This window comes from Mauremys mutica, chromosome 1 (genome assembly GCF_020497125.1).
Source record: "Mauremys mutica isolate MM-2020 ecotype Southern chromosome 1, ASM2049712v1, whole genome shotgun sequence".
Taxonomy (NCBI): Eukaryota; Metazoa; Chordata; order Testudines; family Geoemydidae; genus Mauremys; species Mauremys mutica.
The window spans coordinates 209,888,186-210,032,364 of record NC_059072.1 but is presented as its reverse complement, the minus strand read 5'-3'; the positions used below and the strand labels follow the sequence as shown (position 1 = coordinate 210,032,364).

Below are 144,179 nucleotides of genomic sequence, written 5' to 3'. Positions count from 1 at the left end.
ATAATCACTCATTCCAGACAAGAAATGTCTTCGGAGTCATCCACCAAAACAGCAAAATATTTATTTGGCTTTGCTTCATTTGTTGTGCATCAGTAATACACTGTGTTCTGGACTGCATGCACCCTCTTTTGTAATTCTATAGAAATACATAGCACTATACAGCACAGAATTCATTCCAAACAAGAGTACTATCAACCCATTTAATCAAATCGAATATCTTTCTAAAATTGCCTGTGCTCTGATTTGCCTAACTGTTGCTCTACATTAGCTTGAGGCTTTTCTTTCAATGCATCCAATTGCCCAATTGATTCTAAACATGGTACCAAAAATAGCAAATCTGGGAGTGGGGGTTAAAAGTGCATAATATAAGAACATAAGAGGGTTTAACAGCTTCCATGTTATATTATCTTGAGCTGCCCAGGGCTCTGACCAGGGTCAGGGCAGCCTCAATCACAGGTGTGAAAAACTACTGAACTCCCTCACTTGATCTTGCTTATAATGCAGCAATAGGCTGTGTCCCTTTTTAAACTCAAATCTATAGAGCTTCGGTGCCAGTAATGTAGTACTGACAGCTAGGTTAGATAACTCACTGCTCCAGAAATAATAATTGTAAAGAGTCAGACCGTAGACTCTCATGAGAGGTGGAATCCTGAAGGAGAGGAAAATGTAAAAGTTACAAGTCTTCTGTGGATTATAACTGGAGATAGGGGGAACCTCTGTGGATGAATCAGGGGAATTAGCCCCAAACTCCATGGATTCCTCAAGATCTGCTGGAGGCACAAATCTGTCCACATAAGAGATCCAGGGCTCCTATATCGGTCCTCAGGCTCCCTACTGCTCACCCCATCTTTTTGAAAGACTGGCTCCATCATAGCCATGCTGTCAGGACTCCACAACCTTCAGCTCCCTCTGGAATCATAAGGTAAGTGGGGAAAGAGGCCCTATGGCAGTGAGTTTCTCCAGGAAAGTTAATGTATTGTTATGGCAAGGGGGCAACAGCTGGTGCTGTTACTGTCTCATAAGTTCTTTTTCTTAGGGTATGTCTACACTACAAGAGTAGTTTGAATCAACTTAAGTCGAATTTGTAGAATCGACCTTACAAAGTCGAATTTGTGTGTCCACAGTAAGGACACTAATTCGACTTTGTGAGTCCACACTAACGGGGCAAGCGTCGAAATTGGAAGCGGTGCACTGTGGGAAGCTATCCCACAGTTCCCGCACTCCCCGCTGCCCATTGGAATTCTGGGATTTCCCCCCAATGCATGCTGGGGGGAAAACTGTGTCGAGGGTGGTCTTGGGTAACTGTCAGCATTCCACCGTCACTCCCGCCGGCGGGAAATCAGTTCGTGCACTTTTCCTGTTAGTGACAGCGCGGACGCCACAGCACTCCACTGCGATCATGGAGCCCGCTGCGATCATCGCTGCACTTATGGCCGTTGTCAACTCCTCGCACCTTATCGTACACCTCTTCAACAGTCAGATGCTGAGAAATCGGGCGAGGAGGCTCCGGCAGCGCGGTGAGGACATGAAGTCTCAGAGTGGCACAGACCTCTCAGAAAACACGGTACGCCGCGCCGTGGAGATCATGGTGGCAATGGGTCATGTTCATGCTATGGGATGGTGATTTTGGTCCCGGGAAACAAGCACGGACTGGTGGGACCGCATAGTGCTGCAGGTCTGGGATGAATCACAGTGGCTGCGAAACGTCCGCATGCGTAAGGGCACTTTCCTTGAACTGTGTGACTTGCTGTCCCCTGCCCTGAAGCGCAAGGACACCCGCATGCGATCAGCCCTGAGTGTGCAGAAGCGAGTGGCCATAGCCCTCTGGAAACTTGCCACGCCAGACAGCTATCGGTCAGTAGCGAACCACTTTGGCATGGGCAAATCTACCGTGGGGGTTGCTGTGATGCAAGTAGCCAACGCAATCGTTGAGCTCCTGCTCTCGAAGGTAGTGACCCTGGGAAACGTCCAGGTCGTCACAGATGGCTTCGCCGCGATGGGATTCCCAAACTGCGGTGGGGCTATAGATGGGACTCACATCCCTATCCTGGGACCAGCCCACCAGGCCAGCCAGTATATTAACCGAAAGGGCTACTTTTCAATGGTGCTGCAAGCACTGGTGGACCATAGGGGACGCTTTACCAACATCAACGTCGGGTGGCCGTGCAAGGTTCATGGCGCGCGTGTTTTCAGGAACTCTGGTCTGTTTAGACGCCTGCAGGAAGGTAGTTTCTTCCCGGACCACAAAATAACTGTTGGGGATATGGAGATGCCTATAGTGATCCTCGGGGACCCAGCCTACCCGCTAATGCCCTGGCTCATGAAGCCCTATACAGGCGCCTTGAACAGCGACAAGGAACTCTTCAACTACCGGCTGAGCAAGTGCAGAATGGTGGTGGAGTGTGCTTTCGGACGTCTCAAGGGGAGATGGTGAAGCTTACTGACTCGCTCGGATCTCAGCGAAACCAATATCCCCATTGTTATTGCTGCTTGCTGTGTGCTCCACAATCTCTGTGAGAGCAAGGGGGAGACCTTTATGGCGGGATGGGAGGTTGAGGCAAATCACCTGGCTGCTGATTACGCTCAGCCAGACACCCGTGCAATTAGAAGAGCCCAGCAGGAAGCGCTGTGCATCCGGGAGGCTTTGAAAGATAGATTCCTCAGGTTGCAGGGTAACCTGTGACTGTTCAGGTTCTTTACAGAGAAGCTGAACCTGCCCCTCTTTCAGTTAATGTTGACTTTCTTTTGCGGTTACATAGCCCGTTCACATTTCCCCCCTTCCAACACATGTTTAAAAATAAAGTTAATGGAATATTGTTAATTAACAACGTTTTCTTTACTAATGAATTCGCGTTAAAGGGTTGAAACAGGGATGCAGACTGTGGTGGGTAGGGTGTGCAGTGATGTGCAGTGATGTACAGACCGCTCCTGCCCCTAGAGCGGTTTGCACTGCCGGACTGGTTGTTTCAACGAAGCCTGCCATCCCTCCTTTTCGGGACTCTGTGTGCGGGGGCTATGTGGCCTTGTGGTGGGGGAGGACTGGGGGGAGGACGTTTACAGGTGGGTGTGAAGGAAGGGGTGAGGGGTGCAGGCTCTGGGCTGGGGGTGGGGGCGTAGGAAGGGGTGAGGGGTGTGTGGGAAGGGGGAGGAGGTTAGGGGGATGAGGGCTCTGGCTGGGGCTGAGGGTTTGGGGCATTGGAGAGGCTCAGTGCTATGGTGGAAGGGCAGGGTAAGGGCAGCCTGCCTTGCCATTTGTGTATGGCAGGCGCTAGGACTCTGGGGCACCAGACAGCATTTCTGCGGGGAGCCGCTCTACTGTCAGGCAGGTACGCAGCGCGGCGGGGCGGGGGGAGACCTGTGGGGGCCAGGGCCCAATCCAGGCAGGGCCGGGGGAGAGACCCAGCTCCAAATATAGCTGGAGCAGGGCACCTGCCGCCTATGCACAGAATATGAAAAACACCTCCCAGACTGACCAGGGTGCCTAGTGACTGCACTATGTGTGTGTGACCTGCTGTAGATCCTGCCCCCGTGTCTGTTCCCAGGTAATGGTGACCGTCCTATGCAATTACCAAACCCCTCCCCCCCTTCACACAAAGTCTTCTGTAAAGAAACATGACGGAAACAGTAATGAACAGCAAACTATTTTTAATAATCAACTACACAGTGAGGGGACGAAACTGGGATTTGGGCTTGGGTGATCCAGGAAGGGAAGGACTTCTCAAAATTTAGCGAATGAGAGCTTTTTGGTACTTGAGCACTCTGCTGGGGTGGAGTGACAGTTTTCACGGCCCCTGGCGCACCTCCTTCCTGTTATTTTGGGTGAGGGGGGTATGGGACTTTGTGGCGGGAGAGGGCGGTTGCAGATACAGTTCAGGGGGGCTCTCTGCTCCTGCCTGCGGTCCTGCAGAACATCCACAAGGGCCTGAGCGTGTCCGTTTGCTCCCTCATTAGTCCAAGCAGCGTTTGAGTCGCCTGCTGGTCCTCCAGACGTCATCTGTCCTCCCGTTCGCTGTGTGAGCGCTGCTGCTGAGAGAGGGTCTCCCTCCACTGGCTCTGCTGGGCCGCCTCGGCTCTGGAGCAGGCCATCAGTTCAGCGAACATCTCGTCCCGAGTCTTTTTCTTGCGCCGCCTGATCTGCGCCAGCCTCTGTGAGGGGCATGCTGGAGCAGGTTGGGATACAGTTGCAGCTGTGTGATGGGAAAAAGGGATTGACTTCCTTATAAAGATACAGTTTTGCAAAGAAGAAACATAGTCTAGTCAGTCTCTGTGAACAAGACCATGCACAGCACTCACTCAGGGAAAGTTCGAATTTTCAGAATTCGCTTTCATTGCCTGGGGGATTGCACTGCAGATCAGACAAGCGGGGCAGGACAGCAGAATCCGTGGAGCAGCCAGGCATGGTAAGCCAAAAACTTTTGGCTGCTTAAAAGTCAATGTATACCACTGTCTTCTTGCTACAGGCAATCCTGAAAGCATAAACTCTGCCCCTGTTGCACCCCCTCGCGTCTGTTCCCTGGGAAAGATCCCTATATGCTGCCACTCTGCAGCCTCCACCGTGGCTGTAAAGTGACGCTCATTGTTATGCAAAGGAACAGTGAAGCACTCCCAATACTAATAGTACACAAATTACTGTAATTAAATGCAGGAGTCTCCGAGCGAGATCACCCTGAGGAGGATCACTGAGGCAGATAGAGAGCGCATGCTGCGTGAAAGCCAGCACAAACCAGGGGCCTATGCTGCCATGCTCGTGGAGGCAATGCTCCCGGAGTACCTGATGATAGCCTGGCGCGGAAAAGTGTGCTACCACGGAGCACCCAATAAGGCAGCTCTCCCCAGGAACCTCATGCGGAGGCTTTTCGATTACCTGCAGGAGAGCTTCTCGGAAATCTCCCAAGAGGATTTCTGTTCCATCCCCATATATATTGACCTTCTTTTCAACTAGTAACTATTCCTGCTCCATTAAAAATAAATATTAACATGTTTAAAGCACTTACAGACTGATCCTTCCCTTGATTCAGGGTCCGGGGTAACGGCTGGGGAGGGTTGGTAGGGGATCTCAGTGAGGGTGATGAAGAGATCCTGGCTGTCGGGGAAATCAGCGTTGTAAGTGCTGTCGACTGCCTCGTCCTCCTCATCTTCCCCGTCCGCGAACATCTCCGAGGAACAGTCCGTCGACAGTATCCCATCCTCAGAGTCCACAGTCACTGGTGGGGCAGAGGTGGCAGACCCACCGAGAATGGCATGCAGTGCCTCGTAGAACCGGCATGTCTGGGGCTGGGCTCCAGAGCGTCCGTTTGCCGCTCTGATTTTTTGGTAGCCTTGTCTCAGCTCCTTGACTTTCACGCGGCACTGCCTTGTATCCCAGCTGTATCCTCTGAGTGCCATGGCTTTGGAGACCTTCTCGTAGGTCTTTGCATTCCGTTTCTTGGAGCGCAGCTCCGAAAACACAGACTCATCGCCCCACACAGCAATGAGATCCAAGACTTCCTGGTCAGTCCATGCTGGGGCCCTCTTTCTAGTCTGAGATTCCCTGGACTCCTCTGCTGGAGAGCTCTGCATCGTTGCCAGTGCTGCTGAGCTTGCCATGACGTCCACACAGGAAATGAGATTCAAACTGGCCAGACAGGAAAAGGAATTCAAATTTCCCCGGGACTTTTCCTGTGTGGCTGGTCAGAGCATCCAAGCTCGGACTGCTGTCCAGAGCGTCAACAGAATGGTGCTCTGTGGGATAGCTCCCGGAGCTACTAAGGTCGATTTGCATCCACACCTAGCCTAATTCGACATAGCCATGTCGAATTTAGCGCTACTCCCATCGTCAGGGAGGAGTACAGAAGTCGAACTAAAGAGCCCTCTATGTCGAATTAAATAGCTTCGTGGTGTGGACGGGTGCACGGTTAATTCAAATTAACGCTGCTAAATTCGAATTAAAGTCCTAGTGTGGACCAGGCCTTAGTGTGCAAGCACAATTTAATTTTTGAAGAAATGCTGCATTGTTCTTTGTCTTCTGAGGCACTGGCCTTTGGGGGGAGCTGTTGCAAGCAGCGGTAGAGTTTACTCTTGCCTTCTCTCTAACTAGAGTCAATCAACCTGCCAGGCACTGAAATCTACTCCTGCTCAGCAAAGGATTGACAATATGTCTTGGCTGCATGTCTGAGGCCTTGTTTACATTACCAGGGTAAGTCGACCTAAGTTACGCTACTTACTCCAGCTATGTGAATAACGTAGCTGGAGTCGACATAGCTGAGGTAGACTTACTGTGGTGTTTAAACAATGCTGCATCGATGGGAGACGCTCTCCTATCAACTTACCTTAATGTTGTCGTTCTGATGGAGTACCGGAGTCGACTGGAGAGTGCTCTGTGGTCGATTTAGCGAGTCTTCACTAGACCTGCTAAATTGACCCATGCTGCATCGATCGCAGCAGCATAGCTCCCTGGTAAGTGTAGACATGGCCTGAATGTTCACTTTAGTAGGAGGGGGATGTGACCTCAGGTCCATCTTTAATCCTGACCTGCTGGCACCCCATGTACAAGTCTCTGTTGTTCCATGGACAGTGCTATGCAAATAGCCCAGACCTCCTTCAGCTCAAGAAAGGGAAGGTCCAATTGCTGAGTCCCCTCTGTGCAGATCTAGTTGGTGCATGTCACGGAGTCACCGGGCGATGCTCTGGAACTGCTCCCCACAAAGCCAGGCAGGACTTTTGGGAGCCTCCTCTCCCTTGGAGCAGACTACCTTTAGGGCAGGAAGCTCACACGTAGCATTCAGCATGTGCCCCTCTGTGTGCTTCCCACAGGGAGTCCACCCCGGCGGGGTCCTGGGGAAGCCAGAGGGTCCTGCACCCCCACCTTGCAGTCAGATGTGACTCTCAGCCAGCCAGTAAAACAGAGGTTTATTTAGATGACAGGAACACAGTCCACAACAGGTCTTGCCGGTACGGACAACAAGACCCCCCTTAGTTAGGTCGATCTGGGGCCCCAGAGAGGCCACTGCCCCGCTGGGAGGCCCGAGCCTCCTCGGGGCTCCCCTCCATCTTCCAGCCAGCTTCCAAAACTCCCCAATCTCCTCCAGCCCCTCCTCTCTGGGCTGTCTCTTTCCTGGGCCAGGAGGTCACCTGATCTCTTTGTTCTCTAACACCTTTAGCATCCCCTTGCAGGCGGGGAAGGGCCTGACCATTAGTTGCTAGGCGACAGAGGGTTGGCCAGAGCTGAGGCCCCCCCACAGTATTCAGAGGGAACATTAAAACCAGTCCCAGTTCGTCACAGTGCAAACAGGCCCCAACTTCTGCAACACTACCAGTTTGTGGTAGTTTAACTATTGAATGGAGTAGCCCTCTCCAATAAAGAGGTGTTTGTGTAGTCTCTTATTTTAATAATTTCCTGGTCTGTAGCCCTATCCCATCTGTTGAATAACACAACTCTTATTTTTAGATGATTTGATACACACTGAAGCGGCACTAGGGTGAGCTTCTAAAGAACAGTAAGAATGAAACCTTTCCTGTGTTTTTTATACAGTATGTAAAATTCAACCTTGTGGCAGTTTTATCATCACTTCCGTACCCAGGCATGAAAAATCAACATAGAGAACAGTAAATGCTCTGTTTCTCACAGCTATCTTCAAGTCAATGAACCCTTTTTTCCAGAAGGGATTAAACACACACTTTTGGTGACCGATAAAACATAGAAATTGGATGTAATAAATTTAGAACTTTATTTTCTGTATTACTCAACAGGGAAGGGCAGCAAGAGGCACCTCACACTTTGTATTCTGGTGGAATCTTTCAAATGGGGAAGGCCGATTACTTTACAAACATTACAAAATTAAACCCCACAACCCCCCTTTGGGGTACATAAGTGTTATGAAACTATCCCTACAACGCCTTTCTGCCATAGGTAAGTGTAATGTAACATTCATCCTTCTTGGAAGAATATTGGCACTGGCACTGTCATTGCTGGGATATCTCAAAGAAAGAGAGCCTGATTCTAGAAAACATTGTTAGTGGCACTGATGATGATATGTATATGAAATTGCTTTGACATACTTAACAGCTTTGTACAATTTCATTCAGAAAAAAAGTAGAAGTAACATTGCTACCTTCTTCCTCATTGAAGGAGGCAATTTCACCTCTAGCTTTATTAACTGAGGATGCAGATGTAGAAACCTAAGGAAATAGCAAAAGTCTGGCATTCATAATATTCCTGGCTCCTTTTTTAATACTAATCCCCTAGTGTTAATTATTCCATTGGGAGGATTCTGATTAGAACTGAAGAAACAGTTATGAGCATGACACTGAGAAAAGTAAATTTCACAATTCAACAAGTAAGGCCCAGATCCCCAAATGGTATTTAGGAACTCCAGGGGAATTAGGCACCTAAATAACTTTTGAGAATCTGAGACTAAATCAGCAACTCATGACACTGCAGAACAATGCTATGAGGAAGCTCAGATATCAGCTGCTGTTTTTGCAAGATGGTATTACAGATTATTAATTATTCATTGCATATTTATTTTCCTTTAGCAACAGAACAAAATTGCTTAGGAATCTCTTTTCTCTTCCCCTCCCCCGGAGCTTTATTTCAAAATAGCGATGAATGATTCCGAGTACAGACAGCCTGCTTGTGCCCTTTTAGTCACTTTCTGGCTCTGCTCTGAAACCAGCCATAGAACTGTAGGCCCATCTCTGCGCCCATCAAAGTTAAATTCCCACTGACTTCAGCATGAGCCAGAGCTGGCCCTGGAACTGCTCCTCTCTGATAAGGAGAGGGTGAGAGAGAGAGAGCTAACCAGCGAGGGTGACAAATATACATTTTAAAATAATTTCCTGAAAAATGTAAAAAGCATCAAATAAAAGTGCAAAGATGTACAGAGACTTATCAAAGCACATACACCAAATTGCTGTTTTAACCTGGCCCAAAGCCCACTGAAGTCAATGGAAAGATTTATGTTGACTTCAGTGGACTTTGAAGGACCAGACCCTTTATTATTTATCAGTCCTCCAGAGCTGATCACCAACATCAGAATACTGTTCAACTAGGGCCAGATCCTGCGGTCCAAACTTATGTGATAAAACTTTACTAATATGTATAGGCTCATTGCCTTGAGGCAGTGTTGCCTAGTGAACAGATCACTGGACCTGAACTCAGGAGACTTGGATTCCATTCCTAGCTTTGCCACTGGCCTGCTGGATGACCCTGGGCAAGTCACATCCCCTCTCTGTGCCTCAGTTTCCCCATCTGTAAAATAAGGGCTATGACACTCACCTCCTTTGTAAAGCACCTTGATATCTACTGCTGAAAAGAGCCACATAAGAGCTGGGCATTATTAACACTTGCCCTCTAAGCACTCTACCATTAGTCTTCTGCCAAGATAGCAAAATAAAGATGCCTGTGAGTAATTATATCCACAAGGCACCCCCAGAATCCTTGGCTGTATATGAACTGGGCTCTAAGGGATTCTCTATAAAACACAGGTTGCTCTATGATGTGGTTAACCGCCAAGATGGCCAGTAATTGAAACACTTCAAAACCTAATTATGCATAAAATCTGTAGCCATGATTTGTATATAAAATATTGCAGGTTTAACACAACCTGACCAACGAATGTTGATTTTTGGTTTTACATTAATAGGCCTCATTAACTCCTTATGTAATTACAAAAAAAAAAAAGACAGATCTTAGAAGAAGCTGATGAAGCAGCTATTGCATAATCTCCACATTTTAAATTCTAACTTCTGTTTTCTTTACTGTGCTCTGGTTCTATGGTTATTCTTTCTTTTATGGCTGACTGTGTCACATACTTAGGGTCAGATGTGGTAGAATGGAATAAAAACAGATCATGTAAAACAGAGCAGAATACCTCCCCCCTCCACTCCCAGTTGTTTCCATTGCTCAAGCATTAACTTTAATCACCGAAGTACGAAGCTGTTTATTTTATTGCCATGTCTGGCTGTGTATATTCCTATCTGCTGGTTTTTGTTTTAGGTCTCGCTCCCCTCCCCCTTTGTTCTGCTTTTCAACAGCAGAATTTAACCTATAAACCACTCTGTGACTGAGTCTAAAATCTTCACTGTTCTTTTTTTTTAAATTGCTAACTGGTTATGTGTAATCCCCTACTATTACAGGGATGGTAGTGTGGAAGACAGCATGAGGACATAAAAGACATGCTTTAAGCAGCAATGACAGAACTCCCTAACCAGGAAAGTTCCTACATTAATTAAGCTCCCCGTTGCAACACATCCCTTTCCTCTCTAGTAAATATGGAGGACCAGGAACTCTAATCACTCCAGCTCTCCCTTTCTTTAAAATAAGAAAATAAAACTTAGGTTATAAATCAATACACACGCACTTTGAAATAAATGTCAGATTCCTTAAAAACTATTTATACTATCAACTGCATTTAAATAGTGCTGGGCCATATTCTAACCATCAAGATATTGAGGGGGGCGGTCTGATCAGTCTTCCAGACCATGTTCTCACTTCTGTTGAGTTTGTGCATGGAGTGCCCTATGGAAGGGGCTCACTTCCTGACAGAGTACCTGTAGGTCTCAAATCCTCTCTTCATTGCATTGGGAAATATTTAAGATGACCTCAATACCTCTGGAGAAGGCCTTTTGGAACTGCCATTAGTTAGGGTCTAGGAATTTCTGCCAAGTTCCAAACAGTGCTAAAAGCTTCTGATCCAAACTTTCTTCCCTGGTCTCAATTCAGATAGTGCTTTTGTTCTGTGCCAAACATTGAAGGAAGTTTTTATTTCAGCATCCCATTTCTGAAATTCCTTCAGGTCAGGCCACTTAGGTTTAAGCTGTATCAGTGCCACAGGTAAAGATGTCCTTAGTCATCTTCCCATCAGAAATTCTGCTGGAGATAATCCAGATGCAAGCAGTGTTGACTGATATGCCACAAGTGACTTATATGGGTCCACTGATTTTTGCAGAAGTCTTTTTAAAGTCTGCCCTGCTTTCTATCTATCTCCCCATTGCTCGGGGGAGAAGGGAGTAATATGGACTACTAACATGATGTTCAAAATCAAAGTCCTCTGCAAATGTTTCAGAGGTATTGTCAGATATGAGGATTTCAAGAACTCCATATCTTGCAAATAATTACTAGTTTCTATGACTTTAAGTCTGTGTAAGTATAACCAAGTCAATATATCTGGAGAAATAGTTGACTGCAATAATGTATTTATGTATGTGTGTCCTTTGCAGCAAAGGAATCTGCGGCTATCCATTGATAGTGTCTGTCAGGTAGCTTTTTAGAGAGTAACGATCACCAGAACCATATTTTCTTTCCCTGGTTACATATCTCACAGCCCTCTACTAAGGTCTGAATTTGCCTTCTCAGACTGAGCCACCATACATATTTCAGGGCACTAGCAACAACATTCGTTTATACCCTGGTGTCCCTTATGGATTCTGGGGAGCATCTCTTTCTGAAGTACGATAGGAATAAGCATCACTGTCTGTTCAGAAGCAGGCCATCAGCCACATGAAGGTCATTTAGGTCCTGCCAATATGGCAGCAGGTCTGTTAGAAATTGACTCCTTCAACCCCACCCTCTTTGGCAAAGTTGAGTGAATTTCTGGCAGTCTCATCCTTTTGTTGTTCATCTCACATTTGCTGAAATTGGCTGGCAGATGCTGGAATTGCTGCCAGAACAAAGTCAATGTGGACTTTGACATCTTTCTCTAAAGCCTTTTCTTCTTCCATTGGTGGCTGCTCAACTGGGGCACTAGATAGAGTGTCTGCTGCTATGAGACTGCTTTCCCTGGTATGTTTGAAATGTTGAAGGGAAAAAATATCACATTAGTCGTAATCAAAATATTTTAATCCATTGTGGAAGGTCATCCAGTGGTTTTGAACCCAATAATACCACTATGGGCTTGTGGTCTGTTCAAATTCAAACCAAACAGATCTACACTTAGCTATTCACAGGCTCAAGTGACTGCTAGAACTTCATTGTCCACTTGAATGTATTGCTGCTCAGTTTCTGAGAGACTTTGTTTATATGAATGCAACAGGTCTCTGGTCTCCTTCTTCGTGTGAGCACTGCTTCTAAACCATATGAAGATATGTTCGCTGCTACAGTTATTGGATAGTTTACCAAATATTGTGGAGATGTCAGTAGTTTTTATTTTATTAAATGCATTTTGTTGTGGACTACCTCAAATCCACATATTGTGATCATTAAGGAGTCTCTTGAGGGTTTTGTTCAATGAGCTAATCTGGTAAGAATTTCCCCATATAGCTTGTCATGCCAGGAATCTTCTGACAGCAGAAACGTCTTTGGGTTCAGGTGAGGCAAGTAATGCCTTGTTGGAATTGTCTCAAAACTGCATATAGTTGCTCATCATGTTCATTTTAATCTCTGCCATATACCAACACATCATCTGCATGGCAAAGAACGCCAGGAAAACCTGACACACTCTGAGAGATTCTTTTGAAAATGTTCTGGTACTGAAGATATGACAGATGAAAGGTGACTGAAACAGTACTTTCCAAAGAGTGTAATGAACATACTTAATTATATAGATTATTTAGCAATGGGTATTTGCCAGATGCCTGCTGTATCATCTAACTTCAAGAAGACTTTGCCTTCTGATAACTGAGCTAACATCTGGACATCTGTGGGAAGCATATGTCTTTCTCTGTGCATATAAATCTGGATTTTGCCACTGGGCTTTGGTACCACAGCCATTCCTGCTCACCAATCTTCCATTTTCTTTAATTCTCTTTTGACTTTCCTAAGTAGGTCTTTGTAGCTCTCCATCCTGAGATCAATATATATTTTTTTTAACTTGCAGTGACCTTTTAGATTCATACGTATATACCAAGCTGTTGTCTGTGCTCTTGAGAATTACTTCTGGAAGGATGGACTCATTATCATCTGACAACACTCCTTCTTGGATTGTTTGTAATACTCTTTGGGAACTGCCTACTCTTGCAAAGTGTCCCTTCTGTGGCACCTTGTACATTCTGCCGCTTTTGCTGGATATTGTTGCCAGCTCTGGCCTGGTATCTTGCCACATCTTCCACAGTTTTTCCAAGCTTTCCTCTGATTAAGGTTCTTTGGGCTCCCACTGTCTAGTTGTGCACTGGTCTTATGTTGTAAATTTGGTCTGACTGCTCCTTTCACATTTACATCTTTTCTTTTTCCTGTGTCAATATTTTCTGATGTAAGCTCTTACTGTTTCGCTCATTCTCATTTTTGTTAGTGAGTGATCTACACCTAACTGATGCCATGTTGATAAAAAGGTGTCTCTTATACCAACTACTCTTAGCTCTTTGTTTAACATTGGATATTTGCCATGTTAGTAAGACTATGAACTGCAGTAATAAGTCTTCCCTTGTTCCTGGCACCTCTGAATTTGGCCATGGCACATACAATATTCTATCTGCTTATGAAATTGGCTTCAAAAGTTTCTTTTCACTTTGGAATATTCTCGCTTTTCCTCATCAGAGAATGATAGGGCATATAGGATGTCATCAGCAACACCACTGATGGCAAATAACAGAGCATTTACCCAGTATCCTTGTGCTTTCTCATTTAAACCAGAAGGCATCCAGAACAGGGCCGCCCGGGGGGGGGGGCAAGTGGGGAAATTTGCCCCAGGCCCCACAGGGGCCCCGTGAGCCCTGGCCTGGCGGTGGTCCGGGTCTTCGGTGGCATTTCAGCGGCGGGAGGCCCTTTGGTGCTGCCAAAGATGCGGAGCTACTGAAGGGCCCCCCGCCGTCGAAATGCCGCTGAACACCCGAACTGCCGCTGGGTGAGTACAAGCGCCGCAGCTCCCCTGCTTTGCCCCAGGCCTCCTGAATGCTCTGGGCGGCCCTGATCCAGAATTGCTTAAGTCTGCTGATCCAGCAAAGCCAGCTGCCTGAGTTGCCAAAAATCAAACTTCTCTAACAGAGACTTCTGTGCTATGGGCTCCATTGTTGCATTGAGACAGGGTTCCGCCTCCTCCTTGATTTCCCACTTTTCCCACTCATTCATCATACTGGCCATGGGGAGGGTTGTGGGAGAGAAGCGGGAAGGGGTCTCTTTGCTTTACTCCTTCTTTAGACAAAGAAATTCACTCACCTCTGATACCATGTAGTGTGAGGCCAATCACAAGGAACCATGCTTTAAGCAGCAGCTGGAGAACTCCCTACACAGGAAGTCTGTGCATTAAGCTCCCTGCTGAAATGCATCCTGGTTCTCTCTGGTAACTGTGAAGGACCAGGAACTCTATAACAGAGGAGACTTCTACCCACTCCTCTCTTGGACTCCCTAACAGTGTGACTCAATTGAATCGCTGCCCACTGCTGTCCTGGAGCCCATTCAAAGAGCAGAGAGGAACAGTAGCTTTTGGCTACGTTCACTTTTTGGCAAATTGACTTCTGATTGCCTGAGAGGGATGATGCAGGTTTCCCCCTCCCATCCCTTCTACACCAGCAGATCTCTCGGCCTACTAAAACCCCCAAAACCTAACAATCCATTTGTTAATAAAAATGCCAGCATTTCTATTCTGAGGGACTCCTTCCTAGAAGGAAAAATATGCCACAGTCTTCTTCTTGGCATTTACTGTTCTGAAGTACAAATGAGAGCTCAAAGTGACACTAGGTGATTTAAAAATTTTTTAAATAAGATGTAGAACTGGAACACCCAATCCAACATCCTTTGAACTCTGGTGACCTTTAGATCCAGATCCTCAATAAACCTCACTGCTCTGGGTAATCTCAGATTAGGCCTCACTTCTGGTTTTATAAAGCGCCATACAGATCAGTGGCATAGTGTAAGTCAGTGGTTCTCAAACTTTTTTTTTTTCACGGACCACTTGAAAATTGCTGAGGATCTTGGTGGACCACTTAATGATTTTTTTCCAAATGTTGTTTGTACCATTAGCTAACTATTGTAAAGAGCTTTGGATAAAAGCGCTATATGAAAAAACTTTAATAATAATTAACGTTTTTTTGTTCTACAAATAAAAGCACACAACTCATATTTTAATATCAGTAGTCTTACCTTTCTAATCCAATGGATGTGCCCTCTCTCCCCAGCCGCAGCAGCCCCCGAGGAGGGACTGGGAAGGAGGGGGGTCTCTCTCTCTCTTCCCCCCGACAGTAGCCCCTGAGCTGGGCTGGAAAGGAGGGCCATCTCTCCCTGGCAGCCACAGCCCTGGAGCTGGGGAAAGTCACCTCTCTCTTTGGTCACCGCAGCCCTGCACATCCCAAATTCCCCCCACCTCCTCTTCTCACCCCACTGCCCCCTCCCACCTATCCCCTATTCCCCCCAAGGCCACCACCTCACCTTACACATGCATCTTCCCGTGGACCACCTGAATGGAGCTCGCGGACCACTGTTTGAGAACCTCTGGTATAAGTAATCAATAATGGTCCAGATCCTGAGGTCCTTACCCAATTTTCACTCAGTCCTTTCTCCCCAGGCAACATCTTGGTCTTGGGAGTTTTGCCTCAGTAATAAGGAATGGGTTAAAACTGGGACAGGCCCATGTTAGTTATTATTAGTTTATTGTAGCACCCACACTATGCTAGGTGCATTCTGAACAAAAACAAGGGTATGGTCCTTGTCTTACAACCAGACAAGCAACCACTGCCCCCAAATGCCCAAATAGAGATACATTTGAAGCATTTTTGAAAACAGGGGTTCACAAACATGTTCAGTAATGTGGCACACCACTGAGGCCATTTCAAGGCCTGCTTCCCTCTCAACCTCCCAGTCATACTCAGGTTGGCAATCATAAACATCAACCATGGCAACTACTGTAGCTGATTCCAAGGAAGAGCCTCTCAAATACACTCCCAACTGCAAAGCCACGTCCTCCCAATGAATTCCCTCAAAAGCCAAAACTCACCCTGCACCACGCAATCAAATCAGTCCCCTGCCCAAATCAATTGTCACCCCCCCCAACATTTCTAGTTTTCCCAATAGTGAAAGTCACTTTCCCTCTCCCCTAAATTCAAAACAATCATAATCAATTCTCCACTGATCAGTTCCCCTCACCCATAGACAAATCAAACTAATCTGCCCCGTGCCACCAGTCAGAATCAGTTCCAGCCCTCAGGCTCCCACGGACTACTCCCCCAGTCAAAACAGATTCCCCCATCTCTGACGCTCACGCTTCTCTTTGCCAAGTTTGTTGCCCTTCAGATTCCTTGACAACCTCCTATCAGCAGCTCATTCCAGGGCTCTGTCTTTCTTAGACTTGCTGCTTTCTTCATCCCATCCTCTTCAGAGTCCCAGCTCCAACTTCTTCTTCATCCCACTGCCCTATCTAAAGTCCTAACTCCAATATCTTGCATCCTCCTCCCCTTTTCCCATGCAGTGTCCACAATCTTGTCTTCATCTTCCCCTACCCCATCCATTATCCTGCTCTGTTCTCCTCCTTCCTCACCCTTTTAATGAGGGGTCTCTGTTGCCTGATCCAGCAGCCTTGCTGTAGCCTTCCCCTTCCACTCTATCACCCTGGCTCCTTCCTGCCCTGGCTTGGCTTCTCTGGAAGCATCTCTTTGGCATGAGTCTTCACATGGTTCTCTGGCAGCAGCTTCCTCATTGGCTCCTTCTGGTTCTTCAGTGTTGACTCCACAGGTAGTGGCAGCAGCACCAGATGGCACCCTGTTACAAGGCAAACTCACTGACAAAGCAACTCCTCATGGCCTAACACAGCATTGTAGGGGTTCCTCAACTCTAGGACCTCCTTGTCTGTCATTCTGGTTCTGCAGATTCTGTGGCCTAGCCCTCTGGCTAGGTCATCTTTCAGTTCAGTCCCTTTCCAGAGGTAACAAGAGTCCAAACAGAAAACCCAAAGTCTAATGGCCTTTATGTCAGGCCATCAGCCCCCATTTGGTACTCATCTGTCTTTGCCTCTTTCAGTCCCAAGGCTTGTGCCTCCCCTCTTGCTGTGGGAGTGGTATGGGAACCTAGGCCTACCCTTTCCTCTGGGTTTCAGCCCAAAGATGCTGTGTTAGGCAGCTAAGGACTGATCCTTACAATCCCATACTGATGTTCTAACTTTTCCTTGTTTGTGCACGTCTCTCACAGGGCAACAGACTCCACTGCTTATGCTCTGAAGTTCTGTCTCCTCATGCAGCTTCTTTCCAGCCCACTGCTAAGGAGCTCCTTCAAGGGTGGTCCCAGCCCCATTGATAGCAGCTAGGGTATGCTTCACACAGCCACTCTCGCTCCTGAAGGCAGAAGTCCCTACACCCCTCCTCCTTGGAGCTGGATTTGTAACTCCTGCCAGCTGGAGGGCCTTAGCCAGGTTCAGCTGAAGCCTTTCCTCCAATTAGTTCTGAGGTTCACCACGCCAACCTCCCCCTACTGCTATTGCCACTGCTGTGAGGGATGAGGCAGCATATAAGCTGGTGTCCCTCCTAAAGCTCATCCCAATTGGCTGGGAGGGAGGGGAGCTTTCCCCACCCACTCTGCATGCTCTTGGTCCTGGTCCTTAAACAGAGCCCCGGTCTACACTACACTATGAGTTTAGGTTGAATTTAGCAGCATTAGATCGATTTAACCCTACACCCATCCACACGACGAAGCCATTTTTGTCAATTTAAAGGGCTCTTAAAATCGATTTCTGTACTCCTCCCCGATGAGGGGATTAGTGCTGAAATCAACCCTGCTGGGTCGAATTTGGGGTACTGTGGATGCAATTCGATGGTATTGGCCTTCAGGAGCTATCCCAGAGTGCTCCATTGTGACTGCTCTGGACAGCGCTCTCAACTCAGATGCACTGGCCAGGTAGACAGGAAAAGCCCCGCGAACTTTTGAATTTCATTTCCTGTTTGGCCAGTGTGGCAAGCTGATCAGCACAGGTGACCATGCAGAGCTCATCAGCATAGGTGACCATGGAGTCCCAGAATCATAAAAGAGCTCCAGCAAGGACCGAACGGGAGGTACTGGATCTGATCGCTGCATGAGGAGACAAATCCGTGCTATCCAAACTCTGTTCCAAAAGACAAAATGCCAAAATATTTGAAAAAATCTCCAAGGGCATGAAGGACCGAGGTTATAACAGGGACCCACAGCAGTGCCGCATGAAGCCTACCAAAGAACCAGAGAGGCAAATTGCCGCTCCGGGTCAGAGTCCCAGACATGCCGCTTCTATGATGAGCTGCCTGCCATTCTAGGGGGTGCCACTACAACTACCCCACCTCTGTGCTTCCCTCCTCCCACACCCCTCCCAGGCTACGCTGGCAGTTATCCCCCCATTTGTGTGATGAATTAATAAAGAATGCATGAATTTGAAACAACAATGACTTTATTGCCTCTGCAAGCAGAGATCAGAGGCAGGAGGGGAGGGCGGTTGGCTTACAGAGAAGTAGAGTGAACCAAGGGGGCGGGTTTTCATCAAGGAGAAACAAACAGAACTTTCACACCGTAGCCTGGCCAGTCATGAAACTGGTTTTCAAAGCTTCTCTGATGCACAGTGCGCCCTGCTATGCTCTTCTAACTGCCCTTGTGTCTGGCTGCGCGTAATCAGCGGCCAGGCCATTTGCCTCAACCTCCCATCCTGCCATAAACGTCTCCCCCTTACTCTCACAGGTATTGTGGAGCGCACAGCAAGCAGTAATAACAATGGGAGTATTGGTTTCGCTGAGGTCTAACCGAGTCAGTAAACTGTGCCAGTGAGCTTTTAAACATCCAAATGCACATTCTACCACCATTCTGCACTTGCTCAGCCTATAGTTGAACTGTTCCTTACTACTGTCCAGGCTTCATGAACCATGGGATCAAGGGGTAGGCTGGGGTAGGTGCGACCACGCGGTGCTGCCGACTGGGAGAGCAGCCTGAGGCAGAAGCCTCCAGCTGGCATGATATTCCAGGCAGGACTGAATCTCCATTAGACGAAACCCAAATAAGAGAATGACCTGGAGTCATTCCCATTTTTGTCCAGGCTCCCCCGACCGACCTCACCGAGGTTGGCCAGGAGCACCCAGGGGATGATGATTCATAGATTCATAGACTCTAGGACTGGAAGGGACCTCGAGAGGTCATCCAGTCCAGTCCCCTGCCCTCATGGCAGGACCAAATACTGTCTAGACCAACCCTGATAGACATTTATCTAACCTACTCTTAAATATCTCCAGAGATGGAGATTCCACAACCTCCCTAGGCAATTTATTCCAGTGTTTAACCACCCTGACAGTTAGGAAGTTTTTCCTAATGTCCAACCTAAACCTCCCTTGCTGCAGTTTAAGCCCATTGCTTCTTGTTCTATCCTTAGAGGCTAAGGTGAACAAGTTTTCTCCCTCCTCCTGATGACACCCTTTTAGATACCTGAAAACTGCTATCATGTCCCCTCTCAGTCTTCTCTTTTCCAAACTAAACAAACCCAATTCTTTCAGCCTTCCTTCATAGGTCATGTTCTCAAGACCTTTAATCATTCTTATTGCTCTTCTCTGGACCCTCTCCAATTTCTCCACATCTTTCTTGAAATGAGGTGCCCAGAACTGGACACAATACTCCAGTTGAGGCCTAACCAGCGCAGAGTAGAGCGGAAAAATGACTTCTCGTGTCTTGCTCACAATGCTCCTGTTAATGCATCCCAGAATCACATTTGCTTTTTTTGCAACAGCATCACACTGTTGACTCATATGTAGCTTGTGGTCCACTATAACCCCTAGATCCCTTTCTGCCGTACTCCTTCCTAGACAGTCTCTTCCCATTCTGTATGTGTGAAACTGATTGTTCCTTCCTAAGTGGAGCACTTTACATTTGTCTTTATTAAACTTCATCCTGTTTACCTCAGACCATTTCTCCAATTTATTCAGATCATTTTGAATTATGACCCTGTCCTCCAAAGCAGTTGCAATCCCTCCCAGTTTGGTATCATTTGCAAACTTAATAAGCGTACTTTCTATGCCAACATCTAAGTCATTGATGAAGATATTGAACAAAGCCGGTCCCAAAACAGACTCCTGCGGAACCCCACTTGTTTTACCTTAGCAGCAGGATTGGGAACCATTAATAACTACTCTCTGAGTATGGTTATCCAGCCAGTTATGCACCCACCTTATAGTAGCCCCATCTAAATTGTATTTGCCTAGTTTATCGATAAGAATATCATGCGAGACCGTATCAAATGCCTTATAAAGTCTAGGTATACCACATCCACCGCTTCTCCCTTATCCACAAGACTCGTTATCCTATCAAAGAAAGCTATCAGATTGGTTTGACACAATTTGTTCTTTACAAATCCATGCTGGCTATTCCCTATCACCTTACCACCTTCTAAGTGTTTGCAGATGATTTCCTTAACTACTTGCTCCATTATGTTCCCTGGCACAGAAGTTAAACTAATGATGACGGCTAGCAGTCGTATTGTACCGTCTGCCGTGCACAAAGCAAGGCAAAGGGATGCTGCTGTGTAGCACTGCAGTACCACGTCTGCCAGCAGCACGCAGGAGACATATGGTGACAGTGAGCTGAGCGGGCTTCATGTTTGCCGTGGTATGTCATCTGCACGGGTAACCCAGGAAAAAAGGCGAGAAATGATTTTTTTGCCGTTGCTTTCACAGAGGGAGGGAGGGAGGGAGGAGGCCTGACAACATGTACCCAGAACCACCTGCGACAATGTTTTTGCCCCATCAGGCACTGGGAGCTTAACCCAGAATTCCAATGGGCGGCAGAGACTGTGGGATAGCTACCACAGTGCAACACTCTGAAAGTCTACGCTAGCCTCGGTACTGTGGACGCACACCGCCAACTTAATGCGTTTAGTGGGGACACACACAATCGACTGTATCAAATTGATTTCTAAAAGATCAACTTCTATTAAATCGACTTAATTTCGTAGTGTAGACATACCCAGAGGGTGACAGGATTTCCTCCCAAACACTATTTATTCCCAGGACTGATTCCTCTCTACCACTATCTCCTACATTATTGTATATAACAAACCTCCCAAAATCTTCAAGGGCCAGGCCACATGATGAGAGTGGACTGACCCCTAGGCATCACTCCCCTTAAAGGGACAGACTAGGTAATCCCACACTCACTTGATAGTGGTTCCTGGGTGGCTGTCCACAGTGGGGGCAGGTCCAGAAAAAAAAACCTCTTCCAGGGGGATCAGGTTCCTCAGTGGCTCTTGTTTGCTCCCTGCATGGTGGTTCCCCTGTATCCAGGATACTCTATCTGGCAGTTCTGGGTTCAGGGGAGGTGAAGAAAGCAACTAAGTGTTTTCAAGCATCCTGACTAGAGCTGCACACAAGGGAGAAAAGCCAGCAGCAGCATGTGGCTGCCCCGCTCTCCTCAGCTCACCAGGAAGGGCTCCACAGACCACACAGTTTTGGAACGTCTCTTTTAAACTACGTTTCTCTCTGCCAATAGCTTCTTCACCCTCAGCCATGGATACTTTAAAAGTCGGAGACTTATAGCTAGGCCTGATCTTCATGACTTCAGATCCTATTAATTAGTTTGGTATTGATCTGGGCAGCTTGCTATATGGCCACGAATGAGCGGTCCTGACCTGTGAGTCTCTTGTTCTTTTGTTACCAATTCAGGTGGCTCCTTACCCCTTAATAGACAGTGTTATCAAAGGGCTTCTGAATTCTGAGGCTGGACACAACTGAAACTGCCAGTGATGTCATTCCCAAAGTCCATAATGGTGCCCATTGTTGAGCATTTCTTAGTTTTCTGAATTTCATTGTGTAGTATTGATAAGATATGACACTGAGTGCACTTGAGGGTGATGACTGTGCTTCTCACGTGGTTAAAAATCCTTCTGCCCCAGGCAAGTTATAATCGCTGAGAAATGCACTGCCTGTCATGTGTTATCGCTTAATTCCAACCGATTAAAGGCAATAAAACAAGCATCCATTTAGAGCACATAATGCTTGTTTTGTATTAAAGATAACTGTGTGTATGTGAGCTGACAGTTATTAAAGCTCAGGCATCAAGGATTATAAGTTAATAAAACAGGCCATGAATAAACACAACAATAATATTTTATCTAAATGAAGGAGGGAGAAAAAGAATAAAGTCTGAAATAATACCTTCAAGCCTCATTAGGTTTGGTATGTGTGTTACTGTCAAGTTAACAATCTCCTAGCAGGGTTGATGTGTCCATCAAAGAATTCTTCCTGAAAACCCAAGGAAAAATTATGTATCAGTAAACTAAAAGCCATTTTCCTCTATGATACACAGGGCCCAATTCTGACTTCTTTACACTGCAGTAAATTTAGAGTAACTGCTATAATATCAGAATCTGGCTTGTAATATTGATTGATTGATTTTGTGTGTGTGTGTGTGTGTGTGTGTGTGTGTGTGTGTGTGTGTGTGTGTGTGTGTGTGTGTGTGTGTGTGTGTGTCAGAGGGAGAAATGGCTTTCTGTTTAATTTTTCCCTTTGTTTTTGGACAGAATTTTGTTGATGGACACATCAAAATGCTTAGTGATCTCTTTAATCAGGCCAGTGCATGATTCAGCAGTGGCTGAATCTTTCTCCCACACATATACAAGCAGTTTCAGAAACCCTGCTGATGAGCTAAGCGCGGGGGGGGAGAGGAGGGGGAGTCTTGTTTTGTTAATATAATACTTTGCAATCAGGTCAGCAACACTTCCGAGGCTGTTCTACCTGCAGCTCCCTGGTGGGATCATGGCTTTACAAAGCCTGTCTGGAAGCATGCATAATTTCTAGCAGGTAATGGAGGGATTGCTTTTTTTTTTTTTTAAATGTATAAATCAGGTACCTACCAATTCAGCACCCACCCACGTTGTATGGCCCCAAGAGATAAGTGGTACCTTAATACTTTGGAACCTGCAGTGCTTCGTGAAGAAATGGAGAACTAAGCGGATGAATTCATGCTGCAGTGCAGCTCAGAGCAGTGCACTAGGGTTTTGTTAGTGAGTGCTACAGAATGGATCCAGTACGTCTAATTGTTCTCTTTACATCCTTCTTTCATTTACTTCTTTTCAAATTTCACATTTTACTTCTCTTAACCTTTTCATTTCGAATTAAAAAAGAACAATCTCAGTCACCATTTTTGCTACGCTGAATCAACCCAGAGACGAACCCAAGAAGTTCAGATCCAGATCTACTTCCATAACCTCCCATAAAGTACGCAGCTGGGATACCTTCAGTGTGCATAGTGCAACTTTAAATTCTAAGAATTCTGGTCTCAGGCAGTGGCCACTTTGTTCTCAGCGATGCTGCACCCAACCAAGGGAAGATTGAGCTCAGTGTGTTTGTGTGTCTCATGGCACAGATGCCAAGTTTTTCAACTGTTTCATATGAACTCTCTCCAGTTTCATTGTATCCTTCAGTTCAGTTTAGTACGGTTGCAGGACTAATTAAAGCCAATGCATCATCACAGCTTTGTTCAAACTGAAGGCTCACAAACCTTGGCAATCTTTACGCCATTTTCCAGTTTGTACCCGGACCTGAAAACAGGCAAATTTTTCCTGGGATAGGGTTTCATTGTGACATTTTTGCACATCTGCACTAAGGTACCAGTGAGCCCTCTGACCTACCAGCCTGGGCTCCCTCTCTCACTGTGCTGCTGTGTCAAGCTGCAGACATGCTCCCAGCCCTACACCTTCACTAGCATTCACACAGGTAGGGACACACCCAGCTGCAGTTACATGCAGGCTCTATGACTAGCCATTGCACGAACCAACAGTAGAAAGGCTAAAGCCTAGGTAACTATCAGCTCCCCAGGCATGCTCTGGAGCATAAACACAAAATTATACTGTCTTGTGCTGCACAGGGAACTGTACAGCGTACGCTCATAGAGTTCACCCTCCCGTCAATGTGGAGAGGACTACACAACAGCCTTTGATCTTTGAGCTTCAGTGTCCCATGAACTTCATTCCAACTCGCTGGTTTAGATAAAGAAAAAACAAGTTTATTAACTACAAAAGATAAATTTTAAGTGATTATAAGTGATAGCAAACAGATCCCACAGGAAGGTTAAGCTATTCCACAGTGTACTGTCTTTGCTTATGGGCCATTAGGCCCATCTCGCTTCTTTAGTGTTCTTCCTGAGTGGCTGGCTGTGGGTATTTTCCAGAGTAAGCCCATTTGAAATACAGATCCCTAGTCAATATTCATAATTTCAGATACAAAAATGATACATGCATATAACGAGGATATTCAGCAAATCATAACTTTTCCAATGACACCTTACATGCCCCATCTTGTACAAAATTCATCATAATTATGTCATAATTATAATCATACAACTGTGACATTGTACTCCATATGATTTTATGAAAATATGCTAATGAGTGTGAATATAATGTAACTGGAATATGCTTCATGCAAAAGGTTTCTTGTAAGGTATCATTACAAAGCTTATAATCTATGGAGTGTGGTCATTCTACTTGTACAAATGTATCATTCTTGTATCTGAAACTAGAACTATGAAATATAACGCTGAGGGCCTATTGTAATTATGCAAAGTGTGGGCCATTGATGGTGGTTTGGAGTCTTGATGGCTCCCATCAACTAGGACTATTGGTTGTAAATGGCTCTGTTTACTTGCAAGCCTTCCTGTGAGTCAGGCCAGGAAGAATGAAGGCTTGGGGGTGGGGGGTCTCACAGGACATGTGACCATGTCACCTGGTACTGGAATGCATCTTAAACTAGGTGCTTTTCCATTTAGAAGGGGGGTGGGGACCCAGAGACACAAAGGATTCCCGCCTTGTGCCAAAGCTATACAAGGGGGTGGAACAGAACAAAGGAGGTGCCAGTCATGAGAAATCCTCTAGTTACCACCTGAGCTGGAGCTCACAAGGACTGTACCAGGGGAAAGGGTTGGGCCCAGACTAGGAAGGAGCCCAGTCTGTGAAAGCAGCTTATTGGAACATCTCTGAGGGTGAGATTTTATCTGTAATCAGTTTCTTAATGTATTAGGCTTAGACTTGTGTGTTTTGTTTGATTTTGCTTGGTAACTTGCTTTGTTCTGTCTGTTATCACTTGGAACCACTTAAATCCTACTCTTTATACTTAATAAAATTGCTTTTGCCTATTAATTAACCTAGAGTAAGTGATTAATATCTGGGGGAGAAAACAGCTCTGCATCTCTCTCTCCATCAGTGTTATAGAGGGCGGACAATTTATGGGTTTACCCTGTATATGCTTTATACAGGGTAAAAGCGATTTATTTGGAGTTTGGATCCGATTGGGAACTGGGTATCTGGGTGCTAGAGACAGGAGCATTTTCAAAACTGTTTTCAGTTAGTCTGCAGTTTTTGGGGGACGTGGTTCAGACCTCGGTTTGTGTTTGCAGCAGGCTAGCATATCTGGCTCAACAAGACAGGGTTCTGAAATCCCAAGCTGGCAGGGAAAATGGGCTCAGAGGTAGTCTTGGCACATCAGGTGACAGTCCCAAGGGGGTCTCTGTGACCAAACCCGTCACAACAACTATGAAGAATATGGGGTGCAATGTCACAGGGAGTGTTGGGAGCCTGTGGGGTGAGGAGTTGTGGGTAAGAGGGAGATGTTGGGGGTGAGTTGTGAGGCTATGAAGGGAATGGAGGAAGTTGGGAGAGAGTGGGGTAGGTTGGGGGCCAAGATGTTAAAGGCAAGAGGAGGATGTTGGGGGCTGTGGTAGGTGGGCTTGAGGCATTAGAGGCTGCCATGAACAAGACATGTGTGGGGGCTGTCAAGAGAAGTGGCAGCTGGTGGATGGTTGTTGGGGTATATGTGGGGTGAAAGGGCCATTTAGGGGTCTGTTTGTGGGGTGGGGTAGGTGTGGAGAGGGATATGTATGGGGTGAGGACATTTGGCTCAGTGGCCCCTGGTGAGAATGAATCTCTTTACTCTGTTAGACTGTGTTTCCCCTAACTAGGCTAGATGTACTGGCACATTCTGGCTCCTGTGCTATGTTTTGACACTGGAAAGTCATTGTCAACCTGATCTTATCAGCCAGTTAAACTGGATTTATGAAGTGGCTCAGAAGTAGCTGGAGCATACCAGTCAGTCTTGCCCCATATGGGGTAGCATCAAATCCTATTGAAATAGTTTGTGTATCTTAGAGGTATTTTGAAGATATTACAGATGACGGTGAGGCCTGGCCTTTTATCTATGTCAGGGTTCCCTCTCCACTCTGAACTCTGGGGTACAGATGTGTGGACCTACATGAAAGACCCCTAAGCTTATTTCTACCAGCTTAGGTTAAAAACTTCCCCAAGGCACAAATCCTTTCCTTGTCTTTGGGTGGTATTGCTGCCACCACCAAGTGATTTAGACAAAAATTCAGGAAAAGGATCACTTGGAGTCCCTATTTCCCCCCAAGCCAAAATATCCCCCCAAGCCACTTCACCCCCTTTCCTGGGGAGGCTTGAGAATAATATACCAACCAATTGCCTTTAATATAAGTACAGACCAGACCCTTTATCTTTAGGACACTAAAATCAATCAGGTTCTTAAAAGAAGGACTTTATTATAAAGAAAAAAATAAAAGCAGCACCTCTGTAAAATCAGGATGGAAGGTAACTTTACAGGGTAATAAAAAGATTTAAAACACAGAGGACTCCCCTCTGGATTTAGCTTCACAGTTCTAAAAACAGGAATAAACTACCTCTTAGCATAGGGAAAATTCACAAGCTAAAACAAAAAATAATCTAATAATCTAATGCCTTTACTTACAATTTCTGTAATTTTAGATGTATCATTTCAGGTATGTTTTTATGAGATGTTTTAATTGCTTGGTCTCTCTCTCTGTCCAGAGAGGGAACAAACAAAGAGACCACAAACAAAACCTCCCCCTCCCCCACAATTTGAAAGTATCTTCTTTCCCCATTGGTCCTTCTGGTCAGGTGCCAACTAGGTTAATTGAACTGATTAACCCCTTACAGATAAGGCAATTCAGTGCAGCTGCCCTGTGTATATTTATGACAGTCTAGATCAGGAAAAAGTTCTCTGACATGGAAACAGACATATCATGAGTGCCTCACTTAGTAATGTAAAATAGATGATGTATTGTGATCTTTGAAAAGTGCTGAGAATGTAGTAGCTTTAAAAGATTTGTTTACTTGTTTCTATTGCATAGCAGTACGGATCTTTTTGACAGAGACTACATTTTCAAGAATGCTCTGTATAATTTTGTCAACACTTGTTTGCTTTTAGTGCATGCAGTTTGATTGGTGAATGCAAAACAAATGCTATCTGTGCTCAAATTGCAAAGTGTTCCCATGGGCAAAATTGTGGGTTCAGCTATAAAGATTTGGGGCTTTGCATTACCCATTACATTACACCCTTTTACAGCGGTGCAACTCCATTCATTTAGTTCAAATAGAGTTATACCAACTTGAAATTGGAGTAACCCTTGGGCTTTTTGATTAACTACACGTATGCTTTGGATATGCCTTGCTGTTAAGTTTAAAGTTACACATATAAAAGACACATTTTGTGTGTTTCAAGTGGATATGATAGGTGTATTTATTACTTCTGTGTGAAGTCTTGTTAATGTTGTTGCACAGATTTTCAGTTAGAAAAAATTTACTGGTAAATTGTTAGTTGATTTTGAGTATGGTTGCTTTGTCTTATGGTGATATCACAAGATTGATTTTTTTTTTAGACTATCAGAATTAGCAACTTGTGACAGAATTAGCACTTGAGATAATTTCTGCAAGGCTCTTTGCACTATTAAAATTAAGCACTACATTATTGCCATTGAGAAATGAATTTGTTTGTATTGCTAGAAATTTATGTACTGTTTAAAAACGTTGATGCCAGAGCTGCTAAACATGGAAACAAAAGGAGACTAGTGAGAAAATTGTCAAGTTGCCAAAAATTGATTAAAAAAACCACCTGTCACTACACTGATGTGCCCACAATACGGTCAGTCACCAATGACAAAATCACCAAATATTTTGGCAGTGACTGTGTTGAAAATTATTTTAATCCTGATAGCCCCAAGACATTCAAACTTGATAGTGCTCAAAGAGTGCTGCATGAAAATATTAATGTTCAGCACGAAAATATTAATAACCACACAGCAACCAGTGATATATTAATGATTGATTCCAGTGGAGTTCAAACTGAGTTATTTAAAGAAAATTCCACTGACAAGTCAAAATTTAGTGCAGAAACTTTAAGTTCAGAACAGAAATGTTTTATTGTAAAACACAGCTCATGTCAGGCTAAGGAGCATTCCCTTGTCACTCTAAGACAAATTGATACTTTTCAGCATCTTATTATGAAACTACGTCAAAGGCTGAAATCAAACTTCAGCTAACCTGGTTATGCTATTCTCCTGTGCTAGACAAAAGTTACTGCCAATGCTTTTGGCTTTTTGGGAGTTGGAAAAAAAAAGAAGATGACTCAGCATGGATAAGTGGAACAAGAGACTGGCAGCATTTATCTCGAAATAGAGCAATACACAAACCTCTGATTGTCATGTCAGTGCTTGCTTAGTACATGATTAGTTGTGCTAGCATTGACAAACATCTCAAATTAAAAATAAGGAAACAAGCCATTTACTGACGGCAGGTCCTTGATCATATCGTTAATATCAGCCTTACTTTAGCTATGTCTAATCTTCCATTTGCAGGTTATAGAGAGATTATTGGTAAAGGAAACAGTGGCAGCTTCTTGTCTATTGTAGAACTGTTGGCCAAACATGATCCTGTTCTTGAAGAACTCAAAAGGAAGCTAAAGGCTCGCGAATGTATCTCAGCCGGGAAATTCAAAATTAGGTCATATAGTTACTGTCAGACCAAGTTATAGAAAATATTGTTAGTGACACCCATGAATGCTCTGTTTTACTCATGGATAATAGACAGAACCCAGGACTTATCTAAAATTGACCAGCTAAATCAGTTTTTCAGTATGTTACTATAGAAAAAATGAAAATGCAATCCTGCCAAAATAAATATGAATGAGCGTTTTCTAGGATTTCATGAAGTAAGTGGTCAATTAGGTGCTAATCTTGAAAGTGATATCATCAAGCATATTGAAGACAACAAAGTCTAGAATTATCGGAACTACAAGGACAGGGATACGATGCTGCTGCAAATATGAGTGGAATCTATTCTGGTGCATAAGAAAGAATTGCTGCTAAAGAACCAAATGCAAGTTATGTGCACTGTGCTGCACACAATTTGAATCCGGTGTTAAACAATCCAGTATGGACAATCACAGAAATTCAAACTTTTATGATTTAGTTGTGTCATTAGATACATTTTTTACTCTAGTTTTAACCAAGGGGCTTTGCTCTCTTCTTTTGTAAGCAAATCTGACCTAACTCTGAACAGAATTTGGCTACATGTTGGTCTTATTATGATTCTTTGGTTTCTTTGTGATATTGATACAGAGATATACTTAAAGTCCCCTTATCTCAAGTTATTGTTAAGACACTTATCACTGTTTTTCAGACTGAAGTTCTGGAAGCAATAAATGTTGTGTGGAACATGTTGCAGTCAGAAACTCAGGAACTGGGCAAAGCTGCAGAAATGCTAAAAAATGCATATAATGTAATGGAAGGTCTCAGAAATAGTTTTTCTTATATCAATCAGCCATAAAACTTGCACGTACAAGGGGAGTACAAAGTAAGTTCAAATCTAAGCACACACCAAAAGCCAAGCATCATTTTGATGAACTATCAGCTAACTGGAGATTAACAGATCCAGAAAGTCAGTTCAAAGGAAATGTTTTTTACTAAAGTATAAACATAGTAATGGCACAGCTCAACCATTAGTTCCAAAGCCTGAAATTAATTGTGCATGACTTTCCCTCTATTCAGCCCCAGTTTCTTGTTTCAAATCTTCTGAAGACAATGTCCATGCAGCTGAAGTGGCTTTGGCTTTGAAGGGGCGTACAGAACTGCCTCCACATTTCACAGCTCAAGTTATCACTTAGATTGTCTTTGAAATCCAAAAAAAAAAAAAAAGAGAGAGAGAGAGAGAGGAAAAAAATTGCCAGCAGTGAAAGAGCCAACACCAATGCTGAGAGTCAGAAAAACAAACAAAAAACATTTGTATCCATTTTTCCTGATGTTTGCACTGCATGCATGCTGTTTCTAACCATTCCTGTTATTCTATCCACTAGCGAATGATCTCTTCTGTTTTTAAAGCTAAAATTGATTTAAAACTTTATTCATTCTACAAGGAAACAAGAACAGCTAGAGCTAATCATTCTCTCAGTAGAAAATAAATGAGCAAGAAAAGTGAAATTTTGTATAAATGTGTACATAGCTTTTCTGTGTGTAGATAGCCTGTATATCGTGTTTGTGTATTTATGGATAAGATGGATATGTTCTGATTTTCCAAGAGGATAAAGCTAAGCAAAAATTTAGATTTCTCTGAAGTGGGACGGAGGCCCCTAGCTTATTCTTGCACCAGTGCCCTCTGGTGACAAGTTATGCCACTGGACTTCAGTTCAAGTACTCATCATGGGGGATACCTTATAACCCCATCATGCTAGAGTACTTATGTAATTCATAGTGATGACACTAGAAAAAGGACAATTCTGAAGCATCAGAGATATGACACCACTGCAAGAGCTCAAGAGAAATGAAAGCCATGGAAAAGTACTTTTCTAACAGAGATCCTTCAAGGGGCTGGTGAAACAATGAAAAGTATGTCAAATGCTAGGACAGTCAAGGCATATTATGCTGTATAAGCAAGTCTGACTGACTGTGCCTAGTTTAAGAGATGCCCTAACCTAGAACTGCCAGGTGTTGTTATTTCCAGTAGTCTGAGTCCCTTGGTTATCCATTTAGGGTTCACACACGTCTTTGCTTCCTTAACAGGCAGATCTATTTGCAGGCAGACCAATTATAGTTAAATATGTAACCTGGCAAAGAAACAGATTCATAGTTTACACATCCCTGAGGAGATAATTGTAAACACTTAAGCATTCAGCATTAACTTTTGGCTTGACTTTTGTTACATGACAGTAAAATTGTTAGAACAAATTAGACTGAAATTCACCTTTGTTTTGCAATACCTTGTCTGTCTGACAGCATTAAAGAATGTGTTGCCTATGCAGCAGCTCACTGTAGCAAATTGACTTGCTAATGCCTTTAGCAATAAGGGGCTAAAAAGGGACCACTTATGATACAGTTAAAGAATATGCACTGTCAAAATACGGATGCCTATTGCCCACTCAATAGATAACATCTCTCTCTAGTCTGCAATGACTGCAGCTACCACCAGGAGTTTTTCATATAACAGATAGATAGCAACAAGTGCATTCGCAAACAAGACTTTCTGTTCTGACAATCAAATAAAATTGAATGTTCATTATCTGAAGCTCTCTATTACTGAAAACAGGGTCATGTCCCTCAATGTACATCATATTGAAAATTTCCTTGACTCATTCACCTTTGTCACCCATGCTATTCTGATCATGGTGGCATTGTAGTTTAAAATAAGGAGGAGAGATCCCAATTCCCCCCCGATCACCAAAGTATCTAGGGACACATCCTTCTCCTTCCCACATCCTACTTTCCTGTGTGGATATGGCAATTAAATCATTGTGTTTCTCTGCTGCCCTCCTGCATCATACTTATTGGCAGCTAACATTAGACTTACTGTTGCAATGCTGCTAAGTCCGTTTGTGGATCTAGTCCATAGAAATTTTCCAATATGGCTACTCAACTCATGTCCCTTGCTGACAAACCAACAAAGCCTTGCAAATACGCAGTGTGTGAACCCGAATCTTGCCTAAGTTTGCAATTATATCTGACTATGGGGAAACCAGATTCATTCAATCTGGAGCCTAATTTGAAACTGAGGGCCTGCACTTCCACTCCAATTGATTCTGATACAAAAAAAAAATGAACCGAACACAGAATACATTAAGCTCTAAGACCTTGGCTAGACAAATAGCTCTGGTTTAATTAAACCACTTTTTTTTAAACTGGTACAAGTGGTTGCATAGACACTCTTGTTTCCATGGTTTATTCCAGTGGATTAAGCATAATTTATTTCATTTTTTCTTAAAACTTTTCCTAATTGACTTAAGTGAGACTGAAATAAGTTTGGTTTTAGCCAAAATAATGGAACTAAATTGGTTTGACTAAAGCACTGATTTAAATTATGGTATAATTTTAAACTGAAACTCCTAGAGTAGACAAGATCAAAGTCTGGGACTACTTTGAGACTCTGCTCCCTTAGACTATTTATAACAGCAGAGAGAAAGTGATTTGATACCTTTAAGGCCCAGATTGTCAAAAGGTATTTAGGTACCTACATACCTTTTGAGGATCTGGGCCCTACTGACAAAAGTGCATAGTGCGCTTGTCTACATACGAAAACTACATTAGTTCAACTAAAGGTGTTATTTTAAATCAATTTAGTTAAACCACTGCAAACCCTTGTGTCCCCACTCTTATTTCATCTTAAGAGTGGCGTCTTTCCAGTTACTTTAAGTTGATTAGAAATTGACTTGAGCTGAAATGAGAGAGTAGTGTACACTGGTTTAACTAAATGGCTTTTAAAGAAGTGAAACCTGTGCAATTTGTGTGTATGATAGTGCTTGTGTGTTAGAGGTGTGTTAGAGATGCGTTCTGGTCCATGACAAGGCCTCCTTGGTGCTAGGGTAATACAAATAATAAACAGAGATGAATCACATTCATTCTGCTGCTGGCACGTTAAGAGCACAATGACAAAGGAGTACAAAACAAACAAACAAACAAAAACACTGGGGCTGGGACTTCCAGGCTAATAAAAGACACTTGCCTAAATTGGTTACCTATTCACCACAGTTTTATTAATAAAACACACTTACGTAACAACACGCAACTGTCTAGACACAGGCACACAAAGCTTTTGCCAGAATTGATACATTCATATAAAATTGGAACAGGAATAGAAAAACAAATGGGAAAAGAGATAGTCTAAAGCAGGAATCTGCTTCCATAGTACAGAAAAACAATCAATAAAAATCAGTGCAAAAGTTATTAAAAAAGAAAACATACATGATGGAGAGATGAATGTAATAGTTGATGATTTGGGATATTTTCACATCTAATTTGGTAGGTGAGGACATTTTGTTTATATTTTTCAGTCTTCTGTGGGTGGAAATCAAATATTTCAAGGAAATATTCCTGGGCTGAGAGAATGAAGGATTATGATATCTATCCATATGAAACCAAGATGAGTCAGTAGAAGGGAATAGCTAATTGGTGTAAGCATCCAGTGCGTAATGCCTAGTAGGCCCAGTTCTGTGGCCTTTTGTTACACATGAGATCAGAATCACAATAGTCCCTTCTGGCCTTATAATCTGTGAAATCCTGGCATTGACGCAGATATAAAGTGCGGTGTAAATTTAGAAACTGAATACCTTCCTGAATCAGGGCCTTAAACATGTGAGTTGTCCTAATGAGTGATTTATGTCCTGATGCTTTGTGAATCATTAGGGGCAGAAGCAGAGAGGTTCATCTCGTTTGACAGCTGTAAATGTAAGCATTCCAGTGATGACCACTATTCACTTCCAGCCCTCAATAGACCAGGGGTGGCCAAATTTACCGAACCTCCGAGCCGCATATGACAATCTTCAGAAATTCAAGAGCCGAGGTGCTCCTGCTGGGGCTTGGGGCTTCAGTTGCGCAGGACGTGCCTGCTGGGGTTCGCGGGGGGGGGGGAAGGGTCATGTGCCCTCCAGATTTTTGCCAGGGTTTGCTGGCTCCACTCAGTCACATGGTGTGGCTGGGCACCCTTCCCTGCACAGCAACTGCTGGAGCCAGATGTGGCTGTGGGGAGAGGCAGCAGCAAACAGCTGGGAGCTGCAGGGAGGGGCCGCTGACGATAATCAGCATCTCTATCTTACACTGGCATTAGGTGGTGCAGAATCAGGAGGACACAACTAGTTTCTCCCTAATGTATCTCTCTCTAGCGCCTTCCCCCACCCACAAAACCCCCCACCAACTATGTCTGATCAGATGAGAATTTAGCTCCCAGCCTTTGGGCCTCATTTTAATTTGGACCTCAAGACTTTCAAGTCATGAAATGTATTTCCTCATTTTCCTATCCAAGTTTTATGGTTTCTGTAACCATTTTATTCATTGTCAGATTCTCTTATTTGTCAGAACAACAACCTTTTCAGTGTCCATCCCCTCCCTAGAAATTCCACATGGGTATTGCTGCTTCCAGTTAGTTAGAAGGGACCCTTTGGAAGTGGAACTCATGTTAGCCATGGTGTGTATGAAAGAGAATATCTAGGCACCACAGTCTCCTTGGATGAGCAGTGCAGGTAGCAGTGGAGGAATGTGTATCAAGTTGGTACTGGAGAATTCTCTCTACCTACTGCTGCTTTGGAAATAAATAGAGGTGTGTGACATTACACCCCATATTCTTCATAGAAATATGGTTATGATATGAATATGGTCTAATAACATATATTTTATGCAAGATGGGTCCTTAAGGTATCATTGGAAAGGTTATGATTTACTAAATGTGATTATCCAATTTGTATGCATGAATCATATCTGTATCTGATGTTAGGAATATTGACTAAGTAACAATTACAACTGTGGTTACACTTGGGGAAGCCCACCAGACAATAAGCAATCAGCCTTGATGGGTCATTAGAAAAAGACGATGAGTCTTTAAAGATGTGGATCTCCGGTCTTCTTGGAGCTCCTTCTTGTGGACATTGCAAATAAACCTGGTTTTATGGTTGCTTCAACACTGCAAGGTCAGGTGATAATATCACCTGATGGAAAGTGACATCTTGGACACTGCTGGAATTTTCCCTGGAAACAAAGGGTTCCCACTTTATGTAAATTCTATTTAAGGCTGGAGATTAAGGCAAACAGGACTCTTCTCCATTGCCTTCCTGCCCAGAAGAAAGACTGCTGAAAATACCCGAAGAGACAAAGGAACTGAGCTGAGGGAAAGGCAAGGGCTGAGTCCAGACTAAGACAGAGGTGTCTAGTCTGTAAAGAGAAATCACTGGAATTTAAGCCACAGAAACTCTGCAACTTGCCTAAAAACAACATTTAGGGTGAGAAATTACATTTTGTAACCTGTTTCTTTAGTGAATCAAGCTTAGTTTGCGTGTTTTGTTTCATTTGCTTACTGATCTGCTTTGTTCTGTTTACTATCCCTTATGATCACTTAAAATTTACCTTTGATACTTAATAGACTTATTTCTTGTTTATAACATAACCCAGATTGTTCAATTTATAACTGGAGGGTCAAGAAGCTGTGCATCTTTCGCTTCACATTGAGGGAGAGGGTGATTTTTTATGAGCTTGTGCTGTGCAATTCTTTCTAGGAGGAGGGATAGCTCAGTGGTTTGAGTATTGACCTGCTAAACCCAGGGTTGTGAGTTCAATCCTTAAGGGAGCCACTTAAGGATCTGGGGCAAAAATTGGTCCTGCTAGTGAAGGCAGGGGGCTGGACTTGATGACCTTTCAAGGTCCCTTCCAGCTCTAGGAGATTGGTATATCTCCAATTATTACCTTTATTACCTAGACAGCACAAGACAATATTATCTGGGGTTTATCTCTCCACAGTGGGTGTGCACCTGAGTTCTGAGTGAATCCTCTCACACAGATTTGACTGCAGTCTGTGTCTGCAGCTGCATGTGGTCTTGCCTGGGTGCATGCTGGAAAGGGGCTTGAGAGCCTGGCACAGCAGTATAAGAGAAACCCAGGCTGGCAGGGCCAGAGGGCTGAGTGGGACCTCAGCACATCAGGTGGTATCCCAGAAGGGGTCCAATCTGTCACAAGGTGATTACAGAGATGGGGGTGGGGGGAATCCATCAAACCCAAAACAAATGGCATTGGAACAGCACAGTTCAGGTTGTGTTTTCTTTGCTTTTTTCTTAGCTTGTTTACCTCTTGCTTGTCTTCCACTTCCACTACACACTTCCACTTACATACAGCATTCTTTCCCAAGGTAGCATTTCCCTTAATAACCCAATCTGAACAAACTGCAGCCTCACAAACTGCAGATCCATCAGAGTGGCAGGTGCAGAATACAACTAGGTATATTCCCCTTGTAATCCGTTACCTACAAAGAAGTCAGTAAGCAGAAAATCTTCATTTCCATGAGACACTCTATGGCAAGGTAGATCAAGCTGCTCTGTTCTTCAGTTATCACTGTTGTCCCCTCTCTTCAAGATTAATAAGCATTACTGTGACTTGAGATTTCTGTCCAAGTGGGAGATTACCATGCTCCTATGCTTTTCTGTATGGTTAGCAACAGCTGCAAGCAGTTATTATTATTATTATTATGGTAAAGTTACAGCAATGATCTGTGTTTCTCAATCACCATTAAGAACATCAGTATTGGGCCACGAATGGGATTGTGTCAATGCACATAGCCTGATTTGTGCATGCATTCTTCCCTAATTCCAGGGAACAACTTTTCCCCCTTCAGGGCAGGCAAGATTATGTGCTGAGATAAAAGGAGAGTTTACAAGACAACATTGATTTAATGATGTTAATAAACCATAGTTATTAGTTCAATTATATAAAAGCAGGTTTCCCTGCCAAACTTGATAGCAGGGGATGATTAATACAAATGAAACTCATGCTCTTTAACTTATTCAGTTCTCCAGGCAGGGAGCAAAATATCTGAGTTTATCTTCTTGTAAATGGCTCTGAAGGATTGGTTCTGACTTGTAAATGGCCTTCTGGTCAACAATGGAAGTCTCTCTGTCTGCTTGTAAATTGGAAGGAAATTGCCCTGAACCTGTAGTTACTGTATGGCTGGCTGAGGAGTGAGAGCACTTCCATTTTTGTATTGAAAAGCTTGACCAGAAGATGAAAAACATAAAAACATAAAAACATTAAAAAAAAAACATATTGAAACAAATAGACTGGCAAATCATAATGCTCCAAAATGTAGGGGTGAGACTGGATACCCCAAGTGGCCTTTTATTGTCATGCCATGTTAGTATGTAAGAATGTCAAAGCGGGCAGATTGCTCAATTGGCAGAAAAATTCCATGCTTCTTTCTAGGGAAAAAATGCAAAAACCCCGCCAATTCAAGGTCCATTTTTTTCTATTATTATTTACTTGTAGTGCTGCAGGGTCAGAGCCCCGCATTGTGCTGAGTGCTATATAAACACACAGCTAATAGCTTCCTACCTACATTAAGATGAGAACAATAGGAGTCACAACATAGTTGAAGTCTGTCTGCTTTCTACTTAGTATTTTATTGAATTTGATTCAGTCGTGTGATTCTGTCTGAGCAGGTCTGAGCTGCTTTTGAATATGTGTCCGACACCTAGATGCTTGCACAGAAGGGGTTTTTTTTTATGTCCACATCTAATTATTGTTGAATCCCATACATGGAATAACTAGCTCTTTTAGTGTACAAATATCCAAACCAGCTTTTAAAAAACAATTTTAAAAGTCTCACTCCTAGTCCTAGATCTTTCTTACCAAGTTTTACATCAAAGTGAGTTTTTAGTTGAAAAAAATAAAAATATACTGTTAATTATCTTGGTAGTAATGGGCACCTCTATAATCAGTCTGATGTGTTTGACAGTACATTTTTCACACAAAAACCGACCACAAAAATACTCGTTGGCTGACCTAACAACCTTTTTGTTTGAAAGCCCATATGTGAATGAGAGAGAGAGAGACCATCTTGTATCTAGTGGCTGGATATGATTTGGCAAGACATAGTAGTTTGAAATTAATTTATTGGTAGTGTAGATCAAAGAGCTGATTAAAAGATTTTAGATTTTGAACTGGGGTAAGAAAGTTAGCCCCACAAGTTCTGCTTGTACATCATTTTCAAAACAGGATTCCAGGCTTCCTTCATCTGCCCAGGATCAATCTTCCCATAGTGACTTGCTCTGCTCTGGTATGTCACATCTCTGATTCTCTCTCAGCAGCTAGCTCAGCACTCAGCAAATCTCTGATTCTTAACATCCAGAGCACCTGCCATTGCAGCTTTTGGATCTCCTTCGGTTAACCATACTTGAGTCTCTCCATTAGATCACCATCAATTGCAAATACTTTTACCTGTATCTGTGGCATACTTACGGGGGAAAACAAAGGTCCTGACCCAAAAGGAACTTCTGTTGCCTGCATTGTATAGCAGGTCAGAACAGATGAACACATGCTTTCTTCCCAGCTGTTTGTACCATCCCCCCACTCCTACCTCCTTGTTCTCCCTCACAAGGTATGTCTATACTATATACTAAGCCCAGGATCTGACTCAGGTTTTAGCCCAAGCCCCTCATTAGCCACACACAAATCAGTCTGACTTAGGTCCGCAAGCCCTCAGGACCCACAACCCTGCTAGAGCAGTAGATCAAAGCCCAATTCCCACTGAGTCTTTATTTAAATGACATTGAGCCCTGAGATTTAGGGATCAGGTCAACAGTGAGGAACAGCCCCTACATTAGGTGTGATGCAAAGCTACACTGCCTTGGGTGGAGCTCCAGTAGCCTATGTGACAAGGTCCCCAGAATGTAACATGGACTGTGGGACCACTGAGCCCTAGAAATATACCTACCTCATAGAACTGGAAGGGACCTTGAAAGGTCATCAAGTCCAGTCCCCTACCTTCACAGCAGGACCAAGTACTGTCCCTGACAGATTTTTGCCCCGGCTCCCTAAATAGATCCTCTCAAGGATTGAACTCCCAACCCTGGGTTTAGCAGGCCAATGCTCAAACCACTGAGTTATCCCTCTCTCTAAACCCACCAACCTGATCTGCCTCTCACATTGTGGTGCTGATGTCATGCTCCAAGCTTCTGACAGGTACTGCACTCACACAGCCATCTTCAGGCAGTGATATACCCAACCGAATTACACAAATGATCTCCCAGCCACTCATGAACCATCAATAGGGAGGCTCCAGCCAATTCCCCACAGTTCCCCAATCTTGCACCCCAGAACTGTACCAGTGTAAGCTCATTACCTAGTTTGCCATTTCTTCATAGGAAAGTGGACATGCACCAGCCTTTGTAATTTAAACTGAGATTTCCCAAGCACTTCCACCAAAACATATCATTTTAGGTAAAATATAAAACAGCTATATTCATTACAGAAAGATAGATTTTTTAAGTGATTATAAGTGGTAAACATAAAGGTCAGAGCTAGTTACCTTAAGAAAATAAAAAGTAAACACGCATTCTAAATCCCAAACTTTTAGTCTAAGCAAGAGTTGAATCTAACAGCTTTTCTCCCCCTGTCAGATGTTAGAAGCAGGTTACACTTCCTCAGTACATAGACTGGACCTTTTCCCGCCTGGGACCAAGTTCCCCATTTCAAAGTCTTTGTCTTCCACACCTTCTTCCAGGTATTGAGATGGGGAGGGGAGCACGGGGGAGAGGCCAAATGCTGATGTCAGTCTCTCTTTTATACTTACGTCCAGCTTGCTGGAAAGATCTTTGCTGTGACATGGGTTAGTTTGCCCCCATGGTGTACGTGCCTTCTCCGAGAAATCTCTTGGATAGTGGATTGGACACTGATGAGCCATTAATGACATCTGGCTATTGATGGATATTCCTTTGTTGTAACTGAAAGGTTGGTTGTGGGGATTTCCAACCTCACAACATATTTCAGTAACACATAGAAAAACTTCATAACTTCCCATACAATGATAGCACATACAATCCAACATGATATTAGTGTTCAGCAGATCAAGACATTTAAAATGATACCTCATAAGGCATACTTTGTACAAAACATATCATAATTATATGGCAGTGGTGAATATGGGGGTTCCAGGGTGCTGCTTTGAGATACAGAGTGTCACAGGCTACTACACCCTTTTGTGGGTTACAGCATATCCCCCACTGTGCACTGGTCTCATTCTGTGGGAGAATGTGGCAGTGCAGCAGAGAAGACCATGGCCCCCACCCTTTTGGGGTTTTTTTGTATCCCAGCAAGAGCTAGGAGGAAGCAATTGCTTCCCTTCCCTGAGCCCAAAAACTGCAATTGTGACTGGCATTTATGCAGGCCATACACAGTAGGGAAACAGTACCTGCAATCTCCCCCATATATACTGTCATGTAAGGGCCAGGAGCAACCTGGCTTTCACGTGACAGTGTTTGTAGAACGTTATTAAGCACCTTCAGTTTCTACTATGCCATTCAGCCAAGTCCTCTCACACTCCTTTTCAGGAGTCTTTGTTGCAGATCCTGCAAACTCTCTCATCAGTCCTGTTATGTGACCCCAGGTCCAGAAAAGCACGTAAGCACATGTGTTGCTTTAAACCCCTGAATAATCCCATGACTTCAATGGGTCTACCTATTGTTACGCTGTGCATATCCTTAAGTGCATTGCTGGATTTGGGCTCTAGTCTGGCTAAACTGTTACAGTTGACCAAAGACCTAAGAGCCATTAAACAAGAATATACAGTTCAGGACTATATAGGAAAGGCAAAGAGAAAACAGAGATATGGGCTAACAGAGGAGAATTATTCCAGTAACTGTTTTAATTTTAATATCATTGGAAAATAGAACAAACTAAAGAAAACGTAGTGATAATAAGTTGCAGTTTACTAAATAAGGGGTAAAATTGAGACAGCAAGCCTAGGAGCTGGAGAGAGAGAAAACATAAAGGGTAAAGCCTGTTTCATGAACAAGACTTCTTTATATACTCGAGTTGTACCCTACCTATACTGAAAGAGTAGAGAAGATTTGAACAATAGAGATCAGTTAAAAAAAATACAGCCTTTTCTCCCCCTTTACTGAAGACAGAGTGAAGCTCAACTGATATTCCTTAAAGCATTGATTGCTGACAGATTACATAATATTTTCTTTTGGATTTAATTTTCTATTACTCAGCTCTTGGTCAATAAGGCTACTGCTTGAAAGACCTCCATGCCAGTGCCTATTATTGCTGAGGAGACGCCAACACCTGAAATATAGTAAATATGAATTCCTTGGCCGGATTCTGAACTGATATAAATTGATGGCTCTCCACTGAAGTCACTAGAACTTTGCTTATTTACACCAGCTGAGGGTCTGGACGCTAATGCTCGGTGCCTTAGAGGTAAATTTGTTCAATTCCCTTCCCAACTGGCAAACCAAAATACTGTGCCAACACAGAAGGAAGAAAGGATTGAGTCATTCAATCCAACTGAATGTTCCCATGACCTGGAAGGCTCAGAAGTGTCACCTGCAAACCAGCTGTGGAGTCAGTAGACTGGAAGGACTGTTTCACTGCATCATCATAAAAAAATGGCTTTCAGAGCTTTCCCAAGTGACAATATTTTATGTGACCAGTTCAGTCAATGAGTTGCGGATGATTAAAACACTAGCCTAGACCCAGCTGCTCAACAGCTAACACTCATTTCATTTTTGTAGATTTGTAGGCAGATAGTTACAGGAAGGATTTTGCAACAAAACAGTCTCCCAATTCCCCAAATTCAAAAAAAAATTTTTTTTTTAAATCACTATTTATGTGGAACACTGTTTAGCAAAGAGGTTTCAGATACAATGAGCCTAGTAGGAGCTTTAAGACCTTTATTGGCAAGTTGGACTGTTATTGTGTATTTGTTCTAGTGGGGTGAGAGAAAATGTTCAAATGCTACAAATTACGAAAGGAGTATCACCACAAGGACCACCAACCTCAGCCATTTACTGAGTTAGAGCATTAGTTCGAATATAAACAGATCTGTGCATCCCTGCCCCCCACCAAAACCAAACTATAGAAATGCTGTGGGAGTGAGATTTTACTATCTATTAATTCTATGTGAAATAACTTGTATCCATGTCACGTTTTGTGAAGCTTAGCTTAGAAAATAGTAAACAAGAGGCACAGTCCAATGAGGCACTGGGTACCCCCACACGGTGCTGAGCACCCGCAGCTCTCATTGCTTGTAGAGTGCCAGGGGCGCTCGGCACCTCACTAGCTCTCGCCCAGATTAGATACACACACCGACAAAAGCCTCTTAACTCAAAACCACATATTTGACAGGTTTTCAGGGAATTAGCATTATTTGCTGAAATGCTCACCAGCTAGGGTTTGCCTTCCAATTACAGCCTGAAGTATTTGAAATTAAAATGAATGCTGGAGGCCAAGCTTAGACCTGGCATAAAAGCATAAGATACCGTTTAAGTCAAAGGAGTTGTACTGTGTTCCACCTGGTCCAAGTTTAGCCCAGAGTAGGCCTCTTCCGTTAGGCCCCAACTCAGCAGAGCACTTAAGCACAGAAGTAACATTAGACACATGCCTAAATCCATCCCTGTTTTCAGGGCCTGTGTAGTCTCATCAGTGTGAAGGACCATTTCATATATGGATGTTTAAATAGAAGGTATATTTTAGAGTAATACAATATAAAAAAATAGTATATGACATAAGGTATTTTGGTTGGAAAGATCTAATAGCTTTTATTTTCCACAAGATTATATCCACTCTAACCCCGACATTACATGAGGGTCAGACTAGGTGACCTCTTGAGCCCTGTCTTTCTATGATTAGAGTTACTATACATGAAAAATCCTACAAATATTTAAAAAACATGACATACAAGAATAAATTAGATCATTGAAGTGCAAAAAATGCTTTAGAATCATGCTCTGACTCCACAAAGCCCTTGCGTGCAGAAGTTTGCCATTTGTGCTGAGGTTCCCTATCCCTGTCTGATGGCAATTTTTTTTTTAATTTAGGACAAATTCTGCAACCCTTCCTCAGACTGTAATGTCCTGCCCACAGTAGTTCCACAGTGTCCAGCATGAGTAAGTTTTGCTGAATTATGTGTGGATTCATTTGAAATGCATTAGCTCAAAAAAATGTAATACATTCTAATTCGTATAGCATCTTTCATCTCGGGATCTGAATATGCAACATAAACATTCATGTCTTTGCTTCAGTAAGGAGATAATACTTCTCTCCAGTTTACAGACAGGGAAACTAAGGCAGAACAATCACTCTAAATGACTTGGCTAAGGTATTAGCACATATTAGAAGATGTGACAGAGCCAGGAATAGAACCTAGTTCTCCTGACACCCAGTCATGCTTCTTCACCACATCATCTTTCCCCCATGCAAATAAACAAATAACTTATATTTCCTTGTGCACTGAAGAGAAATGGGAACTTTTGATAAAGCAGCTCTTATGAAGCCCCAGTGTTCCAGTTAATGATCCAACTCTTAGACGTGCCAGTAACATTTTCAAGAAGTGAATAGGGTCCAAGCTGGCAGGGGAGACAGTAGTTTATTTTGGAAACAATGTTGCTTTAGTCTAAATGGCTCTCAGATTGTGGAGTTGAAATGGGTGTCAGTTGTGAATGAATACTCGGACATGGGCATTTAAAGTCTGAGTGTGGCAGAGCTCTCCAGCCCCCATATTTGTGTGTGCACTCTATAAGGTGCCACAGGATTCTTTGCTGCTTCTACAGAACCAGACTAACACGGCTACCCCTCTGATCTTTGACCACTAACACCCCTGTGTACAGCTAACAGTCAGAGGCCAACCTTATATATCCAAATTGGTTTTGCATATGAAAATCAACACTCCTGTAGAAGTGAAAGAATTCTGGAAAAGTATGCAGGTATTTGCATTCACAACATTGTCTATTTCCCAGGTGAGGCATCTATTTGAAAATCTGACTTTTTGTTCATTTAGATACATTTCTTTTATAAAATCATAAAGAAAAAAGTGTGTGAAAGTAACATGTTGGTGTTACTTATCTGTGTATCTCCTATTTTCCTACAGTCCAGAGGCACATACATACTCACTTGCTCTCCTCCGCCTGATAAGGTCAAGGTAATGAAATCCGAATCCGCTGTACACATCATTGCTATTCACTGTTAACATTGGCATTTGAACTTCCATCTATCTGTTTTATACATTAGGACAGCAGAGCTGAGAGAAGAAAGCTTACAAGCTAGGATGAAAAAAAAGCATTCTTCACCATTAATAAGCTGATCCAAGTAATTTTTCTTGAGGTGGAAAAACAGAAGTGACTGTGCTCCCAGTCCTAGAGACAGTCCTCATAGAATGTCTTTGAGCCCGATGGAGGCAGGAGTTCTGAGCCTTCCTCATTTGGGGAACTACACACTTGAAGGGCAGTCTCACTTTCCCTGTTTAACACACAAAAGGGCCAGACTCTGGGCTTGTCTTCACTACTGGGGTAAGCCGACCTACACTACGTCAACTCCAACTATGTTATTCACGTAGCATGAGTCAACATAGGCTAGTTCGACTTACCCCGGTGTCTTCACTGCACTGCATCAATGGGAGATCCTCTCCCGTTGACTTACCTTACTCTTCTTGGTGAGCTGGAGTACTGGAGTCGACTGGAGAGCACTCTGCTGTCGATTTAGCGGGTCTTCATTAGACCCGCTAAATCAACACCCACCGCATTGATTGCAGCAGCGTCAATCTCCCCGGTAGTGAAGACAAGCCCTCTGTCTCCTTCATTCACATTGTGTAGTATCTTACTCCATGTGTAGTGTCACCAAGAGGAATGGAACTACTCAAGGCATCAGGTACTACTCAGTGTGAGCACGGATGGCAGCATCTAGTCCTAATTTTCTAGCCCAGGGTTTCCCAAACTTGGGATGCTGCTTGTTCAGGGAAAGCCCCTGGTGGGCTAGGCCGGTTTGTTTACCTGCTGCGTCCACAGGTCCAGCCAATCACGGCTCCCACTGGCCATGGGTTGCTGCTCCAGGCCAATGGGAGCTGCTGGAAGCAGCATGGTCCGAGGGACGTACTGGCCGCCCCTTCCAGCAGCCCCCATTGGCCTGGAGCAGCGAACCGCGGCCAATGGGAGTTGCGATCGACCAAACCTGCGGACGAGGCAGGTAAACAAACTGGTCCAGCCCGCCAGGGGCTTTCCCTGAACAAACAGACACATGGCTTCACAGATCCATGTCAGGCACAAGATGGGAAGCAAGTTGCACCCATTACTACTCGTTACTACTCGTGAAAAGCATGCGAGGGAAGTCACAATTCCATCCTGGAGCAACGCAGCCACACACCACCCTATAGGAAGTGCTAAGCCTAGAGGCTCAATCTAGACCACAGTGATTTGCAAATGAAATCGCCACCAGAAACCCATGAAATACTTGAATACTTCAAGAATGAGAGAATCACTTAAAAGTACACAAACACAAGCCCTCTTTGATTTTCAGACCAGCATCATTCATCTCATTTGTATAATCCATCATTTGAAGCATTGGGATCTGAAGACAATGAGAAGCACAATTTTGCAGGGAAATGAAAGCTCTCTGTAAGATCATTTGGCTTAACACATATCTGCAGACTGTAAGTTCTTTTATGTTAAAAGCAGTTACCAAACTGACCAAAATTCACAAGATAGCAATTAGAGGCATACACCAAGGAAAGCAGATATTCAAAGAGATGAAAGGAAATGTCGCTGTAGTACCTGGGTAAAGTGGTTTCCATTATTTCTTTGTCTAAATAGTCAATTAGTTTCTCTAAAAAGAGTTTAGACCCTTTGTCCCCCAAGTTTACTTATAGGATTATTTCTTCCCTCCACAGCTAGTGAAGTAGGTGCAGAATTTTATAATCTAACCTCCACAAAAGCGTCAGAGGGCGGACAGGAAACATTTAGAGAATTGTATCCAGAGAGAAGCTTCTATATGTTCAAATTAGAATTTAGTTATTTATAATGACTTTCATACTGGAGTTATGTTATTCAGTGATCTCAAAGTATTTTATAACAAGAATTTGAAATTGGTAGTGAATGACTGATTAGCCCAACAAAATGATTTGTGTGCTTAGAAATAGGCTTGGCATTAGAGAACCTGTTTAATTGAGACAAAATGTTTTAAGTTATGTATGTATCATTTTTCTTTCTATCTCTTCATCTGTAATGCCAGCCTATTTTAGTATTATGAATCCAGCTGCACAGGACTCAGAGGGAGAAGAAAAACAACTATTACATTTAAATATGTCTAAAAGATGACATAAAATGGCTTTTCCATACACAATATCATATTTTAAACATCTGATATCTCATCTGTTTTGTTTAGTAAAAAATGCTAAAGAAGAAGGGGACTCCTGGCTTTCTAATGCTAGAGAGCTTTCCATGGGTCCTGAGATATCACAATTTAAACTTGTCATTTGCACTGGACTAAATATTGCCAATCCAGAGCCTTGAACCAGTCAGTGCAAGTTTAGTGGAGAATATCCAAACTTTGAGGAGAAAGAAGAGAACATTTTTTCTGCCAGGTTGTTTAAATGTCTCTGAGAAGCTGCTTAGAAGTTGGAAATGCTAGAAGTTTTCTCCACAAGAATGAATTGGAAGGTAACAAGCATGTGAGGGGGTTAAAGGTGCACTGTAAGTTCTCATGATGTGCCTGCGGTTTATTACATGAGATCAGCACCAAATATGGGATATGTAGCAATATAACGTCATTTTAAAATGTCAGAGATTCTTTAATCTTACCTGCATGTCTTCACTGCTAGTTATACACTGCTCTCAGTTACACTCGCACAAGTCTGAATTAATTGTATTGACTCCTGAGGAATTACACTGGGTTACACTAGCGTAAGCAAGACCAGAGTTTGGCACTGTATGCCAGTTCTGCATTGCTGGTGTTGGCTTTATATTTTTTCTTTAGCATCACTAAATGTGATAATCTTCACTAAAAAAATTACAGAAATGACGTAGGAATTCAGATGACCTCCAAAATACAAGAGTGTAATGATCTCTGTTTGGTGGTATCCCAAAAGATTTGGATAGACGGTTTACACTACAACTTTCATTGCACTGCAGAATTAGTTCAATTAAGATCAGTATCAGTACTAGCAATTATCTATGTAATTTCAGTACATTTCATTGCAGGCATTTCAGTGTGGCAATGTTTTGGTGCAACTGCACTTCATCCTCATTATCATCTGTGAGATACAGTTTGGAGATAAGAGAAACTAAATCATTCAAAGGGCTGTTTTGGGGCCCAATCCTAAACTATTAAAGTCAATGAGAATTTTACCATTAGCTACCATGGGAACAAGATCAGGGCTTTAGTTGCTTTTATACTTGAAAATGTTCAGATGAAATAGAACTTTAAAGCAGTCTGTAGTGAGGCAGAGTGGCCTCCCTCTGGACTGGAGAGTGAGGGAACACTACACTCCCCTTGGTGGGTGGAGCCAAACTCATCCGGCCCAAAGTATAAAAGGAAGGCTCTGCAGCTCAGTCAGGCAGAGCCAGCAGAGGAGATGGATGCCTCTGCTGTGCAGCGGCACCCAGAAGCAGACAAAACTTTGCTGATGAAATGTCACTTGATAATTCAGACAGTACAAAATTATGTGATCTGCGTACTAGCACACTGGGCCAATGGCAAACACTATTGGTCTGTAAAAAGGATAGGACCTCTTACTCAGGCAAATGCTGCTTATGTATCATACATGATATATCAAGTGTAGAACTACTGGAAGATTAGACACAGAGGTTAAGGCCAGAAGGGACCACTCTAGATCATCTAGTCTGACCCCCTGTATGCCACAGGCCAACTGCACCACCCAGCACCTGCACACTAAAACCAGCAACCAAAATTAGGCCAAAGTATTACAGCCCACAAGAGCCTAGACTATTGTGTGTCACAGGCACAGACTAGGAGGGACCGAGTTGTACCAGTGCTTGAGGCCCCTGTTATGGCAGGGAAGTTAAACGGGATATTCCCAGATAACCCTGGCAAGCGACCCACAGCCAATGCTGCAGAGGAAGGTGAAAAAAACCCATGGTCACTGCCAATCTGCCCAGGGGGGAAGAGGGGAAGGGAAATTCCTTCCCAACCCCACATTGGATGATCAGTTAGACCCTGAGCATGTGAGCAAGAACCAGCCAGCCAAGCACCTGAGAGCGAGAGAGAAAGTCCAATGCCACCTCAGATCTCTCACCTATCCCACCTAATGCCCCATTTCCAGACATGGCCATCCCTCATGCCTCAGAGCAGTGGTTCTCAAAGCTGGTCTGCTGCTTGCCCAGAAAAAGCCCTGGCGGGCCAGGCCAGTTTGTTTCCCTGCCACATCCTCGGGTTCAGCTGCTTGTGGCTCCCAGTGCTGTGGGAAGGGCAGCCAGCACATCCCTCGGCCTGCGCCACTTCCCGCAGCCCCCATTAGCCTAGAGTGGCGAACCATGGCCACTGGGAGCCGCAATCAGCCAAACCTGAGGACGCGGCAGGTAAACAAATCTGCCCGGCCCGCCAGGGGCTTTCCCTGGACAAGCAGTGGACTGGCTTTGAGAACCACTGCTTCAGAGGACAGAAATTAAAAAAATAAACCTCCCAGAATACACTAGGAAGAAAAAAAAATCCCTTCTTGACCCCTGCAGGTGGGCAGCTGAAACCCTGAAGCTTGAGCTTTAGGAACACAAGACAAACCATAAGTGTTTGTTGAGTCCTGCCCCCCACCATCACAAGCAACCCTGTCATACAACTGCACTCATAAGTTTGTTCAGCTCTCTCTTAAAACTAATTACATTGTTTGCCCCCACAACTCCTATTAGGAGGTTGTTAGAAACCTTCTTTTAATTTCCAGCCTGTTATTGGCCATGTTATATTGGTCTGATACTAGACAAGAATGGTTCTTGTTAGCATATGTGCAACATGCCTCAGGCGGCACATGACCAGGATTCATCACCGAATTTGGTCCACTGGTTGGCTCATTAGCTTCTCCAGCTTGGACCAGGTATTGATGGGGAGTGTGACATGAAAACTGATCCATGCCCCCCCACCCCACCAGAATGGTGAAGTTATCAATCATGATGCAGAAAAGGCAGAAATATATTCAATAGATATATTTGTTCTGCATTTTGAAAGCAACAAGATGATGTATTCATATTTCACAGTTATAATGAAATACTTTCTATTTCATCAGTAGCTCGAGAGGAAGCTAAACATTTTTAAGCCTGCAGGAGCAGATAACTTGCACTCAAGAGTATTAAAAGAAATGACCAAGGAGCATTCTGAATCATTCATGTTGATTTGTAATAAATGTTGAAACATTGAGGAAGTTTAGGACTCCAAAAAAGCTAGTGTGCTAATGTTGTGCCAGTATTTAAAGAGTGCATCTATCGGATGACCTGGGAAGATATAAGCTAGTTGGCCTGACATGAATCCTGAGCAAGATAATGGAAAAAGCTGATATGGTGATGCAATCAGTAAAGATTAAAAGATAGTAGCATAATTAATGCCAATCAACATGGTTTACAGACAATAGGTCTGGTCAAATAAATTCTTTTTCTGCTAACTCAGGTTTGGTTGTCAGGCATTTGACCTAGTTTGCATGACATTCTGATAAAAAAACGTTAGTAATTACATTATAGAAAAATCAATATAGCCCAAATTAAATGGATTAAAAACTGGTTAACTGGTAGATTGGAAAAAGTAATTGTAAATGGGGACTCATCCTCCAGTGGGGGCCAAAGTTATTAAATATCCTTTTCGATGGCCAAGAATTAAATATAAAGCCATCACTAGACTTTATATAGACTCATCTGGATCACTTGATAAACTGGGATAATTTGAACATGTGTTTTAATAAAACCAAATGCAAGGTCATACATGTAGGGATAAAGAATGTCACACTTATAAGATGGCTGGCTATATTATGGAAAGCAGTGACTCTAAAAAAAAGAATTAGGGATCATGGCAGATAAACAATTGACCATAAGTTTCCAATGCAATGCTGCAGTTAAAAAGGGTGAGCACAATTTTTGGATATACATGCAGGGAAATATCAAGCAGGACTAGTATTACGTCTGTATGCAGATTTAAAGCACCGTATCTACTTCTGTTGACTACACCAAACAAAGGATATTGAAAAACTGAAAGGATTTAGAAAAGAGCTAAAGGAATTATTAGCGGTCTAGAAAAAATGACATAGTGAAAGACTAAGGAGTTCAGCTTTCTCTTGAATAAATTAACAAGTGAATTGATTACTGTCTACAAGTGTTCGCATGGGGAAGAGATTTTTGATAGTAGATGGCTCTTTTAATCTAGTGGGAAAAGTATATTGAGACCCAATTGTGCCTTCCAAGATATTCGGGGCACTGCATGCATATTTAAAATAGAATACTATTTAAATAATAAAGATATAAACATTGAAAAAGCATTAAAAATCTCAATATATTGGTAACATTAAAAATGTGTGGGAATCTTACATAGGGCCTGACAAGGTTTTAAACTGAAGATACCTCTGGAAGAGTACATTATTTCAGATTTTTTTTTTTAAGTGGGGATGCTTGGCCTGAGACAGGTATCCAGGAGGAGTGAGTTCTATCCTAGGGGTCCCCACAGCAAAACCTCAGTCACCTGTTGATCAGAGAGCATGCTGGTCGGGCATTTAAAAGATGGTGACCATGGAGATGGCCTGAAATTCCCATAATGGCCTCCGAAACAAACCCCAACAAACAGTTTTCCCAATGCACAGCATGCTCAATATCACTTATATAAAATGCAACATCCAATAAGTTTGTCCTGCTTTTTGATCTTCCTTCAAAGGACAATCCAGCATGCTTCACATGAACTCAGTTATTCCACTGAGGGATCTGATTCCAACACCACACAGTCAGGCCAGGTCTACACTACAGACTATATCAATATAACTACGTTGCTGGCAATTTTTAAAGTGATTTTGGATTTTTTTTTTAAAGACATGTTTTATTTAGGGGAAATCCTATGGCCTGTGGTATACTAGATGGTCACAATGGTCCCTTCTGGCCTTGGAATCTATGAATCTTCCCACTTGTGACACTTTTTAATGTTGACACTTTAGCTATGGTGGTGACATCCATGTTCTTCTACAATACACATACCTCCAAGTCAATGCCTAAGGTAACAAGTCCTAACAACAACATGGAAAGCCTACAGAGCCCAGTGCTTGGATCATCTGCAATGCTTGCCTCCAAGCTCATGATGCACAGAACACAATATCAGGTATCTAAAGGAGACAGCAACACCTTGCAGCAGGATCACACATGTTTTTTTGTCTGAAACTGGAAGTCAGTTATTTTCATATTTGGCTGGGACATGGTTTGGGCCAAAAGGAGAATGGAAGGAAAAAAACAGGGGCTTTATATACTTTACAGACTTTAAGGAGTACCTCAGCATTGACTCTTATGTGTCAGAGGAGGTAGTGTCAGAAGCCAGGCTACCTAGTTCCAGGAGTTTGGGGCCCAAAGAATGACAGAGATGAAGTGGTCAAAGGGTAGCAGCTGGTGTCTGCAAAAACTCCAGCCTATTGTTCTCTATAGAGCTCAAGATCAGGAGCCTTGTAGTGTAAATTGGGGCAGGGTTCCCCTCTCTGTCAGCCAGCTAGTGGTGGTGCGGGGAAGGAGGGCAGCTAATAATCTGTCTCTTTCCCCATTGGTCTTGACTTCAGCTCCGGGTGGAAGGGATTTGGGGGGGGGCATGGAGTGTGATCTTTACTAGCATTAACTAACTTGAGTTAAAATCGTAATAAAGACAAGGCAGTTTGGGTTGCAGACTGGGCTCCCCCACCGGTTTTAACTCACACAGATAGCTCATGACAACTACAAACGGCCTTGTCTTCACTAGGATTTTAACTCAAGTTATTAGGGAATTCAAGTTAAGAGCACACCTTTTTGCCTAGTGAAGACAAGCCATAAAGGGCGAGATAATTGTAGGAAGAGGACTGGCTGTTTTTCTCTTCCAGGGAAAGAGAGAATTAGATTGGACTTCTTTGGATGCTACTTCCCTGCCAAAAAGGAGAGTCAAAACACACCCACCCAGCAGGGGAAGGGGTTCCAGCAACATTTGAGTTTATTCAGTTTTAGTGCAAGTTTTGTTTCTATTAGACTTCACCACTAGCCTGGGGTGCAGCTGGGTGAAGATGCATAAAAAGGTCCTGCTGGGTCGGGCCAGCTCTCAGCTGCAGCCTATTACAAACCAGAATATGGGTATTTGCATAAAAGCATATATCGTATTGCTTTATACGTTGTGATTATGCAATAAGAGACTTTACAGTATATCTCAATAAGAAAACTGAGGTTGCCATGGAAGCCTGATGCCCTGGCTTGGGCAGGTTTACAGTCTCTCAACTCTAATGTTGCACTTAGCAGTTTGACCTTCTCTCCACAAAAGTGTGGAACTCTTATAGACATTAATAGGAGTTCTGCATGCATGTCACGAGGAGATTAGACTCTTTAGTCCTGAAATTATTTCTTTCTACAGAAACCTTCAGTGTTCTGTGTAAATTAGATCAATATGGCTCATTTGTCATTTAAATACATTCCTTATACAATCATTTGCTTTTTACATAATTGTTTATTCATGTATGCTAGTGACAGATTTAAAAAAAATCTGTCAGTCTGATCATTGGGCACGTGCCATGTGGAATTAGAGATTCTGTAGATCTCCATTATAGCTGGTTTAAAAATGCTAACTCAATCTTTTTCCCCCCTTGAACTTTCATTGTGTGAGAAGCTGCAGTCAATCTTTTATAAACCTTTACTGCCCTCTGGTGGAATTTACTGTATGCACATCTGAAAAGCACGCATTAATAATTAATTTCACAATGTATAAATAGGTTGCTGTAGACAAGCTTATATTTACATTGTACTGTTGTCTATCTTTACCAAAGAACAACAGCCTAACATACACTACACTTACTGAAAAAAATATGAAGGGCTAGTGCTTGAAGATTTGGTGTAATCTTGCTCCCTTCCTTTTTATGCACTTATTCATATATTTACAAGCATATTTGTATGCACCTCCCCTGACCTGGTATGTCAGAACCACAGCTACAGCAGATTAAAAAGTCTGTCAGACACAAGCAGTGTACAGGTGTTTGGGTTTTTATTTTCATTTAGTTTGCCATGAAGTTTAATTAAAGGCCTGCATGAACAAACACCTTTTCCATTGTCACCAAATGGTTACCAGGCACAGGCTGCATGAAACTGAGTGAGAGAGAGGTCCACATGTGGGAGCATTCCAATGAGAAGGCTTTGCTACTTCAAGAAGCATGAGCAAGAGCAACCCAACAAACCTTAGCTGACATGATAGGCTGAGGTAATCTCTCAGGTGGCTCAGCCCTAGAGGAAGGACAGTCCAATGGTAAGGGGACTGGTCTGGAACTTGGAAGACCTGGATGTATTCTTTGCTCTGCCACAGACTTTTTATATGACTGTAGTGGGGTAGACCCTCCACCCCACTCCACTCCACTCCTGCCCTGAAGGGGTAAAAACAGCCCTGGGAGAGGGCTGTGGCTGGAGAAAGCAGCTTTTAGGCTGGGCTGATTGGAGGAAGTGGCTGCAGCTGGGGCCATGCCCCAAACAGACACAGCTGGCCCTATAAAGGCAGAGAAGCCAGGGGCAGATAGAAGTCTCTCTCTAGCTGCAGAGTGAGATGGGCCTGGCTGTAGGGAGCTGGAGACAAGGTACCTAGCGTGGAGCAGGGCTGGGGAACTCTAGTCTGGAAAGCCCCAGGCTGCAGCCTAGCAGAAGGCCAAGGGGTACTGGCGGTTGCAGAGGGCAGCCCAGGGGTAGGCCAAGGCAGCAGGTCCAAACCCAACCTTGCCGGTGATGAGTAGGCTAATACTGCAGTCTGCCCCAGGGTGTGGGGGTTAGACAATGACTGGCAGTAGCCATATACTGAGGTGAGGTGGGGATAGAGGGTGGGGGTTTCCCTGGGGAGGGGAGACCCTGAGAGAAAAGGGTTACTGCCAGGGGGCAGCACCCCATGTAAAAGGGCACTGGGTCCAGGGAGGGACATGGGGGCCAGAGGACAGGCGGATCACCAGCCTGCAGAGGGTGCTCTGGAGCTGAATTGAGCTAATTCCCAGAAGTCACCAGCAGGAGGCACCGCAGGGATGAGTCTGCTCGTCTACAATGACCCTGAGCAAGTCAATTTATTTTTGCATTCCTCCATTGCCCATCTGTAAAATGGGAATAATAGCACTTCCCTACCTCCTGGGGACATTGCATTATGTTAAAGATTGTGAGGTATTCAGATACCATGTAATGGGGGCTATATAGATGTTAATGATAGATAGATCTTTAAAGGTCACAAACAGCACTTTCAATTGAATCCAGAAACAAATACACAGCCTGTATGGTAGCCTATGGTATGAGAGCCTTGATGGTACTCACAATTATTCATCCCATCTGGGAGGTAATTCACTGCTTTCAGCACTAGCTGTAACTTAAGGGTCTTCTTCATGCCCCGTTTCAATACTACAGCTTTGATGTGAGTATGTGACTTCCCAGGAGCACCTAGGGTTATGAAGCATCTCATTGCCACCTGCCTTGTCTTTGCCTGTAGCGTATGAGCTCCCTTACTCCACCAGCCACAGGCAACACAAGCATTCCCCTCCTAGCTTACACAGGCTCTGCTGTCCCTCTGCAGCTTAGCAAAAGGCATGCTCCAACCCTTGAACATTCCCCTGGAGTGTCCAGTCCCTGGTCCATTGGACACTTAGAATTCTCAGATTTGCTGCTCCCAAAGGAACAGTACCCTCCAGCTTACTAGTTATACCTTAGATCACAGCCGCATGTAAACAGAACTTACTTATTTTCACTGTAAAATATCTAAAACCCTAACTAAGAGAACAGAATAAAAAAGTAGCAAAGACTGCTTAAATTAGCCACTGTACCAGATGACTGACGGTAGCTAATATAATGACGATTTTTTGAAAAGGCTCTGGAAGTGATCCTGGCAACTAGAGGCCACTAAACCTACAGTCAGTATCAGGCAAATTGGTTGAAACTGTAGTAAAAAATAGAATTATCACACAGGTAGATGAACAAAACTTTTGTTCTGGGAAATCATGCCTCAGCAATCTACTAGAATTCTTCAAGTGTGTCGGACAAGGGTGATCCAGTTAATGTAGTAAATTTTGACTCTCAGAAGGCCTTTGACAAGGTCCCACACCAAAGGCTCTTAAGAAAAGTAAGTAGTCATGGGATAAGAGGGAATGTCTTCTCATGTTTCAGTAACTGGTTAAAAGACAAGAAACAAAAGGTCAGCTTTCACAGGGGAAAGAGGTAAACAACAGGGTCCCCCAAGGATCTCTACTGGCACCTATGCTGTTCAACATATTCATAAGTCATCTGGAAAAGGGGATGAACAGTGAGATGGCAAAGTTTTCTAATGATATTAAATTATTCACGATAGGTAAATCCAAAGCTGATTGCAAAGAGTTACAAAGGGATCTTATAAAACTGTGTGACTGGACAACAAAATAGCAGATAAAATGTGATGTTGATAAATGCAAAGTAATGCACATTGGAAAACATGATCCCAACAACATATACAAAATTATGGAGTCTAAATTAGCTCTTAGCACTTGGATAGGGTGTACTTACCCGACACTGGCCCTGCAGGGATTAACATCCCGTGGGCCAAAGAGGCCACGTCCCTTGCCCTTGCTGGGAATGCTCCAACTGGAGGCAGATTATAAAAGAGGGTAGCCCAGCTCACTCTGGTCTGACTCTGGAGGAGAGCGGATGTGAGTTGCAGGCACCTGCCCAGAAGCTGCCAGAGCCCCAGGCCACAGAGACCTGCCATGCCAAGACCCCAGTGAGTACCCGGATGTCCAATGAGGCCCACAGTGGGAAGGAGTCCCTGGAAACCTTGCCTGCCGAGTACCCCAAGGAGATGGAGGACCTGCAGACTACAGAACGGGGAGATAGGGTAGGAAGTAGCTGTGTGGAACCAGACATTGATCCGGTTGTGGTACTGGGAACAGAGTCAGTGTGTTTCGGTAGGATCCCTGCTGACCTAGTGGTAGGACCACTTGCCATTGATAGGGCCTTAGGCTGGGACCCAGTGAAATAAGGAGGGCCCCACCACTGGGTGGCAGCCTGATCCCCTCTGGACACAAAGCCCAAGCTTTTTGCTGACTCATCCAGGAAGCTGTGGGACCCTAGATAGTGAGGGCTGCCTGCCCCACCCTATTGGCTCTGGCCACCAGGCTTCATGGCCCGGACACCGAATGGCCACCCTCTTGGCTCTGGACACTAGACAATGTTGCCCTGTATCAGAGGGTAGTCACTTCGATGTCATCTTGACACCCTGTGATGGGTTATACTTACCCCATGACAGCATTCTTGAAAGAGATTGTGAAGTCACTGGGGATAGTTCTCTGAAAATATTTCAGTGTGCAGGGACAGTCAAAAAAAGGAAACAGAATGTTAGGAACCATTAGGAAAGGGATAGATAAGGCAGGGAATATCTTGATGCCACTATATTAAATTCATGGTATGACCTTTAATACTGAGTGCAGTTCTGGTCAGCCCATCTCAAAACAGATATATTTGAATTAGAAAAGGTACAGAGAAGAGCAACAAAGGTGATTTGGGATATGAAACAGCTTCCATTTGAGGAGAGATTAAAAAGACTGGGACTGTTCAGCTTAGAAAAGAGAAGACTAAGCGGGGATATGAGAGAGGTCTATAAAATCATGAATGGTGTGGAGAAAGTGGACAGGGAAGTGTTATTTACCCCTTCATATAGCACAAGAAAACAGGATCATGCAATGAAATTAACAGGCAGCTGGTTTAAAACTAAAATAAGCAAGTATTTCTTCACATAATGCGTAGTTAACCTATGGAACTTGTTGCCGGGGGATGTTGTGAAGGCCAAAAGTGTAGCTGGGTTCAAAAAATAATTAGATAAGTTCCTGGAGGATAGGTCCACCAATGGCTATTAGCCAAGATAGTCAGGGATGCAACCTCATGCTGTAGGTGTCCGTAAGCCTGTGACTGCCAGAAGCTGGGACTGGATGACAGGGGATGGATCACTTGATAATTGCCCTTTTCTGTTCATTCTCTTGGAAGCATCTGGCACTGGCTACTGTCGGAAGACAGGATACTGGGCTAGACAGACCATTGGTCAGACCCAGTATGGCCATTCTTAAGTAATAGCATTGGAAACAAATGGTTACATGTAAAATAAAATCATAGCACACATACTAGACCCTAGACTTAACTAACAAGATATGTCCTTATCTAATGAAATTTAGCTCACCCAATGTTTTTGCAGCATTTTCCAGACAAGTTGTCTGTGACTCTTGTTTCATAGGGTAGAACAAGATAACAGTTCATCTCCCCCCGGTAATACGCCCAGAATCTGTGTTTTTACTTGTAAACGGGATCCTCTCCCTCCCCGCTGTTTGTTTTTTCCTGCAGAGCTCCTCTCTTGTGATTTTTGCAATCTCTCAATCAGCATCAGGCTCAGTAATGCAAACAGGCCTCCACTGTGATGCATACAATATACACATGACCAGACAGAAGGAGAGAAATGTCTGATACCCTCTGCCTGGATGAAACCTGTCCAAAGCATGTCACCTCCTCGTGACATGCCTTTAATGGCAAGGCTTTAAGAACAATTTCAGTATAGATATATAACTCCTTAAATATTACCTGTACATACACTTCACAATGATTATGATGACCAGTGGGCTACTGGTTTTTGTAGAGATCTCACCTTCCACCCTTTGGTGAATTATCCTGCATATACCTGACCCAGAGGATCCCTGTAAAACTCCATGCATCCTCTCTGTCAGTTTGCATCAAAAGGCATAGATCACTGTGGCCAGGTCAGGTCTGCCCTAGAGAATGTGTGTGTGGGGGGGTGTTTACATTTTCCTGGTCAGCCTTAAACGGACTGTGACACAAAAACCATTATCACTGTCTGAGATTGCAGACTGAGTATGAAATCCTGGACTGCTTACTATTTTGGCATGAGATGGACATAAATTTCCCCCCGCAAAAAAAAAAAAAATCTTACAGCAGACACAGCTTCTGCCCTTTCCTTCCTGTGCTTCCAATTTACCCCTTTCTCAGCCACTTCACTTCCATTTATATCCTCAGCTGATAGACACTAGGAAATCAATATGAGCATTGACAAGAAATACATGAGCAGGTAGAATTATCTCCATGTTTGTGAAACATCTTGGGCAGCAATATTGCTCTCTCTCTTAATAGCCATTTTCAGACCCATCCTGTGGTCACATCTATGGAAAGTGTGCATAATCATATAGGCTGAGCCACTGATCCTAAAACTACCAGCTTATAAAAGTTATTTCCTGCTGCTCCCCATCCAATCCCTATGAATATCATCTTTTAGGCTTGCCCAAGAGGCACATTGTATAAGTCTTGGACTCCAAGAAAACACAAGCACCTGATTTTCTACTCACCCTGGTATAGTCCAGGAGTAAGTCCATTGGAGTCAAAAGAGCAACACTGATGTCAAACTGGTTTAAATAAGTAGAGAATTGGACCCATTGTGAGGAAGTTTGAGCTTCTTAAAAGCCACATAGGCTCCCTCCAGCATACAGGTCACATTTAATAAAGTCTCATACCATGGCATGGACAGCCACATCTATACTATTATGGTAAAGAGATTTAATTATACATTGGTAGAGGAATAGACTCGCCACTGGCTTTCATGGCTGTGCATGGCATAGAAAGCTCTCCTCATGTAGAGCCCTCTACCAACCACCAAACCAGCCTTGTGGTGGTCTGTTTCTCCCATGACTCAGCCCTCTGGCTAGGTCACTTTAAAGTCAAACCCCTTCCAGGGTAACCAGAAGGCCAACAAACAATAGTCCAGTGGCCTCAAGCCAAGATTTTGACCCAATCTTGACTCACTAGTCCTTCCACCCCTGCTCTCCAGGATCTTTGCACCATTTTTTCCAGTGGCTGGCAGAGGAACCCAGGCCCTCCTTCTTCTCTGGGTTCCAGCCCAGGAACTGTGTAGTGAGCACACCAAGTCTGTCTATTCAGGGTTCCCTGCTACCTCAGCCTGTCCACAGGTCTTTCACACAGCCCCTTTCTGGGTTCAGTGTGTACCTGTATTTCTCTCAAGGTCTCCAGGACCTGTATTCCTTCAGGGTCATCATGGCTTGCAGAATTACCCCTGCATTTCTCCAACAAATCCCAAACCAAAAGTACAAATTTAAACCCCTTCTACCTTTTTGAGGGTTGAACTTTAGTGCTTCATGACTGCACCCCAATATTTGTTCCTCAGCTGAATATTGACCCCGCAGGGCTACCTCTCTGGAGTCTTGTCCTGTTTCAAGACCCACAACAGGAGCTAACTCCCCTTCTGTGGCTTTTCCCAGCTCTCTCTTCAGATTTCTATCAGACCATTCTCAGAGAGCAAAAACTCCCAGTTTCCTCTCTCCTGGGCCTCTAAGCTTTCTCAGTCCTGGTAAGGACACCTGACTCCTTTCCAGGTGGACCTAACACCCCTCCAGATGCCACCAGGTGGGTTAATTGAGCTCTCAGGTTCCTGTCAGCCATGTCAGCACCAGTCCGGGGTTTGCTCCCCATCACAACATTCTAACGGTTCTACTCTTTTCTTCTTTGTAGGGCTGATCCTATAATTGCTCAGGGCATTCTTGGCCAGCAGGTCCACCCCATCATATCTTCACACCCTCAGCCAGCTTCCTCCCTACTGCAGCTGCTTCTCTATACAGATCCTCCACTGGAGAGGCCAGGATGCTTTTAGTATCCCAGTCTTTCTGGGCCCAGGCAGTATAAAATTGCAACATTTCTCTGTAAATTAAATTTGTGAATTTTTCCCACGATGCATGTAAAGCTACATTCTATAATCTGCAGTAGGCTCCAAAGACAGTGCTACTAGAGTGGCTCAGCCATGAGAAGGGTTCTCCCACTACACCATGGAGCACAGGTTTGCAATGGCTCACTCACTACTGGCAAACAGAGGAGTCGGCAACAGTTCTGCCTCCACCTGAATCCAAACCCTTTGTGGCGGAGAAGTGCAGGAACTACAGATGCTCATGTTCCATCTTGAGATCCCCATGACAAACCCTGTTTATTTCCTCCATCATTTACCTTTCCACTATCATATGCTCAAAACTTCCTGGAACAATGGCACCTGGTTTCCTGTCTGATCCCCAATCTGCCTGATGGCTTACCTGGGCTCTGCACAAAGGTCAGGGTTTGGCCAATGGTGTAGTTTTTCAAAGCTACAGAAAGAAGTGTGGGCTCTTGGTGATAGGTGGGGCTCTTTGGGTACAATGGGAGAAAGAAGATGATGACTTGGAGCAATAGACTGGGGCTCTCAGGAAAGAGAGGAAGGGACTTGAGTGGAGAGCCAAGGAATTGCACAAGTGTTGTTTTTTGTGTTCAAGTTGCACTGTGCTGTTTTTTCCCCTTTGAGTTAATTTGGCACAGGCAAAAGGCTAAGAAAAGGCAGCTGTAGCAACTCCAGTACAAGCTCACTTGCTAGTGTTGAAAACTCCCTACAAATATCAATGTTTGACACTGAGGTTGAAGCTTAATGCTTTTTCTAGTCTTTATATAACCAGCTACCACTGAATAATGATTCATCAATGCTGCTATACACTGTGCATTTCCATAAATAGATCATTTACAGTGTTGACGTTTAGCAGGGTTTTCATGTGGCTTCCCCGACAGCTCTGCCAGGGCCTAGAAATGTTGCTTCTCAAATTCTAAGATCCTTGACAACAGCAGTAATTTCACTTTTTCAACTTTATGAATCTTTAGCCTTTATTTTGTTCAGTCCAACAAATGCCACAGGGAACTAAAACCACATAGGGTGGGATCCACAAAGGGACTTAGGTTTTGCAATGCTGAGCATCACACTGCCTAAATTTTGGGTGCTGAGAAAATCATAGGAATAATACTGCGATCCACAAAGCTGACTTAGGCCCCAGGCTTCCTGTACAATGAATGGGCAGAGATGGGCACCTCAGAATGTGATCCACAAAAGCAAGCAGGGTAGGCACATAACCTCCTCTGGCTGCATTTTGAATGGGACCCAGGCTGGTAGGCATGCTCAGGGGTTACTTACTACGCCAGGCCCCTCCCACAACTTAGGAAGTCGAACGTCTATGTTCACCCAGTTGGTGAATTGCTCTGAGGCTTATGTGGGAGACAGGCATCTGGATCCCTAGAGTGGGGCAGCAGTGCACATGCCCTTAAGGCCGTGCTAGCCCTTTGGGGGCCCTATGCAGGGATATTTGGTGGGCCCTCACATACAACAATAATAAAAAGTGAATGGAGCCCCCCTTACACTGCTCGGGTCCTTAAGCAATTGCTTAGTCTGCTTATGCCTAGCACTGGCTCTGCCCCATGGTCTAAAACTCAGGTGTCCAGGGAAACTTTACAACAGAAAGTTAGGTCCTGAGTGAGTTTAGGCACTGACAAGGTTAGGTGGCAGCCAAGCAGGGGTTTTGTGGATCACAGAGGTGCTGAGGACGAGGACTTAGACACCTAACTCTGGAGTTTAGGTGCCTAAATTGCTTTGTGAATTGCTCCCTTACCGATGTTTGTTCTGCTTAAGAGCAATATCCATTTTTTGAAAAAGGGTCTGAACCAAGCTGAAGAGGATGCATTTTGAATGAGATCTAAAACCAAGCTTCTAGATGTTTGTGGCCATTAAAAAACCCATGGCCTTTTATTTTTATTTTTACAAGTGTAGGCATATTAGCTCTAGTGTCCTAGGCAATGTCCAATGTGGATAAGTCTGCAAACCTATTCTACATTTCCCCTGCCACTTCATTGCTGTGTGTATTTACACAATTCCTGCATTTCACCCCACAGGCAGCCACGATTTGTAGTGGGGGAAATGGTTCCTGTGTATGCTACTTTGTCAAGCACTTTGGTATACATGGGGGATGAAAAGCAGGATCTAATTATTATTCACAGCTTTTTTATTTTCTGGATGACTGAGGAAGCAGCAGGCTACTAACTAACAATTTCTTATTTGAATCCTTATATTCTGCTTACTCTGTGTCAGCCCCTTCTGATATGTGCTTTCTTTTCCTGTCTGCTGTTGCTCGAAATACTGAATAAGCACTAAACACTCTTGCTGGCCCCAGTTCAACAAATCACTTTAACACAGTGTAACTTTAAGCACATCAGTAGTTCAGTTGACTTCAACCCCATCAAGAAGATATTCCAGAGGCTAATGGAAGATATGATGAAGATAAAGAAGTTCCCAGAGAATGACTGGTTTCAGAGTAGCAGCCGTGTTAGTCTGTGTCTGCAAAAAGAACAGGAGTACTTGTGGCACCTTAGAGACTAACACATTTATGACTGTTTCCTAACTGAATTCTACCAATTTTGCTCTCAATACCTGCCCACATTTCTATTGCAAATGTCTAGTGAGGCCCTTGACCCTCCTTCTCACTCTTGAACTGGCCCTCTGGGCTAGCCGAACCCAAAAGAAGGCATCTTTGATTAACACTGAGTGAAAGGACCTTGGAAAGATTTTAGCTCAGAGGATAGTAGAACAGATTCAGGCTGATGAAATTCCTTCAGTCATGAGCTCTCTGGTGGCAGGGACCGACTTTTTAAATGTATTATTTGTTTGTACAGCACCTACGATAGTACAGTGGGACCATGTTAGGTTCTACTGCAATGCAACTAATAAATAATATTTGACCATAGACACTGTTGCTATGCAAATCATCAACACCACTAATATCATTCCAACCAATTGGTTTAATTAAGTAATGGTATAAATCAACGCTTGTCAGTTATTAGATCTGATAATCCTTGTGCAGGATTTTAATGATCCCTGGCCAGTCTGTCCTTGGATGGAGGAGTAAACATGTGACAGACGCCTCATATTAAGTAATGTGACTTTGATCTTAGATTTTGTTCCTGGATGAACAATTACATGGCAGTCCCAACCTTCATTTCCATAAAATAATTTATATCTAACGTGAACTTTAGGTAGGGAAAATTACCAGGTCTTTAGTAGAACCATCTCGGGGTATGAACCCATATATATACATTTCACTCATTTATCCAGTTTTATGGTGAATTATTCTAAGCCAGAGATTCCAAGGCCAGAAGGGACCACTGGGATTATCTAGTCTGACCTCCTGCATAACACAGCCCATAGAACATTACCAAATTAATTCCTAGAGCACATCTTTTAGAAATACATCCAATCTTGATTTAAAAATTGTCAGTAGTGGAGAATCTACCATGACCCTTGGTAAACTGTTCTAATGGTTAATTATTCTTACTGTTAAAAAATGTAGGCCTTATTTCCATTCTGAATTTGTCTAGCTTCAAATTCCAGCCATTGGATCTCCTTATACGTTTCTCTGCCTATTATTAAATATTTTTTCCCTGAATAGATACTTATAGGCTGTAATCAAGTTACCCCTTAAGCTTCTCTTTGTTAAGGTAAATAAACTGAGCCCTCTAAGTCTATCACTATAAGGCAATCTAAGGCATGTTCTCGAATCCTTTAATCATTCTTGTGGCTCTTCTCTGCACTCTCTCTCTAAATTTATCAGCATCCTTCTTGAATTGTGGGCACCAGAACTGGACACAGTATTCCAGCAGCAGACACAGCAGTGCCAAATACAGAGGTAAAAGAGCTGTAGCCAACGATTTTAGTTCATTGTTCATTTATTGTGTGATGTTATGATTAACTTTATTATTATTATTTATTATTATTCAAGAAGGATGCTGATAAATTTAGAGAATATATATATTAATTGTATGTTAAATAGAGTTAAGTTGTAGGATTGTAGAAATATAAGATTGCTGTGTATGTAGAGGGAATAATCATGAATTAGGTACTAAGTAAGAAGGGTTGAAACGCAAGGCCTACAGGCTGAGGCCTGCAAGATTTGCCCTAATCTGGTGCCCTAAAATTACAGGAAAAGATGCATCAATGAGTAATATTGTGAAAGTTTAAAAGAAATTTTTGGCTTACAAGATACCCAGTAATCACATTTTTCTAACACATTTCCTAACCGCAGGATGCACGATGTGCAGAAATGCTGAGGTATAGTCAGAATCACATTATAAAAGAGGGTGCCTAGATTAGGAAAATTGAGCTCCCTATGGGAAATTCCAGCATCCCTATATTGATGATCAATCCATGAGAGACCCATCAGACTCTAATATTATTAAGGATGTGAGTATAACTATATCTGTTACTTGTGCTTGGGTAATGATAACTTTAATTGTAACTTTAATAACATGTGTAAAATAGACTAGACCTTGTCCATGTGAATATATGCGTGGTCACTACAGAACATCTCTATTCCTACTTGCGATTCCCCTGTTTATGCATCCCAAGATCACATTTGCTCTTTTGGAGACAGCACCCCAGTGGGAGCTCATGTTCAGCAGATTATCCACCACGTCCCCCAAGTCTTTTTCAGAGAAACTGCTTCCCAGGATACAGTCCCCCATCCTCTAAGAATGGCCTAAATTCTTTGGTCCTAGATTAATACATTTACATTTAGCTGATTTTACCAACAGTTAGTTTAGGAAATATTATAAATATCAGTTTAACTCATGCAAGTTTCACTGAGCAGCACTAGATGAATGCCTACCTTAGAGATGTTTAGGTATTCATAGCAACATTTCAAAGGATGGCAGACAGAACTTGGGAGACCTTACCTGACCCAATAATGGGACTCTTAAACAAACAGCAGATTTTTTTTACCTGCATAAAATGCCAAACATGAATGTTACAACTATTATTATTGTTGCTGTTATAATTTACCATTTGTATTACAGGGGCACCTAAAAGACACCAATCAAGGATCAGGGCTTCTCTGTGCTTGACAATGTACAAACATGTAACAGGAAGCTATTCGCTGCTTCCATGAGCTCCAATCTAAGTTGCAAAATGTGGGATAAAACAGAAAAACAAAGCCTTTACCTGTTTATCAAAGGACTTCACTAGGATATGTCTGCTCCCTAAACATTTTGTCAGGACAGCAATGGAATGTTAAAAAGTCCATTGTTCACTTGATACGGTGGTTTTATCCACTTCAAAGAGGGTAGATTAAGCTCAGAAGGACAGGGACTGGGCCATGTTTGGTGCTTGTACAGTGCCTAGCCCATTGTGAGCACCGTCACAGCTCAGGGCAGTTGTACTTGTATTTCCCCTTAGCGGTTCAGCCAGGACACCCACTCTCAGGCATCTGCCCCCCCGACCTCCAGCCATTGCCTTTCTTGGGCCTGGAAGCCACATCTCTCTCCCTCCTGACCGCGATATTTCCAGGCTGTACAGTTCCCTGCCTTCACTGTTATTCCCAGCAAAAGGCAGTCTGCCCAAACAGGCCTGCTTGCATTCTCTTCAGAGACTAATGACAGTGTGATTGACAACAGCTGTAAGTTACCACACAGCACATCCTATGCAAGCCTATTTTATTCTTAAAATAAAAAGCACTACAGAGAAAACATATTATAATAATGAAAGAACCTACACCAATGATAATAAGCTTAGCAGAGATCCCCCCCCCTCAAGTGTCTCCAACATGGGCTTTGGCAGGTAAGTCCTCAAAGGAGTCTCTTTTGTGGCCACAAATTCACAAAAGCCTCAGCTCAGAATTAGCACACTCATGTCAAGTTTAGTCCCTCCTTTATGCAGTTTGGGGGTCTTTGAACTGTAGTTTTCAGAAACAAGTAATCAGTAAATACTCAGTTTCCTCTCCCCAAGGTGTAGCTTCAAAAGGATGGATTCGAAGTGGGTCATTTGCATTCCCCCCCACCCCTCAGGTATTCCCTAGGAAATCCATTTCACACGTATTGTCCCAAAAAGACCTCTGAAGTTCCTAATATCTCCCAGAAATGTCATTAATCCTGTCTTCCTGCTCAAGAAGTTCCATACAACCCCACAATAGCCCACACACATTTGCATTTTCAATACAATGGACCCCAAAGGTATTAAATGTAATTCAATAAGGTTTAACTTAATTCCATAGTTTGCCCAGGATATTGAAGGACACTGTCACATCTGCCACAAGCACTATCGGAAGCAAATAAATAAAATTCTGATGAATAATTAAAAATCTCCACCCACGGGAAATGAAATAAGGACTTCCTACTTCAGAAGGCAAGGGTTAGCAAATTCAGGGCCTGATTCTCAGCTAGCATCAATCAGCATAGAGCCATTGAAGCCAATGAAGCTATGCAACTTTACACCAGTTGAGGATCTAGCCCAGTGGCTCTACTATGACAGCTACCCCACCATTCCTGCTCTTTTTTGATCCATACAAAAAGCCAATACATTATTTTAAAACAAAAGCGTTAATTGAGACAGGGTAGCGTGGGAGTGGGATGTAAGGTGTTCTTCAATCCCTGCTGAGTATCCATACTCCTTCAATTCAGGTCACGAAGGCAAACTTAAATAAGGACCATTAAGGTAAAAACTATTATCTGGGTTTGGAAACCTCATTGATCTCTGCATTAATTTGTCACAAGGATTCTTGAACTTTTTGCTGAGAGATGGTGCCCACTCTTCACTACTCCCTTTTTGTGCAGTCAAAGACATTCATGAGAAATAAGGGTTACCAGTGCAATTTCATGCCTAATCAAGCTTCCAATCATCAACAATGTCCACTGATGAATTAATAGTTCCATTGAGCCAATTTGTGGACTTAAACCTTTTTTAGTTCTGCAGTTCGTTAGCTGCAGTTAGGATATAGCACAAGGTACATTAGGTATTCTTCATTAAAGCAATCAGTTAACTTCTTGTGGAGGTGGTAAAATTAATTCGGTCAGGGTTTTATTTTGCACAGGTGTGGTGGGTTTCATATATAAGCACAAAGTAAAAGTGCTGAGCAGAGCAAAAAGTGTAAGACGAACCTGATCCTGCATTAATAAGAACATTACTCAGCCAGTGTCATGTTACTCCCTGATGCAGATTGTATTTAATCCAGGTCTTCTTAGACATGCTCATACTCCACCTTCTCTACACTGTGGACTTTTAAGTAAAAAAAATTGGAGACTTACTGTATTGCTGCTCAGTGCAAAGGATTGAGTGCACTACACTCCCCTTCCCCAAGGGACTGCACACACGCTAAAAGTTAGGCACATTGTTTCATGCACCTAGGGTGACCAGATGTCCCGATTTTATAGGGACAGTCCTGATTTTGGGGTCTTTTTCATATGTACACTCCTATTACCCCCCACCCCCGTCCTGATTTTTCACACTTGCTCTCTGGTCACCCTACATGCACCACTTGCTGGGTAATAACATGAGAGAACTCGGTTCTTATTTAAACTGGTTCTTTATTAAAAAACTATTTTATAGAGCTGCTCCAACTGCCCCTAGCATTTCAACTATGTGTACACAGACTAATTTCTGCTGACTTCAGCAAACACATCCTTCTGCAACCTGTGCTTCTCCCTCCAAGCAGATCACTACACACATGCTTTGATACCTCTCTCAATCAAAGCCCTAGCATCAAACTTTACTTCTCCATTACCAATTGTACTGAAGAACAATAACCTGGCATGCCTTGCTGATCACCATGTAATGCAAAAAACTTTTTTGTAATGCAAATGTAATGCATATAAAGATGGCAGGGTCAGGAGTACCCACAGGGACAGTCACACTTCTGTTTCATTCAGCTGCTTCACTGTTATGTGAAATAAGAACTTGCAAGATTGGAAGAGCAAGCATTTCCAATGCTTCCTATAAATTAAAACAGGAGGCTCCTATTCCCTTAAAACCCCTTTCATTAAATCTAATCTTCACTGAATACAAGGTCATACCTCCTTCCTAAATAAAGGAACCTGGAAAAAATATTTTTGTCCTCCCTCCAATTAATATCCCACAATACCCAGGTGCAGACAGGTACCTGGAAACAATGGTAAAACCACCTGCCAACTGAATGCCTGTTACTGATTCTCCTCTGCTACAACAGCAGCTCTTGGAAAAACAATGCAGTTTGATTGGAGTGTATATTCAGAGTGCATAGACACAGAGGACAATTTTCAGACCAGTGTTAAATATGCTCCGACTGTATATTCTTAATACGCATCAAAATAACACTGTGCACACATCCAAAATAATGTCCAGTGTACAAAAACATTTTTTTCTACTGAAAATAATTTTTTATTAGTATGAAGTAGAGTTGAGTCAGTGCATTAAGGAGCTACAGAAGCTGATTCTTTGCAGCCAAATTAGTACTAGTGATGCTGCAGGTTAAGCCACAATCCAAATGGGGAACTATACTACCCCATGCTAGTAGCTAATGTCTTGTGCAGTCTTGACTATCTTGAAGTGGCACCATATTCTCTAGGAGCTAAACACAGCGGCAGCTCTAGGCACCAGTGCTCCAAGCGTGTGCCTGGGGTAGCAAGCCGCGGGGGGGCGCCCTGCCGGTCCCTGCGAGGGCGGCAGTCAGGCAGCCTTCGGCAGCTGGCTTGCGGGAGGACCGCCGTTCCCACGGATTCAGCGGCAATTCGGCGGCAGGTACGCTGAATCCCCAGGACCGGTGGACCTCTTGCAGGCAAGCCGCCGAAGGCTGCCTGACTGCCATGCTTGGGGTGGCAAAATATATAGAGCCGCCCTTGGCTACACACTGCAGTTTCCTGGAGACTTGCGCCATGAGGAAGTATTTCAGTCTTTGGATGTTAGTATTGTTTTCCAGAGATCTGTTGATCTTTTGTGTTTCTCGTTGTGTCTCTGGTGTGGTGGATGGGAGAGCCTCTGTAGGCATTAAGATGCTTCAGTGAATTAACAGAGGATATCATTTAAAAAATGACCCAAGGAAGAAATTTAAAAAATTGCTTTTATTTTATGTTTGCTAATGATAAAAATATCACTCAGAGAATCAAGATAATCACTATCGTTAAAGATCCTGAACATTTGTAAAGTCCTGCTTTTCTGGCCGTCATTCAACCACAAAAAGACACGATAACTCTCTTATGAACCACATCAGAAGCTTTTGGCAGATCATAGTTTACCTCCTGGAAACTTGAGGTAAAAGACTATGTAGCTAAGAGTGTGCTGGCAGCCGTGTCAGGCTCCTTAAATGTCTTACTATGAAGACTTTTTCTTTATCCATCAACCAAGGTGCTGTGTGCTCTACTGCCAGAACGAACCTTTTACAGCTGAGAAGTGAATCATCAGGAAAGCAAACATCTCCATTCTTCCCCTTGGCTAGTAGCACTAGTCAATAGGAGAACTGAGCTTAGTAGCATTCTGCTCTATAGAAGCTAGTTAAAATACTGAATCTTTACTTTTTCTGCAAAAAGGCCACTCCATCCCACATGTAGTCAGAACCTACAGAACATCATGGAAGCTGCCTTCCTCTTTAAGGAACAGACTGTGCCATCTTTGCTCACATGAGTGGTACCTTACTCCTCCAATAATCCCATTGAATTCAAAGGGGCTACATGCAGAGTAAACTACTATTCAGCCTAAATAGGGGAGGCACAGTCTGGCCTCAAAGTATCTGCTGCAAGGACCAAACTTAGGATGTCTTGGAGGATATTATATATCTGTATTTGTATAAAGGGAACAACATATGGACATGCTTCTACCAGGATGCAGATGCTCCCCTTTGTAAAAATTTGTGGCCTGTTTTTTTCTTTTCTTTTTTTCTTTTTGTCCTTGAGGACTCCCCATGTGTCCTTGAATTTAAAAAAAATGATTACTGGTAGGTTCAGTAGGTTTATTAATAAATTCCCTTAAAATCTGTTGAATGCATTATTGCCAGGACCTGTTGGTTTGTACATATTCAATTTTGCCTCAGCTATCCCTTTACCCGCTTTTAGCTACTGACTATTATTGAGGTTTTCACTATTTCCTAGGGGCATAGAAAGTAACAAATCTTTACTTAGACTATCATGAGAACTGTATTTTTATTAGTTTGTGAGAAATAAATATAACCCACTGATGTCCCCCCACTTTGCCAATCCATGGAAGATATAAGTTGTTATGGCTCCCAGCTGTCGCTGTCACATAAACACATGTTCCTTTGTCTCTCTTTATGTTTTGTGTTTGTGTCATTTAGGCTGTCAGTTCTTCAGAGCAACGACTGTGTCTTCTTTAAATCTCTGTAATGACAATCCCTTTCCAGCATATTTGAGTACCCAGTGTGCCATATTCTTGTTCATCCCCTTGTTTTCAAAAAGTTTCAATTATACACCATTGAGCAGGAGTAGATTAAGAATGTAATTCTGATTAAGGAGGCATAGGAACGACCCGGTAACTGCAGTTAGCAGTGCTACTCCGCCACTGAAAAAAGAACGAGTTCCAAAAGCTCAGAAATTGTGTTGCTCAGGTTCCACCTTCATGATCCAGTCCATCGTGGCAACTTCAAGCATCCCATCTCTTGGCCCTCTTTCCCAAAGGCATTTCTCCTGGTTCCCCTCCCCAGCCCACCTCCAAAACACAAGAGCACAATGAAAAAGGGAACCCCACTGCTGTGAGGGTCTGTCCCTGAATTCTAAGCAGGACTGATGAGGCCATGGCACAGGGACCCTGAGAGCGAGGGGCTGCTGCAACCCCTTGTAATACTGTTTTAACATATAGTTCACATGAGACATTACATTGTAACATTTAGGGTATCCCTAAATCTTGGCCCCAGAGACCACTATTCCCACAGGGACAAATCCTGCCTCAGCATCCACAGCTGTGGAGGAAGGGCTACTGGTAGTGGAAAAGGTCTGATTCCAGGGGGTTCTAGGGTGAGCAAGATTTGGGGGAGCCACACACGTGGTCTATCTTCCTAGCACTGTGCAAGGGGCAGGACAAGAGAACGGAGGGCCAGGATTCACTGCCATATTAATCGCCATTGCCCTGCTACTCACACCAGTCACTGGCATGACGACTTGCCCCTTACTGTGACCACAGTATTTTGTCTGTTTATTTCAGCAATTTGGATGTGTCTTTCTCTTGGAGACAAAGAGCATTTTATAGTACCCTGCTCATAATGCCAATACAGAACAGTACATAATGTGGGTCTTCAAATGTTTTGTGTGTAACTCAAGCTGTGTTTGCTGTTTGGAAAGAAAGAAAGAATGAAAGCATTTATTAGGGATGACTATTATGACCCTGAGCTCTGTATACTAGTGCTGATGAAGATCCATTTTGAAAATTATTCTAAAATGTTATGTCTTATGAAAACTGTTCCTTGAGGGGCTGTGCATTTTTATTTAAACAATTATTCGTAGGGGTGTATGGGAGGGAACCATTATTGCAGCAACAAAGAAATGGAATTTCTGCACATTCTGGCTCAGTTTATATGCCAACCACAGTGAAAATCAGAGTGATTAAGCAGCAATGAGAGAAACCTCAGAAAGTTCAGAGGTTCCTGTCCAATGAGCATGCAAATGTTTGAGTGCTTTTCTGAAAGTTATTGGAACTATCTATCTGAATCTCCAGAGTGGCATAAAGCTGAGCTATAAAGCCAGTGTTGCCAGCTCTCATGATTTTACCATGAGTTGTGTGATAGTCAGCTGCATTTTAAAGCTCTAGATCCCAGTTACATTGTGATTATGCAAAAAAACTCAGCTATCATTTTTAAAAGTAAGTTTCTAGTCCTCGTGGTTGCAGAGAAAAGGTTGAAAATGTCCCATTTTAAAGGCTCAAAAAACCGGGAAGATAAATAAAAATACCCCAAATTCATCATTATAAATAAATATTGATTTTTAAGCCAGTTTCAGGATTTTGGGGGAGCCTGACTCATGATTTGTGAATATTTATGTTTGGCACTACTATAGACCTCACCTCATAAAAATAAACCTCTCTCCTGAGAACTCCTGTACTTCCTGATTCTGGGACAAATGCTGTCCATGTACCTCCACTCCCTCCCCTATACAAAGCTCAAGTGAATTGTGATTTACAAGTAAATGGTCTTTGTGGTAGGGATCTTATAAGGGTTTTCAGGGGAGAGAATCCTTGCCCTTGCCCTAATGGATAGGATTGAAGATCCGTGCATACCCATTTGGAGGCTGTTCCTGTTGGCCCCTGAGATTAGCAGAGGCTGGAGCCCCTGTGTACAAATTCCATGGCAAGGGGTGTCTGCATAGTCAGATTTATGGCAGTTCTGCTTCCCCACCTCAGACTCACTCTCTATACCCCATCCTTGCTACCACAAAAAGAGATATAGAATCGCTCTCTGTGGTCTCCCAGCAGCATGGGACTGTGGTTCCATGAAGCATCTAAGCCTGCGGAGGTAGGGACAGCGTACTGTGAGAACAGCCTTTCTTGTGGTATTCCAGGACTTTCTGTCCTGTCTTAAACAGAAGTGGCGTGGGCAGTTTGACTAGGTGAACATTCAAAGTGATTCCTATTTTATCAGAACCGTTTCACCCGGCTTACTACTTAAATTCCTAACTCCAGCATAGTATCTGTTAGCAAGGATCCTTATAACTCCATACAGCTACAATGTGGCATAAGGAGCTAGAAGATCCCACTTCAGGATCAGGGCCTTGGTCTATGTTTATACTGTAAATAAAGCCCCATAATGTGCACTGAGTATTGTAAGTTGCATGAGAAAATGTCAAAATACCATGAGAAGAACGTCTGTTTTTATGATATTTTCAGCAAGATTTCTTGATCTTACTGTCCTTACTCAGGAAACATTTCCATTGAACCCAATACTAGTTTTGCCCGAGAAAGGACTACAGGATCAGAGTCTAGTTTTGCAGACCTGAGAGATTTGGATGGGTTCAGATAACCATCCAGACTTTTGGATACATACCTGACCTTCACTTTTACACTCTCACTCATCACAGGATGTATAGCTGCCTCAGCACAGCTGCCTTTCAGATAAGGTATCAGTCCTATAAGACTCTTAACAGTGATGTCTGCTCCTAAATCTCTTCAGAGCAATCTTGTTAATTCCCAGGTTACTTTGCAGCAGAAGCGCTACATGCACATAAAAAAGCCTTGCAGCAGGCTACACACACACGTACCTACACACACTAGTTTTCAACCCCACATTAAAAAAAAACTGTACAGATTCAATAGAATCTATTTAACCAAAATCCACGTGCCAAAAACTCATTTGCCATGCCCCAAACCTGAACCTTGGATGTCCTTCCCAGTGAATACATTCTAATGGGAAAGGAGGAGAAAATCTATTAAAATAAACTAGTGCATCAAGAGGAAAATATTCACCCAATTAACAACTGTATTTTCTGGGTATCTAGTGGAGATATATAGTATAAAGCAGCAGAATTCTTGAAGTACCTGTAATATTATATATAGATATAAAGATTTCTTTTCTCTTGTCTGAGATTGCAGCAATGGTGGTGTTAAAAAAATAAAAAGTACAAGACAGAGAAATACTTGAGCAATTGCTCAGCATTCCATTAAAAGGTGATTTTATTTTTCAAAAGTCACTGATTTCTGAATTTTTATTAACATCTATGGCACCTCTTAATACAGAAACCTGCAGCAGTTAGCTGTGACAGAGACTTCAGAAGAAATGTACCCATACCTGAAATTCTGCCTCATTTCCATGAATAGCAGCTATGTGCCTGATTCATTAAAACACTTATTATAAATGCAGGCAAGTAACAAAAAATGTATCTTTCCTAATCATTTCCAGTTTCCAAAGCAAACACAAATAGCTTAATCACTTGGACCCTGAGAAATACGTAGGGGTAAATCTGGTAATTAGATTGAGGCTGAAAATCTGTCTTTGAAATGGTGCACTTTTGCCATCCAGCACAGTACATTTCTCCTTCTAATTTCAACCATAACTAGGAAGCACAGAAGTACACACACTCACAAAAGGGTCTAACGCTGGATTATCTTAACTGGCTGCATTTTACCACCCCACCTGCCAAAAGTGGCCCTAAACCTGGCAGATCTATCCTCCAAAGATCACCCCTGGGTAGGGGATCATCAATTGGCATAAAGCCACCCTAGCATCTCCAATGCCACACCCCTCCAGACTGCTGATACGAGGATGTGACTGGATGAAGAAGGAGTGACCAGGGCTCTCCTCTTCCCTAAGGATTCCCAGCTACTGTAACAGTTCCTCAGGCTGCTCTGACCTTCACTAGTCCAGCCCAATGCAAAACAGCCCCAGCATCAAGGAAGATCAAAGGACAGCTTTGCTTACCCACCCATCCCCTCTTCATCTGCATCAGACGATCCTCAGCGGCTGGTGGGGCTCTAGCCTGATACATTTAGTTTTGGTTTGGTCTGAGTTTTCAACTAAGGCTCCAGCAGATTCTTACTTTATACAAATGAAGTCACCCTCCTCTAGTTAGAACAGGACAATAAACTACAATACATGTTTATTTGGCTTGGGTTGTGGATGTCCTACTTAAAAACTAACAGCATCTGTTTGTATATAGGATCTATTGTTCTTGGAATACCATCTGTCTAATCCGTAGATGTGATTATATGATGGCAGGAGGCCTGTTTTCATTTTTGTACTGATGTCAGATAAACTTGACAGTTAACACACCCTGAGGTCAGCAGTTTATCTGTGAGCCAGTCTCTTCATTTTACTAGTCTGGAGCATATTTTGGTTGTCCTTGGCTACTGGACAATTGCATTTTCCCCAACCTCATTGGAAGTAACATGCTATTCTTGAGTTAGAGGGTCAATAGGATTACTTGCAGAGTAAACAAGGTGAGTAAACAAGGCATAATCTAGCACTAAAATGGGATGAAGTCCACAGGGAGGTGCTAGTGACACAGGAAACTAGATTCTCATCTCAGTTACTCCAGATTTACTGCGGTGTATCTTTAATGCCTTTTGTCATTGGAGTTATTCCAGATTTATAGGAATGTAACTGAGATCAGAATCTAGCCCAGAGACTTTGTTGTCAATTGCCTTTTCTCCCTGGAACTATAAACATTAGTTTGAGCGCTTCTCTCTTATATTATATCATGCAGATCCAGTGAATGATAGAACAAAAATATAAGGCAAACTAAATACTTCTGTGTAAATGTATACATTTATTAGCATTTCTCAGTGTATTAAGGATTTGTACAACAATTTTGGAGAAAGGATGCTTCTTTTTAGGAAGTAGGATACCTAATTCATATATCATTTGTATTTTGGACTACTGCAGTGCACTAAGATGTTCCTCAAAGCCACAGCCTCTCAATCCTCATTACTGTACATTCTGGGGATTGATTATTCTGTCATCTATGTATGTGCAGTGACCACTGATTTCAACTGTTAGGATAGACAGGCACTTTGTGTCTAGAAAGATTATCTAGTTTATAATATATGTGAGTATGTAGGTGGAGGGAGAAACACACACACACTGTACATTTAAAACTCAGTGTATATATGAAATCACCTTCAGATCAGGGAAGAGCACATGTGTTTTAAGCCTCCAAAGTCTGAACAAAGCCCAGGCACTGACCCAGTCTGGGGATCTCTAGGCACACTCTCAAAGTGCTGTCACTCTATCTAGCAACCCTGTCCTGAGAGCTTAGAGCATGCTACTCCTTTGCCCAGACTCTGGAACCTGTGCTGACTCCTCAGAGCCCCCCGGCTTAAACACATCCTTTTGTATAACTCTACCCATAGGTTATCTGGTTTACCAATTGAAGGGGCCATGTGGTACATGTAGGATATAACAGAGAGACACTTTGCAAGAAATTCTAACACATTATTGCCCTTTATTTAATCACATGAGAAATATACAGATCTATGCAAAATAATAAACTCTACATGCATTTCCCTACATGTAGATAGTGTTCTCAGAAAAGAGCAAGCTGGTTTTTGGAAAGGGCGTGGATGCACAGACCAGATCTTCACTTTACGAAACATAATAGAACAATGTTTAGAATGGCAATGGCAACTCTACATAAACTTGATGAACTTTGAGAAAGCTTTTGACAGCATTCACAGGACCAGCCTATGGCACATTTTGTGGGCATATGGAATCCCTCTCTGCATAATCAACATCAAAAGCTTCTATTCCAACTTTACATGCAGCGTTGACCACAGACAGCTCAGTTTTGAAGTCAAAACAGGAGTATGTCAGGAGTGTGTCATATCTGCAATCCTCTTCGACATTGCCATTGACTGGGTAATGCAGCGTACAACAGAACACATGCCAAGAGGCATTAGATGGACACTCTTCTCATCCCTTAAAGACCTGGACTTCGCAGATAATGTCGCTCTCCTATCACATGCCCAACACCATATGCAAGAAAAAAAAACCCGACTCAACACATTCAGCCAGCAAATTGGACTGAAAAACCAGCCACAATAAGACAGATATTATGACTTTTAATATTGCCTCACCATCATCAGTATGGATAGAGGATCATGTTCTCACCAATGTAAAAACATTCACATACTTGGCCAGCACCATCAGCCAGGATGGTGGAACATGCCAGGACTTCTGGAACAGAATCAGTAAAGCCAGGACCACCTTCAGGAGCTTAAATACAGTCTGGAAATCATCAAAATACAACACCAAAACCAAACTCAAGATTTATCAAAGCTGCATACTTTCACACTACTTTAGAGTGCAGAATGCTGGGGAATGACAAAGTATGACATGTCCAAACTGTCTATTCCATACAACCTGCCTCAGAAAAATCCCAGAACAACCTCAAACCAAGACTTATTTGCACAGTGCAGCCAAGAAAATATGAGCACCATCATTGCCAGGAGGCACTGAAGATGGATTGGCCATGTGGTTTGGACAGAAACTGATTCCATCACCAGAGTGGCAATAAGATGGACACCTGAATGCAAGTGAAAATGAAGCCGCCTGATAACAACATGTCGAGGAGCTGTGGAAGCTGAGCTGATAAATCGGGGCACAGCTGGGGAACCATTGAAAGACTTGCCAGAAACAGAGAGGAGTGGAAGAGCTTCATCACTGTCCTAAGTACCAGAGGCATAATGGGTACTAACTAAGCTAACTAACTAACTAACTAGCATTTCCCTGCCTCAGTTTCTTCACCACTCCACAGCATTCTTTGGGCTTGCATTGGTATGCTCTGTGGGATCCAGGATACTTCCCGCACAACTGCATAACTTCTCTTTGAAACATGGACATGGAATCTTTCCTTCCAAAACTCCTTGTGTGTATCTCCATGCATCTTCCAATGTGAGTCCTTTTATAACTTTTTACTTTGGACACCTGTCACTTTATCTTGCTTGGTAACTTTCTACCTCTCTCCACTTCCCCCCCTCCCTTCAGCCAGGAGGAGAAGTATCTTCTCTCAGTTCAAGCAAACCCATTGGCTCCTGGCCTTTACCTTGAATCAGTGGTCATTGAGTTCTAAGGACCAGCCCTTGTCCCTAGTCTGGCAGAGACAGGACACAGCCCTGCCTGCTTATGGTGAATATACATATAGAGAAGTATTCAAAATAAAGCAATTTTCATAGTAACAGCTCCTTAATATCAACCAGAATTCATAAATTGTACATAAGCTCCCCAGATCACCACAATAATTAATTGGGTCCAATACAGAAAATTGAAATTTTTGTTTTAAAAAATTATTCCTTAGGAAGGTGGATGGGAGAGAGGGGAAAGGGTATTGCTAGGATAGTTCTGCTGGAAGGATATAGAGTAAATGGGATTATTTCTAATCAGATTACTCACTAAAGGATCAGAATATGAACTACACACCCCAGAGAGACAAAAGGTCTCTTCTGGAGACACAAACATGAGCTAGACAAGAATGTTTACTAAGGTGAAACCAAACTTGCTTCCATAACAACGTTGCAGTTGGCATAAAAACATTCAGGCAAGGCGGGATAGTGATAACTAAACATTGTGAGAAAGATACATGGAAAAGCCCATACCTCTGATTGTGAGTACTTAAAGACAAAGATATTAACCATAAAAGAAAGCTAGAAGTACTGTATCTGCCTTTATCTTTAGTGCTTTCATGTAATCCGATTTATTTACTCCCTTCTGCAGGGACAGACAGCTGCCTCCATCAGAGAAATGTATTCCCAGGAATCATTTTCTAACTGGAGACTAACTTCATACAGACCTTTGCAAACCCATTCCTTTGTATTTTAGAGAAAATTCTCCTTTTAGAACAGGATGGATGATTTAATGCTGCCTGTCTTGTAACCTCTATGAGCACAAGAGCTAGTTTTTTGGGTAAAAGATCCCCAGTTAAGTGTAATATCTCACATTCATGGGGATTCCCAGGGTTCTGAGAACAGAACTTACATATTAAACCACACACATGGTCATTTATTGTGACAAACTCCTGTTTATATCCATGCTATACACTCTACTTTAATAAGGTATTTTAGACAATAAGAGTAAAAAGTACAATCAACATGATGATTTGTAACACCTAGAGGCCCCAGCTGAGATTAGGGTACCATTGTACTAAGCACTCTATCAACTTGTGGTTAGAAGCAGGGTAAAGAGGGAAAAGGCACAGAGAAATGAAATGATTGTCCAAGTGGCAGGGCGAGGAATAGAGCCCAGATCTTTAGACACCCAGTACAGTGTCTTATCCACACTGGCTCTCGCATTAACCGTTTTTTATTTAGTTTTATGGGCTGCTGCTATAGCCAGTCAAACCAGTCCTATTGCTGTCCCAAAGGCTAGATTTATGACTCTTTGTTTACAATTGCAAGCAAAAGTGAACTTGCGTTGCCATGGCAGTTTTCGTCTAATCCTCCTTACATATGCATGGGATTTCATTAGGGTCATTAAGGGTTTTATGTCATAATACAGAGTGTGAGTGCTGAAATAATTTTTAAGAATAATTTGAAAATCACAGTATACAAACCGAGATTGTCCCGTTTCTTGCATGCTGCATAAAGCAGAAGAAACTGTGTACAAAGCTCTCTTTTAGGGACAAACAGGTACAAGTTAACCTGCAAAACCCTGTGCTGCTATGCCTCTCATTTCCAAGGCAACAGGGCACTGTTGCACACCAACTGCATGCTTTGGTCATGCAGAAATGCCAAAGGGGCATAGCCCCACTGAAAGAGCCAATGCCAGACCACATAGCCACACTCAAAGGGCACATGGCCAGACCACATTCCTTTGTGCTCAAAAGGCCCAAGAAAACTGCCTCCTCCTGATGTACATTATGTTTAGTTCTGGGCATGGCACTGTGGCTATAGGTTAAATAGCACCAAAGAGAGACAAACAGAATTTCACAATTTACAGCAATGTTCTGGGCCTTACCCTCTGTTTCCCTGGTGCTGTGGATTGAATTTACGGTAATTACCTTGATCTGCACCCCAATCCCTGCACCCCTAACCGTGCACTGTGCTTTCTTCACCCCAACACCTGCCCCTCCTGTGCCCCACCCCTGCTCCCTTCCTGCACCCCAACCTTGCACTGTGCCCCCTTTGCCCTTAACCCCTGAACCCTCCACCCCTAACCCCCCTCCCCAGGAGGCTGTGAGGGAGAGAGCAAAGAGCAACCTCAGGGCTCCGTGCATCCAGGTCACTTTCCTCACCTGGGCTGCGTAAGGGAAGGGCAGAGAGCAGCAGCTCCTGATGCTCCCCTCGCAGCACAGCACAGGTGAGGAAAATGACCTGGATACACGGAGCACTTCATGTTGCTCCTCGCTCCCCCCCTCCCCACCCCCGCAGCTCCCTTGGTGGGTGTGGAGGAACATTGATGGGGATGTGAGCAGTATCTGTGTGTCACTGGTTCACTACCACCCCCATGTTCCTCTGCCAGGGGGAAGCAAGGAGAAATCTGGGCACCTGCCCACATGGTGCTCCCTAGGGAGCAGTTTCTGACACTACACACGCAGCATGGACTTCTGCATTGCCACACTGCACCCCCTGGACTACCGGGTATCCTGGGCGGCCACCCAGGTGGCCCACCTCTAAAGCCAGCCCTGACAGTATTCCCACAGCGGTCGCACCAATACAGAGGTAAAATAAGCTCTCTGTTCCAGCTAGGGTGACCAGATGTCCCGATTTTATAAGGACAGTCCCAATATTTTGGATTTTATCTTATATAGTCGTCTATTACTCCCCACCCCCATCCTGATTTTTCACACTTGCTGTCTGGTCACTCTAGTTCCAGCTCGAGAGTCCCCTGTTTATGCATCCCAGGATCACATTAGCTCTTTAGGCCATAATGTTCCACTGGGAGTTTGTGTTCAGTGGATTATCCACCCCCAACCCCAAATCTTTTTCAGAGTCACTGCTTCCCAGAATAGAGTCCATCCTCCCACAAACCTGTAAGTATGGCCTACGTTCTTTGTAAAATCAATAGCAATAGAAAAGTCCCAGTTAAGTCCTTTCCCTATGCACTTACATCACTAGAAAGGACAGGCTAACCAACTGATTTATATAAAATATTACAGAAAACAAAAAAGTTAGCTAAATAAAAAGGCTAATAAAGCTTGGTCTGTATTTTTACTATCACGGATACCATGATACAGAAAGTTACTATGCAACAGTGCAAATGTCAACACAATTAACTTTTTTTTTGTTTTCAAATTAAGGCATAAATCCTTTTTCTGCCCTGCATCTGCATTACAGTGTATTTCAAAAACAAACTAACAAAACAAAAACAGATGCTGAATCATAAGAAAATAAAACCAAAGGTCCATCAAGCCCAGTATCCTGTCTTCCAACAGTGGCCAATGCGAGGTGCCCCAGAGGGAGTGAACAAAACAGGTAATCATCAAGTGATCTATCCCGTCGCTCACTCCCAGCTTCTGGCAAACAGAGGCTAGGGACAACAGCCCTGCCCATCCTGGCTAATAGCCATTGATGGACCTATCCTCCAAACTTATCTAATTCCTTTTTGAGCCCTGTTATAGTCTTGGCCTTCACAACATCCTCTGGCAAGGAGTTCCACATGTTGACTGTGCGTTGTGTGAAAAAATACTTCCTATTGTTTGTTTTAAACCTGCTGCCTATTAATTTCATTTGATGACCCCTAGTTCGTGTGTTATGAGGAGTCAATAACACTTCCTTATTTACTTTCTCCACACCAGTCATGATTTTATAGACCTCTATCATATCCCGTCTTAAGTCTCTTTTCCAAGCTGAAAATCATTTTTGTTGTCTTTTTCTGAACCTTTTCCAATTCCAATATATGGGGCAACCACACCTGCACACGGTTTTTATAGAGAGGCAATATGATATTTTCTGTCTTATCTATCCCATTTTTAATGATGCCCAACATTCAGTTTGCTTTTTTGACTGCTGCTGCACATTGGGTGGACTTTTTCAGAGAACTTTCCACAATGACTCCAAGATCTCTTTCTTGAGTGGTAGGTATAGTTGGGATTATGTTTTCCAATGTCCATTACATTGCATTTATCAACACTGAGTTTCATCTGCCATTTTGTTGCCCAGTCACTCCGTTTTGTGAGATCCTTTTGTAGCTGTTTGCAGTCTGCCTGGGACTTAACTGTCTTGAGTAGTTTTGTATCATCTGCAGATTTTGCCACTTTGCTGTTTACCCCTTTTTCCAGATTATTTATGAATATGCTGAATAGGACTGGTCCCAGTACAGAGCCCTAGGGGACACCCTATTTACCTCTCTCCATTCTGAAAACTGATCATTTATTCCTTCACTTTGTTTCCTATCTTTTAACCAGTTACCAATCCATGAGGGGCCTTTCTCTCTTATACCATGAGATAATCCAGGTTTTTCTGGTGATTTTGCACTGGAATCTTGATTTTTTGTTTCTGTTGTGAGATTCAGAGTAGCCGTATTGGTTTTCCCTTTAGACAGTGGAATTTGGAGGATCAGAGCCAAAATCTGGATGAGTAGGTTCCCAGTACTGGAACCAGATTTCTGTGATGCTGTAGGAGGACATGTCAGGGACTATTTAAAAAAAAAACTGGACTATTTTGATAGGCCATTCAAATCACAAAGTTTTTTTAGAGCAGGGGGAGGGAGGGGGAAGGTGTGGGAAGGAAAGTGTGAGCAGGATCCAGGCAGAGCCATCTTTATCTCCAAACTGTAGATTATTAGCAGCGGGATCCCAGTTACTATCAGCATGGGCAGCGAGTTCTATGCTCCTGTGGTGTCTGGGCACCAGGAATATTCCTGGTGCTCAGGCACCACAGGCCCGGCTCCAGAACTGGTCTCTCCTTTGGCCCTGCCTTCTGCCCTAGGCACCCCCATGTCCACCGGGCCATTTAAAACAGCCTGGGGCCCCCACTCACCACCGGCAGCGCAGCAGAGCTGAGTGGCTTCCTGCCTGCTCATTCCACATAGCTGCCGGCCCCTCCCTGTGGCCCCTGGGCAGAGTGGGTCTGTGTCCCTGCCCAAGTGCTCCTGCGGCCAATGGGAAGCTGCAGGGGCAGTGCCTGGGGGTAGCAGCACACAGAGGCCCCCTGGTCCAAACTCCCTCCCAGAGCCTGCACCCCTCACCCCCTCCTGCACCCCCACCCTTTGCCCCAACCCAGAGCCTGCACCCCTCAACCCCTGCCCCAGCACCCAAACTCCATCCCAGAGCCAGCACCCCAGACCCCCTCCCCCACCCCAACTCCTCCCAGAGCCCAGTCTCTCACCCATCCTGCACCCCAATCCCCTGCCCCAGCCCAGGGGCCTGCACCCCAGACCTCTTCCCCCCACCCAAACTCCCTCCCAGAGCCTTAGGCGCAGGGGCGGAGTTTAAGGGGGGTGGGCTCTGGGCACCACCAAAATTTCTACAAACCTGCCACCCCTGCATCAGGGAAAAGATATCAAAGTATCTGTCTCTCTTAGTCTAGGTCAGGGGTGGCCAAACTGCAGCTTGTGAGCCGCATGTGGCTCTTGTACAGTTTAAGTGCACCTCACAGAACACCTTCCCTTAGCAAATTAGGGGGTAGAGCGGAAGCTTGGGGCGTCTACCCTGTGGCAGGAATACTGGCTTCTGCCAGATACAACTGGTACCTGCTATGGGGGGAGGGGGCACAATTTAAAGGTTTGCTCCCCCCCCCCCAACAACTTGCATCACACCCCCTAGGCATGTCCCCCTTACCCTCAGCAGCCCCTCCCTCCAGCTCCCAGGTGTTAGCACTGCATGGAGAGGCAGTGGCAAGCTGCAGGGAGGAGCAGCTGCATTAGTTCCCTGGGGAGAGGCAGCAGCAAAAGCAGGGGCTCTCCCTGCAGCTTCCAGCTGTTTGCCACTGTCTCTCCCCACGGCCGCAGCGCCCAACGTGCCGGCTCCCGCAGCTGCCGTGCGGGGAGGGGGCTCGGGGGCACCCTGTAACCAAGCAGGGCCAGCAAACCCTGGCACAAATCCGGGGCGGGGCACGTGAGCCCTGAGCCCTGGCAGGTGCCTCCCGGCTCTGGCACTTCTGCAGCTTGTCACATGTGGCGGGGAGGGTCAGTGGCTAGTCTAGGGGCTTCGGCTGGGCCGCGTGCGGGGCTCACCCGAGGGGCTGCTCAGCTCCCCGGCACCGCTGCTCTGAGGGCAGGGAGGGCCCTGGCCTGGCTCCTGGGGGCGCGCTGCCCCGGCACGTGCAGGAAGGGACTTTTCCTCCCCAGCCGACCTGGGCCGCGCCCGGCCGCGAGCGAAGCCCGCAGGGAGGAAGAGGAAGCGCGGCTGGCCGCCGGGTGGCGCTTCAGCGGGCGGGGGAGGCTCGCCCCGCTTTTCCCAGTGACACGCCGAGCTGCGCGCTCCCCCCCCCCCGCCACCCCCCAGCGGGCGGAACTCCGCGGCGCCCCCCCCCCCCCCGGGAGCCGTGATTGGCGGGGCGGCGGGCGGAGCCGGGGGCGCCGCTGTCAGACGCGGCCGGGCAGCGAGGGAGGCGCGAGCGGCAGCTGCTCCGGGAGCCCCAGAGCCCGAGCGCGGGAGCCGAGGCAGCGCCATGAGCCAGAAATGCGACGTGCTGGTGGTCGGGGCCGGCATCTCAGGTCAGTGCAGCCCCGCTCCGGGCGCGTCCTGGCGGGGGAGGGGTCGCTGCCTTTGTAACTCCTCATTTACAGAGGCTGGGGCTGGTATTTACCGCCCCCCCCCCCCCGCGCCTCTGTTCCACGCCCTGGGATGGCGGGGCGGGTAACGGGGTGGGTGCCTGGTGGGTGCCCTTGTTTAGCACCCGAGAAAGCGCAAGCCCGGCGCAGAAGCATAGGCCCCTTGACCCTGATTCAGACCTGGCCCAGCGGAGGAGCAAAGGTGCAGCTGCACTGTGGGTGGGCTTGAGTTTTGGATGCCGCCTGAAATAGGCAGTGGGTGAAAGCCTTGCCCCATTGCAGTCCGGTGGGTCGGGTAGCAAGGGAACTGTGACTGCCTCTATCGTGCTGCAACTTGCATGCTGCCTCACTTTAGCTATAACGGTTGCAATGTCCGGAGTTATGTTTTCCCGACCGAACTGTATTGATACTGATCTATACCACAGGTGTCTGTTCTTGCAATAATCAGCCCTGGTTAGGTTTCCCTTTACTTAACTGATCTTATAAGGAGCGTAGGGTAAAGCACCCTTGTGACCTATTTTGAATAAGTATCTCAGATAATAGGTTGTCTGAGTAGGATGCTTTCTACATTTTCTTTCCATTTTGCAATCTCAACTAGTCCCCTCTCAGCAGCAATAATCTTGTTGTCCCCTTTCTTCGGAAGCGGAACAGTCTCTATTGGCACTATCACGCTGCTGTTTGGAAGATTGCCACAGTGCATGTGAAAATCTTTGATACTGGTTTGAGGAAAGAGGTCATTTTCAGTGCAGCAACTCAGTGAGCCAATGATCAAATGTCCCAACAGGCTGACCACCGCCATCGGTTGATTTTAAGTGGGGAATCTTTTTCATAGACTTGTAAAGTTACAGCAGTGTCAATATTCGTAAACAATGTAGCACCCTGGTTACGTACAATGTAATGAAAGGAAGTGTAAACCCCACTGTACAATGAAATCGAATGGGGCCAGGAGATAAAAGTTTTGGCTTCGTTTTCTTGTTTTTGAAACAGACTAGAATCATAGGCATGGGGAGAGTTTGTCTTTCCCATCTGAGAAGTTAGAAGAGAAGTAGAAGATGCCCTTACTGTCATTTCAGATGTTTCTTAATGCATATCTCACTCTTGCACTTTGTTACTCCTGTCTTGTCAGTAAGAAAACAGTGTGTGTGTGGTCTAGATGGCTCTTGTTTAATGTTATTGTTTTCACATGTGTAGGCCAAGGTTTAGGATGGGGTTCAATTCAATCTGTCATTCAACCATGACACAAACACTATTTTTAAATGGTTGTGGCACAGATGTAGTTTATATTTTCTTGATTAACATTGATCTTTCCAAATTACAGTGCGACAGTTAAAACAGGGTTTTTTTTCTTTGAGAAAAGATGTCCTTGCCAGAAGCCTGGGTCCCTCAGAAATTCTGGGCTTTTCACATTTCACCTGCTACAATATTCTGAACACATATTTTTATATGATAAAGCAAATTCTTGCTCCATGTACCTGTGCATGACTCCCATTTACTTTAGTGAGAGCTGCACAGGAATACCAGTGATCATAATTAAACACTGTTTTAGAATGTTTGGATTTGCTTTGTATAAATCCTTTAAGCCTGACTAATATGCCTAATACAGTACCTCGGGTTTTCAGATATCTGTTATGAAAATATTTGAGAATTCTGGAAATTATGTGAAGGGGTGACAGCAGTATTAGTACAAATACAGTAACAATTTCAACCAGAATTGAGAAACGTTTATGAAAATTAAATTTTTGTTTGTAGTAAAATAATCCCGCTTCCTTCAAGTACCCCAGATATGGTGTATGAATACACAGATACAGGAATATTCAGTTGTTATATGAAATTACACACAGTGTCCTCCAATAGGGAAAAAAGTGCATATTTCTTAAACAAAAATACTTGTCGCAAAAAAACAAGGGCTGACCTACGCAATGTCTGATTGTTGTTCTGGTAACATGGGCCATTCAAGTATCATTCTAAAGGTTTAGCTCATCTCCAGAATCCTTTGATGGAACTAAAAACCTTATTATGTACGGTTGGAGGTATGACATTCTTTATAAAGTTGATATAGTTCTAAGCACTAGTTCCCTATAGGAAATGAGTCTCAGCTTGTACGCGGTTGTTCTGATTTCTCCATTTATAAAGATGTTTTGAAATGTGTGGTGAACGTTTTTAATTATTCCTTGTAATTTTAATTACAACAAGCCACCATAAATTGCTTCAAGATCCTTATTCATAGGATTCAAGCCTAACAGAACCAATCAGGAAAGATCAAGATGTTAACAATCTTTGAAAACATGTCAGTAACATGAAAAAATGATGAATAAACATAAGACTATGACACTCTGTGGGTACAAGAACACTTTCATTGACCATGAAAACTGTTCTTCAGGCAGTGCCAATTTCATAAGAATTGGTGTTTACTTTCTCATTGACTTTCTTATTACTTTCATTTTGAACTGACATCAAAATAAGAAAGTGGTGTTAGAAGAGCTAATAATGTACATCCCATTCACTGAAACTGTATTTTAATTGCAAGACCATTCACAGCTGTTGTCCTATTTTCTTATCAGCTCTTGAGGTTTTTTGCATGATGATCCTCTCCTCACCCCCTGTGCTCCATTATTGGTTCTGTACCATGTTATGAAGGTCAGGCTAGATGATCATAACGATCCATTGTGTCGTTAGAGCCTCTGAGTGACTTCAGTGGGGTCAGGATTTCACTCTATGAATCTGATGCAAGCCTTCACTGCCTGTTCTGACTGCTTCTCTCACACGGTCTTTGTACCTTCTTCCGTGCTTCTGTTATGCATGGAACACCCTCCTCAAACTGATCCACAAGGCCACTACTCTCTCTTCCTTCACATATCTCCCAAATACTCATTATATACATTTCATACATCTTCTTAAATGGCAAGTTTCTAGGCACAGACTGTGTCTTCTTAAATGTTTGTTTAGCAACTAGCAGAATGGGGCTCTGATCCTGACTGGGGCTTCTGAGTGCAATTCAAATGGTATTGTAGTAATTATTGTAAATTTCAAGTTACAATTTTAAATGAGCAGAAATGAGAGAGAGAGAAAGAAATGTGATTTTTCTCTTCTGACGGAGGAAACTGTGTGCATCAAACCTGGCTCCTATCCATGGTGCATTGGGTTTTCCAATATATTGCACTGATTGAAGCTCTGCCTTAGTTATGGATGTTGACTTTCTAGTCCGTCTTTGCTGGGAAGATGAGCAGGGCTTAGGTTTCATTCTGTCCTTTGTTAATTCTCCTAAGAAGCTGAAGGTTTATTTTCTCTTTGTGGGATGATTTTGTGAGTGTCACAAAAAACAGTCAAATTACCCAGGATATTAATTAAAACAAAGTTTATCAGAAAAGTGAGAGAAGATCAGGTATAAAATGATATGTAGCCTTAATTGGGTAATAGCTATTCTAGATATGGCTCAATTGAGCAATTAAACACTGGAGAAATCAGAAAAAGAAGATGCCCAGATCTCTTGACTTTGGACATTAGCCCAGCTTGTCAGACCTCTCCTAGTGTCAGAGTCTGTCTCTCTGTCAATTATCACGTATCCCAGTATCTCAGAAACCCAGTCCCTGAGTTCTTCCCTACATGTGTGTTATATTCTGGGTTGCAATCCAGACTAGCAAGATGTTGTCACCCCCTGCCCTGCAACCATGGGTGTCTCACAATGCTTTGCCTCTGTAGTTCCCAACCCGGGCCCCTCACAGACAACAGGCAGGTCACACCCTGAGTGTCTGTTTGTGTAAAGCTGCAGCCTGCCAGCAACACTCCAGTCAACACTCTGGCTTCCACCAGCCTCTTGGTGACTCCAACACTCTCCCTGCCAGTCCCGGATTTCCCGAAAAGCGCCTCCTGGACAGTTCAGATACTAGAGGTCCGTTGCTCCTGTAAGGGATCAATATACAAAAGTTTGCTACTTTAATTGGAGTTACCAAACAATTCAGTATAAACACCAGGCTGGACTCGTTATGATTAAAGAACAAAACAACCTTATTTAACTACATGCTTCAGTGAAAATTTCCGCTTATGTTCATAACTTTACATATAGTGTTGCTATATACATTTCACCATGATATTAGCGATCAGCAAGTTATTGGTTTTCAAATGATACCTCACAAGGCATATTTTGTACAAAGATTATTATAGTGGTGAGTAGGGTGTGAATATACAGGTGCATTTGGTCACAAGGTGACAGTCTTTATATTCTTGAGTCTTTTGAAGTAAAGGTAATACTGTGCTTGTTTGCATGCCAAGCAGGTAAGCATCTCTGCCAAACTCATTGCCACCACCATACATAAGATTATTGTGGCCCTCTTGTTGTGGACTAATACTATTTTCAATAAATTTCTAACACAGAATAAATATCTGATGTCCTGGACAAACAGACTTAACCCTGCCTCCTATTATTTCAAGAGGGTCTTTGAACTTGTGAAGGTACCCTCTAATCATTCACTGCCTTTGCTAGCCTACCTACGTCAGACTAAAGATAGTTTGCATAGTTATGGTCCTTTTCTCTAGGGGTCTGTGCTTTCCTTTGCTTAAGGGTTAGACCATAAGTTAGTTTCTCTCTTGATCAGTACTTAAAAGTATCACACTTCAGTAATTTCATATTTCTCCAGAAATTCAAATATATCTAACATATGAATCCCAGTCTATCACAAGAACATATGCAGAATTATGAAAAGGCTGATTTTCATGCTGCACAGAGGACATGGGTCAGAGATGGACAAATACAGGCAGAAGTTGTAGAAGGAATATGAAAAATCAGTGAGATTAATCCACATGCAAGGATATTTTAAGTTAATATTCAACACAATGTGCTACAGAAAAGAAAAAACGTAACTGTGCTTCCACTCCAGTATATATGATCACCAGACTTTCCAATGGAACCACATATTTAAGAGCGTTGATCTCTGGGTGAAATATTGAATAGTTGTGAAATGTATGTGTACCTCTGCATGCTATCATGGCAGCACAACTAATGCTGTATATGTGTCTGTCTGTTTTAACAGATCTTTCTTTGTATGCAGACCTGCCTGTGGGTGGGAATTTTATGTCAATGCTAATGTCAAATGCACAGTTACTGGTTGAAATTCTTCTCTTGGTTACACCTGCACAACTGTGGATTAATTTCACTGACTTCTTTGGAGTTACTTCTGGATTTACACAGAATTTGGCCCATAATATTTAACTCATATTACCAAATGCATGCTACTCCTGTGGGTTTTTTCCATCTAACATGTGCTTTGCTGTAGCTATCCAATTCAGCTCATGCTCCTAGAATGTTCTTTACTAAACATAATATAGATCCTTATAGTCATTGGTGAAAATTTTCAAATTTGGGTACTTAAAGTTAGGCACTTAAATCTGTGTTTAGACACCCAAATAAGTGACCATAGTTCAGAGGTGATAATCACCCTAAATTAGTTCTGATGGTGTTCAGTTAGCAATATGATTATCATTATGGGAAAAATAAAAACAGTGCAGAAACTGCAGAATCAAATGGATATATCCAACGTATTGCACATGTTCAGTATGGGCAGAAGCGCTAATAATATTTGCTTCCATTTTTCATATCTTACTCAGAACTGCTGTAGTCACAAATTACGTAAAGCCCAGTAATATTTAATTAGTGCATATTGGTTATGTGGCATGCTTCTCAGTTAGGAAAAATACACTCCTTGGTGAACATGTCATTGATATGGTTTTCCCTAAAAGAGACAAAGAAATGTCCCAAATGTTCTTCATACAGCAGTTTTCATGCAATTGCATTCTCTAACGTGTGGTGTTCTAAAACAGTGGCTCTCAACTAGGGGTATGTATATCCCTGGGTGATGCAGAGGTCTTCCAGGGGGTACTGAACTCATCTAGATCAGTATTTCACAGATTGCGGGTTGTAGCCTCCAGGGTGGTCATGGGATGGGTTTAGGGGGGATCGCAAGTGCAGGGCCAGCATTAGGGGGTGGAAACAGGACAGTTGCTTGGGGCCGCAAACGGCTTCATGAGGCCACCTAAGTTAAATGCTTCAGCCCCACCACCTGGGGCTTGGGCTTCAGACAAGGTTCACAAGTGAAAAACAAGTTCAAGTAGCAGACTGACATGTACGTACAATATTTATATTCCAATCGATTTATTTTATAATTATATGGTAAAAATAAGAAAGGAAGCAATTTGTCAGTAATAGTGTGCTGTGACCCTTGTATTTTTATGTCTGATTTTGTAAGCAAGTAGTCTTTAAGTGAGGTGAAACTTGGGGGTACTCAAAGCAAATCAGCCTCCTGAAAGGTTGAGAACCACTGTTTTAAAACAATTACATAAAAAAGAGAATACATCTGACCTGCATTCATAATTTGAAATATCTTGGATTACTTATTAAATGAAGATTATTGCACCCATTAGATTAGTCATATGATTGATGAAAGTTATGCATATGGGTGAGTTAGATTTATTGGTTAATGGACTCAAAGTCCCTAACAGAATTTCACAAACCTATGTAATGTCCCTGAGTTCTGGATTTTGGACTGTACCTTTGTATTAGCTGGAAGTTTGTTTAAATTCCCACATAGGAAGATATATTCCTGTTAACTATCTATCTGAGGAATCCTCTGTGTATTATTTATCCCAGTCAGTACATTAAGTATCCAGTGCTTTTGAAATATTCCCCATATACCATAGAATAATCCATACAGTCAAAGGCACATTATTTTGGGTGCTTGGATTCTGACTTACATGATTGTTGTGCAACTAAGATCTCAACCATTAATGTTACAATAGTAGTTTTTTGGATAAATACTCATCTGAAGGGTATCATTTAATATGCAGGACTGACTCTGTGTGTTCAATAAGACATTTAGCAAGTGTCTGTAGAAAATCCCACAAGCCACATTGTGTAGATCCAATATCTTTATTTTAACTCTGTCACCATACTAAGTTTCATATTAGTTTATTCATTTCTGTTTATTTTGTGCCGAGGGGAACATACTGTATGTAGTGTAGGGTGATTTGAACTTTAAATGTCAGTGGATGACCACGTGAGAAAGAAGGCATCGTAGGAATAGAAATCTCCTTTTCCTTTGCCCATTGAGATTTTTCTAATGATGCCCATAGGGAAACTGTCTTTGCCCAACTCAAAGAAGGGTCTTCCTCTATTTAAATGGTTCAGACAGTAGTGCTATTGAAACTTATTAGAGTGCCTCCAGTTAAAGTGCATCCTGAAATGGAGATCATTTATTCTGCATTGTTCTGAAAAGTATGTTGTGAACCAATTAGAGAGTGAGGGGTTTTAATTGAGAGACATGAGTTGGTCAAGAAAACGAACACTGGCAAACATAGAAACCAGTGATCTTAAAATTACCGAATAACTGAATGAACCCTCGTCCTTAATATTGCCTAGACCGGAACAAAGACTGTCACTGCTTCTAAGGAAGAACAAGTAAAGTTTTAGACAAATAGAAAGCTAGTAGCATTCTGGGTGAAGGGAGATTGAAAAGAGGAAATGAATCTAGCCTAGTTACGGTAGTTAGCATTATTTTCTTTCGCTACTAAATTTCTTTGCTGTCTTGCGAAAAAGGTAGTGATTGAAATGAATGTATTTATTCATTTCATTCTTGTTTCAGTTATTTTTCTCCAGTGACCTCAAATGGATCCTTTTACAGTCTGAAAAGAAAACCGAGCCTGATTCTCCTCTCATTTGCAATCCTTTATACCCTATGTAACCTCACTGGTGTGAAGTAGCTCTCAAATTACACCAGTGTAACTGAGAAGCTCATCAGGCCCAACACACTTAAACTCAGTGGCAGGTTTAGAGTTAGTGGGGCCCTGTGCTCAGCTTCATTTTTGGGGCCCCTCCTTGGGACGCAGCCAAGAAAAAGAACACTTTCTCTTATCCCCCCCCCATTTTTCATTCTTTTTTCTTCATCCTCTTTCTATAAGTAATAGGAAGTAAATGAAAATAAAGTGAGGTACCTTAATTGTTTTTGTAGTCTAACTTGTTTTTCCACAGACCACTTGAAAATCACTAAGGGTCTTGGCGGGCCACTTAATGATCTTTCCAAATATTATTTTACCATTAGCTAACTATTGTAAAGTGTTTTGGATAAGAGCGCTTTATAAAAAAAAAAAGTGAAAAAACATTGGGGTGCGGGGTCTGGCCACGGCTCAGGGTCAGGAGAGGGATCAAGGCTGTGGGTGCATGGTCTGGGAGGAAGTTAGGGTGCAGGAGCAGGCTGGGGGTTATGGAGGGGTGCAGGGGTCAGGGCATAGTGTGGGGGGGCTGGGTATGTGTGGGGGGTGCAGGAGGGAGGGCAGGGGGATGGATGTGGGGGGGGTGCAGGAGGCAGGGAGGGCAGGGGGATGGGGGGTGTGAGGGGGTACAGGAGTCAGGGAGGGCAGGGAGCTAGGGGTGCAGGAGCAGGTTGGGGTGCAGGGTCTGGCCAGGAGTTAGGGTGCAGGAGGGGGCTCAAGGCTGGGACAGGGGGTTGGGTGTGGAGTGCTTACCTGGGATGGCTCCCTTTTGCTGCGAGGGGTGCGGGTGGGAATGTGGGGAGGGTGCAGGAATCCAGGCATGGAGTGTTGGATATGTGTGTGGGGTGCAGGAATCAGGGAGGGCAGGGGATTAGGGGTGTGAGAAGGGGTTGCAGGAGGGAGGGCAGGGGGTTGGTGGTGTGAGAGGGGGGTGCAGGAGTCACAGCTGGGGTCATGGGGGTGCTCCCAGCCCCCTGCCCTGAGCAGCTCATGGCAGGGGGCTGGGGTGGGGTATGGGGCTCTGCCTTTACTCCGCCCTGCCCCGATTCCATCCCCTTCCCCAAGGGCCTGCCCCCGCCTCTTCTCCGCCTCCTCCCCTAAGCGCGCTGTGGTGGGGCAAGCTCTGGGGGCGGGGGGGGAAGGGCAGGAGCGCCGCATGTTCTGAGGAGGTGGGGGGGAGCTTGACTGCCGGTGGGGGCGGAGTCTGCAGCAGGAGCCCCAGGAGCCCTCAGGACCAAGCTTCTGCCCCCGCAGCTGCCCAGCCCTGGGGCCCCTTATTGATGGGGTGGGGGGCGTGCCAGGGCACCCTGTGTTTTACCGTAAATCTGCCTCTGCTTAAACTTATATTTGTGGTACCTAACAAATCTCCATTAAAAGGGAAACAGGGGTGGGGAGAGAGGAAGAGAGAGTTTCTCCCTGAGGATATGGTGGAGATGTGTTCCAGCTCATATTGGCACATCCACATTTACTTGGCAAAGATTTCTGTTAGACTAATGAGAGATGAGTTTAAGGTGACCATTGCCAGATTTAATTTCTCAATTGTGTGTGGAAATAATTAGATTCCCCCTCATTGAAGCAGTAAAAGTAATCACAGCAATAGCATATTGTTATAGTAGAACTTTAATGTAATAAAGATTTATTGATAATTGCCTTACTTTACTACTAACTGATGTGTCTTAGAAGAATAAAAAATAAAGAAAAATATGCACACCTTAAGGTCAGAAAAAACTGCAGAGACAACTCCCTAAAGAGTTTTTTTTCTTTTTTTATTCATTCAGACTCATCCAGGCTACTGCTATAATGGGTTAGTAGCTAATTTTAAGTAGAATACGTGAATTGCCATAGTACTTTAAGAAGTAATAGCCTGCAGTGCTTGTTTTTAGCTGGTCTCTTTGTTGCCTATAGTAAACAGGTGAACAGACAAAGAGGTTGACAGGTGAAATAATTTATCTTTGTTTATTTAAAAAAACAAAACCAGCCTTAATTTTCAAAAGTAACTATTGATTTTGAGTGTCTTAATTTTTAGGTGCCCAGTTTGGGAAACCTTAAAGGGGCCTGATTTGGGAGGGTGGGTGCTCAGAATTTTCTGAAAACCTCGCTTGTTTAAAGTTCCTCAAGTTTGGCACCTAAAATCATTAGTACTCTGAAAATTTACATCCATAACCATATGCCCCTTCCCCCCCTCCAAATACAGTAGTTTAACTTCTTGCCTTGCCTTAACATTTAAAAAATGATTTCCAATGATGTAAGCTCACAGTGGTTGCAGAGAAGCTAGGCTGAGAATAGTCTGACATGGGGACGTACAGCAATAGGCCATTGCACTGCCATTAGAAAGAAAGAGATTCGTGACTGAGACAAGACTTTGCTTCTCAGCCTGTTACAGGGGTGGCCAAACTGTGGCTCGCGAGCCACATGCGACTCTTTTACCATTAAAGTGCAGCTTCCAAGCCCCCCACGTGCCCACCCTTCTCGACCTACCAGACTGGGTGGGGAAGGGCTCAGGACCTCTACCTTGCAGCAGGGTAGGGGCTTCTTTCCAGCAGGAGGGAGTCTCGGGGCTCCAGCCCTGCAGGGGCACACTTGCTGGGGCTCAAGGCTCCAGCAGGAGCGGGGCTGAAGCCCCGAGCCCCGGCTCCTGGCCGGTGTGCCCGAGCTCTCGAACGTCCGGAGATTGTCATATGCGGCTCGGAAGCCCAGTAAGTTTGGCCACCCCTGGCACATTAGCCATGAAGTAAGGCACTTGCAATGCCTGCTCTTTCAGGTTAAAGGTCTTTAACTTCAGATAGCTGGTCGCCAGGCTTACGGGTGTCCCTGATGTAAGTAACCTTGAAAACACCGGGTGAAATTCTGGCCCCATTCATGTCAGTGGGAAAACTCCTATTGATTTCAATAGGGTCAGGATTTCCTCCAATAATTCTGGATCTGATCATATGGTTTCAGACATATTCTTTGCCTGGTGCTGTGATATCAGAGCTTGAAATATAGTTACCTCTGCCCCCCACTGTTGCTCAAACTTTTGCAGTGTGCTACCTGCTAATAGTCCACCTGGATGCTGCTGTCTGTTCTTGCTGTGGCTGCATTCTCGTGGTCCTCTCTGTATATCATTTGGGATGTGCTTTGGGTCTCTCGGGGTGAAAAGTGCTGTCTGTATGTAAAATAATAATTATTCCTTCTGGTTATGGCATAACTCTTGATGCTTTGATGCACCAGCAACTCTGAAGGTCAGGTATTAAAGGAATGTCCACAACATATTCTGATTTTACAGTCTAATACAAATTTCAGATAAAATGAATACTTCCGTATAGAGCTACACTGAATAGTCTACTTACATGGACCTCATCACAATAGCATCTGAGTACTTTGCAATCACTAATGAATTTTTATCATCACAACTGGCCTGTGAGGTAGGAAAGTATTACCTCCATTTTACAGACAGGGAGCAGAAGCACAAAGGGCACTAAGCAATTTGCCCAAACTCTCACAGGGAGTCTGTGGCTAAGCCAGGATTGAACTCAGATCTCGAGTCTGAGTCTTATGCCTATCTACTAGATCATTCTTCCTACCCTATGAGCTAAAAGGCCTGGTTAATTTTATTGTGCTTGCAAATAGCTTTTTCTGGACTTCTATCTGCAAGCCAAATACAGTGTTACTTGACAGCTGTATACTTTCTAAGCAGCTGTATTTTTCAGCAATTAGACTTGGTTTGTGTTCTGCAGTCTGATGTTAATTTCTCTTCTTCTTATCTAGTTTTACTGTTTAGTGCACAATATACTCCACTGTACATCTTGTGGTTTACATATGATGTCTGCTTTGGCTGATATTATTGCTATTTCTTCTGAAATGAAGGCAATGACAGGAGTCATTTAAGGCCTCCAGTAGCACTACAAAAATCAACTGGAATATAGTTGTCTTGTAGTGTCTTCAAATGGATGGAGCTTGATTTCAGGTTGCCATGGAAACCCTTGTGGAGGCTGTACAAATTGTCTTCACTTGTTATTAAATCAGGATAAACAAGGCGACTTCTACAGCTTGAGACAATAAACAAGGCATGTTCTTGGCAGGCTCATTAAAGCAGCTAATGCACTGCTAATTTCTAAACTTGGCACCCCCCAAAAAGTGGCATATAGAAAAATATGGTCCAAATTGTGGTCTCTGTTGCGGCTTTTATACTCTCAGCTATGTTTAGTGGGGGTAGAGGATGCAGTGGCGCGCTGCTCCAGCACCAGCCGCTGAAAGCGTTCTGTTTGTGGCGGAGAGAAGTAGAGAGAATCCCTGCAAGGGTGGTGGGGGAAACACACTGATGCAGCAACTACTATCCTCCTGGAAAAGGTGCAGCATGTGCTCCCCACAGTGCTGGCCACCAGCCACTACAGGGTGCAAAAGGAAGCAAGCCTACTACCTTAGTCACGGGAGTGCTTCCACTGAAGTCTATGAGGCTGTTTGTGTGCAGGGAAGATGCTACTCAGCATGAGTAAGGCTTGGAGAATCAGACTCTGAAACAGTGTGTTCCATTGCCCTATTCTGCACCCTGTCTTGTTGGGTTTTCATAATGGGCCAGATTACACAGAATTTACATACAGAGCCAAGCACAGCACCCCAAAGGTCTCTAGTGCAGAGTGTGCTATGCCAAGTTAAGGGGTATTAGCAGCAGGCTGCTCAAGGAGACATACTCCAGGCTGCTCAAGGAGACATCTGTGTCTTTGAGATCCCTTTCTTAGTGTTCCCTGTGAGGCAGTGTCTCTGTGCTGCCCCCATTGCAGAGCTGTGCATTAAAGGCACAGTTTAGCTCTATGATACCTTTTATTCAGCTAAAACAACGAGGAGTCCTTGTCGCACCTTACAGACTAACAAATTTAGTTGGGCATAAGCTTTCGTGGGCTAGAACCCACTTCATCGGATGCATGGAGTGGAAAATACAGGAGCAGGTATAAATACATGAAAGGATGGGAGTTGCCTTACCAGGTGTGAGGTCAGTCTAATGAGACAATTCAATTGACAGCAGGATACCAAGGGAGGAAAAATAACTTTTGAAATGGTAATGAGAGTGGCCCATTTCAGACAGTTGACAAGAAGGTGTGAGTAACAGTAGGAGGAAATTAGTCCCCAATACTGTTACTCACACCTTCTTGTCAACTGTCTGAAATGGGCCACTCTCATTACCTGTACAACTCTAACACAATGTGTGTGATGCTGCACCACTCAAAGCTATATCCCTGGCAAGCTCAGGAAAGCATATGAGACATAAGGCTAAAAATATACATGGGGCCAATTTCACAGTTTTCTCCAAAATGGGTGCTCTCAAGTGTGAACCACACAGTTAAGTGGGGAGTTGGAGGCAAGGCACAAAAGTTGTTCCCTATCCCTCAGGTGGTTTCTCATGCATGCACCTATGCACAGCCCCTGGCTTGAATTTGGCCCTTGAGAAATAGATGAGTGAAGGTAAGAGAGAGAGAGCGGGATGAGCACTGACTCAGTGAATGGTTTGAGAAATAGAACAATTTAAGGTGAAGTGAGAAACACTGGAAGAAAAAGATGTCATCTTATGACATCTATCTCTCATTCTCAGCGTGCAGAGTAATAAAATAGAAATAAATGAGCTCTCCAATTTTCAGTGCAGGATATTAGGAAAAAAATGAGAAATTCAAGTTACAGAAAAGATAGAGGGAAATTTTTCAATCCCTTTTTATCCCCATAAATAGAAAAAAGCATGCTTCCTAATATTGTAGAGTGTTTAAGGCAGAATTACATAATGCTCTTGTCTAATGCATCCCAGATTTGCACCGGGAGCTGACCTAAGGAGCTGGGCTTAACATTTTGCTGTCTTCTCCCTGACTTATATTTTAAAAGGGGATTGCTTTTCTTTTCTTTACAGGTCCATTGCACATTGTGAAAAGAAACCATGTCTCTTTAAACTGTCTGAAATTAACACTGAGGCTGTATTCACTTTTGCCGCTTTCCCCTGCATGTTGGGGAAAAGCTAGAGAAGCCCAGCTGGTTTCTAACTATACTGTGGGCGGTGGGGCTGCTATAGAGTAGAGTGTGGGAAGAGAGGGGCAGGCTGCAGAGGGAGAATTCATTTCCCCTCCATGCGCAGACATGGGGCCCTAAGCTGAGAACGTACAGCTCTATAGCAGTGGTCCCCAACCTTTCAGTGTGGGCGGGCGCTGGACGACTAGCCGCCGAAGTGCCACCGAGGAGCACAGCCACTGGACAAGGAGCCCCCAAAATGCCGTCAAGTGGCAATGCCAAGAAGCGTCGCCGCCAAAATGCTGCTGAGAAGCAGTGTCATCAAGAGGTGTCGCCACTGAGAAGCAGCAGCATTTCGGCGGCAACGCTTCTCAATGGCGTTTTGGCAGCTGCTTGTCCGTCGGCTGTGCTCCTCGGTGGCGGGGCGCAGTAGGTGGGCGCACATAGGTGCTCTGGCAGGCACCATGGCGCCCACGGGCTCTGCGTTGGGGACCACTGCTCTATAGTATATGTCAATGGAGAGGGGAAGAGAAAGAAATGGGCAGAAGAGGAGAAGAAGTGCAAATGCGGGGTGGGGGGGTGTCTATTTTTGATCCATTCAGGAAGGCAATCATCCACCAATCTGCTGCTTGAAGTTGTAGGATATTCCTCTTTATTTCCCATGCTGTGGTTATATGCAAAGGCACAATGAAGGGGGAGGGGAAGGCAGAGTGCCCAGATCCCCCAACCTTGGCCATAGACACTATGTATTCCTGTGCACTCTGTGCCCTGAGCTCTGCAGCTGGGGGTGCCCTTTGCTCCCTGAGCTTCTGAGGCACAAGCCCAGAGAGGGGCAAACATGGGACTATAAAGGGATGGGGCCAGGGCAACCTCCTTCCCAATAGGCCGCTGCCTGGGAGTCCCAGTGCCAGTGCCCGTGCCCAATAGTAGTGCTAGGCCTGAACAGAGAGGGGGCGCTTCCTCTGAGTTGGCAAGTGCCAGGCCTGGGTGGGAGTGCTCGACAGTGGATCAGTGCAGTGGGGAGTTCAGGGCTTGGAGCCACCAGGAGCCAGGGCAGAGCCAGAGCCAGGTGATGCTGGGAGCTAGACAGCAGGTCCTCCTGAATAGCGGCACCCCCCACAGGCAGCAGGAGCTGGGCACAAGTAGTGGAGAGGTGAGAATGGCGCAGCCTCTATGGGGATTCACCACCTGCTCCCCTGGGACTCCTCCCACTGCCCCTAATGTCTCCCAGTTTTCCCCCACTGCACTCCAGCACCCTATCCCCCACCCTTGCCTCCCCATGTCTCTCTCTGCCCCCTCCCCCGCAGCCTTCTCTTTCTTCTGGGATTCAGCTCCCCTGGGGCACTGCTCACCCCTGTACACCTTTTTGTGTTGACTTCTGCTACTTGGCAGGTAACCTGAATTCCCTCCTTAGGAAACCTTGGGTTGCACCCTTGTTTACATGACATGAATGATCTTCACCCCAACTTCAAGAGGGAGCTTAAACCAGTCGTCTCTGCTCACTCTCTCATTAGGTGTTAAATATTTGTAAACTTGAAATTCTTGGCATTGTCTCTGTTCCACCGGTGGGCCCTCTGCCCATCATCAGTGAGCCAGCCCTGACCCAGAGGGTCTTTGGCCCTTGCCCAGTTTCTGCCAGCTGTCTGACTGAGGCATGCTGCAGGACTGGGGAGTGGAAGGAGAAGGTGGGATGGGATTGTCTCCGACTAACTTGAAAAAGAGAACATGCAAGCAGTATGGAACTCCTTAGAGGTGTTTGGCTCACCTCTAGGTGACAACGGCAGGGCTACCCAAACCCAAAAGGAAAGGATGCAACCTAGTAGTCCAGCACCAATAATATAAAGGACTCTTGGCAACCGCTGCTACTTGAATGTCCAGAAACTGCTGGGCATCCAAAAATCCCTCGTTTGTGAATCTCAGTAACCAAAGATGGGCATAGCCCCATGCAATCATGTCTGCTACCAGGGGTGCCACCAGAATTTTCTTAAGTAGGAAGCCCAAAGCTCTCTATCCTCTGTCCTGCACTCAGCCACAAGCTCTCTCCCCTGCACTCAGCCACAAGCTCCTAGCCTCAAACATTCCCTCCCCTGCTTTCCCCACACTCAGCCCTGAGCTCTCCACCTACTACTCCCCATATCCAGTCCTGAGCGCTCACACTACCTTTGCACCCAGACCCACACTCTCCTCTGCACCCAGCTGCGCGCACACTTTCCCTCCCCCCGCTGCCACTTACCCAGCTCCAAGCTTTCCCCATTGCATCCAGCCCCAGGATCTCCCCACCCCACACCCAACCCCATGCTCTTCCCCCACATCACGTCTGAGCTCTCCTCTCTGTCCCCACTCCACAACTAGTCCTGAGCTGTTACCCAGAGTGGTGGTCAGGCTGAAGAGCACCAAGATTGGATGTTTTTCTGAAAGATCTGCTCTAGGAATTATTTTGGTGACATTCTGTGGCCTGTGCTATACAGGAGATAAAACTAGATGATCCAAATGGTACCTTCTGGCCTTTGAATCTAGGAATAACCAGGGGCCAGGCAGTTCTGGGAGCCCCAGACCCCATCCTATTTCTGCTTCCCCATGAAGCACCAAAAGCTCATATCTAGTCACCCCACCCTCCTGTTACTGGGGGTTCCCAGTGTCACATGCTCAGCTTGTCCCTGGGGACTGGGGATGCCCAGTGCCCATGGGCACCAGAAGAACTGCAAAGATTTTTTTGGTGGGGGGAGGGAAGCAGGTGCATGGGGTCACAGTGTCACCCAAATTTCACCCAGCTACTCCCCTTCTCCCTGTCCTGTTGGAGGGGCAGCCAGGTCAAATCTGAATGGTGTTGTGACCTTGCGCACGGGGTTGTAGCGCCGTCTGGCTACCCCTCTGTCATGATGAAGGGACAGCCAGGCCAAATCTCTAGCTCTGGTCAGGGGCCAAGCGGGGGCCTCCTCCACTCTCGGGGAACCCCTGGCTGCTGTTATAAACTCTGCTGTTTATCCAGCTTCTTCCCATGCCCTATTGGCATTGCCTTTGCTTTATCTGAATTTTGTCTCAGCCAGCTAGCTCTCATCTTTGTCACTGTTTCCATGAAACATGGATGCAGGGCAGCCCAAACTGCCTCATGAAACCATCTAATGGACTCAAATATACATTGACACATGCTTTAAAAATAGTGAAACTTACATATGTAACTTGTAAGACTGTAGCACAAAGGCGTAACATTAAACGAGATTAAATGAGTTACAGTTCCTCAGCCACACTTACCCATCTTCTCTGCTGAACAGAGGGTTAATATTTGTTCCCCCATATTGATTTGATGCTGTCACACAATTAGCCCACAAAATTATAGCAGCCAACCCACTCTAACTATAATTCTTCCTAACTAGCCATTGCTTTTATCCTGCACATACCACGTAACCACATAGAAAGTCCTAATATTTCAAGTCTTTGTAGGCATAAATGTGTAACTATTACAACTTTTAGGTACATGATGGGTGCACAGAACTTCAAATACCAAGGCCAAAGTGTTTGAGTACTATTATGTCATAGAGTAACATAAGAACACAGCACACATTTTTTTTTTCTTCTCAGAATATGACTACAGGTCAAATCTCCAAAAAAAGAATTATTGATACTTTTTTTTTATTTTTTTAATGTCATCGTGTGTAGGTTAATTCCCTCTTCCTTTCATGAATGTAAAACATCCACCTCTGATAACCCAGAAGCCATTATCAATTTAACTGAACAGCTCTCCCTTGATACAAAAAATATTTACACAGAGGAAGATTCAGTTTATGTTTCCAACACTACACTGTATTTTCTGTATCTCTGTTGGGGAGGAAGAAAGCATTTGGCACTTAAAATATGGAGCTCCTAATAAAATGAAAATGTTCTTTGGAATCTCTGACATGCAGAAAAGCTGTGCGTGGTTTATAAAAAAAAAATCAAATGTTGAGAGAAAGAGAGAGGTCTGGAAGATGTTTGTTGCTCTGGCATATGTCTTACTTTGAAAATTTTTAAGTATTGAATAGAAAGAGAATGGAAGAATTAACTGCAACCTGTGATCTGCTTGTAATCCAACAATTCTTATGAAAGAAAGAAATTGTAGTAATCTCATATTTCATATATACAACAACAGGGCATTTTAACTTTCTCAGTTTCTGAGAATGATTGATTTTTTTTTCCTTATGAATATTTTTCCTACCTATGTAATAAAGGATCATCTGCACAAGGGCTATAGGGATTACTCCATTTTGTCTTCAGAACAAATGCAAACACACAGTTATGCTGTCCACAGCCTGAATGATGTATGATCTGGCCTTCTGAGGTGTGTGTGTGTGTGTGTGTGTGTGTGTGTGTGTAAAAGCAGTGTTTTTTTAATCACATCTCTAAGGAGTATGATCAGCATGAATATTAAATTACTGTTCCTTACTGCAGGGTATCTTATTGGAAAGCTAAGACTGTCTTTCTGATACAAAGCTGTATGCCAAATTGGCCTAAGGAACAATGGGATAATCTGGTTTGACAAACTTGTGATTGTTTTTTACCATCTTGGTTCATGTTCATAAAAGAAAGAGGATTGCTATCCTATTGGTTTTTCTGTGTCTCTGATCTCCATCATGTGCTCTCATAATTAGATCATCTGGAAGAGAAAATAATTGATCTTGCAAAGCATCCACATTCAGCCAATTCGATTGCCATGGCCAAAACCTGCTGCATTAAAATAAATCCCTACATCAAATATACTGTTTACTTCTGACTGTGGACGGGAGGTAGTGGCCGGGAGTGAGACAGAGAGTTGATGGGAGAGAGAAGAAATAGGAAAGGCTGCTTTCCTGAGATGTCATTCTATATATATCATTATCATATATTATTTGTAGCACCTAGTGGCTACAACCAACACTGGGGGCCTGTCTCTTTAGGCACTGCACAAACACATAGAAGGAAACAGTACCTGCACTGAATAGCTGATATTTTGTTGTCTAAACTCTTAATAAGTTTTTAAAACCTTGGAGAATGAAGCTTGAGTCTTTGGGATTTTCTCTCTCCCAGTGTTTTTTACACAGAGCACTCAAAGTTAATGTTAAGCAGATGATTCTGTAGTGAAAATGCATTTCACATTTAATAGGGTCCTAAAGCTTGCGGGCCTTTTCAAGGCTTCTAGAGACAGTATGGAAAGTTCTGACCACACAGTTTTGTTATTTTTAAAAAGCTCTTCTTGTTCTGTATAGGTCTTATACTTTAAAATGATAGTGTCTCTTTTTCCTGTAGGTCTGTCAGCAGCAAAACTGCTGGCTGAATCTGGGCTTACTGTTGTGGTTCTAGAGGCCCGTAACAGAGTTGGAGGAAGGACTTACACAGTTAGGGTAAGTGCTTTTTGACAGCAGTAACACTTAGTGCCACTTCTGCCATTGCCAAGAAATGGGCTAAGGATGGGAAGAGGTTCTGAATAATGTGGATCTTTAAAATGGGTATAAATGTAGAGGTTGCTTATTTAAAAACTACATCCCATTTTGATTACGTGGCATGTACAGTGGTTGCCAATGTGCTTAACATATATCAGACACCTGAATTTGAAAATATTCCCTTCCTCCTTCACATACAAGTTAGACTTCTGTCCATTGCAGAGGAGAGTCCAAATCATTATTCCTTTATATACATGTGTCAGTGGAAGGAAGTTGCCAGGCCAATACAATAATAGCTAGTTCTCATTGGGTATTGTTATGATGTCAGAAAATACAGGGTTCCTATAGATGCCGTACGCAGCCAGGATCATATTGTAGAAAGATGTATGTTTGGAAGAATCAAAGGTATTGTTTTAGGACAAATGGGCACTCTTTCTACATGGGTACAATCCACTAGAAGATGTAAACTTTCACAGATCTGTGACAAGAATCAATCAAGGCTCTTGAATATTAATGTGACATAAGGCTCTTCATTAAAGCTCAGAGCTTTCTTTTAATGCCATTTCCCTGTAAGGCTGTCTGGAACATAACTATTACAGAAACGTACTGTACTTTGTTTCCCAACTACACTGGTTGCCATTAACAAAATAAGCATTTACCTGAGATACCACACTGCGATGTACAAAAATTGCAGCTATTTCTCAATCTAAATATAGAGAGATGCTTAAGTATGTCAGCCACTGCTGTGTGGTAACTGGGGATAAATATTAGTATTCAATAGCAACCATTGTACTAGAAACCCCAGCACATAAACTACATCCTTCTATGACATTAAAAATACTTGATTTAAAACACTTGCTATAAACAAAATCGAGCAGAATTATTGTCTTGGGAAATTGCCTGCTAACAATAGTATGTGTCTCTTACACTTGGGAAGAAAGCAAAAAGTATCTGATGATGTGCAAAGTTCTGCCTGGAGCTCCTTCACTGCCAGGCACTAATGCAGCAGTGTTACATGTTCACACTGTATTATAGTCCAGTCAGGGGTGAAAGTAACTTAATGGACTTGCTGGTACTCCAGAGTCCTGCAGAGGGGGAGAGGCCTCAACTGGAAGAGGCGTGGCCTCTATCAGAAGAGGTGGGGCCTTTAAATCCCTGGACTTTTAAATCAGGATTTAAAGGGCTCAGGGATTCAGCTGAAGCTAGGGGCTGGGCCCTTTAAATCACCCCCAGAGCTACCAGCTGCAGAGGCAGCTGGGAGTCCTGGGGTTTGGGCAAAGGTGAAAGTAATTTACATTTCTTACCCATATGGTCCAATCGCAAGCAACCCGCCTCTCCTACGTATTTCATGGATCCCTCCCATTGCATCACATAGAGAAAATAAAGTTACTATTACTACTACCAATACTGTCTGTAATAAAACTTTACTATTGGAATAAGCCTGAAAAAGTGAAAACTCACTGTCACATTTTTCTCTGTGTCTTCCCTCCTCCTCCAGCCAGGCTGCCGACACTAGGCTCCGTGCTTTCTCCCTGCCTGGCACTGAGCAGCAGCTACAGGGGCTTCCCTCTAGCTTGCAGCAGGGAGCAGGGAGACTGGCTGAGGGAGGGAGAAGCCTGCCTCCTGCATAAGAACAGTTTAAACTCAGGTGTTCCCTGCAGGTTCAGTAACAACATTTCAAAGAGGGATTTGCAAGCAGTTTGGACATCACAACCATGATCCTCTGCTGGGGAGGGAATGGGATAGATTTGAACTTGGAAATGGTTCCTGATTTTGATTGTGGTTTTTTTGTACAGGAGATCCCCTCATCCTGGGGGCAGAAAAGAACTGTCCCTGCCATGGTCACACACACCCTCTCCCCCCCCCACCCCAACAACAACAACTGGGAGTGAAATTAACAAGGGTGCCAGAAACGGCTTCTAACCCTGAGGGCTGAACTGCGCAGGGAACAGCTGAGTTTAAACTGTTCCTATGCAGGCAGCAGCAGCAGGCATCTCAGCCAGTGTCCCTACTGCAAGCTAAAGCCTAGAGGAGAACCCCTGCTTAGGGGAGGGGGGGGAATGCAAAGCCTTGTCTGCAGCCTGGCTGGAGGAGGGGGAGGGAGGAGATAAGAAACCAATGTAACAGTGAGTTTTCCCCTTCCACCTGCTTTTATTAGCTCTGGATTTAAGATGTGCAGCCAAATGCTTGTATTTGTTGTGTATATTATTATTGGAGAGAGATCCCCTCATCCCCGGGGCAGACAAGGACTGCCCCTGTCATGGTCAAACACACCCTCCCCACTCCCCCCAGCTACTGTGAGTGAAATTAACAAGGATGCCCGAAACCACTCCTAACCCCGAGGGCTGAACCACTCAGGGAACAGCTGAGTTTAAACTATTCTTATGCAGGGGGCAGGCTTCTCCCTCCCTCAGCCAGTCACCTTTTCCTACTGGTCCTCCGTACCGGCCTGTACCAGCTTACTTTCACCTCTGAGCCCAGTCCTATGGTGCTGGAGAAGGGATTATTGTTTTCAGATACTCCCGGTGAGGTGCTCAGATGCAACAGAGCTAGGGGCCGTGTAAGTATCTAGAGAGAGACGGCAAGCTTTGCTAACAGATCGATTTTCAGATTGTAAGTATTAATAGAGGAAACCTTCTGCAAGGATTGGGGGAGCCTCTTTTTCAGTACAGAAACACAGTACAAAATGGATTCTGAAAAGGTAGGGATAGGTTATTTTTTTTAATGGCCATTTATTTAGATTTTAACATTGCATCTCGTATGCTAAGAACCTCAAATGATTAAAAAGACAATAGGGAAAACTATATTGAAATACTGAAAATAATAATAATCAAACTGTCATGACAGCATTACCATGAGCTCACAGTTCATCACTGTGTAATAGTCCTCTATGTCTCTCATAACCCTCCTAATCAGTGCTTGGTTCTACTCCTTGACATTTGGGCATGACTGTGTTAAGGCATGGAGAATTCTAATTTGCAGTGTTTGACACTCACTTTGCACCAGTTTTGCACAAGTGTAAATAACTACATAATGTGGACCGCAGTGGAGAATCAGGCACTAACTTTCTTTGCTGTGGCAGGAAATGAACAGTGAGACAATAGGGCCTCTTGAATTCTGTTGTTAAAGGACTCGATCCTGCACCTGCTTGAGTCATTGGAGTTTTGTCTTTGACCACAATGGGTATAGGACAGAAGTCATTGTAGAGATTTTGAAATATCTAAGACCACCTTCCAGTTCCTAGAGCTTTCTGTTGCAGGCCATCCTCTAGCCTTTCTAATTCTTGCAATTTTTCTTTTGACAGAACAAGCAAGTTAACTATGTAGACGTTGGTGGAGCATATATAGGACCTACACAAAACCGAATCCTCCGATTGGCCAAGGAACTGGGTATTGAGACGTATAAAGTCAATGTAGCAGAGCGTCTTATCCATTATGTGAAGGTAAGATTTAAATCTTCTTTTCTGCACACAGCTAATGTGAATGTTAAACTTTGAAAAGTACTGGCATTTGTGAAAAGAGTCCTGTCTAAAGGGCCTCTTTGGTAGTTCAGTATGCATTTATCTGTAGTAGATATTGCTTTTCCATTTTGAGTTATTGGCAATTGAAACAAAGATTTTCTCTTTAAGTGTAAAAATGTAATAAGAAAAGCCAAAAAGGAGTTTGAAGAACAGCTAGCCAAAAACTCAAAAGGTAATAACAAAATGTTTTTTAAGTACATCAGAAGCAGGAAGCCTGCTAAGCAACCAGTGGGGCCCCTGGACAATCCAGATACAAAAGGAGCACTTAAAGACAATAAAGTCATTGTGGAGAAACTAAATGAATTCTTTGCTTCAGTCTTCACAGCTGAGGATGTTAGGGAGATTCCCAAACCTGAGCCATCCTTTGTAGGTGACAAATCTGAGGAATTGTCACAGATTGAGGTGTCACTAGAGGAGGTTTTGGAATTAATTAATAAACTTAACTATAACAAGTCACTGGGACCAGATGGCATTCACCCAAAAGTTCTGAAAGAACTCAAATGTGAAATTGTGGAACTACTAACTATGGTACTTTAAGTCAGCTTTGGTACCCAGTGACTGGAAGATAGCTAATGTAACGCCAATATTTAAAAAGGGCTCTAGAGGTGATCCCGGCAATTACAGACCGGTAAGTCTAACGTCAGTACTGGGCAAATTAGTTGAAATAATAGTAAAGAATAAAATTGTCAGACACATAGAAGAAAATACATTGTTGGGCAAAAGTCAACATGGTTTCTGTAAAGGGAAATCATGTCTTACTAATCTATTAGAGTTCTTTGAAGGGGTCAACAAACATGGACAGAGGGGATCCAGTGGACAAAGTGTACTTAGATTTCCAGAAAGCCTTTGGCAATGTCCCTCACCAAAGGCTCTTACGTAAATTAAGTTGTCATGGGATAAGAGGGAAGATTCTTTCACAGATTGAGAACTGGTTAAAAGACAGGGAACAAAGGGTAGGAATTAATGGTAAATTCTCAGAATGGAGAGGGGTAACTAGTGGTGTTCCCCAAAGGTCAGTCCTAGGACCAATCCTATTCAACTTATTCATAAATGATCTGGAGAAAGGGGTAAACAGTGAAGTGGCAAAGTTTGCAGATGATACTAAACTGCTCAAGATAGTTAAGACCAAAGCAGATTGTGAAGAACTTCACAAAGATCTCACAAAACTAAGTGATTGGGCAACAAAATGGCAAATGAAATTTAATGTGGATAAATGTAAAGTAATGCACATTGGAAAAAATAACCCCAACTATACATACAATATGATGGGGGCTAATTTAGCTACAACGAGTCAGGAAAAAGATCTTGGAGTCATCGTGGATAGTTCTCTGAGGATGTCCACGCAGTGTGCAGCGGCAGTCAAAAAAGCAAACAGAATGTTAGGAATCATTAAAAAGGGGATAGAGAATAAGACTGAGAATATAGTATTGCCCTTATATAAATCCATGGTACGCCCACATCTCGAATACTGTGTACAGATGTGGTCTCCTCATCTCAAAAAAGATATTCTAGCACTAGAAAAGGTTCAGAAAAGGGCAACTAAAATGATTAGGGGTTTGGAGAGGGTCCCATACGAGGAAAGATTAAAGAGGCTAGGACTCTTCAGCTTGGAAAAGAGAAGACTAAGGGGGGATATGATAGAGGTATATAAAATCATGAGTGGTGTGGAGAAGTGAATAAGGAAAAGTTATTTACTTATTCCCATAATATAAGAATTAGGGGGCACAAAATGAAATTAATGGGCAGCAGGTTTAAAACAAATAAAAGGAAGTTCTTCTTCACACGGTGCATAGTTAACCTGTGGAACTCCTTGCCTGAGGAGATTGTGAAGGCTAGGACTATAACAGGGTTTAAAAGAGAACTAGATAAATTCATGGAGGTCAAGTCTATTAATGGCTGTTAGCCAGGATGGGTAAGGAATGGTGTCCCTAGTCTCTGTCAGAAGGTGGAGATGGATGGCAAGAGAGAGATCACTTATGTTCTTAATTTATGTAAAATATATTCAGTCCACAGGTGCTATTACCATCCTCCCCCTTTAAACAAGGGGTACCATGCTCCCCCTCACACACACTTTAGAGAACCTGACCTCAGCAAGGGCTCAGGGGCTCCACCAACCCCTTTTGTCTCCTGACTGGAGATGGGTGCAGTAATGGCGGCATCCCCTCCTCTGTTATCATGATAGAGGGATGGCCATGCCAAATTTGAGTGGCATTTCTACCCCATGTTTCCTCCTCACTTTTTCAGTCCTTCCAGCACCCATGGTTCAGTCAGACTTGCAATTTTAAGACAGGACACATTCGGTACTTAATTATTTTTGAAAATATGCTTTGTAGAGCTTCAATATTTCTGGATGGCTGTCCAATCTTTTGCATCCTGCTTTCAGAAACTCTTGTGAACCTAATCAGAAGCATTTATAGCATCTGTAAGCAGCATTATGTGAAAGTTCTTTACTCTTTAATTTTTTTATTTTCTGATATAACCTTGTAAAGTGAGGGGGAGGGGAAACACCCATATAGGTTTTGAGCCCCAAAGAGCCCCACAAAGAGTAAATGCCAAACAGATACTTCTCTGGCAACAATTTACATTTTTAGCTATGTCCACATCTAAACAAAATGACAGTTCCCATGCCTGCTTGGCCACGCTACTTACTTTTTTTATTTCCTTGAAATTCTGCATAAATTCTTCCCTTTAAATGAAGTGACACCAAGATAATGGCTGATCAGTTCTGCAAGTTGTCTGCTGCTTGGGCAAGTGGCCATTTTCATTGAACAAACAGCAGTTTTATGCAATGTTATTTCTTCCTCGCTGAAGAAAAACACAGAACAGCTGAATATTGGAAGTGGGCCTTGAGAAACAGAGTTTCTGATATGAAATGCCTGGAAGACCCAGTCATGGAAGCACAAAAACAGTTTTGTGTTTTAAATTATTTAAATTATTTTTAAAACACATTTTTATTTTTCTAATGACACTCAAAATATGCCATGTAAGTATTTTCAGAAATGTAAATGATTTGACTAACACTGTTTATATAAATAAAATCCTATAAAGAACATGTAGGATAATACCAGATATAACATACTTGTCACAGTAACAAGGCTAACTGCACTTCTGACTCCTTCTGATCTCTTTGAGCTCACCTCCTCTCAGGTCTCAAGCCTCTAGCCATCACCTCTCTTGGGGGTGGAATCATGTGATTCATTCATTCTCAGATCAGGCCTTTGCTGCAGTCCCTAGTGATCCACCATAATTAATTCAGCAGGCCTGACTTAGCTTCACATCCTGCAGTTCTGTTCCCCCGAGGAGCAGTGACAGTAGTAAACAATGACCAGATAGCTTCCTTAAAGCAAAATATTATCTATTTAGAACCAAAGCATTTAAGAGAAAACAGATCTTAAAAACTATAAAACATACTACATGTATGTCTAGCCTACAAGGCATTTACTATCTTTCACAAGGGGATGCTGGTGGTTCTAAGCTTCCTAAAGGTCTCCTGAGACTTCTAGGGTTAGCATAATTTATTCCCTTAACTCTCAATCCATTTCTTTCCCCCTGCTACATGAAGAGTCTCCTTTAAAAGCTGCTTAGTCATTGTGATCACCCCGCGTCCCAGAGATCAAGTCAGCTTTTAAATGTTTGTAGCTCTTTGATCTAATAATTCCTAGTCTTGGCAGAAAAAGGCTTGAAACTTTGTTGGAGGCAGGATTCAAAGTCCTTGAAGTAGATAGCTTTGCCCATTGCCTTGCAAGTGTGTGCTGGGGTGTCCATATCTGGGCCATTGTCTTCTTCCTATTTGTTTTTCCCCCAATCCCCACTTAAGCTAGCTCAGTACATTCATACAGGAAAGTCTTAACCCAATTGCACAATAACTTCCCCTCACTGAGCAGGTCACATACTGTGTTCCTAAAACTGACATCTCAGTATTCTTAGATTAAATACTGTAGGAACGGATATGTAATATAGCATAATTACATCTCAGTATTCCTAGGTTATTACATAGCAGCTCCACTTCTGTTACAATGCTTACATAATAAATTGACCAGATTTTCAGCCTCTGTAAATTGGTGTAGCTCCACTGACTTCACTCAAGCTATGCTGATTGCGCTACTTGAGCATCTAGCCTACTGTATTTAATTTAAACTCAAATGTAGGCTCCTTCGCTTCTTAAATGGCTCTGCCTGTCCTCTGTGTGCTAAGAGCCTCTAATCGGATACATGAATTCAGACCTTAAATCCATTTTGACACTGTAGATCCAGATTTCTTTGTCCCAGGTTTCATTATCCGTGCTTTAGCTGATGACCATGCTTCTCCCATAAGCTTCCTTTGTTGTAGAAGTGTGTTCCTGAATAAGAAGCAGAATTACAAGCTTGTCAACTATCCTACATGCTGTGGGCTAGTCCTGGAGTTGGCCTTGCAGTCCTGCTGAGCTACCTTTCTTCTATATGTGGGGCTCCTGAAATCTCAGAACAAAGCAACAGAAAGCAGATTAAGCTCTTAACATACCAACTGCCTTAGGTGCTAAATAAATAAAGCCTCCCTTTCTCCAGTAAGATTGCTATTCCAGGGGCTGGAAAGAAGAACAATCAGAAGCTGCTTCCTTTCTCTATCAGCGGTTCCCCTTCCTCTTCGTCCTCCCTTAGTGTATCATCATTAGGTGTTGCACTGTAGCACAAAGATCCCACCCATCACTGGTTGTCTCATGTAACCTTGGGTTCATCTACACTGGGAGCTGGGAGTGTGATTCCCAGCTCAAGGAGACATACTTGTGCTAGCTGTCATCGAGCTAGTGTGCTAACAATAGACCGTAGCTGTGGCTGTGAGAGTGGCAAGATCGGCTAGTTACCCCAAGTACATACCATGAATTTCTGACAGGCATGTAATCAGGGTGGCTAGCCCCTCCTGCCACTTGCACTGTGGTGGTTACATTCTTTTTTTTTAGTGCACTAGCTCAGTGACTGCTAGTGAAGGTATGTCTCCTCGAGCTGGGAATTGTACCCCAAGCTCCAAGAGCAGACATATCAATCTCAGATATCCCCCTTGTCTTTGTGGGAGGCACATAAACACTAGGACAGAACCTGACAGCATGGTCTATTTCTCTCTCCCTCCCCATAATTCCAGCCCTCAACTGCTTGCTTTTTCCCCCTGGGATCTCCATTACTCTGTTTCTTCATTCCCTTGGGATTTTGTGTTATATCACATTCTCAGATGGCAACTACACTCTCTCCCTTTGAATCCATTCTCAAGATCCATTTCTACTGTGATGCATACAAGAAGTTAGCTACCTAATATTGACTAGGTTGAGGGGCATTCAAGGCAAAATATATATAGCTTGTATGTTTTATCTCTCTTCCTCCCATTCATATGTTTCTTGGCTTCTTAAATTATGAGCTCTTCAGGGTAGGGGTTGAGTCTTCATGAGTGTAGAGTTGGTCAGCAGACTATTTGATACATGGAATTATGGGCATGAAATTCCTTTATTCATCTAGAAAATATTTGCTATGTAAATTACCAGGTTAATTAATTGTCTGTTGTGGGTTTGCTACCAAGTTCCACGTTTGAACGGAAAGCACTCAGAGGAAAGATGGAAAACATTTCTCTTTAACTATAATATAGTAGCTCTCTCAGCTAAGGGTTATCATACTGTTTGTTTAGCTGTGGTTAAACAGAGAGGTCCATTCCCAAGTGCTTGTCTCTGAAGTTCACATTCCAACTGTGCTGAGATCAGAGAGGGGAACGGACAGATTGTTCAAGAAGCCCAAGCCAGCTTTAGACTTTGCTGTGACAGTTTCAACCATTCATGCCCACCACAGATTCACAGAGATTTTTTATTCAGCAGTTTCCCACATGAGTCAGGAGGCTTTGCTCTAGGATAACGCTTGGAATCATTTAATTTAGAAGCAAGGGAATTTAGCTAGGAAGCAACTAAAGGGATTTAAAGTACTCCAAGACATTCTGTGAACTTCTCACTGGGGGAGGAATTTTTCAAGTGTATTATACTAATTGCACTTTTAAAGAACCATGAGCTTTCACTGGTAGATGGATTTCCTTTGCAGCCATGGTGTACCTGAAAAATCCAAATCCAAACCTGCTGTCTGTCTTTTCCCATTTTTTTGTTCTCCCTTTTTCTATAGGAAGAACGCCACTTGTTACCATGTCAACCAACATGAGTCAAAAGCTAGTTCATATCCTGAAACACTATATATTTGGTTTTGGCATGTAGATTTTGCTTAGCTGCTAGGCTATCTTTCCAGCAAGACTGTTCTTTATTTATCGTCCCCCATGGCCATTAAGAGTATTTTAGGAATGAGGGGGAATAAGGGAACTTCTTCCTTCACAGATTTGGTTGACAGTGTTCGGGTTTTTTTTCATCTGATATGTTACTTTCCTCGAAAGTCCCATTATCCTCTATTTTCACTTTCAGGTCAGTTGAACAGGAGCCTCTAGAAATCATAGCTGTTGGTGCCTTGCTGTAGTGTTAAATGAAGCTCCTCTTACAAAATGTGCAACCTATTTGTGTCTCTGCAGCATTCACACTGATATACAAAATCAGGGATTTTTTTTTTTTTAATTTTGGTTGTGCTGCATTTACTCAGCATTTTCAAGGCATATGAACTTCTGGCAAATGGCAATCATTTGTATGTAAAGCGTGGTGTCTTATATAGAGCTTCTTCCTCCACACTAAGGATACGTCTATACTGCAGCTGGGAGCATGCTAGTACGCAGACACACACTAGCTCTGCTCAAGCGGTGTAGCTGGGGGTAGCATGGGTGGCAGGTCAGGCTAGCTGCCTGAATACAAACCCTCCCAGACCTTTTGGGTACATACTTTGGTAGCTAGCCCAAACTGCCCCTAGCTACTTTTTAGTGCAGTAGCTCAAGCAGAACTAGCATGTCTGTTTCCATACACGGGGACGCATGCTACCAGTGTGGATGTACCCTAAGAATAAAAGATAAAAGTGCAGCCAGCGAGGGTGTGAGCAAGTCAGTGTAGAGATTTGTGAACTGCAGAATCAGCTCCAATAAGGGGAGCAACAGACATTCTAAATCTGAATGTCCTTGTCCTTTATGCACGAGCATTTGGGAAGAAGGGCATGATGGCATAAGGAGCTTCCTCTCAATCCCCATCTGTTTGCATTGTGCAAGGCCCAAGGACAGTCTCAGTCCCTGCATTCAGGGGAGCACAGGGGCTGCTCCTTCTAGGTATCACCGGGGTATACATTGCCCCAAAGGAGGTGTGTGGAAGGAGACAGGTTTCAAAACAAACACACACACACATACCTCTGCCCCCGCCAAGATCAGCAGACAGGAGTAGGCCGTGCCATCCTCAAGATGGGTGCAGCTGTGCACTTCCCTTGCACGTTTTGAAACTCAGGGTGGGATTGCATCTCCCTGAACTTTGCTTGGGGTGGGATGGCTCCAAAGTGCATCCTTCTAGGACTAAATGCCACCGTTTAGCCCTGTATGTGCACAGTGCAGCTCTAATCGAGACCTTCTCTCCAAATTGCTTTTGCTAAGCACTGAGCTGTGGAGCATCAGATTGTTTTCTTTTGTTTGGTGTGAGGTAACGAAGTCAGGCAGGCAGCAGGATTAAAAGTCAGTAGGAAAGTGCTCAACACCCTAGGGAAAGAAAAATTAAATAAACTGTGTGGGTTAGTCAGGCAGCCAGGCTGTTAGCACAGGAGCGAAGCCAGAAGGTTATTTGCTTTTCAGTTAAGGAATCAGTAGTTCAAGGTAATCCACCCAGAACATTATAACTAGTATAAAAATGAGATAATTTCAACCCTTGCTCACTGCAATTAACCCCTCTGTAAAGAACAAAGACTCCACTGATGTCCTGCTTGGGATGTGGAAAATTTTAAAAGCAGTTATGTAAACTCTTGGGCCAATAACCACTTGGCCTGGATTCCCCCCTTCCCTGGAAACACCCATGCAAGAAGGTGGCATGGGGATGGAAGATGTTCAGAAACTACAGTGATGGGCACCAGGATAAGCATCTGCATAGATAGATCAATGATTTCCCCCTTGGAGCTTTCCTAGTACACCTCTACCCCGATATAACGTGACCTGATATAACACAAATTCGGATATAACGCGGTAAAGCAGTGCTCCGGGGGGTGGGGCTGCACGCTCAGGCGGATCAAAGCAAGTTTGATATAATACGATTTCACCTATAATGCAGTAAGATTTTTTTGGCTCCCAAGGACAGCATTATATCGGGGTAGGGGTGTATCAGTCCTTTGGGTTGAAGTAGCAGCTTCCCTCCCCCATCCCGCATGCTCCACAGATCTCCTGAGGTCTCCAGTAGGCCCAGGCCATCTGCATGGAGGTCCTGTGTCTACATGCCAGATTTAGGGACCTCTAATCCCAGCCCCACCGTCTCCCTGGCAGTGTGGCTCCATTGAAGCCATGTAGTCAAGGACTTCCCCAGCTGCTGCTTCTTCCAGGATCCCACTCCTCCTGAAGTTACTTTCCCTGGCACAGAAGAACTACATAGAAGTTAACGCTGCCTCATGCTGTATTAATTGTCCACTGTTCTAATTCATTGGTTTGACGGGAGTAAAAGTTGCATCCCGCTTGATTCTTCCCCGCTCCTGAACACAGCACATCATTTCACCATCTACAGATCCCAGACTTCACTGAGGTCTCTCCACAGGGTCCAGGCCGGCCAGGAAGGTTATTGCTGTAGAAGTCACCAGCACCACACATACCCCCCCACACCTCTACCTTTCTTTGTGGGGGACAAGGGAGTAATTCTGAGGGAAAGGTCCAGCCCCTGTGATTAGAATCTCTAGAGTTTCGCAGGTGAAAGGAAGTAAATAAAGGACCCCAGTGATCCTTTCTGCTACTTTCTTTAGAGAGCCAGTTTGTCACATCCGGGGTAGGGCATGGAAGCATTCCTTGTGTGCCAGAGCTCTGTCTGGATTCAAAGACAAGTCTCACACACCGTATGTGTTAGTTGGGCTGGTGCAGCTGGTCCTCCTTGCTCAGGCTCTCAATGCTGTTGGTCAGCAGAAGAAGTTAGTCTTCAGAGCTGCTGATCAAACACCTCAGCCAAAGTCTAATCCTCGGCCCACCAGTGTCAATAGAAATGTTGTCATTGACTTCGTAAGGCCCAGGATTTGGCCTCCTAAATACCATTAAAATTCCAATCAGTTACCAAAAGCTGTTAAATATCAAGCCAGTGCTATTGCCTCAGATTAGCTACAGAAAATAAATAAATAAAAAGCCCAGTAATTTCAGTATTTGGATTGTGAGTTCTTTGAGGCAGGGACTGCCCTTTTGTTCTGTGTTTGAATAGTACCTAGCACAGTGGAGTCCTGGTCTGAGACGGGGGCTCCTAGGTGCTATGCTGCAATACCAAGAATAGTAAATAAAAGAAGAAATGAGTGTCAGAAATAACGCCAAACATTTCTAGACTTGCTCTGAGTAGGCTTACATTACATGGTGGCTAAAATACTAGCAGCCGGTCTGCACTAGCTCTAGCACCAGTGTGCCTACCCGTGGAGCTGAACCGGGGCTAGTGCAGCAGTGGGAAACATGAGGAGAACACTAGTGTGTAGACAGCCTAGAGAGCGTGCTGATTCTGTCTGTCACATTCAGCGTTAACTGTAGTAAATCAGAGCAGAGTTTTTGGAGTATCTGAGCATTTTGCTGCCTAATTCAATTAAATCAACAGCTAACATTGGCAGAGCTGCTTTGGGAAAAGGCCTATACTAGAGTTACTGTGAGCTAGTATTATCTGGCTCTTGCAGTGGACACTGATAAAGGAGTGCCTCGGTTTAAATAAGCGATGGGAGGGATTTATTTTGAAAATAAATTATCACTTTCATAAAAGTGATTCTACCACTTAAAAAAAATAAACACTTTCTGGGATTGAGTAAAATAGGCTTAAAATGTGAAGTGTTGTATGTTAGCTAGTCCATTCCCAATGGAAGTTCAGTACCCATATTGCCAGGTTGTGTGAAGGAAGGTCTTTATTACACAGTAAACAGAAATCGAGCTTCTTTCAAAGAGAAAGTACCTCCTTCTTGTCTCTATCTTGGCTTTCTGTAGCTAAGAGTTGGGTAAGGTTTGTTCCACCTTTTATTTGTGCAGCAGATAGAGCTGTGGGAAGTTTTCATATTGTCATTCATTCTGAAGGGAGAGTTTACTTCTGCTCGTTCCCGCGCTGTGACCTCTGCGTTGCAATACCTAGCTTTGTAGCCTCAGTAATAATTAATCTTTAAGGCAATGAGATGGTGAACTTAAACCTTGCCCTTTGCCTTTCAGTGGCATTCACTTTGTTTTATGGTGAGAGTGTGTGTGTGAGAGGCAACTAGAGTCCTGATTGATAATAATTAAGCTTCACAAATACAGTATATGATAACTTTTTTTAAAACAAAGCAGTAAGAAAGATTTAAAAAAACCAAATAATTTGCTACTTCCTATAGCTTTTATCCATTATGAATAGTATCAGTTTACCAAGCTAGGACTTCTGCTGTACTAGCCAATACATCATGATTCAGCTTCCATCCATTTGTATCTGCTCCACCCTACAGCACAGCTTGTTCTCTTCCAAATTCCACTTTAGAGCTGCTGCCCAAAGAGAAGGAGGAAGCAGTTTGTCTTGATCCAGATAACTACCTTGCAGCTGGTTCATGGGAGCCAGGGGCGGCTCCAGGCCCCAGCACGCCAAGTGCATGCTTGGGGCGGCAAGCCGCGGGGGGCGCTCTGCCGGTGCCACAAGGGCGGCAGGCAGGCTGCCTTCGGCGGCTTGCCTGTGGAGGGTCCGCTGGTCCCGCGGCTTTGGTGGACCTCCCGCAGGCGTGCCGCCAAAGCCGCAGGACCAGCGGACCCTCCACAGGCAAGCTGCCAAAGGCAGCCTGCCTGCCGTGCTTGGGGCGGCAAAATGCCTAGAGCCGCCCCGATGGGATCATTCATTCTATTCTAGTAGCAGCAAGTGCACATAGTGCAGCCACACTGGAGGGATGTGGAGAAGAGATTATGGGCAGCAATTCCCACCTCATCCTCCCCTAAAAAAAGATGGGGGAGAAATTGTGGCCCGGATGGTTGAGAATATGTACAAAACAACGCTGAGCTAAACAAGCTTCAAATCAGTACCCAGAGGGAGTGAGCCCTGTTTCAACTGCTCAACATAAATTGGAGGAAAAAAAAAAAACCCTTAAGGACCTTTGGAGCCTGAGCAGGACTGAGAGTGGGAGGAGGTGACAGTGGCTCCAGGCATTATACCTAGCTGGGCCAGGAGCTGGCACGGTACCTCCTAGATTTGCTGTGAGTGCACATTCACTAACCAGCTCTTGCTACAGTTGGGACAAAGGTATAGCCCACATTCCCCATCCCATCCCAGAGCAGCCCTTTGGCCTCAAGTCATTGTGTGGAGATAGAAGGATCATGACTACACCTTACTGAGGGATCAAATGGTACTGGCTATGCCAAAAGAGCCCACCCCACCCTCCCTGTGCAGTACTATGACTGCCTCCTGTACCTTCCCATCTCAGCACATCTACACTAGGAAAGCCATAATTTGACCCTGAATCTTGAGGTTTGGCTTCTTGACTAGTCTCACCAACTCGGATGGTGAAATGCCTTTTTGTAGGGTTTTGGTGTTAGGATCTTTGTAGAAAGCCAGTCAGAAAAGACTTAATAGGGCACACCCATACAACACAAAGTCAGTGGGAATTTGGCCATTGATTTCAATAGGAGCAGGAGCAGGTTCTAAATGGTTTGGTGAGGAAAAAATGTTGACTGTTGATCCAGCTCCAGCTAAGAGCTGTCAAGAGAACCAACTGTTCAAATGTATGTCATTTCTTGTATGTACTTCTTTTTAATTATTTCCCAGGGTCATCTGAAGTAGCCTGTATAGCTGCAGCAGTTTCCTGGCGTATTCATAACAAGAATTATTTTCTGAAGCCAAAAACATCTGGAGGGGGTTTTTTTGTATTGGTTTGTTTTTAGTATAGAATTTTTTTGAGGCTAATGTTCTCAGGATGCATCATATCACAAAGGAATATGGCCAAGTTTCTACATCTAGTGACTGATGATTGGTGACTGCAGTCAAAAATATTCAGATAGTTCTGAAGCCAATTTAGAGTTTATCCAAACTTTTGGTTGCTTGCTCAGTGTGAACCACCAAATCATCTCAGTTCCAACCATCAGTAACAGGCTTAGCAGCAAGGAATACTTAACATTTAGGACTTGTCTTCCTGAGGAGTTATTCCAGAATAGCTATTTCCTGTGTGTGGATATTTTGTGCATTAAGACATTTCTTATTCTGGAATAAGAGCATCCATACATGGAGTTAATCAGGAATCGATAATCTATTTTAAAGTCACACCCTATCTTATTCCAGATTATTTTTATGTGTAGACAAGCCCTCGGGCATGGCGGAAATCTGCTCTATTATCTGAAACCAGATGCTACAAAAACTGAATTTCGGGATCCAATTAAGACAACTTGGTTTTCTTGTTTGTCACCTGGCCTACTTGTTGATCAGCATTTCGCACAGCAGAAATTTGTCCAGGATTCATTTACAAAGAATTTTTGGGTTGAAAGTTAATTATAATATTGCTTTGGTAATTGCAATTTCTGTTTAATTTGTGCTGCCGTGAAGCCTTGGTCCATTTTGTGTGTTGTATCTCAGTTGGTTACCTTTATTTGTGCATTTCAGGGGAAGTCCTACCCATTCCGGGGTGCATTCCCTCCAGTATGGAATCCCATAGTTTACCTGGATTATAACAATCTGTGGAGGACAATGGATGAAATGGGGAAAGAGGTATGATATAAATGCAGACTGCATATATATCTATTATGAGATTACCATTGATCTTGGTATCATAGGGAGTAGGCTTTTTAATATGAAGGTTCAGAAAAACCATTTCAGAATTCCCATATGGAGTGTCAGACAACAACCACAAACACTGAACGATATCAGGGCACGTACACTGAAAAGGTAGAAGTGATTTTATGGCTAAAGATTGGAGGCTGAAATGTGCTATTTTACTAAAGGACTTTTAAAAATGTCAAACCCTGGACCACGGAGGAGTAGACTGTGTTTAGACAGTCTACCCTTTATAAAGAGTATAGCTGCAGGGCCCCAGGAAAAGCACTGTATGTCACAGAGGTAAGATTCCTGCCTGGCTTGAGGAGAATAGCAATATGTTACTAATCCAGACCAGTAGGGGCGTACTACCTCCTGTGGTGGCATAGCTGTGCTGTCCAATGTATTGGGAAAGAGGCAAAGTCTAGACTCTGCCCACGTGCTCAAGGATGGGGCAAAGCAGCGGATGTGCTTAGCACTTGCTTACCCCTACTGAAGGTCCAGGAAGGCCATGCCAGGAGTTGGGGGGGAGGGCGAAGTGGGGGCTTACTATCTCTCCCTAGAAATACCTGTTATGATGATATTGATGTTCATGGGCAGCTGTGTAAGATGGACTACAGGCTAGTTCACAGTGATGTTATTTTTAAAATAAAAATTTGTAAATGCTTCAGAAATGGAACTTTAAAAATTCTTGACCATCCACTGTGCAAAAAAATCCCTGCAGAGGATTCCAAACTTTCAAATATCTGTCAACTGTTCCATAACCCTGCTACTGAACTGGGGACCAATCTGGCAAAGACTTACACACATTAATAACTTTCCTCACACTAGGACAAGTTACTCACATGTGTAAGGTTTTTCAGGATCAGGTACTGCATTATGATATACCTATACTGAATGCTTTCTCCCAGAAATCTCTGATGATACCTTTTTTTTTTTTTTTTTTTGGACAAGATTCAAATAAACAGTAGTGCATTCCTGTGTTGAGACTTGTAGGCAGCAGATCGTCGTTAAATGTGTAGTTCAGTTTTACAGTGTACATAAAAGGCCAGTTTGTGCAAGTGTATCTATTGATGAAACAGAGAGGCCAGATTTACACCAGTGTACCAGTAGGTGGGAGCAGATTTGACCCACTATATTAGCAGGCCTGGGACTGCAAACTACATATGACTAGGTAGTAATATACTATGCACTAAGTTTAATATTTTGACTTCATTTGTAGATCCCTGCTGATGCACCCTGGGCGGCCCCACATGCTGCAGAATGGGACAAAATGACAATGAAAGAGTTGACTGACAAAATATGCTGGACCAAGTAGATAACATTTTATTAACTTTAAAATCCTCTAGCTTCCTTGGCACATTATATGATGGGATGTAAAGTGCACTTACGGAGGTCTTGATCATGCTCCTATTGACTTCAAGTGGGTCAGGTCAGACTTCAGTTTTGCAGATGACGCAAAGGGAAAAGGGATTGTAATCTCTTAAGAGGAGAGAGTTAAAAATATAGAATGAGCCTGACAAATTAGAAGTTTCTGAAATCACTGAAATGAGATTCAGTAAGGACAAATGCAAGGTGGCTAATGTATGAAGAAATAATTGAATGCTCAAGCAAAGAATAGAGGATAATTGGGTAGACAGTAGGAAGAGGGAAGGTTATAAAGGTATAGTGGATGATAAATTGAATGCATTAACAGTGCTATGCTGTCACAAAGGCAGCAAATGTGATACTAGATTGTCTCAACAGAAGTCCCCATGTAAAACAAGTTAAATGATTGTTTCTTTTTGTTCAGCACTAGTGAGGCCACAACGAGGGTAGTTTTTGGCAGTGTGGTATATAAAAAAAAAAAAAGACAAATTAGAGCAAGCCCAAACATCATAAATAAAAATGATATATGGGTTTTACAGCAGATGGTCTATGAGGGCAGGTTAAGAGAGTTGAACATGCAAGGAGCTGAGCGTCTCCTATGAGAACTGAGCAGTTCGGCACCTGGCAGCACCAGGGTCTTAGATTGTATGCTTCTGTGGGAATGGGCATTGTCTTTTCCTTGTCTATAAAGTGCTATGCACATTCCAGGTGCTATGTGAATTAAAACACCACTGCATGGATGTGGAGTCAATACCTCCAGTTGTGGTCTGCTCTTCCTTCCCCATCTCATAGAATCCTCACTATAATAAGGCAAACAGAACTAGGTAGACTGTATTAAACATATCCTACCTGGCTGTGCCATTCCCTTACACTGTACTAGAATAGCTTCCTCCTCTATATTTAATACAGTACCTTTTATTTAGGCAGCTCAGCATTGTTTGCCTTTTCTTTCTTACTACTTTTTAGCACTATATCAAAGATTTCAGACTATTTCTCCCTCAAGGTATTTTGCTTCTCCGAATTCTTCTCCTGCTCGAAGTCTTACAGAATATGGCCACTAGGTTTCTGTCCTGATCATTATTGCACAATATTTTCCATACAGTTAATTTTATAAGCCACTTGTCTGCCCATGCATGTAGTCCAATGGTTCTCAACCCCCAGCCCAATCAGCACACAGCTGTGGCCCATGTGACATCCTCAGAGCCATACAGGTAGCATATATACCCATGTGGATGCAGCCCACATAACACACAGAGAGCTGCTTATGCGGCCCACAATGGTAATAGGTTGCGAACCACTGTTGTAGTCTATGCAAGTAATTCTGAGCAACCCTTTCTACACCAAATGGACTTGCTTCTAAGTCAATAACTCACAGATGTATAAGCAGTACTAGATTTATAATAATCTGTATGCTACGGTGCTTCTGTGCAATGTGAACAAAACTGATTCTAGTGCTGAGTCTTGTAATCTTAATAGGGATGCTGAGCTGAGATATGCTGAAAAACTCAAAACTCTGTTTTATTCCCTTCAAACCAATCAAAGTTTCCTAGCTGCTGCTCAGAATGGTAGTATTACAAGTAGGAAACTGATCTTTCTGCATGCTGGGTGCTTTTAGATCCACACCAATAACTTGTAAAGGCAAGTAAAGTGCATGGCTAAGAAAATAAATCTACCTTCAGAACCAAAGTAAGAAAAAGCTGTAAAAGTTCACAAGTTACATATTCCATCAGAGAGAGCTTGCTAAGTTGGCTACCTCAGCAAATCAATAGAGATTCTCTCTGCAGATTATTATAAATCTAGTACTGCTTAAACTTTATCTGGAAGCACTTTGACTCTTTTTCATAAATGATCGAACTTAGTATATACTAATTAACAAATCACAAGTGAAATACAGGTGAATGCTCTAATTCTCTGGTGGTGTAACACTGTTGTGTTCAGTGGTATTACACCAGCAGGGAATTTGGCCCTGTGTGTATATATATATTTACTATGATTGCTGCCGTTGCTGTACATTGTAGAACTTAAATTTGACTAGGCAATAAAATGTATTGCAGTGACAGGTGGGAGAGTAAGGAGTGGCCTTGGAAATGTACTCCTTAAGCTACCAGGGATGCATCAAACCATGGGAGTGGTGTACTTGATGAGCTCCCCATGGAGGAGAAAGGAAGAAGACCTCCGCTAACTGACTATCAAATGCATCTCCTGTTGAGAAAATATTTGTTTTGTGGCAGTAATGGCAACTGGGAAACTAGTTAAGAAGCAGGATAAATAAGAATGGGTAAATGGTAGGGAGGTTCATATAAACATATTCAAATTGTCCTTTCTACATGCCAAAAATTGAATTGAGCAAAAAATGATCTGTGTGCATTTGGGTAATAACCTTGTTCAAAGATGATAATGAAAAACAAATAATAGCCAACAGCAAAGTAATATTTATTAGAGCTTAGTGAATAATTGAATTTAAACAAAACCTGTTCTGAACCAAAACAGAATTGTTATGGTTTTTCTCACCAAAACAAAACAAAAAACAGACATTTTGTTCAGGTGCAATGAAATATTTTAAATATTGTTTTGAAATCATATTTCATTTTGAAAGTGTAGTTTCAAAACAAAATGTCAAAGCCAAAACATTTTGACATTTGCAAAAAAAATTCCCTTTTATTTCAGCTGAAACTATTAAGTTCAACCTGAATTTGTGATTTGGTTCAGGGTCCTGAAAAATGCATTTTTGGTGAATGTACTAATTATCCAAAAACTTTTACCCAGCTCTAATATCTACTTCCTAACCCTGTTGTCTGTGCTTTTATTTTACATACAGAGCTGCCAGAGAGTTTGCTACTCTCTTTGTGAACATCAATGTCACCTCTGAGCCACATGAGGTCTCTGCTCTCTGGTTCCTGTGGTACGTGAAGCTGTGTGGGGGGACAACCAGGATATTTTCCGTAACCAATGGGGGACAGGTACAGAATGTCATATGTTTCCTTTCTTGAGACCATAATGAACAAGTGTGGTGTTCTTTTCCACAAACTTAACACATTCTCTGCAGTTAATGAAAAGATGAATAATCAGTTTACACAGTGCAAGCGTTCAATATGTGTTTGAAGGTGTCAAATTATCATCTATGGGAGCTCTGTACAATGTGACATCTAATCAATCTAGGCCTCAAGTTAAATCAGGACAATTTATTTAATTTCCCTCCCCAGTCTCTTCAACATATAGGTTTTTTTTTTGTTTGTTTTGTTTGTTTTTCTGCTGTTGTAATATCTGCCACTTTGGTTTCCATGGTCACTTATCATGGAATGTATGAGTGCCCTTCAAGCATACAAAGCAAGTGTACTTCAAACTAAAGTGTAGTAAAAGTGTACTTGGATAACTTGATTAGTTAACTTAAAACAACTCTTGAAAATCTGGCCTTTTTTGTGGGCTCTGTGCACTTGAAAATCTGACCCTGATCTTCTCATGTGTTAACAGAATTTATTATAGACTCTACTCTCATGATGATTTCTTGGTGGGGTTTTTTGTTTCCAGGAACGGAAGTTTGTTGGGGGTTCTGGTCAGATTACAGAAAGGATAAAGGAACGCCTCGAAGGCAGCGTTAAACTGGAGAGGCCTGTAGTTCGCATTGATCAGTCAGGTGATAATGTCATTGTGGAGACTCTAAACCATGAGATATATGAGGTAATTCAATAAAAATATAGTAATTTGCATTTAGTGTGGTGGGGGGGGAGGAGAGAATGTCTGCGGCAGCTTTTAGCCAAATGTAATCAGCACCACGCATTTGCTTCTCAGACTCCCCTGAAAGTCTTTGAAATCTACTTTACTGATTTATTTATGATGGGCTCTCATATTAGTGTATTGTTAGTTGGCTCCTGACATTAGTCTACCTTCTCTCTGCTTTATTTTATTGTGTTATTTTATATTATAGCGCCCACAAAGGTCATCTTAAATAAAGGAAAATAATATTTCTGTTCCTATCTAAGACTGCAGTTGTGTGTGTGTGTTATATATCAGTGCCTTATGTTTCAGGGCAGTTATGTGATTAGTGCCATCCCCCCAGGCCTGACTACAAAGATCCATTTCAACCCAGAACTACCATCAGAGAGAAACCAGTTAATTCACCGTCTTCCGATGGGTTCTGTCATTAAATGTATGATGTACTATAAAGAGGCCTTCTGGAAGAAGATGGGTACGTGGGTATCAACTACGGGGGAAAATGAAGAACTTGGGAGTTTAGTGCTACACTAACTTCAAAGTCATGGGTTTATCATCTTTAAGTGTTGGAGAATGTGCAAAAAAAAATTGTTTCCAAAACTGTGTGTGAGGATGCTTCATTTCCAACATCAGAACAGGCACCATTGCATTAAACAGGTGGAATTTTCTTTTCATGTTATGAGGATTTCTCTCCCTTCAGCTAGCCACTAAGTCATTCCACTTTTGTCCACTACAGGGTTTCTTGCACCTACCTCTGAAGCATCTGGTCACTGTTAGAGGCAAGATACTAGACTGGGTGGACCAGGGGTCCGATCCACTATGGCAATTCCTATGTTATGTCCTACCCCTTCTGTTTCTACCCTATTTCTGTGTAATGCCCGTTGAGAATTCCACAAGGAGTACAAGATTGAGTCTCCCCTGATTAGACTTGCCAAGAATAGGGTTCTGGTGTTTTAGGCAAGGTACTTGAGGAACAAATATACTATATTTCTACTAGAGTCTGCATTTTTTTGTAGTTCCTGTTATTTGGTAAGAGTAAGTCTCCATAACTTTCTGTGAGTCACAAATAAATTAATACAAAGCAACAAAGTCCCCATTTAAAAACAAATTAGTATGTGTGTATACACACAGTTTGGGAAACTACTGACAGGGAGAGAGAGAATGCTAGAAGAAGGTTCCAGATTTCTAGGTACTATCAGTGAATGAAGAACAGCTATGCATTTACTTTTCAGTGAAGTTTTTTCATTACTACCAGTACATAGTACTCAGCAGTTATTATATCTGTTTCCTTTCTCCTGTCAGATTACTGTGCCAGCATGCTTATTGAGGACGAAGAAGCTCCAATTTCAATAACCTTAGATGATTCCAAACCCGATGAATCGGTGCCTGCCATTATAGGGTAAGGCACCCCTAGTCCGTGTTCCTAGATTTATAGATGCTTGTGAAAGGATTTGCGGAGGGGATTGGAAAGCATGCAAATCACTATACGGGATATTCACCCATTATGAGGATGCATGCAAGGCACTCTAGGCCAACTGCAATCTTTTGGCATCCTCTTGTGTGGGATAAAGTAGCTATGCAGCCCCTTCAAGCCTCTGCATTCCTTAGAGCGAGGCTTTGTACCAGCTGTAAGTAGGCCAGCGCAGAGGAGGCTGGTGGGAAGGGAGGTACATTGTCCAATGTGCCTATTCCCATGGTTGAAGTTAAGCACACATTTAAGGGTTTTGCTGACTTGGGCCCATAGAAATTAAACCCCTTACTCAGATTTACCAAGCATCTTGCTCCAGCTACACGGGAGCTTCTCTTTTGGCCATACTGAATACTGAACATGCAGTTGACAGAGGCCATTGTTTGTCTTGAATCTGCAATGCACTGAAGAGATGAAGGACTGTTCCTCACAGCATCTTGTAATTCCGTCAAAGCACAGCTGTTCGATGACCGATTTAGAATTCTGGAGAAACTGCCAAGTAGTTAGCATTTCATTTTGGAAGGGGAGCTGGAAAATGTGTAACAGCATTTAGTGGCTTTTGAAAAGAGTGAATTAAGTGAATATAAATTAAAAAAAGAATCTTTACAGAATGTTTCCATTTTAAATCCACGGTGAACCTTCCAAACCAGCTGAAAAAACACTTGTATGTGTATATATACACCAAATAATTGCATGTACAGTACCATACAGAGAGAGCCAAACACTCCTATTGAATTGTGTAACATTATGGACGCACAGTTCTAAAATATCCTTGTTCTGGACACCATGAAACCCCCTAACATTCCTCTCAAGTTACTGCCAACAACAGGAATGTAAATGTAATTTCTTGCTTCTAAAATCAAGTTGGGATCATCTCTTTGCTAGTATGCATAGCTTTATAAAGGATTCCAGGAGCCAATTTTACCTGAGGTGCAATCCCATTGAAGTCAATGGAATTATTCCAGCAATCAATTTGACTCTAGCAGTTACTGATAGGAATGTGACTGTAGCCGTCTAAACTGCTTGTCATAAAATATATGTTGTGTCTACTGTAGCCTCACTCTCCTGCAATTGCCCTGTAGCTGTCCTAATCATGGATCTTTTAATAAAATAAATTGTATTGGCTTTGTGGGAGGGGCAGCTACCTGGGAACTTAGAGGGACAAGAAAACTCAAGCCCAGTTCAAGGAAACTCAGGTCTTGATCTTAGCCAATTTGGATTTAGATCTCGATATGGAAAGAGAGGCTGCATGTGTTGTGTTGGTTGATTCTCTCCTCACACTGGATGAAGATCAGGGTGTTGCCTAATTCTGTTCCCACTGAAGTCAGTGGGCATTGTTCCACTCACTTTAGTGGGAGGAGAATTAGGCCAATGCAAAGCAATTTTGAAAATTCCACCACACGGGTGTCTATTGATTCTTCTAGAACTGGGAGCTCTCTTTGATACCAGTTATCATAGGGTACTATTGACCCCTGTGCAGACCTTAACAGGGGTAGATGAAGTTGCTTTCAAAGAGCTTGGCCCCTTTCTGAGATCTCCCCAGACTCTCCCTTGTCAGTAGTCCATGCCTCCCTCACCTTAAGACTGAATTGCTGTAATATGCTGTACCTGGGGCTACACCTACAACTCCCTAGGCAGCCTCAGCTAGCACAGCACGTGGTAATCAGTTTTGTTAGCTTCCTGCTCTCATTGTACAAGCTGATCATTTCCAGATATAATGCAAGAAGCTATTGAATATGGATCAATGTATTCTGTGATCATTCAGCTTTTTATATGATAAAAGAATTACTTACCAGTAGTGGGTTTGTCTCACTCATTGTAAAGTCTTTTTAAGCAAAGACTTTATACCCATGCTTTGTAAACCAGTCTGTATTGACACTGCACAATACTTGTGTCCTCTTTTTCTTTAGTTTTATCCTTACAAGAAAGGCCTATAGACTTGCACGTGCCAGCAAAGAAGAGAGGTAAGAACTTACAAATTTCAAAGAGTTGTTCTTTAAGATGCTTCACCGAGTAATTTTATATACACATAGAGCAACTACAGATAATAGTATTCCCCAAACTCTGAGGTCTAAACTCAGCTTGCGTAAGCAGACACAGCCCCCAGTGATTCCAGTTTAAGGGTATTTTAAAGTGTCCACATGTTATCTGTTTTTTCATGTTATCACTAGCACATTATCTTTCACAGATAGTCTTAGGGCACTGTTTTTGTCTTTGACAACTGCTGGTTACTGCAAAGATTCCAAAATGCTTCCTACCTTCCTGACCATTTTTACATAGCTGGTCCATTAGTGAAATGAAGGGAGTGCTGAGGTACATAACCTTTGGTGTCTTTCCCCTACATGCCAGACAGAAATATTCCAACATTTATTATTTACATAAATGTATAAACATCTGTGTCTACAACAGTACTATTTCCACAACCATATATGAAAGAAGAGTCCAGTTTGAAGCCTGTTCTGTTATTCATAATAAATAAAATACCATTGAGTATTTTACAGGTCAAAATCTGCTCTCAGCTACCCTGTTGTAAATCTGGAGTGATTCCATTGACTTCATTGGAAATATTCCAGACTTAAACCAGTGAACCTGAGTATAAATTTGACTCTGCATCCTCAGATAACTGTACAAACATTCATTTAATGGTATGCAGTCCAACATGAGCCTCCCAAATGTGATATCAGGATTTTACACTTGGGCCAAATTTTCAAACACCAATGCCTAAGAGTATGAACTTGGAAACTGTTGCACATACAAAAATAACTTTAACATGTATTGAAACAGATTTTAATGTTAAGAACAGCAGCAAAGAATGAGGTTCTTTCATTTGTTTTCTGATCAGTTTATATTTGTGTTTAGGAAGAGAAAAATCTGTGAACTGTATGCCAAAGTGATGGGCTCAGAAGAGGCTTTACATGTGAGAAACCACTGCCTGTTCTTTTATTTACATTGTGGTAGTGCTACTTGTTTCTTCTGAATGGTGAAGCAAGGACAACGTTTACATTTTAGTTCTCAAAAGCAATGCATGTTATGCCATATGATACCCACTTCCCCAGCTGCTGGTGAACCCTAAACACAAGAGGGAGACAAGAACTGTCTCTATACCAGAAAAGAGGATAAGAATTGTCAAAAGTTGTCTCTATTATATGGGAGAGTAATGCTCCAGAGAAGTAGAAACCTGCTCATTTTGTGCTGTTGGATAGTATTAACAGAATGCAGTGGCAGTCCTGTATCAGCTTTGTAAAATATATATTATCCTAGTTTTGTTTCCTAAAAGCCAAATATTTACTTATTTTATTTCCAATATACTAGCCAAGGGCTTGTTCTTTCTTTCATGTCTCATTAACTATTACAGCCAGTGCATTATGAAGAAAAGAACTGGAGTGAAGAACAGTATTCGGGGGGATGTTATACAGCCTACTTCCCACCAGGCATCATGTCTCAATATGGAAGGTAAACTAGATAACATTGTGCTTTTTTTTTTTTTTGTAACATCTTTGTCATTGTTACAATATTCTTTCCATACAAAACACATTGAACATACAGCATATGGGTGAAATCCTGGCCCCACTGAAGTCAACGTCAGTTTTGCAGTTGACTACAGTGGAAGCAGGATTTCACCCACAATCTTCAGTGAAACAGAACACCCAGGCTAATGGACCTATGTCAGCAATACAAGACCTCTTCTCACTAGGTCACTGCCCGGTTTTTGCTGCTTAAAATGTTTAATATGTTCCTTCAGTGCTTTCTAAAAAAGTGATGCTGTGACCACTGAAGTCAATGGGAAAGTTGCCATTAACTCAATACCTGCAAGGTCAGGCTCAGGCAGCGCTAATTCAGTTATAGTCACAGGGAAGGAATAAATAGGGATATAAGTAAAATTCTTATATATAAACCCACAAACAATGACATGCAGTTCTTACACCTAACTAGCAGCACAGGAAAATTGCTTTGTTCCATATGGTCCACTTCAGCTATTAGTGATTAAAAGTGTAGCTCTGTTACTGAAGTACTTGCGGCGAACATGAGTCCTTCCTGCACATAATGGGAACAACCCAACCCATACATCCGTGTCAGGGGCACACTGTGGCCCTTTTAAGATTTTTCTCAAGCTGGCTGCCAGTCGTCTGGGGAATACCCTGGCCATGTTTCAGGATGCTGGGGAATCCCTGATTCTGCTGAATCTCAAAATATAAGAGCAACCCATCCCTGCAAAGGCATTATTCATATCCAGTTGTAATGGAAGAATAAAAGCAAAGCAGCCATACAAGGGAAATAAGTTCATTTAACCACAGTGCATTTCTGGAGCCTCTTAGGATTGTTCCCTATTCAAGCACTAAAAGGAGACATCTTCTGAGAGATCAGTTTATGTCTTGGATTTTCTCTGATTTTCTGTCTTGACTAATGTTAACATGTTGCACATAGCAGCAGGTAAGCTGCTAACCTAAAGGAAAACCTAATGTATTTCTTTCCCTCTCCATACCAGCCCTTTAGGAATTTTGAGAAACTTAACAAGCTCTAGTGTCAAGGGCAATAATTGCTTTTAAAATGATTGTCAGCCTTCAGTTAGTGGCCTCTGACATTTTACATTTGTTTTAAAGGACCATTCGCCAGCCCCTCGGCAGGATCTACTTTGCTGGCACGGAGACCGCTACCCAATGGAGCGGGTACATGGAGGGGGCTGTGCAGGCGGGAGAGAGAGCAGCAAGAGAGGTACGGATAACCACTTTTTTCCTTGATCATGGCTATTGAAGACCAAAAGAGGCCAGATGTTTCATGGAAGTTTCAATCTTAATATCTGACTTGGGGTATGTCTGCATTTGGAGCTGGGGCTGAGATTCCCAGCTGGAGGAGACACATCCACGCTAGCCATCATGAGGCTAATACACTAAAAATAGAGTGTAGCTGTCCTGGCGTGAGTGACAGGGCCACCCCAAGAACATGCCCATCAGAGACCCTAGGTACGTACTCAGGGCTAGCAGCCCCTCCCACCACTCACATGGCTGCAGCTACTTTTCATTTTTAGCCTACTCCCTCACTGAGAGCTAGCACAAGTGGGTCTCCTTGAGCTGGGAATCATAGGCCCAGCTCAAAGTGTAGACATACCCTGGGAGCGTAAGCGACGGTAACTGTACTAATGAAAGAGAGCGCCTAGAATGAACAGATTCCAAAACACCACAAGCCAAAGTTTAACTGTATTCTGTATATTATGAAATCCTTTGAAGTATTACAGGTTAAAGTCTCAGACAAATCAGAACGTTACCAAATTCATCACTGAAGTATTAAATCCAAGCCTGTGCAATCTGTCTTCTGCCTAAAAATAAACACCTCAAACCCAACTCTGCCCTCAGATATACCCATATAACTTCCAGCAGAGTCCATTATTTGGTTTAGCTCACTATGTTTGTTGCACTAGCTATTATTTCCAGTTATAGACCCTTAAAATCTGAGCTTTTTAGTACAAGTGATCACTCCCTTCTGCTTCTCTCTGACAGAGAACACTTAGCTAAGTTCTGTCGATCCATCATGGGCAACAAACAGTCTGTTTGCTTGGTGGGGTTTTTTTTTTGTTTGTTTTGGTTTTTTTAAACAAATAGCACATCCTGGACTTGCTTCTCAGTCAGACTGGCACGGCAGCTGGGAGCGAGCCTCCCAGCCCAGATAGACGGACTCCCGCTAACTCTGCTTGAGCTAACGCACTAACAGTAGCAGTGTGCACCCTGCAGCATGAGTGGCAGCACGGACTAGCCACTCAAGTCCCAATCCGCCTGACCCCCTGGGTCTGGGCTCAGCTAACGAGCCCAGGCCGCCATCCCTGACATCAACATCCTCACTGCTATTTTTAGTGTGATAGCTAGAGCAGAGCTAGCATGAGTCTGTCTCCCTAGACTGGAAGGCTGGCTTACAACAGCAGTGTGGACATACCCAGGATAAAAGGACCTGAAAGTGGGCACAGATTATATTTTACCCCCACTGTTCCTTTACTCTGGCAGAACAGTGTAAAGGAGGCTTAGTGGGACTGAGAATTGGGTCCATGGCTTCCATTTGATGTGATAGTATAATATTTTAATAATCATAAGTGTTTCAGATCACCCCTCCTTCTCTTTCCCTCTACACACCTTAACAGTGGTGGCTACAAAGACACTTACCTATTTGTGCTGCAGACACTTTATGCCCTTGCAAACCTCTGCCCTTGTTACAGCACTTTCATTTTTTGTTGTTTTAAAAACACTGATTTTTATATTCCCCAAAAAGCCAAGGGATAACTCCACAACTAAGAACCTTCAGAGGTACAAATTTACCGCCACCACCCCCCGTCCCTGTGATCGGCAATCCAACCAGCATCACTGCCAATAGATTTTCAATCTCATGAGCGACGCAAGATTAAATTTACTTTAATATTTCTCAGGCTGGGTAATAGATTGTCTGGGAACCTTTTCGCCTGTGCCTGGTGGGATGAAACCTGTGACAACTGTCTCAAGTGGGAAAGCCGCACAAGTCTCTCTCTGACGTTTAGCTTATGGGGAAAAAAAAAGTTTTTCATTTTCTTCATGTTACTTAATGTTACCAGCCTGTGCTTATTAACTAAAACATGAATGTTCATGTGGTGTCATTTTTCTTCCAGATACTGTTTGAGATGGGAAAGATCTCAAAGGGTGAAATCTGGATGCCTGAACCAGAGTCAGAGGCAAGCTTTATCTCCTGTGTATCTGTAGAGCAATAGCTAAGCACACTATTCTGGTTGCTAGCCCTAGCTAAGTTCTTATAGCCATATGAGTGCTTCGGATCACTTAACATTATGCATGAATTCATCTTCCCAACACCCCTGTGAGGGAGGAGATTATTGTTCGCTGTTTTGCACATGGGTAACTAAGGCCCACAGAGAATGATTTAATTGCCCAGGGCACTGCTGGGAGTTTTGGAATCGCCAGGAAATGAACCTGATTCTGCTGATGCCCAGTCCAGGTCCTTAACCACAAGACCACCCTTCTTGCCTAGCCTGTTGTCTGATTTACATCAGTGGTTCTCAGCCTTTTCCATACTGTGACCAAATTACAACAGAAGGTATATTGGGACCCTCCATTTAGTTAGAAAGAAAGAGAAGCCTATGATTTATATAATACATCAGTGAGCTCTGTACTCCCCTCTCATGGCAGAGGTGACCTAATACTGAATGTTTGCTTCTCCAGGATGTCCCAGCCCAGCCAATCACTACCACCTTTTGGGAGAGAAACTTGCCGTCTGTACCAGGTCTGCTGAGGCTGGTTGGATTTTCCACTTTCTTCACTTCAGTGGCTGCCATTGGGCTGTTTGCCTACAAAAAGGGGCTGCTAGCTCAAAACTAAAGAGTGTCCATGGGAAATTGCACACTTGCTGCTTTCCCCTTCCCAATCCAAGGGTTATCTTTGGAGAGGAGTCACACGGAAGGCTGGAAAGGGCAAGAGACCTTCTTTAGACGTTCCTTTGAACACCTGCATTAACACACCAAACCCATTCAAACCAGGGTCAGTTCAACAACAAAAAGATCAATTGTGGTGAAAGAAGTGGCGTTTCTAATTTCCTTCTACGTTAATTTGTCTTGATTGGCAGCATAAAATCAATTGCATATATTTCCTAACATCTGGAGGGGACAATCCAGAGCAGAAACTTTGCAAAGGGCAAGATGCCTTTTCGATAATATGTTTTCTTCCATTTGCTGTTTATTAATTTCACTTAAAAAATAAAATAATATATCTTTGTTTTAAATCCATCTCTGTGGAGAGGCTGAGTAGGTTAGAGGGCTCTTCTGTAAAATTCCTGCTGCACGGAAGACTGACAAGCCAATCTGATTTACAACTGCAAAAAATTAATTAAAAACATGTTTGATTAATTATAGCTAGAGATACAGAACTTAGCCATGAGCTGAATGAATAAAGATAATTAGCATCCCAGCCCCACTAGTTCAATACATCCAGAAAAAAGGAATGCAGGTGAACTTTTTGACTATGTTATTGAACAAATGGCCACACTTGTCTAACAGTGGAGATCTGTATCTCAGTTGTCCATTTTCTGTGGATTATGTGGACACATTATGGATCTGTCCCATACACATGTAATGCTGCTTGGCCTACTATTAAAATTGACAGACGTGAATTAGCGAAGTTATAGACCAACTGACCTAGGATACTAAAGACATTATTTTCAGAGTGGTAGCAGTTTCCTGGCTCCCTATTAATTTGCTGTTTCCCTTCACGTATAATCTGTACTGCCTTCTTACTTTCAGGGGAAATACGTGTGGGGCTGGAATTACTGCCTTGTAAATGCCATTAATGGATGCTTCTGCCTGTCCCACTGTTGTACAGGAGGTATTTATTGCTACATTCCAAGAATGCTGCTTGTACTTGGAACTTGAGTGTTTATTTTCCAAATAAACACTTTTTTCCACATGTTAGTTTAGAGTACAAACAGAATGATTTTAATAGTGGCCTGATCCTGACATCACGGAAGCCACTGATATCCAGGAGAGCAGATGCAGGCCCTGAATGAACATGAATCTGCACCTCTCGGCAAAACTGAATCAAGGCTGTCGTCTTATATCCTGGGATGCATAAAACCACTCAGCTGCATTCTGCAGTTCTCTCATGCTAATGATGAGCTCAGAGAAGCCGGAGTGCGTCCACTGATTAAATTAATTTGGTGTTTACAACTTGTTTTCTGCTGGTGCTGGGCTATAGTTGGTGTGGTGTGTTCTCCAAAAGTATTAACCAAATAATCACTGTTATTAACTGAAATGGAATATATGCATTTCAAAATGTGCCATTGTTATGAACTGCTTTTAAGAATGTGGATATTGTATGTATGTCCAGGAATTCCATTGTAATTCAACAGTAGTGAAACGTGCCTTTCAATATTCCTCAAATCTTGATAAAAGGATCCATTTTGTAAAGCTTTCTTCAGATTCTTTTACTTGCATCATTTTTGTGAGTTTGCCCAGTGGTTCTACATATTTTGAACTTCACCATCTGCACCTATGTTAAAGCTCTCGGTACATCACATACAATAAAGCCAAAAAGCCTCCAATTGATCTTAATCACCAGACAAAGAAAGATAAATCTTCTCAACCCATGTGACTTCTCTCCCAACCCTTAGAGAACACATGAATGTAGTTCATCCTGGAGTAAACTCAGTGTAGGCTCTGGTGAACCAAGGCAGGAAGCTACTTCCAAACCAAAGGACTTTTCACTGAGACAGCTTGTCACCAGTCCCCTTCCAATAAAAAGTGGGCACTGTTAGTGCCAGCACTCAGATGATCACAGCTACCACAGTCAGAAAGGTACTTTCTCCACTAGAGAGCACCAAACTATTTACCTCTTCACTCAAACCCATTGCATGCGAATCATCCAGGCTGCACTATTTTTTTTCAGAAACCAGCCAATTATTTATAAGATGATCTGGAGAGTTTTCATCTTCAACTTCCCTATCCATTTGGCGCGTGCACACATTCTCTCTCTCTCTCTTGAATTTAGTTGTTGGGGAAGGACACAATAATACCAGCAAGGAAGCCCCTTGGAAATGTTGGATTTTTAATACACTCAGAATAATTAGATAAGTTCATGTAGGATAGGTCTATCAGTGGCTGTTAGCCAGGATGGGCAGGGATGGTGGCCCTAGCTCCTGTTTACCAGAAGCTGGGAATGGGTGATGGGATGGATCACTTGATTACCTGTTCAGTCCCCCTGGGGCACTTGACATTGGCCACTGTCAATAGACAGGATATTGAGCTAGATGGATCTTTGGTCTGACTCAGTATGGCTGTTCTTATGTTCTCAGCGGCTGTACCAAACTCTTATTCAAAGGGAGTTTGTGGCAGTCTCCCTGCAGAAAGTATTTTAAAATGGAGCATTTGGGAATTCAGTTCTGCTTAGTTCGACAAAGGAAGAAGAGCAGCTACCCATGTTATTTGCCAGACATGGGTAAGTTGCCTTAAACCACTCCAGCAGTGGCCAGCTGAGGATTCCCATGCACTGGGGAATCCTCCAGCAATGCAGAGCTAGTACAGAAGCAGCAAAGAAATCCTATGCCACCATGCCTCATGGGCAACATGTCAGGGGCATGGCCAGGGGAAAGGAATATGGGCAGAGTAGTGCCACACTTCGGCAATCCCTGGCTGCAGGAATGGCCCTGTGGGCCGCTGCAGACAGGCATAACCTAAGGCACCCCTGAGCTGCTCTAAGTTGCACCAGCGGTTGAATATTTCCCTGACTTAATACATTATATCACCGGTTGGAAGTGAAGGGAAATAAACCAATGATACCCATAGCTAAAGTGGGACTAAAGCAAAGAGACACCAGTATTATTAGTGGTGGACATATTTCTTTTCTAGTTTTTCCAGCTAAACACAGGCAATGCTTGCAACGTACTTCACTGCTACCGTGATGGAATAATTCAGCAGAACGTGTCCTGAATAATTTAACATCGCCCAGTGAATGCTTCAAAACAGCACAGAGAAAAGTGCTCCTCACTCCCATGGAGACTGTAAATGGTATTTGAAATAAAAGTGTTTGATTAAAATTGGCATTTTAGAATCTCCTGCTGCCTGAGGCACCATGCTGCTGCTGAAAAAGGACAGCAGTTGCAGTTGGGGCAGAGATTATGAAGCAGAAGGGAAACCGGTAAAGTACCCTTTTGACAATCAGTACAACTTTAATATTAAAACCAAACGTTTAAACAGTAAACAGCCAAGTTCTTTCTGAAACCAATTTTAAGATAGAATAGGATGGAGTTTATCATCTCTGCCTGGGCTCAAATTGAGCCATTCCCATCATTACAAGCGCTACTGTTGAAACAAAAGTGGAAGCACTTCCTTCCACTGAGAGCCTATCATCAGAAGTTGGCCGGGCCCATTTAGTTATGTCTTCTTGCTATTTTGACACATGACTTTAGCGCTCATGAAAGATGTGTCAAAAGAGGCCTTCACGCGTCAGGGCTGTCAGTTTGCCAAGAGGGGCAGATAAGCACAGGCAAGCAGTAGTAACACAGGCTTCCTTGCACTGACCCACCTGTGCAACTATCCCCTCACCAGCAGCTCTCGCTGAGCATCCTGGCCCATTTCAGTAATGCACCTAGTCATTGCTTGACTTTAAGGCTAGGAAGTCAATGGATGCTTAAAGTGAAGCATGTGCTTAAGGTCTGCACTGGATTTAGCTGGAGTGCTCGGCATCTTGCAGGCCCAAACCCCTGAACGGATTGAGCCAGATTCATCCCTGCTCTAATGCAAGCATCAGTGCTACAACAGAAGGGAAATGGATTGTGCCTCCTCTAGTCAGGGACTGCCAGGTACTAATGTGGTCCCCTGCCACAGACTACAGCAGCCTCAGAGCTGCCCTACTTTGCACCCTGTTACCAGTGCAGAACCTCAGAACAGCCATGCTCCCTCCAATGCCTTTTCCCTCAGGCCACCCCAGAACACTCCCTGGCCCAGGAGTGCTGCAACAAGGAGGGGTGGAATGAGTTTATTGTACTGAATTAGGGAATGCACGGGTAACAGGAGTGACCTGTAGTTCTCCAGGGATATCATCTCCTGATTAAAAGAAAGGAGACAATGTTCTAACCCGCTGGGAAAGCCCAAGGAAACACTCAACAAGTTATCCTCACAGCTGGTTCCATAGTGTGCTGTCTTTAAGGACAAATACAGTATCAAGTTACCAGCATGGAGTGACTGCACTAAGCCTGACGCTAGGCCCCTCAGAATGGCCGGCATGAGGCTTGTCTTTGTAGAAGACTGAGCTGACTCAGTCGGCAAGGCCAAGTGTCTCTGCATCATCACTTAGCTCGGACTACATACCACACGGTCCAGCCCCCTGTGGAAGATGATGGAACAAGCCCCTGGACTCTTGTAAAGGCGGGGAATGCTATGGGCTCACCACAGGAAAATAAGAGCTAGTGAAGGAGAGACTAAGAGAAAAGGGGGAAATAAAATCTCTAAAGAGGGAGCAGTTAAGGTTAAAATCCAATTTAAAAGTATGGGGGAGGGAAATCAAGGGGAAAGACTGATATGTGACGTGTTGAAGTAAAACAGATCAGAGCAAACACGGATTCAGGGAACAAATGCGAGAAGAAAAAGCTACATATCAATGAAATAAAATAAGAAAGTAGTCAAAATGTCCAGACAGTATTAAGAGAAGAATGTGCTGCAGACCCTTAACATCTCTTTTATTGTCTATCTCAGATACCATAACCATAGGACCTGAAAGCCTCACAATCTTTAATGTATTTATCCACACAACACCCCTGTGGGGTAGGAAAGGGCTCTTAGCCCCATTTTACAGGAGGGGAACTGAGGCCCCCAAGGGATGAAGTGACTTTCCTGAAGTCTCACAGGCAGTCTGTGGCACAGCCTGGGATCTATGGCTTCCAAGTTCCAAGCTATTGCTCTATCCATCCTTCACTTTTAGTTTGCATAAAGGGTTCAGAGATTACAAGATAACCAGTGCTCAGAGGTCTGAACCTGTGTTGGGTTGCACCTGACAGAGGTTAATTCAAATTCAGTCCTAATTAAAGCCTGGAGGGGCAAACAGCGCCTTTGTACAAGGGATAGCCACCTATCACACACAGTCCTCTGCTTGACACTCACCAGGCTGCTGTGTTTGGGTCCCAGTTCACTAGACCCACGTGCTCATTAGCTTCCATGAGTCTGAGCAGGCTGCAGCATTGTGTCTCTCTCCTTGAGCTCTCTGCCACATTTCCTAAGCATGGACTGTCTGTAACCCCTTCACAGAAGCAGAGCCCCACAATCCCCTGGACCTGTGCTGACCCCTCAGATTCCCCAGTGGCCTAAGCACACCCTGTCCCACAGCTCCAACCTTATGGATATTCTGGGTTTACAGTTTAACTCTTCAGGGACACATGATATGTGAAGCAAGCAGACACCGATAGGCTTTACAAAGGTTTCTAAACACATTACTCTTTCCTCGGATAGCACAGAAGATACACGGAGCCAGACAAACATCATAAAAACATCTACTTGCATTTCCCTGCCTCAGTTTTCTCACCATTCTAATATATTCTTTGGGCTTCAGTCTGAGTCCTCTAAAGAGTTCAGGAGCCTTCCTGCTCCCCAACACGTCATCTCTTCCAGAATATGGCATCTCTCTAGTCTTTCCTCCATCTCTTGCCTGTTCAAGCTTTTTGTAAAAAGTAAAATGGCTGGTTATAACTACCAGCCCCCTTGTCAGCTGACTCCTTGATCAGCCTCATCAGGTGATCAAAATACCTTATCAGGGGACCTGTTGCTTAGTCACCACCCCCTAGAGTTAACTTGAGACTTGAAAAATTGCTTTTCCTTGCATGGCAGCCAGCTCTTTTTGTCCAAAGGTACTCCTTTTAATGGATGATCAAAGTTCCACTGTTAGCCCTGTGCCATCAACCCTTGGTATTTTAGTCCAATATGGAGGTAAAGGATGCAGGAAAGCAAAGACAAGCCTTACAATCAAATTGGAGTTTGCAGCTTCATAAAGACATATACAGAGCATTCATAATCTCAGACAGAAGTCATAAACTGTAGATTCATAGATTCTAGGACTGGAAGGGACCTCGAGAGGTCATCCAGTCCAGTCCCCTGCCCTCATGGCAGGACCAAATACTGTCTAGACCAACCCTGATAGACATTTATCTAACCTACTCTTAAATATCTCCAGAGATGGAGATTCCACAACCTCCCTAGGCCATTTATTCCAGTGTTTAACCACCCTGACAGTTAGGAACTTTTTCCTAATGTCCAACCTAAACCTCCCTTGCTGCAGTTTAAGCCCATTGCTTCTTGTTCTACATTGATCCCCCAAATTATCACATCCATCTTATATTGTTTAATTTCCATTGCACAATAAAGAAATATGGCCAAGTTCACCCCAAATACTATAGACTGAAACATAAACTTATTGACTTGCTTATTAGCATCTTAACTATTTGTGTTTAAATATTTTTATCCATTATTCTTTTATTAATGTTTTCCAGGCTGTGCTCTCTAACTTTTGATTTCACTTTACTAGTCACTTCCCAAAGGGTCTGTGATGGGTTGGATCACAGAAACCCCCTTTGGGACTGCTACCTGATGTGCTTAGACTACCTCTGAACCTGTTTCCCCTGCCAGCTTGGGACTTCAGTGCCCTGCCTGGTTTGAGCCAGACACACTTGCCTGCTACAAACACAGACCCAGCTCAGAACTACGTCCCCCAAAAGCTGCAGGCTTAACTGGAAACAGTTTATGAAATGTTCCTGTCTCCAACACTCAGATTTCCAGTTCCCAATGGGGTCCAAACCCCAAATAAATCCATTTTACCCTGTATAAAACTTATACAGGATAAACTCATAAATTGTTTGCCCTCTATAACACTGAGAGAGAGATATGCACAGCTGTTTGCCCCCACCCCCCAGGTATTAATACATACTCTGGGTTCATTGATAAGTAAAAAGTGATTTTATTAATTACAAAAAGTAGGATTTAAATGGTTCCAAGTAATAACAGACAGAACAAAGTGAATTACCAACCAAAATAAAATAAAACACACAAGTCTACATCTAATACAATAAGAAGCTGAATACAGATAAAATCTCATCCTCAGAGATGTTCCAGTAAGTCTCTTTTACAGACTAACCTCCTTCTAGTCTAGCTCCAGCAATCACTCACACCCCTGTAGTCACTGTCCTTTGTTCCAGTTTCTTTCAGGTATCCTTGGGGTGGAGAGCCAGCTGAAGACAAAGTGGAGGGGTCTCCCAGGACTTCATATAGTTCCTCACTTGTGAGTGGACACTCCTCCCTCCCCCCTGTGTAGAAACCCAGCTACAAGATGGAGTTTTGGAGTCACATGGGCAAGTCACATGTCCATGCATTTACAGGTGGCAGCCATTGTTCACATGCTACCTTGAACATCCCCAGGTAGACTTCTTATGTGGACTGGAGTCTTCCAAGGTTCCATTGTCCGTTAAGTGTTTCTTGATTGGGCACTTAATATGCAAATTCCTTTCTTAAGAAGGTGACCAAATGCCTTACTAAGGCTACTTAAAAATCAAACATGTACACAGCCAATATTCATAACTTCGAATACAAAAATGATACATGCATACAAATAGGATGAATATATTCAGTAGATCATAAGCTTTGCAGAGATATGTTACATGGCATATGTAGCATATAACATATTCCAATTATGTCATATATACATTCATAAGCATATTTCCATAGAGCATTATGGGGTGCAACGTCACAGGGTCAAATTCATCCTTATCATAAACCTATTGACTTCAGAGCCCCATTAACCTCAGCACTGTATGAACACATTGTGAGAAACAGTTCCTGCCCTGCACAGTTTTCAATTTAAATAGGCAAGACAGTCAATGGGCAGGTCTGTACTTCAGAGGTGTGATTGCAACACATGCAGACACACCTGAACTAGGTTTAATCTAGGTAGCACGAGTACCAATAGCAGAGAAGCTACTTCAGCATGGGCTTCAGTGCGGATCATACAAACCCACCCATGACCCTGGATACTTATGCGGGTGGCTATCCCACACTGAAGTCCATGCTACTCCAGCTTCACTGCTATGGGTACTTGCGCTAGCTAGATCACCGCTAGCTCACATAGGGCCACACATGCTGCAATCAGCCCTCTGACTGCAGTGTAGACATACCCAAATTTAGAAAGAAGAAACAAAGGGCAGAGAGAGATGGAGTGATTTGAGCTAAGTCACCCAGCCAGTCCGTGGCAGACCAAAGGCTAGAGTTCAAGGCTCCTGATTCCTATGCTCGACCCACTACCATGCAAGTGTTGTTCTGTAGCCAGGAAACCATGCCAAAAATAAAGTGTGTGGGGGTTGGAGTATTTCTGTTGCTGCTGTCATTTTCCATTACCTGGATCCTGGGGGAGAGGACAAAATAAATAAAGCTCTAAAACAGCAGCAAAAATATACAAGTGAGGGAAACAGGAATCAACTTTGGTTTTGTGGTGGCATTTTCCCCCCCACGTTTCTCCTCTGTTCAGCTGTACAGAATAACTGGCTTTGGCTTTGTAAAAACTTGATGCAAAAATTATTGTCTTCTGCCTGCAAAAGCCAAGTTTCAATGTAGTGGAAAATAGGAAGGGCACATAAATGTGACCCCTGTAATTTTTTTTTCCACACAGTTCCTCTACTTTGCACTAGTTATCTTGGCTTTCCTGCCGTTGGTTGTATTCGCCATTCTGCTCTGTTACTCAGACCACTTCACTCTTTTAGTTTCTGTTCTACTTCATGTTTTCCTACCCCGCATCTAACACAGGCAGAGTAAGAGAAAAAGGTCATCAAAAGTTGGAGTTTTTTATTAATGAGTAAGAGAACATGACAATACTGACAGGTAGTTTCAAGCAGGGTACACCTGCAATTTACTGAGTCATTGAAAAAGTCAGCCATATCTTAAAATGACTACCCAGCCTCTGTTTTAATAGGATGCCCTTATTTGGTGCGATGGGATGCACTCTGTCTAGTATTCCAGCAGTAAGTATGCAAATGCCACAACACTGGCACGCAGATGTATAATTTTGCATTTTATATTATTTTTATCGAGCATAAAGCATGTGGGATGCTCTCCCTTAAATATAAGCTTTGGCCTGTAGTTTTCATACAGGTGTCCTTTATTTTCTTAAAATACGGACGGTGACCCCAGCTGATTCACTCAGAATGTGTTCCGGTGGCTTCCATTCAAAATAGTATTGAAAGTGAAGCAAAGGATTTGATTATTGCTGTGGCTAGGGCTTGGACCTGGATGGCCAGACCCTCATCTTGGGATCTATTTCCTTGGATTATAGCTCAGGCATAGTCAGCTTGGTCAAAAATATTGCCTAAACGTGTGCTGTCCAGCTGAATAATAAAAGGCAGCACCTAGAATTCAAAAGAGCCTGTTCTTTATATGCTAGTCACAGCTACAGCAGCTGTGACTAAACAGTTCTTGCAGACCCACTTCTTTCTAAAAGCACAGCACAGCTGAGTCTACCACAGAAATAAAAGTACCGTGTCCTGGCTAATTGACAATATCATCTCGCCAGCTCACTGACAAAACCCCAGCAAGGCTGAGAGCTCAGATGACCACAACAGTGACCCCCCTCCCTGCTGACTCCTGGGGAGCTAGTTCTCACAGCCTTCCTGTGTATCCAAACTATCTACCTATAAAAGTAGAACAAACAGAAACTGTAGGTGCAAAGCAGCAAATGGTTGGAAGCAGGAGAGCTAGACTGGCATCTCAGGCCCTAAATCAGAGCTGGGTCCAAGGTACACCCAGTACAGCCTGGGTAAATCGAGGGGGGAAAGGGTAGCTGTACACCACTTTTGCAACCATTGAGTTCTGGGACCAGCTGGTCTCTGGTGCAAGCTAGAGCAGCTCAAAAGCTGCTGTGCCATCTCTGTGCCACTCAAGGATTCCCCTTACATCAGAGGAATCCACCTGCAGACAATTACACCACCTTTCTAGCTGCTGTACACCACTGGAGCAATATAAAACAGAATGGAAATGAGCATCAGGCCCTTCATGTGTATTAACTGCACCCTCTTGTGGGAGAGGAGTTCTTCTGATGTCATGTTTGAGTTACAGGAACAGAAAGACATTTCTGCTTGAGTACACCACCCCTTACAAAACTGGGATTTGCCCAGCTTCCGCTCTCTGCTACTTATTAAAGAAATGTGTGGGAAATAACACGCTTTCTATTTTAGTTTAATATTTTCATTATCCCCTGGACTGAACTGGGAAGCCTAAGCCAGAGTAGCTGTCACACTTGGTTTTGTTTAAGCATGATCATGCATTTCAAGTGTTTAGAATAACGACTGTACAATCCATTGGGACATTTGAATGCTTCAGCTCTGCAATGTTAACTTCCACATCCAAAATTATCATGTCATTTCTGCTAAGTGCACCACTGCTGTGAAAAGTGTTTTCTTACAATTTAGAGCCATGCAAATTGAAAGCCAGCAGCATGACAGCTGACAGGACTGCCTTAGTGCATTATGAATATGCTTAGATTTTTTCTCCCCCTCTTACCATTAAACTACATCCAAGTTGCAGCGACTAATGGTATCAGAACACAGGACTTGCAGATCCACTTGACAAACCTGATCACCTGAAAGTTGTGTGTCCTGCTGCATAGCCACTCCCTGGCTCCATTATTTCTTTAACAGCTTTTCATTTGCTGTGTGGAAATTGTGTTTACCAGCCCACACACAGAGTTAATATTAAAGTTCAATGAAATAAAGTTTCTAAGCAAATGAAGTTGACATTTATTCACTCAAACTCTTTCTTGGCATAGGTCAGACAAATGCGTCACTCTTTGTGAAAACAAGGGTCTACTCATCTAAAAGGAAATGACATTGATGACCAAAGGGATTTAGAGCCTAAATCTCAGTGAAATTCAATGGGAATTGCGCAGCTATCTTCCTCGGGTCCCTTTGAAAATCCTAGTAGTTGTTATTAAAATATTTGAGGAAAAGAAGTTAATAAAACACAGTGTGTGAAAATCTTCCCAGGGTCTTTACCAAATAATGAAAGAAAGAATGAAAGATTTTAAGAATGGCTAAAGCTTCCAGCATGACAGCTCTGGAGACTGAAGGGCTCAGAGACAGCTACATATCCTCACAGCAGGTGTACTACATAGCACAGACACCGCCGCCCATAGGTAAGCGATGTAGCATAGACATATCCTCCACCAGAGCCCTCCCACAGAGCAGATACGCTATATAGTCCAGAGATATCCTCCTACCGAGCAGGTACACTATCTAGCTAGGGCCCTACCAAATTCATGGCCATAAAAAAAAACATGTCACGGACCGTAAAATCTGGTCTCAGCCCTGTGAAATCTGGTCTTTTGTGTGC

The 144,179-nt window shown here is 43.4% G+C and overlaps 1 protein-coding gene and 1 long non-coding RNA gene across 5 annotated transcripts; one reads left to right on the top strand and one right to left on the bottom strand.

Moving 5' to 3' along the window:
• The first annotated feature begins 83,095 nt into the window (after positions 1-83,095).
• On the top strand, positions 83,096-134,242 carry MAOA (monoamine oxidase A). Of its 2 annotated transcripts, XM_045002655.1 has the most exons (15): positions 83,096-83,255; positions 102,297-102,391; positions 105,735-105,872; positions 118,615-118,719; positions 119,987-120,078; positions 122,951-123,092; positions 123,661-123,810; positions 124,159-124,318; positions 125,146-125,242; positions 127,222-127,275; positions 128,171-128,228; positions 128,667-128,764; positions 129,913-130,024; positions 131,937-131,999; positions 132,502-134,242. In XM_045002655.1, the coding sequence occupies exons 1-15, from the start codon at positions 83,210-83,212 to the stop codon at positions 132,655-132,657; spliced, it is 1,566 nt and encodes a 521-aa protein (XP_044858590.1). In that variant the 5' UTR covers positions 83,096-83,209; the 3' UTR covers positions 132,658-134,242. The 2 variants fall into 2 exon arrangements, with proteins under 2 accessions (XP_044858590.1, XP_044858591.1); XM_045002656.1 differs by lacking the exon at positions 102,297-102,391 and having other exon boundaries at positions 83,134-83,255.
• LOC123362245 lies at positions 86,245-113,552 on the bottom strand. Of its 3 annotated transcripts, XR_006576380.1 has the most exons (5): positions 113,226-113,552; positions 110,174-110,289; positions 109,088-109,287; positions 108,600-108,755; positions 86,245-87,212 (listed from the first exon to the last, which is right to left on the bottom strand). It is a non-coding gene; the product is annotated as an uncharacterized LOC123362245 (long non-coding RNA). The 3 variants fall into 3 exon arrangements; XR_006576379.1 differs by lacking the exon at positions 86,245-87,212 and having other exon boundaries at positions 107,832-108,755; XR_006576378.1 differs by lacking the exons at positions 86,245-87,212; positions 108,600-108,755 and having other exon boundaries at positions 108,773-109,287.
• Positions 134,243-144,179: the final 9,937 nt, after the last annotated feature.

Coding starts and splice junctions, on each gene's coding strand:
- MAOA (XM_045002655.1), top strand. CDS start 83,210: ATGAGCCAGAAATGCGACGTGCTGGTGGTCGGGGCCGGCATCTCAG. Junction 124,319..125,145: donor GGCCTTCTGGAAGAAGATGG/GTACGTGGGTAT, acceptor TTCTCCTGTCAG/ATTACTGTGCCAGCATGCTT. Junction 132,000..132,501: donor TGCCTGAACCAGAGTCAGAG/GCAAGCTTTATC, acceptor TTGCTTCTCCAG/GATGTCCCAGCCCAGCCAAT.